Below are 120,898 nucleotides of genomic sequence, written 5' to 3' on the forward strand. Positions count from 1 at the left end.
CGTGACACTACCCCCTCTCTAACGTGCGGCTCTTGCTGGAGTTGCTGTGTGTGATTGGTCTGGAATGTTCCAGAAGTGTATTTTCCATTTTTTTTTAACAAATATTTTATAACATCACCCCTCTTTTTGAACAAAGTACACTTGTGCTACCCTGTGAATACGCCAAGTGCACGTTCAGCAATATGTCTCAAACAATGACCAACAATGCCTTGGACAAGACCAAACCATACAACCATGTTATCACATAGAACTCATGTCAAAGTCAAAAATTCTACCAATCATTAACTAGGACTCATGCCTATTCCTTAACCTTGTCACAAAACGATCTCTGGTCACTTATTAAACTATATCATAAATATGCAGCCATCTTTAATCAAAGAATGCTAAAATAACAAATTAACACAAGAAATAGCTTATCAATGTGAAGTACAAGATTCCGTATGATTTTTATGATTACCCACAATGCTCTTATTTAGAGTAACAGTTCTACATAACCAGTCAAAACATTGTCATTACTTCTATTATAATGAATAGTTCCTCCTCCGAACCAAGTTATCAAACTTACCTTGGTATCCACAATGCCAGGAGAAGATGAAGTATTGTATCACACTGTTTACGTATACCATCCAGGTGTAGAGATCAGTGAGTGTCTGAGTGACGCCTCAAAATGCCTTGTGCCGAGCTACTCTCAGAGACGGCAGGTTAGGTAAAAAGGTGTGGCTGCTATTAATGTTTCCTCTTTACCTGGTTGTCTGATGCAGGCAGGAAGTTTATCAAAGTATGAGTGTAATTTTAGCATAGTTATTTAGACCTAACTCCACATCCAAAAAGGGAACTTGGAGCATAGTTTATTCTCTACAATAATAGTTTTAATCATTGTTGAAAGCTGTCAGAGACTATGTATATAATACAAGAGGGAGCACTTAAATGGTTGGTCCACACCCCCTCGACAATGAGTAGCTTATAGTAGGTAGGATTTGCATCAACACCATCAACAGGTTATTTTACCTGATAAATAGAGCCCTCAACAGTTTTGTGCCAGCATCAATACAACTTTAACTTCTTTGGTCTTGTACAGTATCTTTTATGTAGTGTGTGTTATTCTGCTATTATTTGTTGTACTGTAAGTTATTACTCCTGTTGTATTCCAAGTTCATCATTTTGAGTTGTATATCATCTCTATGCCAATTGTATGGACATATCGAAGTAACTTTCTAGTTCACTTTCCATTTGAAAAACAACCTATGCAAATTTTACATTGGATTGTGAACCTGCCAACAGCTAGACACACCATCAACTCCATGGTCATAACCCTATGGTTAAAACTGGTTTGATGAGATCTTAACCTTAACCTGATGTAACAAGAAGTAAGTATTTTTTAGTAAGTGACCTTACCTGTTTAAATTTGTCTGACTCATCCATGGTTATGCCCACTAAGAGAACCTGATTTTAGAAGATCAAAATTCACAAAACAATAAATTATTAGAATTAAGTATTTGAAATATTTTTGGATTTAAAAAAAATATATTTTGAGATTATGTGTAACAAAACAGCATTCCCACTGAGCACACTGGTTGAATCAACATTTTTTCCACGTCATTTCAATGAATAGATGTTAAATTGAAATATTTGCCCAGTGGGTTAGTCTCTTATTCTCTAAACTAGTTCCACCAAGTATGTTAAAAAATCAACACTGAAACTGAACATAACAACATCACCTATACTGTAAGTTACTATATTTGAAAACTAATATTGAATATAATTTGTCTATCACCATAATGAAATGAATCATTTTCTCTACCTTAAAAAAAGCTTGAGTTCTTCAAATGACAACGAGTGAGTGTTGAGGGAACGCGTGTTCCATAAGCAGTAGGTCAGGAAATGTCTTTAACTTCTCCTTAAAATTCTGCTTCTGGTTTAGTCTAGTAGGAACTATGTAAATTTGTGGGCTAGACTAGTCAAAATGATTTGTGGACCTCTATTAAATTGCATTTCAAATGAATGAACAGGTACACTTTTCAAAATAAAACTTACAATATCAAAGAAGAATTATTTAATAAATATGCCAGCCTTTTATACAACAAATGCCTGTAGGAAGCCTGTGTGAAGTTTTCAATGTCGTGTGGTTGTGACCCTGCTTCCTGTCAGAATGTATCTGTCTGCGTTCAGTATCTGTCTGTGGTCTGATGTGTTGCAATTTGTTCTCACAGAATCTAAAAGCTCATGGGGGCGAGGATCATAGCCAGATTGAGATATTCTTTAGCCTATAGCTGTGGTGTAACCTTGACAATGATCTACAGTGCATTATGAAAGTATTCAGACCCCTTGACCTTTTCCAAATAAATTTACGTTACAGACTTTTTCTAAAATGTGTTTTGTTTGTCCTCATCAATCTACACAAAATACCACATAATGATAAAGCAAAAACAGGTTTTAGACATTCCTGCAAATATTTTTTTACTGAAAAATCATATTTACATAAGTATTCAGACCCTTTACTTAGGACTTTGTTGAAGCACTTTTGGCAGCGATTACAGCCTCGAGTATTCTTGGGTATGATGCTTCAAGCTTGGAACACCTGTATTTGGGGAGTTTTTTCCATTCCTCTCGGCAGATCCTCTCAAGCTTTTTCAGATTGGATGGAGAGCGTTGCTACACAGCCCCAGTCTGAGGTCCTGAGCGCTCTGGAGCAGGTTTTCATTGCCTTTGCCTTATCCTGACTAGTCTCCCAGTCCATGCTGCTGAAAATCATCCCCACAGCATGATGCTGCCACCACCATGCTTCACCGTAGGGATAGTGCCAGGTTTCCTCTTGACACGACGCTTGGCATTCAGGCCAAAGAGTTCAATGTTGGTTTCATCAGACCAGAGAATCTTGTTTCTCATGTTCTTAGATTCATTAGGAGCCTTTTGGCAAACTCCAAGCGGAATGTGTTGATAAAGTCAAGGGGTCTGAATACTTTCTGAAGGCACTGTATACATAAATATGAATGCAACATGTAAAGTGTTGATTCCATGTTTCATGAGCTGAAATAAAAGATGTAAAACAGAACTGAAAACGCTGCACACTGCTGCTCATGCTCCCAGGTGATATTTATCTACCACGTTTCGACCCTTAGGTGTTCATCAGGCAGTAAAAGATCCCAAAAAGTTTGCAGATGTCAATGTTGTGAACAGAGTGCCCCATGGTGGAGGTGAGGTTATGTTGTGGGCAGGCATAAGCTACAGACAACAAACACAGTTGAATTCTATCAATGGCAATTTGAACAGAGATACCGGGACGAGATCCTGAGGCCCATTGTCATGCCATTCATCCACCGTTATCACCTCATGTTTCAGCATGACAATGCACGGCCCCATGTCGCAAGGATCTGTACACAATTCCTGGAAACTGAAAATGTCTCTATGACCTGCATACTCACCAGACATGTCACCCATTGAGCACGTTTGGGATGCTCTGGATGGACCTGTTCCAGTTCTGGCCAATATCCAGCAACTTCGCAAAGCCATTGAAGGAGTGGAACAACATTCCATTCAGTACATGACATATCTTGAAGTTCTTACAACTCTTTTCATTGTGTCGAGAGAGTCAGTGTGGAAAATTACTCACAACTGTACTTTTCCCTTCCCCCCTTCAAAGGATACTCAACGGCACAGTTAGGACACAACTCATTTATCTTTCTGTCTGTGCAGTAAGGTTGTATGGTTTCCTTTTGTTTTGTGCTGGTAGGTAAACAATGCAAAAACTAATATATGCAAAGGGATTGCTCTGTTTGGGCCATTGTAGTTTTTCTGCGGGTCAAATCTCCGATATGGGCAGTGGAGTAAATGAGTGCATATTCTGAACTGATCAAGCAGGTGGAAATGATGTGGCTGCTGTGAGGTGTTCAACATTAATACAAATATCCACAAATCTTTAACAATATTTCTCACATCAATTTCAATTCTCTCAAAAAATAAAAACAGTATAAAGTTCACGGACAGCACTTGTACATTATATGATGTTAATGTGGGTAACATTTGACATTACATGATGTTAATGTGGGTAACATTTTAAAATGTTTGGTAACAAGTCATATTACACGTTCCCCCCTCTTTTCTCTGCCTTGTATTGTATTTATTTTTTCTTTATTTAACTAGGCAAGTCAGTTAAGAAAGAAATCTTATTTTCAATGATGGCCTAGGAACATCAGGGGCAGGATAACAGTTTTTTATCTTGTCAGCTCGGTTACTAGTCCAACGCTCTAACCCCTAGGCTACCTGCCGCTCCAGATCTGTCACGTTCCTGACCTTATTTTCCTTTTGTATAGTTGTGTTTAGTGGGTCAGGACGTGAGCTGGGTGGGCAGTCTGTGTTTGTTCTATGTTAAGTGTCAGTGTTAATTGACCTTGTATGGCTCTCAGAGGCAGGTGGTTTACGTTTTCCTCTGATTGAGAACCATATATAGGTAGGTTGTTTCACATTGTTTGTTGTGGGTGGTTGTCTTCCGTGTCTGTATGTCTACCACACGGGACTGTTTCGTTTTGTCGTTTGTGTATGTAGTCTGTTCCTGTTCGTGCGTTCTTCGTATATTGTACGTTCTCAAGTCAGGTCTGTCTGCATCGTTTATTTGTTTTGTAGTTTGTTGAAGTGTTTTCGTGTTTCGTCCTTACTTTAATAAACTTCATTATGTCATATAACAACGCTGCGCTTTGGTCCAATCCCCACTCCTCCTCTTCGGATGAAGAGCGTCCGAAGACGACCGTTACAAGATCCTCCTTTCAATAAAAATTGAGGGTCTTATTTTGTCGACATGATGATCGAAGCTTGGCTGCCATTTGACAAATAAAATCATTCTCAAACTTTGGTCCATAATAATCTCATCATGTAGTAGACTATACCCACACTGTGTCTACAAACTGTTGACTAGAGTGCACCTGCCAATATCAGAGTGGGCACTATTGTTATACCTACGCATCATTTTTTGTGACAAAACCATCAGTTGGCCTAGTGTTGAAAATAGAAATGGAAACCCATTTAACCTGTATTTTTTATTCAGTTTATGGGAATTTAACAGCAAAGGTAATTTGTATGTGCACTATGTATTTACACACATACTTTAATCTGCAACATGTCAATTTGATGGATACAACTCTGATGGGAAAATGCCTATATTGTATTTCTGCAGATTTTAGAATATTCGCATGGAAATCTGTCAATTGGATGGAAACCTAGTGTTAGGTTCTTATTTTTCAGAGTAAATAACCCACGGACACTAGAGAAGCTTTAACTAAGTTTAATTCTATCCCAAAGGTTCTGTACAGATGTAATCAGACAACCCAACATTTGTCCCATCCAGATATTTATATTCCACTTAAGACACTTCCTCTCTCCAATCCTTACAGTTTATGCCCCAACAGGAAGAAGGTAACCAGATACTACCCTGATTACTCCCTTAAGGGGAACTGACCTCACCCCTCATTTGCTGACCTCAGCCCCTCCTTCACCTAATCCACATAGGTCCATCTGTCTCCCCTGTATCAACATCACTCTCCTCTCTTCCATCAAACACATTCCAAAGCCTTCTGGGATTTCTACAGAAAACCCTCCACTTTCTCCTTTGATTCTATGCTTCTTCTCTATCATTTATTTAATATCTCAATGTTCAAAATGTCGAACCCAACAGTCCCTCCTCTCGAGCAATAGCGTCCTAATGCTCAATTCATATAAACTTGGAAATTACTAATAAATGTATAACAATGATAATAAAACATGAATAAAACACTAACAAATTATTATAAAACATGAATTAACTTCTTATGGCTGAGATCCCGTTAACGGGATCGACTTGACAACAGCCAGTGAAAGTGCAGGGCGCCAAATTCAAACAACAGAAATCTCATAATTAAAATTCCTCAAACATACAGGTATTTTACACTATTTTAAAGATAAACTTGTTGTTAATCCCAACACAGTGTCCGATTTCAAAAAGGCTTTATGACGAAAACACACCAACTGATTATGTTAGGTCAGTACCTAGTCACAGAAAAACACAGCCATTTTTCCAGCCAAAGAGAGGAGTCACAAAAAACAGAAATAGAGATAAAATTAATCACTAACCTTTGATGATCTTCATCAGATGACACTCATAGGACTTCATGTTACACAATACATGTATGTTTTGTTCGTTAAAGTTCATATTTATATCCAAAAATCTTAGTTTACATTGGCGTGTTATGTTCAGTAATGTTTTGCCTCCAAAACATCCGGTGATTTTGCAGAGAGCCACATCAATTTACAGAAATACTCATCATAAATGTTGATGAAAATACAAGTGTTATGCATAGAACTTTAGATAAACTTCTCCTTAATGCAACCGCTGTGTCAGATTTCTAAAAAACTTTATGGAAAAAGCACACCATGCTATAATTTGAGTAAGGCGCTCAGACACAAAAACAAGCCATACAGGTACCCGCCATGTTGCGGAGTCAACAGAAATCAGAAATAGCATTATAAATATTCACTTACCTTTGATGATCTTCATCAGAATGCACTCCCAGGAATCCCAGTTACACAATAAATGTTTGTTTTGTTCGATAACGTCCATAATTTATGTCCAGATACCTACTTTTTGTTTGCGCGTTTAGTTCAAAAATCCAAATTCATAACACGCAGGCACACTTAGTCCAGACAAAAAGTCAAAAAATTCCATTACAGTTCGTAGAAACATGTCAAACAATGTATTGAATCAATCTTTGGGATGCTTTTAACATAAATCTTCAATAATGTTTCAACCGGAGAATTCCTTTGTCTGTAGAAATGCAATGGAACGCAGCTAACTCTCACGGGGGCGTGCCTGAGTGAGCTCGTGGCACTCTGCCAGACCCCTGACTCAATCAGCTCGTATTCCCTCATCCTTCACAGTAGAAGCATCAAACAAGGTTCTAAAGACTGTTGACATCTAGTGGAAGCCTTAGGAAGTGCAATATGACCCCATAGACACTGTATATTGGATAGGCAAACCTACAAACCTCAGATTTACCACTTCCTGGTTGGATTTTTCCTCAGGTTTTTGCCTGCCATATGAGTTCTGTTATACTCACAGACATCATTCAAACAGTTTTAGAAACTTCAGAGTGTTTTCTATCCAAATCTAATAATAATATGCATATCTTAGCTTCTGGGCCTGAGTGGCAGGCAGTTTACTCTGGGCACCTTATTCATCCAAGCTACTCAATACTGCCCCCAGCCATATTAAACAAACAAACAAATGAACAAACAATCAACGCAAGGTGTACAAATTCAGAGACTTATGGCCTCGGAACTATGATCACACAACAAAATGCCATTCCAGCTGAATCTGCCATCTTGTTCAATGGCAGATGGAGCAGCGTTGGTTTCTCCACTTCCCCCTTCTGGTTCCTAAGAGAGTAATAGCACAAGACTTGGAAAGCAAAAAGACACACACACATAACAGCATTAATATTGTGATAAGCTATGCATATTTATTTATGCTAATTCCCTCCACCTTTTCGTCCATTCTAGAATCCCATTCCAGAATAAGACGACAAATGTAAATGTATTTAAAAATAAAACCACATAAACTGTCTAATGATTTAGACAAACCCTAAGGCCTTCTGCATTTGCAATGAGTGTTCGGTCATATAATTTAAATGTGTTACCTTTAACCATATCTACATGTACATACTGCCTCAATCAGCCTGACTAACCGGTGTCTGTATGTAGCCTCGCTACTGTATATAGCCTGTCTTTTTACTGTTGTTTTATTTCTTTACCTACCTATTGTTCACCATATACCTTTTTTGCACTATTGGTTAGAGCCTGTAAGTAAGCATTTCACTGTAAGGTCTACCTGTTGTATTCTGCGCACGTGACAAATACACTTTAATTTGATTTGATTTAGAATCCATTCCCCTGGCATTTCGCCAAGAATCTTCAACCCAAAATACATTTTCCTGTGGCAAATTTAACCAATGTCTCATCGTAAGGAATCCGCAATATGTACATGTGGTTCCATAACACTTTCTCTCACCAAGGCAGCCACTTTAGCCATTTCGTCTGCTTTACGATTACCTATAGCGATTTTATCTGTACGACTAGTATGAGCTTCACATTTTACCACTGCTAATTTACTGGTTAACTGACATTATTCTAATAATACATCTACCTCCAGACCATTTTTATTGGTGTTCCTGTCGCTGTTAACATGCCCCATGGTGACCACACTGTACCGAAATGATGAATTACTCCAAACGCATACCACACACAGCGTACCCCGTTACTCTATTACCTTCTGTGTTCACGTAACTAGAGACATCTGTATGCAATACTTTTCCTGATTCCAATGCTGTCTCTTGCAAATCAGGCCTAGGTTTTGGAGAAATATGATCTGGGTCACATGTATGCAACTCACCATCCTCATGCAACTGCATTAACGACGCAGGATTAAAAGCACAAATCTTATGAAATTGTAGATTTTCCCCATTTAACGTTAACTCCCAGTTTGTCCATCTTGCACTAGTAACATGTTTTGCTTTGTCATACATGCTTTATGACACTGTTCCGCCAAATTGTGTACCAATGTGGTGCGGTCTCGCATATGAGTTTCTTCGTCTTTTGACACTAATAACAAATCCTCCACGTATTGTGCCAACACAGAACCTACAATTAAAACCCTTTTAACGATTGTTGGTTTTAATACAGCTGGACAGTGTCTTTTTTTTCTAGGTATCGACTAAAATGTCTCCCATAGGCCTCTACTTTGACATGCCTACTGAGCTCGTTGAACACCTGTACCCTCTTGTAGTTTGGGTTCCAGTTGCTCACTACCCAGCAGACTAATTTGTCCTTCTTTGGCAGCTCAAAGATTTTATCCTCACTGGTTACCTCAACAAGTGACCCATATGGAACCTTGGTAACAGAATCCAGTCGATAACTCGCAGTCAAATTGAACAAGTGGTCAACACCAGGGATCCTGTTTGTATTAGCCGGTGATTCTCCATTCCACCACACCCATTTCTGGAACCATGGACGTTGCTCTTGGGGCATGTTCTTCAGGTCTCCATGGATGTTTCTATGGTGGAAGATGACACCGTGCGCCTTGCTGTAAAGATTTTTATCCACTGTTAGGTGACAACCTTAGATGTTAAAGTAGGCACAAGAGTCTATGTCAAAGGTGTGATCAAGTGTCCAGATCAAAATGATAGTCATCCTGAATGGTTGTCTGGACATGGTGTGTTTGGTTCACCATCTGGTTCCTTGCCCTACGTACTTGAGTGCAAGGAGGACAACAAGCCTTTCCCGCGTGGAATGCCTGGTCGATAGGGCATGAGAGGAACTTGATCTGGCGTTTGTAGTACATGAAGGATAAGCCCAGTAAGAATGTAATCATCAGAACAGGCCGTAGAACACCCTGTGAAGCCGGAGTGGACATACCTTGACCCTTTGAAAGAGAAAAGAGTACAATCAAATCCACTCTAGAATATCAACAATAGCCATCTTATAAAATGACAATACACCATGGAATCCTGTGAACAAAATACACAAGGAATCACTAGTGAAACATACCAACATGCAGTTCTGTTGATTAATTCAGCATTCATGTTGACCATGTGTCAAACACATTCCACAGAGGGTCGAGTGTCTGTAGGTTTTTGCTCCTCCCTTGTACTTGATTGATTAATTAAGGTCACTAATTAGTAAGGAATTCCCCTCACCTGGTTGTCTAGGTCTTAATTGAAACGATAAACCAAAAACCCGCAGACACTCGGCCCTCCGTGGAATGAGTTTGACACCCCTGATGTGGACTCTGGTTGTCCTATATGATGAAGTACACTACAACCCTCAAACGCAACTCTGGACCTCAAAGCCAGTTCCACTGCAATCTTTCATTGCTCCCTTCTATTCAGGGAATGATTTAGACCTTAGAGTTGAACACCCCTGCACAGCAAACTATGTGCACAATACGTAGAGCTATGTAACAGTACTTTTGTGCATTTATAGATTGGCCTGAGGGCATTGTTGTGAGTTACCGTGTGTGATGATAAGTCTGGATTGTTCCAGTTTCTGTTTTTTTTGTAAATACTTATCATAACATTGTCCTCTGTGTATATATTTTCAAATAAATGAAAGGCAATACTTTTCATTTCCCCCCATCTTTTTGAATAAAGTCCACTTGTGTTATCCTGTGAATACGGCAAGTATAGGTTCAGCATTATCTCATACAAGGAACAACAAGGTGTTAGACAATACCAAACCATGTTATCACATCAAAATCATATCAAGCATTACTCCTACGGGGACTACAGAGAGTCCACCGGGACAGCTCGCAAGAACTGCCTGAACAAACAGGACAAAAAAAATAAACTGTTACATGGAGCAAGTGTCAACCCCGAGCTGCTGCTGCTGCTGCTTCTTCAAGGTTTGTTGGCAGACTACACTCAAAAGGTGCATTGTCTCCACCTACTGTACTGGGTGGTGAGAGAATAAAATCTAACCTGAGCTGAGGAAAAGTACAGCACTTTTTTTATTTGACCTTTATTTAACCAGGTAGGCCAGTTGAGAACAAGTTCTCATTTACAACTGCGACCTGGCTAAGTTAAAGCAAAGCAGTGTGACAAAAACAACACAGAGTTACACATAAACATAAGTCAATAACACAAAATAAAATAAAAATATGTACAGTGTGTGCAAATGTAGAAGAATCGGGAGGTAGGCAATAAATAGGCCCTAGAGGTGAAAATAATTACAATCTAGCATTAATACTGGAGTGATAGATGTGCAGATGATGATGTGCAAGTAGAGATACTGGGGTGCAAAAGAGCAAGAGGATAAATAACAATATGAGGATGGGGTAGTTGATGGGCTATTTACAGATTGGCTGTGTACAGGTACAGTGATCAGTAAGCTGCTCAGACAGCTGATGCTTAAAGTTAGAGAGGGAGATATAAGACTTCAGCTTCAGAGATTTTTGCAATTCGTTCCAGTCATTAGCAGCACAGAACTGGAAGGAAAGGCGGCCAAAGGAAGAATTGGCTTTGGGGATGACCAGTGAAATATACCTGCTGGAGCGCTGCTACGGGTGGGTGTTGTTTTGGTGACCAGTAAGCTGAGATAAGGCGGGGCTTTACCTAGCAGAGACTTGTAGATGACATGGAGCCAGTGGGTTTGGCGAAGGATATGTAGTGAGGGCCATCAAATGAGAGCATACAGGTCATCTACAGATAAAACAGATGGCACTGTGATAGCAAACTGGATGTAGTCTGAGTAGAGTGTTGGGGGCTATTTTTTAAACGACATCGCCGAAGTCAAGGATCGGTAGGATAGTCAGTTTTACGAGGGTACGTTTGGCGGCATGAGTGAATGAGGCTTTGTTGCGAAATAGGAAGCCGATTCTAGATTTAATTTTGGGTTGAGATGCTTAATGTGAGTCTGGAAGGAGAGTTTACAGTCTAACCAGACACCTAGGTATTTGTAGTTGTCCACATATTCTAGGTCAGAACCGTCCAGAGTAGCGATGCTAGTCAGCGGGAGGGTGCGGGCAGCAATCGGTTGAAGAGCATGAACTTAGTTTTACTAGCATTTTAAAAGCAGTTGGAGGCCACGGAAGGAGTGTTGTATGGCCATGAAGCTCATTTGGAGGTTTGTTAACACAGTGTCCAAAGAAGGGCCAGATGTATACAGAATGGTGTCGTCTGCATAGATGTGGATCAAAGAATCACCAGCAGCAATAGCGACATCATTGATATATACAGAAAAAAGAGTCGGGCCGAGAATTTAACCCTGTGGCACCCCCATAGAGACTGCCAGAGGTCCAGACAACAGGTCCTCCAATTTGACACACTGAACTCTATCTGAGAAGTAGTTGGTGAACCAGGCGAGGCAGTCATTTGAGAAGCCAAGGCTATTGAGTCTGCCGATAAGAATGCAATGATTGACAGAGTCGAAAGCCTTGGCCCGGTCGATGAAGAACTTTTATCGATGGTCTTTTATCGATGGCGGTTATGATATCTTTTAGGACCTTGAGCATGGCTGAGGTGCACCCATGACCAGCTCGGAAACCAGATTGCATAGTGGAGACGGTACGGTGGGATTCGAAATGGTTGGTGACCTGTTTATTCATTTGGCTTTCGAAGATTTTAGAATGACAGGGCAGGATGGATATAGGTCTATAACAGTTTGGGTCTCGAGTGTCTCCCCTTTTGAAGAGGGGGATGACCATGGCAGCTTTCCAATCTTTGGGGATCTCAGATGATACGAAAGAGAGGTTGAATAGGCTGGTAATAGGGGTTGCAACAATTTCGGCAGATAATTTTAGAAAGAGAGGGTCCAAATTCTCTAGCCCGGCTGATTTGTAGGGGTCCAGTTTTGCAGTTCTTTCAGAACATCAGCTGTCTGAATTTGGATGAAGGAGAAGCGGGGGGGGGGGGGGGGGGGGGGGGGGCAAGTTGCTGCAGGGGGTGCTGAGATGTTGGCCAGGGTAGGGGTAGCCAGGTGGAAAGCATGGCCAGCTGTGGAGAAATGCTTATTGAAATGACCGATTATCATAGATTTATCGGTGGTGACAGTGTTTCCTATCCTCAGGGCAGAGAGCAGCTGGGAGGAGATGCTCTTATTCTCCATGGACTTTACAGTGTCCCAAAACTTTTTGGAATTAGTGGTACAAGAAGCAAATTTCTGTTTGAAAAAGCTAGCCTTAGCTTTCCTAACTGACTGAGTATATTTGTTTCTGACTTCCCTGAAAAGTTGCATATCACGGGGGCTATTCAATGCTAATGCAGAACGCCACAGGATGTTTTTGTGCTGGTCAATGGCAGTCAAGTCTGGGGTGAACCAAGGGCTATATCTGTTCTTAGTTCTAACATTTTTGAATGGGGCAAGCTTATTTAAGATGACGAGGAAAGCACTTTTGAAGAGCAACCAGGCATCCTCTACTGACGGGATGAGGTCAATATCCTTCAAGGATACCCTGGCCAGGTCGATTAGAAAGGCCTGCTCACTGAAGTGTTTTAGGGAGCGTTTGACAGTGATGAGGGGTGGTTGTTTGACCGCGGACCCAGTGTGCATGGAGACAGTGATCTCTGAGATCCTGTTTGAAATTAACAGAGGTGTATTTAGAGGGCAGATTGGTCAGGATGATATCTAAGAGGGTGCCCATGGTTACGGATTTATGGTTGTACCTGGTAGGTTCCTTGATGATTTGTGTGAGATTGAGGGCATCTAGCTTAGATTGTAGGATGGCCGGGGTGTTAAGCATGTCCCAGTTTAGGTCACCTAACAGTATGAACTCTGAAGATAGATGGGGGGCGATCAATTCACATATGGTGTCCAGGGCACAGCTGGGGGCCGATGGGGGTCTATAACAACTTCTACCTTTGCTTCTAAACGCCACCCATAATGATTAACCAATGAGAATGTACATTTAATTAGCTGAACTTTACTTTGTTAATTAGACCAGGTAATACTATGAAAAACATTATTTAAGTTAATTATATTTATTCGTTTAAATGACCATATTTAGTCAAGTACACGTTAGTTTAAAAGACAGAGCAGCATCAAATAGAACATGATTAGAGTTTCTACTTATAGTAATTAGGGAGACTGAATGCATGGGTGAGCAGCAGGCCAATTATCTAACTCACCACCACTGGCTGCAACCTGAGCAATCAACTTGGTAACAAACCATTAAGGTCGGGCACACCTAAAATGGTGGAGGCCCCTCTGTCTGCGCTTTAGCCTAACTACGGCAAGTAAAAAGGGTCAAGGGTCCGAGGACCTAGATGACAGAAGTGAGGGAGAGGCTGGAAGCTGTGGCTAGCAATCAATCGTTGATCAACAAACAATCAAACTGTTCTCGGTGTGGCGGTGGTTCGGCACTGGGTCAAAGATGGTAGATAGTGATGGAGACGAAAGTGAAGCAAGCACGGAGCATAGTGGTACAAATACATTTAGGAGTAAGAAAGAGAAATGAAGAGGGAGATAAAAGGAGTAATGGTTTGAAGGGGAGAGAAAGGTCTATGGAGGCAGAGAGGAGGCAGAAAAGGATGTTTGAGGAGAGCAACATAGCTTCCAACGCTAGCAGCAGTTCAGAAGTAGAGAGTGCCGAGGAAGGGCAAGATAAGTCGCTAGGGGAGCATGGAGGTGAGGAAGAGCATAAAGTGATTCTGAAGTTTAGGGAGGAAGGTGAAGTTGGGGCAATGAGTCCGATAAGGTTGACGGCTGTGATAAAAGAGTTGATTGGGGAAATTGTCCATGCTAAAGTGTTAAGAGACGGGAGCTTGTTGGTGTTCTGTAAGGACATGGCACAGAGGGAAAAATTATAAGGTGGTGTCAAGCAGCTGGACTCATCAAGCAGGAAAGAAGTGGATTAAAGGGGTAATAAAAGGAGTGGGGGGCTGGATGGAAATGGGCAAGTGATGGAAAATCTGATAGAAAGGAAAGATCTGCTGTGCCTGAATGATGCCCGAGGGACCAGGATTGATGTAGCCACAGGGAAAGAGTCTGCCTTGGACCTCACTCTGGTATCTAGTGCGATGGCGGGAATCTGTGAGTCGAAGGTATGGGAGGAGTTGACAGTAGGTAGCAGAGGTCTACCGATTATGATTTTTCAACGCAGATACCGATTATTGGAGGACCAAAAAAAGCCGATACCGATTAATTGGACGATTTTTATATATATATTTGTAATAATGACAATTACAACAATACTGAATGAACAATGAACACTTTTATTTGAACTTAATATAATACATTAATAAAATCAATTTAGTCTCAAATAAATAATGAAACATGTTCAATTTGGTTTAAATAATGCAAAAACAAAGTGTTGGAGAAGAAAGTAAAAGTGCAATATGTGCCATGTAATAAAGCTAACGTTTAAGTTCCTTGCTCAGAACATGAGAACATATGAAAGCTGGTGGTTCCTTTTAACATTAGTCTTCAATATTCCCAGGTAAGAAGTTTTAGGTTGTAGTTATTATAGGACTATTTCTCTCTATACCATTTGTATTTCATATACCTTTGACTATTGGATGTTCTAATAGGTACTTTAGTATTGCCAGCCTAATCTCGGGAGTTGATAGGCTTGAAGTCATAAACAGCGCTGTGCTTGAAGCATTGCGAAGAGCTGCTGGCAAACGCGGTAAAGTGCTGTTTGAATGAATGCTTACGAGGCTGCTGCTGCCTACCACCGCTCAGTCAGACTGCTCTATCAAATCATAGACTTAATTATAATATAATAACACACAGAAAAACTATCATTTCGGAAACTATCATTTTGAAAACAAAACGTTTATTCTTTCAGTGAAATACGGAACCGTTCCGTATTTTATCTAACGGGTGGCATCCATAAGTCTAAATATTGCTGTTACATTGCACAACCTTCAATGTTATGTCATAATTACATAAAATTCTGGCAATGTCATGGCCGTCATCTAGGTGGAAATGACCAGACCGAGGTGCAGCGTGGTGAGTGTACATTTTCTTTTATTTAGAATGTCGCCAACAAAACAAGAAACAAAGAAACGACCGTGAAGCTTACTAGGGCTATAGTGCCACTAACAAAGTCAACTACCCACAAACACCAAAGGAAAAAAGGCTGCCTAAGTATGATTCCCAATCAGAGACAACGATAGACAGCTGTCCCTGATTGAGAACCATACCCGGCCAAAACATAGAAATAAAGAAACTAGAATGCCTACCCTAGTCACACCCTGGCCTAATCAAAATAGAGAATAAAAGCCTCTCTATGGCCAGGGCGTGACAGGCAAATTAGTTCGCAACGAGCCAGGTGGCCCAAACTGTTGCATATTCCCTGACTCTGTGTGAGAAGTGAAGTGACACAATTTCCCTAGTTTAATATTGCCTGCTAACATGAATTTCTTTTAACTAAATATAGAAATATTTAAAAATATATACTTCTGTGTATTGATTTTATGAAAGGCATTGATGTTTATGGTTAGGTACATTCGTGCAACGATTGTGCTTTTTTCGCAAATGCGCTTTTGTTAAATCATCCCCCGTTTGGCGAAGTTGGCTGTCTTTGTTAGAAAGAAATGGTCTTCACACAGTTCGCAACGAGCCAGGCGGCTCAAACTGCTGCATATACCCTGACTCTGTTGCACAGAATGCAAGGGAAGTGACACAATTTCTTTAGTTAAAAGAAATTAATGTTAGCAGGCAATATTAACTAAATATGCAGGTTTAAAACTATATACTTGTGTATTGATTTTAAGAAAGGCTTTGATGTTTATGGTTAGGTACATTGGTGCAACGACAGTGCTTTTTTCTCGAAGGTGCTTGTTAAATCACACGTTTGGCGAATTTGGCTGTGATTCAATGATAAATTAACAGGCACCGCATCGATTATATGCAAAGCAGGACAAGCTAGATTAACTAGTAATATCATCAACCATGTGTAGTTAACTAGGGATTATGTTAAGATTGATTGTTTTTTATAAGATACGTTTAATGCTAGCTAGCACGTTACATTGGCTTCTTTCTGCACTCACATAACAGGTAGTCAGCCTGCCACGCAGTCTCCTCGTGGAGTGCAATCTAATCGGCCGTGATCGGTGTCCAAAAATGATGATTACCGATTGTTATGAAAACTTGTAATCGGCCCTAATTAATCGGACATTCCGATTAATCGGTCGACCTCTAGTAGGGAGTGATCATTACCCCATAGTATGCACAGTAGGCCAGAGGGAGGAGGAGGTGTCAGTGGATGGAGTAGGCAGGTGGGTGTTTGGAAGGGCAAAGTGGGCTCAGTTTCAGGAGCTGAGTGAACAGGTGATGGCTCAGGTAGATATGAGAGGAAGTGGATAGTATGAATAACTGGGCGAGAAGTGTTAGTGGGGGCAGCAACTGAGGCTATACCTAAGAGTTCAGGGAGGAGGAGGAAAGCAGTCCAATGGTGGCGGAGGAGTGTGGGGCAATGGTGAGGAGTTGGAACAGGGCATTTAAAGTACTGAAAAGGAATCATAACTTCCAACATCTGATTCAGTATAAGCAGGCCCTGGTGAGGAGAACTATCCGTCAGGTAAAGAGGTCATATTGGCGTCGGTTCTGTGACCATTGGAAGGGCGACACCTGTGGAAGAAGTGTGGGAGATGATTAAGAGGATGAGTGAGTGGGATTTTTCCAGTGTTGACGAGTGGGAAGGATGTGGCAGTAACAGATGAGAAGGCAGAGATGATGGCCAAAGTATTTGTCCAAGTTCATAGCTCTGCAAATTTGTCAGAGGAGTGGGAGAGAGAGGGAGAGAGAATGAGAGAGGAGCATCCTGGAGTGCTGGATAGGAGGGAGGGTGTAAATGACGCGTTGAATGCCCCATTTACCATGGCAGAGGTGAAAAGGGCAGTAGATAAGGCTGGGTTAACTTCACCTGGGAAAGATGAGGTGTGCCATGCTATGTTGGCCCATCTTTGTGATGAGGCACACGATAAGGTGTTGGTGTTGTACAACTGAGTGTGGGAGGAGGGGAAACTACCAGGCAGCTGGAAGGAGCCAGTAGTGTAAACAAGCCAGGGAAGGACACAATGAGGTCAACAAGCTATCGGCCAATAGCTTTAACATCACATGTATGTAAGATTATGGATCATATTATTACGAAGAGGCTAACTTTCTTCCTGGAGAGCAGGGGGCTAGTATCGCCACATCAGAGTGGGTTTAGGAAGGGTAGCGGAACTAAGAACCCAGTGCTTTTCTTAGAAGCAGAGGTCAGGAAGGCTCAGGTGAACAAGGAGACAGTTGTAGCTGTCTTTGTTTGATGTGGAGAAGGCGTATGATATGATTTGGAATGAGGGGTTGTTAATCAAGCTTGATATTATGGGGGTAGGAGGAAGAACGTACAACTGGATAAAAGATTTCCTGTTTGGATGGTTTGTCCAGGTGAGGGTGGGGAAGTCTATCAGGCAGCTACCTGGTGGATAACGGTACACCACAGGGGAGCGTGATTAGTCCTCTGTTGTTCTCAATCATGATCAATTATGTTCACTCTCAGGTAAGGACAGATATTGGGAGGTCGTTATTTGCAGATGATGGGGCCTTATGGAAGAAATGTGTCATTCATAGTCAGGAAGGTACAGGAAGCAATTGATGAGGTAGAGCGATGGCATTAATGTGGGGATTCAGGTTCTCTGTAGAGAACTCACTGTTCTTTACCAGGAGGAAGGTGGGAGATGAGGTATGCTTGAGGTTATATGGGAGAAGCTTGGAGAGAGTGGGGGCCTTCAGGTTCATTCGGGTATACTTTGACTGACCTGGGCAGAACACGTTGAGAGAATGGTGGAAATGTGTAAGAAGGTGCTAAATGTGATGCGCTGTCTGACGGGGAAGTAGTGGGGGGCGTTCCTCATTGAGGACCATGCATGTTGCATTGCTCCGATCTGTAATAGACTATGGCAGTGTAGCGTATGGTTCAGCAGGCCGGACCTCATTGGAAAGGCTATATCGTACAGGGGCAAGGACTCTGAATATGTAGTGGGGTGTTTCGGACCTCCCCAGTGTCTGAACTACAGGTGGAGCTGGGGGGGATATGCCATTGCAGATTAGGAGACAGTAGCTGGCAATGAATTATTGGATCAACCTACAGGGTCATGGGGTGTCTCATCCTGCGAAAGGGATTTTACATGCATGCTGGGAACATGAGTGAAGACTGAACACAAGCTTTGGGTGGGTGGGTGGGTAATACCCAGGTGAAGGAGATGGGACTGTATGGAAGGGAGTTTAGTCCAACGGTAGCTATTCCTGTAAATTCACCATGGCTACTCCCACCTCCAGTAGTTGATCTAAAAGTGTTGGAGAGACTACAGAAAGACATGATGTTTAAGAGACGTCTGGATACTGTGTATCAGGATTTTGTAGCCATTTACACAGATGGTTCAAAAGATCCAAGGACAGGACGTACTGGGTCAGCATTTGTAGTGCAGGAATGTGGGGTGGCAGTCAGGAAATGTAGTACAGATCATCTGGCTGTATATACGGCGGAGCTGATGGCCATACTGTTGGTCTTGCAGTGGGTGGAAGAAGTCAAGCCAGACAGAGTAGTTATTTGCTTTGATTCGTGTGCAGTGTTGATGAGTCTCGAGTCCTTTAGGTCATGTTGAAGACAAGACCTGCTGTATGAGGTGCTACAAACCCATTGCAGGATTAGACAAATTAGTATACAGATATGATTTACTTGGGTCCCAGCCCATGTGGGCGTGGAGAACAACGAGGCAGTTGGCTAAACAAGCACTTAGTTGTGGGGATGTTGTTGTAGTTTCAATGAGCAAGGCAGAGGCAAGAAGCCTGATATGGACAGTGATGGTGCAGAGATGGCAGGAGCAGTGGAATAGAGATACTAAGGGCAGGCAATTATTTAAAGTACAGAGGAAAGTCGGGGAGGCCGGCAGGAAGGGATCAAAGAGAGGAGGCTATTTTTACAAGACAGCCAGTTGAAAAATACCTTAAATGTGATGGTGGTGTGATTATTGCCAGTGATTATTGCCAATGATTATTGCCAGCATGTATTGCTACACAGTGGGCAATATCAAAGGGAAAGAGAGGCTGAGCTCTAGTATGAGGGAGAAGGGGATACAGGAAATTCGTTTTTAAAGAGTATTTTGAGTAGAAAGTTATTATATATAAACTCAAATATTTGAGGCTGCCAGGTAGGATTTAGTTTCTCCCGGTCTCTGGCCCACACTCCAGTACAGTAGGTGTCGGTAATGCACCATAACGTTGGATGCCAACTGCCAATAAACCCCAATGAAGAAGTAAAATGGTAGATAACTATGCATGGCAATTAACTAGTGCACTTTTTCCTAATCACACTGTATAGCATTTTAGATCATAATATTAAAATATAATAGACCAGGCTAAGGCTGCACCATTACATGCCCAAGTTATCAAACTTACCTTGGTATCCACAATGCCAGGAGAAGATGACGTATTGTATCACACTGTCTACGTATACCATCCAGGTGTAGAGATCAGTGAGTGACTGAGTGAAATGCCTTATCAAAATCCCTAATACGTACCTTTCAGAGAGGGGGCCGGGCCAGGTGAAAAGACATGGCTGCATTTTATGTTGTCTAATGACCTGGGGTGTGTTCAGTTTGCCTCAACAGTTGCTACGTTGCGTGATGGTTTGTAATGTATGACACGCTTTCCCAAAATGGTGCGCACCGTTCTTTAACAACCTTTGAAGTACGCTTGGTGGTTGTGGCGAGGTGTGGCCTGATCAATATGGGTCTGAAATGGAAGTGAATAAGGAATAATTATCGGAGGTGGCATGTGCAGTGAAGTTCTCAAAGCTTGCACCGATGGTCAGGATAAAGAGTAGCCTGACGGTAGGAGTGACATTTTTTGACAAAGTGGACCCTGCCTTTTTGCTGATCCATATGTGGTTTCAGGGTGGGTGAAAACAAAGTTGGGTGCAGTGGAATCGGTGAAGGTAACCCGAAGTGGTCTTGTGATAATTGTTTGTGTTTCTGCTGGTCAGAGGGAGCGGGCGCTTCACTCCACACTAATTGGGACTAGAGCGGTGACTTGTTTCGCTCTCAAGAAAAGGGCACAATTGAAAAGAGTGACTACTGGGGTAGCGGTAAATGTGAAAGTGGACCAGCTGAAGGGAAAGATTCCCAGTGTTTGTGATGCTTGTCGTTTGGTGCGACGCAAACATTGTGCTGTGAATGTAAAAATAGAAGAGTCATGGTCTGTTCTTTTGAGTTTTGATGTTAAGTATTTGCCCGACAAAGTGACGTATATGCTTCACTAAGACTGGCTTTTTAGCGCTCATCAATGGACCGCAGAGATAGAACTTAAGTCACAGAAAATAGAAGTTGTGGTGGCAGCTGCAGAGAAGTATTTATGTAACAGTATAACTTTATGTCGTCCCCTCGCCCCGACACGGGCGCGAACCAGGGACCTTCTGCACACATCAACAACTGACACCCACGAAGCGTCGTTACCCATCGCTCCACAAAAGCCTACTTAAGTCTCAGAGCAAGTGACGTAACTGATTGAAATGCTACTAGCGCGTACCCGCTAACTAGCTAGCCATTTCACATCCGTTACATTTAGGTGTACGAGATTTGACATCAGAGTTAGTGTGTTTTGAGGGGTTGGTGTCCAAACCTCCCAGGCCATTGGCCTGAGGTAGGACCAGATAGGTTTGAATAGGGTGGTGGGTTTTTAATGTGTAGGGTGTGAGCGCTGCGTTAATCGAATCCGGTATCAGGATAAATAAAAAGCAAGGTCTGCTAACTTTCTTTAATTATGTTTAATTAACGCAAACAATAAATTTTATTTTTTTATTTTATTTAACCTTTATTTAACCAGGTAGGCAAATTGAGAACACGTTCTCATTTACAATTGCGACCTGGCCAAGATAAAGCAAAGCAGTTCGACACATACAACAACACATAGTTACACATGGAGTAAAAACAAACATATAGTCAATAATACAGTGAAAAAAAATAAGTCTATATACAATGTGAGCAAGTGAGGTGAGATAAGGGAGGTGAAGGCAAACAGATATATGTATAAATAAATAAAATATAAAAAGGCCATGGAGGCGAAGTGAGTACAACACAGCAAGTAAAATAAAAACTAAAAAACACTGGAATGGTTGGTTTGCATTGGAAGAAAGTGCAAAGTAGAGACAGAAATAATGGGGTGCAAAGGAGCAAAATAAATTAATAAATAAATACAGTAGGTAAAGAGGTAGTTGTTTGGGCTAAATTGTAGATGGGTTATGTACAGGTGCAGTAATCTATGAGCTGCTCTGACAGCTGGTGCTTAAAGCTAGTGAGGGAGATAGGTGTTTCCAGTTTCAGAGATTTTTGTAGTTCGTTCCAGTCATTGGCAGCAGAGAACTGGAAGGAGAGGCGTCCAAAGGAAGAATTGGTTTTGGGGGTGACTAGAGAGATATACCTGCTGGAGCGCGTGCTACAGGTAGGTGCTGCTATGGTGACCAGCGAGCTGAGATAAGGGGGGACTTTACCTAGCAGGGTCTTGTAGATGACCTGGAACCAGTGGGTTTGGCGACGAGTATGAAGCGAGGGCCAGCCAACGAGAGTGTACAGGTCGCAGTGGTGGGTAGTATATGGGGCTTTGGTGACAAAACGGATGGCACTGTGATAGACTGCATCCAATTTATTGAGTAGGGTTTTGGAGGCTATTTTGTAAATGACATCACCGAAGTCGAGGATTGGTAGGATGGTCAGTTTTACAAGGGTATGTTTGGCAGCATGAGTAAAGGATGCTTTGTTGCGGAATAGGAAGCCAATTCTAGATTTGACTTTGGATTGGAGATGTTTGATGTGGGTCTGGAAGGAGAGTTTACAGTCTAACCAGACACCTAGGTATTTGTAGTTGTCCACATATTCTAAGTCAGAGCCGTCCAAAGTAGTGATGTTGGACAGGCGGGCAGGAGCAGGCAGCGATCGGTTGAAGAGCATGCATTTGGTTTTACTTGTATTTAAGAGCAGTTGGAGGCCACGGAAGAAGAGTTGTATGGCATTGAAGCTCGCCTGGAGGGTTGTTAACACAGTGTCAAAAGAAGGGCCAGAAGTATACAGAATAGTGTCGTCTGCGTAGAGGTGGATCAGAGAATCACCAGCAGCAAGAGCGACATCATTGATGTAAACAGAGAAGAGGGTCGGTCCAAGAATTGAACCCTGTGGCACCCCCATAGAGACTGCCAGAGGCCCGGACAACAGACCCTCCGATTTGACACACTGAACTCTATCAGAGAAGTAGTTGGTGAACCAGGCGAGGCAATCATTAGAGAAACCAAGGCTGTCGAGTCTGCCAATGAGGATGTGGTGATTGACAGAGTCAAAAGCCTTGGCCAGGTCAATGAATACGGCTGCACAGTATTGTTTCCTATCGATGGCGGTTACGATATCGTTTATGACCTTGAGCGTGGCTGAGGTGCACCCATGACCAGCTCTGAAACCAGATTGCATAGCGGAGAAGGTGTGGTGTGATTCGAAATGGTCGGTAATCTGTTTGTTGACTTGGCTTTCGAAGACCTTAGAAAGGCAGGGTAGGATAGATATAGGTCTGTAGCAGTTAGGGTCAAGGGTGTCCCCCCCTTTGAAGAGGGGGATAACCGCAGCTGCTTTCCAATCTTTGGGGATCTGGCAAATGCAATTTTCGTATATACGGGTTCGCTGTATCACCGCGCCTGGTAAAACAGAGAACAGGCAGGAAGTATGTATACAGCTGTTCTTATACCGTGATGATGTAGTTCCAACCCGTCTGTTGGCCTATCACAGTAGAGGCTGAGCGTGGTTTAAACTTTGCTCAGCCTATCGCCGGCACTCAGACTGGTCCCAGTCTCTGGTCCCAGTCTCTCAGATGTCCGCATCTGGTCGTTGGGTAGATTAGATCCGTCTTGTGCCGCTACACTCAAACAGTTCCTTATATGGTATTGTCCAGTGTCCTACCCTCCCTGGTTGGCCTGGAGATAGGCACCCCTCCCCTCTCCAGATTGACCACAGCTTTTGCATCAAGGCACTCCATGTTGCTCAATCTTAATATTCATCTTCAAACAACATGGTAGCGGGCCATAATGCATAAATATAAATCCTAACAAGGGTTAGATGGCAGGGTATTTTTTGAAATGTATTTTTCACTCAAAGTATAAGGGATTTAAACCCTAGTCTAGTTGGTGGCGGTAATGCAACATTTATTGGATGCCAACCGCCGTTAAACCTCAACAAAGAAGAAGCAACGTCACATCCTTTTTCACCATGGCGGCTGATTTAACTCCGAGGTTTAGACGATTGAACAGTCAAACACGGAGCCTTCGTGAAAATGTTCAACCAGGTGAGAAATTGACATGAACATCCTTAGGTTATAAACCGTAACATGCTTTCAACTTTTTGTTTTCATATCCAAAAATACAGCCAGCGTATACAAAGCTGTGTTAGCTCATCTTGCTAGCCTAGCTAGTTAACGTCGTTAGTTAAACTGCAAACCAAGCCATTATAAACACATTACATTCTAACTTAGCTAGCTACATGTCATGTTTTTATGGCTTATGGCCACAACCCTTATCTTTTACACAAATGTGAGTAAACTTAAGTTAAACGACCATACTAGAGGCGTGTTATTAATATTGAAGTGAAGGGTAGTTAACTAACTAGATTCAGCAATGTGACGACATCCCACAAAAATCAACAACCCCCAACAAAAAAACCTGAACTGACAAGAGCCACTGTGCTAACAGTGGCTGTCTTGGCAGATTTGAACTCTGTCGTGGTGTTTTTATTTTGCATGCAGCCGTAATACTGTTGATGAAATATGACTGAGTCTACTACCTGAATGTGTCATCACATAGGATTCTCTGGGCCCTTCCACGCTACACAGCTGTGGCACAACATCATCCAGGCGCTGCATACACAGGTGGAGGTGCGACGACGGCGGCGCCACCTGTGTGTGCACCCTGACTGCTTCACAGGCTCGGATGCAGTAGACGCTGTGCTCAGCTACTTGATGCAGAACGTCTTCTTCTGTGCCAGCGAGGTGTCACGCCTCAAGGCCGCCAGGCTCTGCCAGGCACTCATGGAGGCCAAGGTGTTTGAGGCGGTGGGCACCAAGCTGTTCCGCCGGGACAAGGAGGCCACTTTCGAGGACACGAGCTGCAGCCTCTACCGTTTCCAGGACTGCGGCTCGCTGCCCGGCTCAGCCAGGAAGGCTGGGAAGGATGGGGACACAGAGAACATGGCCCCCGAGGACTTAGTGAGGAAGAGGAAGAAAGGCTCTAGGTTTGTCTGAGTCACAAACATGCACACACATACATTCTTATTCTTTTGGTTTCTCTCTCACACACACACATTTACTATACCGCACTACATCATCACTGCTCTCTCTCTGCAGACTGAGTGAGCTGAGGACCATCTCCAACCCCCTGGCGCTGGGCCCCTCAGACCGGAGGGTGGAGAGGCTGCTGAAGATCATCAACCTGCAGCCCTCCCTCCCTAAAGCCATTACCAAAGCCCCCACCACCATCTTCCTTTCAAAGACAGGTGAGATGACAAAGCCTGGCTGTCTCCACCTGGCCATGTTGGAAATTACTATATTGGAAAAGTTAATGTTCTTTTCTTTTTTCCTGTTTCTTTTCCATTCTGTATCCCTCCCTTTCTGTCTCGTACTCACTTTTTTTCTTTCCCACTCTTGCTTGTCATTCTACCCCCCTCTCTCCCTTCTCCTCTGTCCTCAGTGGTGGAGGAGGTGTGGAAGCAGCAGACGTTGCTTCAGCTGCTGCAGACGGTGGAACTACCCGTGCTGGACTGCATCCTGGCGAGTCCGACCCGGGGGACCCAGCCCTGCCCCCAGGCTGCCGCCCTGCAGCTGCTGCAGAGCCACCACCAGGACCTGGTCATCTCCAACACCTGCCTGGACCGTGAGCTGCCCCAGACCCTCAACCTTCCTGAGTTAGTACCTAACCAGCCGCCATATGATTTAATGGAAAAGATACTAGGAATTGTAAGCAGTATTTTGTTGGTCAGAACCAGGGATTGGAACCGGTTTATGGAACAGAACACTGAAAAAGTCATTTGAGGAATGGAAACTGAACTTGGAATGAAAGTGATCTCGTGTTCCGGAACAGAAACATTATTTTCAAATCTTTAGAATGGGTTAATGATGTTATTTTTGTTCCAAAAATATTCTTAATATCTAGTATATAATTTGGTATAAAGTTATAATGCTAGTAATAGCCTAAACACATTCCAGTTCATGTCATGATGTTCAGCGCTTCAAGCCAAGCTTGTCTCTCTCTCTCCCCCCACCGGTAATAGTGCAGGCGCGAGATGCGACTGAAATATCTGACCAATCAACATGTAAAGAACTAGCTTACGCTGCCATAGCATGCTTCTCTATCAATGCTAATGTGTTGAGTAAATAATGAGCTATTTTGTAAAAAAAACCTGTTGATTTCACTGAATGAAAAACAACAATCTGAACCGGTTCCGAACTTTTTCTGGTCGGAAAACTGGAACGGATTGAAAAAAGATGGGAATATTTATTTTGGTTCCAACCGCTGGCCAAAACATTAACAACCTACCGTTAAATTATATTTAAGCTCTTTTGACATTAAAAGAAGGCCCTGATGTTTGCTTCCTCTCCCTGTGACACTGTAGGCTGGACGCATGGCTGGTGGCAGCCGCTGACTGCCTGGAGCTCTTCCCTGACCAGCTGATCGTGTTGGCGGGGGAGCACCTGCTCCAGCAGGGCAGCACCACAGAGGGGGCAGAGAGGCTGAGCGGCCAGAAGAAACTGCTGTTTGACACCATGGCCAAGCACTACGGAGGCCAGGAGAGGTCCCCGCTGCTCACCGGACGCTACCTGGACATCCACACGGCCATACTGAACCTGTTGGGTGAGATTGGCTGGTTGAGGAATTATGGTGGGCTGTTGTGTGATATAGTGTTTTCATCATGTTAGAGTCCTGTGTCTGTACATGTCTCTTTGAAGTATACTCCCACCCACTCTCTCCCTATTTTTCCTCTTACTGTGTGTGTGTTCTCAGACTGTGGGAAGGTGGATGATGCTGTCAGGGCCTATCAGCTGTGTCTGCATCTGCTGGAGCCTGCTGGGAGAGATGAGCTGAGGAGGCTCCTGGCTTTCATGGCCGCAGCAGCCCATCCGGATGCATACCGTCTGCACAAACAGGTAATCCCACACACACACCATTTGAAAACCATTGTTTCTCAAATAATGGGTCAGGGCCCAATGATAAATACTATATACATCAGTGGTGGGCCAATCATACCCTGCGATGGCGGCTGTGGGTGTAGGTGTTTGCTTCAGCCAAAGTGGTAACACTGGTGGTCCACTGTGTGACGGACCACTCAATATGTCCAGACAGACAACAGGGCCCTGATCAGCAGGACATTTCTGAAGGCCATCGTGCAGAATAAAGAGCTATCTCGTACCCAGAGCGAGAGGCTGCTGCTGTTTCTGATGGACAACCACACTCAGCTCTTTAAGGTAGGCACCTGAAATCCCTGATCCTCTTCCCTGGCCCTCTTCTGACAGACCCTCGCCCGCAGTACTCCAATCCCAAAATAAACAAGTTTAGGGCGGCATTGTTGAACGGAAATAGTAGCTACAGAGGGAGGCTTTAAAATCAGGATTTGGTCACCGTGCCTTTTTAAAGTCGGCCATCTGAAGACTTAATACTGCACCCTATTCTCAAGAGTGTAATCTGTACTACAACATTGCCTGATGCATGTATATGATTTGTTTATGTGAATAAAGTAACCTTTAATCAACCCTTCTCTATCCATAATGGAAATAGACCCCCACATCGCTGATTGATGCTGTGAGGAGAACGCTGCAAATCCTGCAGCAAGGAAGAGATCCGAACAACATTGCGAGTGAGTTCAATCCAACTTGAGTACATTCAGCCCCACTTGATACATCATTTTAGGACTTAGTGATCTACAGTATATGCCCTTTTGTGCTTATGCTATTATCATAACAGTACTACATAAAATAGTGAGTCGTCCCTAATCTTCAGTAATGACAAACCACCATCAGTGTCGTGTTCACTAGGCACGAAATGAAAGAGAACTGACAAACTACCAATGAGAAGCTAATTTCTGTTTTCCGTGATGCGTTCCCTAATAAATACACCCCTGTTTTGACTCCCTTCTCCTCATCCTGTGTTGCAGTGTTTACGTTCTGTCAGCAGGTGTCGCTGCAGCAGTATAAGGATCAGTGCGAGGTGGCCACCCTGGAGAGCCTGAAGCAGCTGATCAGGGACATCAGCCTGAGCAAGGCCCTGTCTGTCAAGGAGAGGAGAAGGCTGGTCAAGGAGTTCCAGAAGCACCATCCCATAGTCTTCCTCCAGCACTTCTCCTCCACTTTCTAGGGGGGAAAGGGAATGTAATGAGTGGTGGTAGACCCAATCCAAAATCAAACCTTACCCCCGCCATGCATTTGTGGATTGGATTAGTTACAAGCAATTCCAGGTATAAGTGTTCCACTTACCAATCAGAGGGTAAGGTCATTCCAGGGCTATGTTCAGTTGCTAAATGTTCTTGAACATTACAGATTGAAGTGAGCCTATGTGATTACTTATTCTACATGTCAGAGGCATGTTTGATCTACATAGCGTATTTATATCTGAATGTTCAATCCTGCTGAACGTGCCCCTGGTCTACACAAGGGCATACTACATATGGGGTGGGCTTAGGGGTTGATTTTGGAATTAGGCAGTAGGGATCCTTGTCGCCTTAACAAGCGCGTTTGTTCTTCGTTATGCCAACATTTTCCACAGTGCTGGCAATAGTTTTGTCCCAAGACAGGATATACAGTAAGTTTTTGCCAGGTGATTATCAGGACTGTTTGCGCTTTACATGGGATCAAATTACTATTTTGATTTGATGTAGGCCTAGTTAGTGTTATCGTTTAGTGATGTTACTCTTACGAGGCTTTGCTTTTCAAGTGTTCTTATGACTCCGGCTTCAAGAATGCATTTGCACTAGTTTGTAGGCCATAGTATGTTAGTGGTATGACAGTAGCAATTGTTTTGTTCTAACAAGGAGATATGCACTTACCCAGGTGCCTCAAGGGTTTAGTTCTGGTGAATGAGAGCATTCTCTGCTCTCCGTAGCTGATGCCTGTCAGGAAAACCTTTGATTTTGTTGAAATCGACACAGAGGGGAATGTGTAATGTTGGTGAAACATTTATCTAAAACTAACAGGCATAGGATCTAACTGAATTTATTCAGGGCTGGTTTTGGTATCAAGTATCTAGTTTTCTCAGGTAGATTTTATTTAGGTACTGTAAATAGAAGTTTAGGCTGGATATTAAGCTTGGACAGGAATCTCTTTAGACGAATAAGCATTACACTTTATTTCTATACCTTAAATGAAATTTAACACACCTATTGTGTTGACAGTCTTAACAAATGATGTATTGTTTTGGATTTCGTTGACTGCATCTTATAACTGGTAAGGGAATAACGCTGGTAAATGTAACACTACTTTTATATCTGTACATTTTCTGTTGGGGACAAACGTAATTATTTGAAATGGTATTCATTTAGTTATTTGTGGAACTGTTTCCCACTGCTGTCAAGAACCTATTTCATATCTGTTAATCACATAGTTGACACTAACTATTCTATTGGATTGTAATAGGCTTTGATTGCATGGGTTTGCAAGTTTAATCATAAGGTGGAATGTTTAAAATGCAGCCAAAAGTTTTTACTTTTGTAGTTTGTTGGTGGTCTTACAAATGAATGCTTTGTCTCATAAGTGCCATGTTTTTAGCCTAACTTGAAGTCTGAGTGAATTAACTTATTGAAATGAGTGTAAATCATACAATCCAGGGGTGTGAAAATTAGTTTCTATTGGACAAATTCAAATGGGTCCCTGTTTGTTTCTGTTTTCCTCTGTGTGGTTCCTAGTGAATACACCCCAGGTTACTTTTTGTGAGTATTACATTGTTAATTAAGTTGTTGCATCATTGGTATAACGTTTTAAATTCTAGAGCATTTTCTGTACTGCTGCTGATGCCTAGTTTTTAGTTTTACATATCTTAGTCAACAGAATAGTACACGCGATCTGTAAAGTTGCCGATTCAGGTTTTATAGTTAATACGTTGAATTGTTTTGAAATGCACTTTGTCGAAAAACTATTAAATACAGTACAATAAGTCTTTCATTAAACATCATTGGAAGTTCCAGTTCTCATTTGAGCAACCATTGGACATAGATATGCATGAAATATACAATATTCAAACACTATACAGAAGGGTGTAATCACTTGTCTTGTATAATCATGAGCAGTGCTCCTAAATGAACAGAAAGGGCACTTATCTGATAGAGTAGCCGGAAGTGACGTTTACAGTAAGTGGCAAGCTAGCTTAGCAAAGAAGTCAACCAGAAATTTGTACTGGAAGAGATGGAAGTTGTGTACCACAGCCATCACTGACAGCTGTTTTCCAATTTAAACAGTACTTGGAATCATAAAACCACTGACATTCCCTTCGTGACACAGGTAAGCTTGATATAGTTTGATTCAGACCCAGAAACGCAACACGGCATTTCAACAAACGTCAAAAGTGACGTCTCCCTTTAACTAGTTTCCTACCTAGCCTACTGCTATACGATAGCTAACTAGCTATCCATGCCAGGTTATACGGCTAGCTAACTGGGTAGCCATATTAACAAAAACCGGTTAAACAGGACAGGTATTGGTTTCGCCAATACGTTAGCTAGCTGGAAGTTAATCGTAGCTAGATACATGGTGTAGTAAGCTCTAACCCTGTCACACAATCGCGTTCCTTCCGCAATTGCTGAACTGGCCGTCGGCAGACTCACTGGTATGGATAGCCTATCATAGAAGCCAGCTAACGTTAACTAGCTGCTTGTGTTTGTTCAGCTACCCTACCTGAGTCACGTGATCTGGCTACTTAGTTAGCTACACAGACGGTGAGGTGACGAGGGGAAAGTCTCTGTGATTGGCACATTCACATTTCCAGTGGGAAATAAATTCAACCAATTGTAACAAGTAGTTAAATTGATTTCACGTTTATGATCATAAGGTCCACATTGAAGTGGAGTGTTAAATGTAGCCTAACTTATACAATATCCAGAGAGAGTGAGGTACTTTGGATATATCATATTCCAACATTGCATTGCATTGCATTTAGCTTAGGATATACAGTAGTTAGGTCTCCAAGCTGGCAGACATATTTTGGTCTTATTCATACATTCATTCAGCTCTATTTCAATATCTGTCATCAATGTGAGGATCTCAATAGCAAGGCGAGATTCTGGAAATGGAAATACTCTTTATTGAAATGACACGACTGCATTCAGGAATAATATTGTGTAAATCTTTTCACAGCAGACAGACAAAAAGTATCAAAGTCTACACTTTGATACTTTTTAGGCAACATCAATCTTGATTCAGGATGTCTCTGCTGTAACCAAGAAGCTTGATCTTGACATCTAGCCACTTAGATAGCAAGTTAGAAAACAAAATGCATAGCAGGAGAGCCCTGAGCTGGATATCATTTATTTCATACGTCTTACATTTCTTGTAGTTATATTTAACTTCTAGTTAGTTATAAGCAGTGGCGTAGCCCACACATTTAGTTTGGGACAGAATTTTCTGTTCATTGTTATGGCAACCGATGTGTGAATCATTGCTTTTTTTCTAGTGTGTGTTCCACAGTTTTTTGGACATGATGGATTAGGCAGTAATGAGAGAGAGAAAGTTAGTCACACACACAGTGGGGAAGAAGTTGATTAAGTAATGGGTTTTATGGACCGGTTGGTTTCCTCCCTGCTCAAGATTAAAGCTCTTGGTTCTGTCCACGTCCAGCAGTGTCCACTGACTCAATTATGGCTGTTGGCAATGACATCAGCACCAAGCCCAGGTGTTGAGGAGAGCAATGACGTTATACCCTGCCTGCAAGAGACCGACTCAGACAGATAGAGGCGTAAGACAGTGACTCTAAGGTTTATAATTAGACATGAGGTCAATGGCTTCCTCACTAGTCTGTTTGGCGTGTGAACCCACATCTCCAGTATGTGTCCCAAATGGCACCCTATTCCCTATATAGTGCACTACTTTTGTCCAGGTTTTAGTGCACTAAATGGGGAATAGGGTGCCATTTGAGACGTACTGCTTGATATGCTAATAGGATATTATGTCTGAATGTGTTCATTCACTTTGATTCTATTGTTGTCGTGCCGGAGTTTGGACAGCGCTTGTCGGGATTTGTCAGACGCGACTGCAGACAATGCATACTAATAATACAGAGATATTGACTCCTGTTCGGATCTGTTTCTCTCACTTCTAAGTTACTGATTTAGGAGATTTGTTGGGGTTTGTGTAATCCCACTTGCCCACTGTGTGTACTCTGTAGTACTGTGTGTGTGTCTGTGGTACACATCAGAGACATCGATAGCTCTGTCTACAGCCAGCACAGGACACTTTAATGTGCAACATTTTGTGATTTTGCTCTCGGTGGCAAGCTGTCAGTATGTGTTGCTAATAGACTAGGTTTTTTCTCCATACGAAAGGGGTGTGTGTGTGTGTTTTCAGCCTTTTTTTCAGAATACCATATAGTTGTACCCTCTGTGACCTCTTTGTCTCTCTTCCCCCCCAGGGGTCAAAGTTCAGGCTGAGTCACCATGGAGTCCATGCTGAACAAGCTCAAGAGCACTGTCACCAAGGTGACGGCCGACATGACCAGCGCTGTCATGGGAAACCCGGTGACGCGTGAATTTGAAGTGGGCCGCCACATCGCCAGCGGGGGGCCCGGCATGTGCTGGAGGATCTACAACGGAACCAAGAAGTCAACCAAACAGGTGAGGCTGCCTGGGGGCTTCATGGACAGTTCTATACTTAACTAGAACAATGTCTCCCAACCCAGTCCTTGGGCAGCCTGAGAACTTACACATTTGTTTTCCACAATTTCTTCAAAGGATAGATGGGACTCATTTTACCATCTCCAACTGACACAAACTGTCAGTGTTTGTTTTGATGCAGATGGTAATTCCTGTCTTATTGTTTCTTCTTCCAGGAGGTGGCTGTGTTTGTGTTTGATAAGAAGATGGTGGATAAGTATCAGAAGTTTGACAAGGACCAGATCATTGAGTCTCTGAAGAGAGGTGTGCAGCAGCTCACCAGACTGCGTCACCCTCGTCTGCTCACTGTCCAGCACCCACTGGAAGAGTCGAGGTGGGTTAAGCTTACCGTCTGCTTCCCAGTCCAAACAGTTTGCGCGTATATTCTGACTACATTTTGTGATATTTTTGTTTGTTTTGGTGTTCTGCAGGATTTTTTGGGGCTGATCGAGCACACCATTTTTTTCTTGAGGCTTGTCCTAGTTTGAAGTTTACGCCCCTTCGTCTGTGATTGGTCAACAGTAGGGATTCTTCAATGAAGTGTTTGTAGTCATTCAACGACAGACTAATAATTTTCATGCAAATGCTTTCACTTCAGAAATATCAAATCAAGTTTATTTTATATAGCCCTTCGTACATCAGCTAATATCTCGAAGTGCTGTACAGAAACCCAGCCTAAAACCCCAAACAGCAAGCAATGCAGGTGTAGAAGCACGGTGGCTATGAAAAACTCCCTAGAAAGGCCAGAACCTAGGAAGAAACCTAGAGAGGAACCAGGCTATGAGGGGTGGCCAGTCCTCTTCTGGCTGTGCCTGGTGGAGATTATAACAGAAATATGCCAAGATGTTCAAAATGTTCATGTGACAAGCATGGTCAAATAATAATCAGGAATAAATGTCAGTTGGCTTTTCATAGTGTCACAAGCCGGCTCATAGCCTGTGACAAAAATGAGGGGACACGAACAACAGGTATAGGCCAATTCAAAAGTGTTCTTTATTATTAAACAAACTATTAACTTAAACTAAGAAATAGGAATGAGGTGTGGATGTATCATAATGTAAGGTGTATGTAAAGTGCATGGGTGCATGAATATGTGTGTGTGAACATGACTGAGTGAAAACTATGCAAAACTAAAAAGGAACAAACAAATCATGAGCATACCTGGAGGAGCAGAGAGAGAGAGCAAGAGAGGGAGAGGTGATTAGTAAGCAGTTTTATACCCTGAGCCCAGGTGGCTCCAATCACTAACGACCCTCCTCTGCCTGCAGGAGGAACCACCCCCTGCACGGCAGAGCCGTGACACCCCCCCACCTTAAAATGAGGGTCCCACCCTCAACCCAACTTCCTCCAACATATTCAAAATAATTCAAATTTCCCAAAAAACAAATAAACAACAAAAATACCAATCGCGGCTCCTAGCAGTAGCCCCGTGTCCCCCAGCTGACTGTCCGCCCCTCAAACTCAGCAGCCCTGGTACCTGGGGAGCAATTTAAGAGAAAAGAGGCGCAGACAGCCCGTAGGGGTCAGCAGAGAAAAGATACAAGCTAGGTTAAAGGAGCACGGGACAGAGCATCAGCAATGATATTATCCTTACCACTAATGTGTCTAATATCAAGGTTGAAAGGTTGCAAGAACAAAGCCCAACGCATCAGGCGCTGGTTTGGGTTTTGCAGAGACCTCAGAAAAACAAGTGGGTTGTGGTCAGTGAACACAGTTAAAGGGGTCAAACCAGAACCAACATAGACCTCGAAGTGCTGTAAAGCCCAAATGAGACCTAAAGCCTCCTTTTCAATTACAGAATAGTTTTTCTGATACTTATTAAATTTTCGGGAGAAGAAACTGACTGGACACTCAACCTTGTCGTCATTCTCCTGGAGAAGCACAGCCCCAGCACCGATTTGACTGGCGTCTACCTGCAATTTGAAAGGTTTCCCAAAATTTGGTGCTGCCAACACAGGTGCCAAACACAAAAGAGTCTTAACTGCATCAAATGCCTCTTGACACTGGGTGGACCAGATAAATTCAGCCTTGGCCTTCAACAGATTGGTCAGTGGGGACACTACTACCGAAAAGTTTACAAAAAGCACGGTAGTACCCCGCCATTCCCAGGAAGCGCATCAGTTCTTTCTTTGTAGAGGGCTGTGGGAACTGCTTCACAGCCTGAACCTTGGCTTCTACGGGACAGACAAATCCCTGACCAACAACCTTGCCTAGGTATGTGACTGTAGCTTTGGCAAACTCACATTTTGCCAAATTAATACCTGTGTCCAACATAGACTGCATCTCTGTTTCCAGTTTTAGTCTCTTCTCAGATACACGATAAAATCTGTGTTTGATAGGCTTAGCATCTCCGATGTCTATATCATGTTCAATTAAGTGGGTTTGTGATGGAGTGTCAGAAAACAAAACAGGGTAGTTTCTAATAAGAGCTACCAATTCATCACGTTTCTCAGAGTCTAAATGATCTACCAAAACCCCAAGGTTTTGCAAAGTCTGGGAGTTTTTCAACCGTCCTTGTAAGACCTCATCTGAAACTTTAACTTCCTCTTCTCCCCCCTCCACCAAATTAAAGCCACAAGATGCAGGGACTGGGGCAGCAGTCAACACTGACCTCACTGCTGGAGTGCCTTCAACTTTGCTTAGATCACGGGAGTGATAACATTTTAACAGGTTCACATGGCATAATTTAGAGGACTTCCTATGACTAGGGGTTTCAATAAGATAGTTCAAATCTGACACTTTACGCAACACAGTGAAAGGACCACAGTATTTTGCCTGAAAAGGTGAACTTACAAGAGGCAGAAGAGCAAGTATCCGATCACCGGGACTAAACTCACGCAGCTCAGCCTGTCCGTCATATTTCAGTTTCATTTTCCGTTGAGAACATTTTAGTTTTTCTTTCGCTAGTTCACCAGCCCTATACAACTTCAACCTAAAACCATTTACATAGTCAATAAGGTTCCGAGGTGGTTCCTCAGGCAAACAACCATCCTGCAACACTGCTAAAGGCCCACGCACCTTATGGCCAAACACTAAGTCATTTGGGCTAAACCCTGTGCTTTCCTGCACTACTTCACGAGCAGCTAGTAACAGCCAAGGTAACCCCTCCCAGTCGGCAGACAGTTCCGTACAATATGCACGAAGCAAGGATTTTAAAGTTTGATGAAAACGTTCCAAAGCTCCCTGGCTCTGGGCATGGAACGCAGTAGACTTGTTGTGTTTAACTTTAAGCTGTTTAAGAACCTGAGCAAATAAATGAGAGGTAAAGTTAGACCCCTGATCTGACTGGATGGTTTTTGGAATCCCAAATGTTGAAATAAATTGAGTTAACTTCAAAATCAGTAGTTAAAGCTTTATGGTACGCAAGGAAAAAGCTGCCGGATATCTGGTTGCTTGACACATAACAGTTAATAAGTAGCTATGACCTGACTTGGACCTTGGTAATGGCCCAACACAATCGATAATAAGATGCTCAAAAGGTTGCCCTACGGCTGGTATTGGATACAACGGTGCAGGCTTTACAACCTGATTTGGCTTGCTTGTGCGCTGACACGTATCACAAGTTTTAATAAACTGAGATACATCCCGCTTTAAACGTGGCCAGAAAAAAATAACGAAGTATGCGATCATAAGTTTTACGAACACCCATATGACCTGCCACATCACCATGTGAAGTTTGCAACACTTTATTTCGCAAAGTAGTAGGTACAACTATTTGAAAGACTGGTTCTCCTAGACCCTGATCATAGTGTGGAACCCATTTCCTGACCAACAGCCCATCAAGAAGAAAATAACACTGAGCACTATTCCTCACCACTGAATCAGGAACCACTTTATCAAACAGATCAGCCAAAGTAGTATCGGCTTTTTGCTCAGCCATCAATGAATCTCTAGAACTAGTCAACTGTTCTGTCTGGAGTTTGACTGGCAACTCAAGACTTTCTGGCTTACTCTCAATCTCCTTACGAGAGGCTGCGCGGGTAACCGCACAAACTGGAAATACCTCAGGAGACACACAGTTCTGATCTGGAGATTCCCTTGCAGGTGGCACTGAAGGTTGCTTCTTACAGATGTTTAGTTTGCCATCTGCCCACACCTTACTACCTGCCAAGTCATTCCCCAAAATCATGTGCACTCCCTCTACTGGCAACTGAGGTCTAACCCCAACATCTACATCACCCTCTACCAGACCACATTTTAGGGTAACTTCATGTAAAGGACAAGAGAATGGAACTAAACCCATACCACATACCATTACACAACGGCCAGTATCAGACTCTTTAGAGAACGGCAAAACAGATTCCAGAATAAAAGAATCTAAAGCTCCAGTGTCCCTTAGGATCTTGATTTTAACATTCTGGTTGCTATCTACCAGGGACACTACACCATCTGAAATAAAGGCTGAAAAATCACAGCGGGAAAACTGAGAATCAAACTCAACTAGTGGCTGAAACAGCTCACCCTGGTGGTCAGAGGCTGTAACAGGACTTGCCATCACAGCAGGTTTAACTTGAACTGACTGTTTTGATTTAAGCAGAGGACAATTTTTCTTCCAATGTCCTTCAACTAAACAGTAGCGACAGGTATTAGCATTAACCGGTGCTTTAAATCCTCCAGACCCAAACTTCTGCCGAGGCCTTTTGAAAAAATCTCCAAAAAAAGGTGACCTCCTATTCCTAGGAGTAAAGTTATTTTTATGGTACACGTCACTGTTTGACTCAAAATGGCTTTTATGTGTTAGCCTGTACTCATCTGCAAGGATGGCTGCATCACTTGGAGACTTAACTTTACTTTCATTCAGGTATGTAGCAACCTGGTAAGAAACAGAATTTTTGAACTTTTCTAACACAATCAAATTAGACAGACCCTCAAAGTACTAACTTCAGAAGCTGTACACCAACGATTAAATGCAGAAGTCAAGTCACAAACAAACTCAGAATAGGTTTGTGAATCTAACTTTTTCCTGTAACGAAAACGTTGACGATATGCCTCTGGCACAAGCTCGTAGACCTTCAGAACTGCTGATTTAACTTTAGCATAAACTTTACTGTAAGCTACACTCAGTGCTGCAAAAGCCTCACGTGCTTTACCTGTAAGTACACATTGCAACAACATAGTCATGTCCAAATCTGACCAAGCGCTAGCTTCCGCAATACGCTCAAATAAAGTAAAGTATGTGTCTGGATCTGACTCATCAAATTTAGGCAACAAACGAAGATTCTGTGAAACATCAAACTGTGGTAGTCTTTCCGGTCTATTAGCATTTCTCAATCGCTCTATCTCTAATTGTATTTGCAACAGTTCCCTCTGCTGCTCAAAAGTGAATGAAGGGCTAGACTGAAAACTTGCACTCTCACTACTAGCAGACTGACCGCCAAAAACACCCATTTCCCTAAGACCCTGCTTTAAGCTAGTTTTAACAGTCTCTTTAATTTTTTTATCAACAATCTCAATCTGATAATGTTCAGCAATTTCAATTAACTGCTCCTTAGTACACAACTCTAAGGCTACCTCTGAAGGAGCTTGAACAAAACTACACAAAATGGAAGACATTTTCCTCAACCAATACAACTATTACAAATGCTCAAAAAAACACAACTCACCTGCTGTCAGTCTGGGTTCAAGGACAGGAGCCACACCCCACTATCCTCCAAAACTACTAACTAACTGGCCCTGGTCTTCGTGCAGTCACATGTGGTGGGGTTTTATGCACACAAAACCAGTGGAATGGAAAAGACAACCAGAAACTGGCGGCCCTCCCATAACCACGGAGGTGCTCCCGAGCCGATGTAGGGGAAAAGGGAGAAGGATGCTCTACCCACGTTCACTGCCACCTAAAACAAAATCACCACAAGCCTCCTATGGACACTTGCTGATATGCCTGAACAGGAGAGGACTCCCACCTGGACAAAACCCAGAAAAACACAGAGTGAATTGCTTAGCTACCAAGCTAACTGAACCAAAAGAACACATGGCTCTCCACTCTCTCTTCAACAAAATTGGCCCAACCAAAACATCCACTCAAACAAAAAAAATTGTCAATCTGAACTAAACTAACCCAAGTTAACTACTATCCCGGACGAGTCCCCACTTGTCACATGCCGGCTCATAGCCTGTGACAAAAATGAGGGGACACGAACAACAGGTATAGGCCAATTTAAAAGTGTTCTTTATTATTAAACAAATTATTAACTTAAACTAAGAAAAAGGAATGAGGTGTGGATGTATCATAATGTAAGGTGTATGTAAAGTGCATGGGTGCATGAATATGTGTGTGTGAACATGACTGAGTCAAAACTAAAAAGGAACAAACAAATCATGAGCAGAGAGAGAGCGCAAGACAGGGAGAGGTGATTAGTAAGCAGTTTTATACCCTGAGCCCAGGTGGCTCCAATCACTAACGACCCTCCTCTGCCTGCAGGAGGAACCACCCCCTGCACGGCAGAGGAGGAGCCGTGACAATAGCCAATCATTAAGAGTTGAAAACAGCAGGTCTGGGACAGGTAGGGGTTCCATAACCGCAGGCAGAACAGTTGAAACTGGAATAGCAGCAAGGCCAGGTGGACTGGGGACAGCAAGGTGTCATCATGCCCGGTAGTCCTGACGTATGGTCCTAGGGCTCAGGTTCTCCGAGAGAGAGAAAGAAGGAGAGAATTAGAGAGAGCCAAGATTTTCAAAATGTTCATAAATGACAAGCATGGTCAAATAATAATCAGGAATAAATGTCAGTTGGCTTTTCATAGCCGATCATTAAGAGTTAAAAACAGCAGGTCTGGGAAAGGTAGGGGTTCCATAACCGCAGGCAGAACAGTTGAAACTGGAATAGCAGCAAGGCCAGGTGGACTGGGGACAGCAAGGAGTCATCATGCCCGGTAGTCCTGACGTATGGTCCTAGGGCTCAGGTCCTCTGAGAGAGAAAGAAAGAGAGAAGGAGAGAATTAGAGAGAGCATACTTAAATTCACACAGGACACTGGATAAGACAGGAGAAGTACTTCAGATATAACCAACTGACCCTAGCCCCCCGACACATAAACTACTGCAGCATAAATACTGGAGGCTGAGACAGGAGGGAGAGAGAATACTGCACCAAACATCTTGGTTAGATGTAAAATTGTGAGACTAAGACCTCCTCTGCAAAAATTTCTAAATTATAATTACAGACCTCTTGAGTTACCTTAGATTAATTCAGACTATTTTAAGGATGTGTACTAGCTGCTACGGTGTCTCAAGAGGGACAAACGGTAATATTGCCACTTTTTTCTAGTTTGTCATGCATACACACAAGGAAGTCAATCATACACACCCATGCAAAAAATGGATACATACACACAACAGATGACGCATACACACATGCAGCAAGATATGATGAAAGGTTTTGGGCCTAGCTCTACAGACTTGGCACTGAATAATACATACACCTGCCAGAGGAAGTGGAACAAGAGGTACTCACTCGGTCATTCTCTCTCTCTCTCCATTTCCTTCTCTCTCTCTCTCTCTCTCTCTCTCTCTCTCTCTCTCTCTCTCTCTCTCTCTCTCTCTCTCTCTCTCTCTCTCTCTCTCTCTCTCTCTCTCTCTCTCTCTCTCTTTATTTCCTTCTCTCTCTATTTCCTTCTCTCTCTATTTCCTTCTCTCTCTTTATTTCCTTCTCTCTCTATTTCCTTCTCTCTCTATTTCCTTCTCTCTCTCTCTCTCTCTCTCTATTTCCTTCTCTCTCTCTCTCTCTATTTCCTTCTCTCTCGCTCTCTCTCTCTCTCTCTATTTCCTTCTCTCTCGCTCTCTCTCTATTTCCTTCTCTCTCTCTCTCTACTTCAATTCAAAGGGCTTTATTGGCATGCTCACTGAGTCTGTATATAGTCAAAGCATTCCTTAAGTTTGGGTCTGTCACAGTGGTCAGTTTTTCTGCCACAAGGTACTCTCTGTTTAGGGTTAAATAGCATTCTAGTTTGCTCTGTTCTTTTGTTGATTCTTTCCAATGTGTCAAGTAATTGTCTTGTTGTTTTCTCATGAATTGGTTGGGTCTAATTGTGTTGCTGTCCTGGGGCTCTATGGGGTCTGTTTGTGTTTGTGAGCAGAGCCCCAGGACCAGCTTGTTTAGGGGACTCTTCTTCAGGTTCATCTCTCTGTAGATGATGTCTTTTTCATGGAAGGTTTAGGAATCGCTTCTTTTTAGGTGGTTGTAGAATTGAATGGCTCTTTTCTGGATTTTGATAAGTAGAGGGTATCTGCCCAATTCTGCTCTGCTTGCATTATTTGGTGTTTTACGTTGTACACAGAGGATATTTTTGCAGAATTCTGCATGCAGTCTAAATTTGGTGTTTGTCCCATTTTGTGCATTCTTGGTTTGTGAGCGGACCGCAGACCTCACAACCATAAAGGGTTCTATAACTGATTCATGTATTTTTAGCCAGATCCTAATTGGTATCTCTCACACTACCTTTCTCACTCGCTCTCTCTCTCTCTCACTCACACACACACACACACACTACCTCTCTCTCTCACACTACCTCTCTCTCTCACACTACCTCTCTCTCTCACACTACCTCTCTCACTCGCTCTCTCTCTCTCACACTACCTCTCTCTCTCACACTACCTCTCTCACTCGCTCTCTCTCTCACACTACCTCTCTCACTCGCTCTCTCTCTCTCACACTACCTCTCTCTCTCACTACCTCTCTCACTCTCTCTCTCTCTCTCACACTACCTCTCTCACTCGCTCTCTCTCTCTCACACTACCTCTCTCTCTCACACTACCTCTCTCACTCGCTCTCTCTCTCACACTACCTCTCTCTCTCACACTACCTCTCTCTCTCACACTACCTCTCTCACTCGCTCTCTCTCTCACACTTCCTCTCTCTCTCACACTACCTCTCTCACTCGCTCTCTCTCTCACACTACCTCTCTCTCTCACACTACCTCTCTCACTCGCTCTCCCTCTCTCACACTACCCCTCTCTCTCACACTACCTCTCTCTCTCACACTACCTCTCTCTCTCACACTACCTCTCTCACTCGCTCTCTCTCTCGCACTACCTCTCTTTCTCACACTACCTCTCTCTCTCACACTACCTCTCTTTCTCACACTACCTCTCTCACTCGCTCTCTCTCTCACACTACCTCTCTCTCTCTCACACACACACACACTACCTCTCTCTCTCACACTACCTCTTTCTCTACTTTTTTATTACTCCATCCTTCCTCTAGTTCACCATCATCCCCCGTTTCTTTTGTTCTTTATCTTACTCTTCTCTCTGTCATTTTTAACACACTCCTTCTTTCTTCACCGTTGTTTGTAATAATTGACACTGTTTCCTCTCTCCCTCCCTCCTTCAGGGACTGCCTGGCGTTCTGTACAGAGCCAGTGTTTGCCAGTCTGTCCAATGTGCTGGGTCAGTGGGACAACCTGCCCAGCCCCGTGCCCACAGACATCAAGGACTACAAGCTGTACGACGTGGAGACCAAGTATGGCCTGTTGCAGGTGAGACCCAATACACACACACATGTCTTGTTGCTATGTATATTGCTTGGCAGATGTATGTTTCAAACCCAATTTACCTAACCACACCTCTCTTTCTCTTTATTAAATTGTGTCCCAGGCATATTTTTGGGGATAATTGATTAGATTGCACTCCCCTGCCAAGTCACACAGCTATTTAAAGGGGAAATCTGCGATTGCTACATACATTTTTTTTCTTCTTATAAATCGATTATATCTACCCATTGATTCTTGAAGAATATAACTTATAAATGCCTCATGAGCTTAGTTCAACTGTCGTACCCCATCAGAACCCAAAGCTTGTTTTACTAATTTGTTTATTGTAAACCAACACTAGCCTTTAAACATGGTTAAAACTATGATGTTGATGTAATGGATGGTCAGTTCTTGCATCCATAGCTCTGTCTAGGAATTTGGGAGTGATAAACATTTTCCAGCCCCACACTTCGGCTTTTTACCAAAACATTGGCGGAGTTGCCTTTGTTATTGTTTGAACTGCAGATTTCCCCTTTAAGGAGGAATGCTGTGAAAAGTCTTTAGTTAATATCACAGATTGTCTTTCTGTTTCTCTGCTCACTGTCTTACCTCTCCTATCTTTATCTGCTTCATGCCTCTTTCTTTTCCTTTCTCTTTTTCACTCTCTTTCTATTTTGTTATCCTCTCCCTGTGACTACTCTCATCTCTCTCTTCTCCCTCCCTCTCTCCCCCTCCTTCACATGTCCCTCCCTCAGATCTCGGAGGGCTTGTCATTCCTACACAGCGGGGTGAAGATGGTCCATGGGAACCTGTGTCTGGAGAACGTCATCCTCAACAAGAGCGGAGCCTGGAAGATCATGGGCTTTGACTTCAGCATCTCCTCCACCAACCCCTCCGATGCAGAGGTGAGATGCTCAGCGCATCTGCCTGTGTGCACCTGTATGCATCTCTTTCTCTGTGTGTATCTGTATATATCCTTACATACCTGTCTCCACCTCCCTCCCTCCTTCCCCCAGCTCAAGTATTCCTGTAAGGAGTGGGAGCCCAACCTGCCGCCGCTCTGCCTGCCCAACCCAGAGTATCTGGCCCCCGAGTACATCCTGTCAGTGAGCTGCGATGCCGCCTCAGACATGTATTCGCTGGGCGTGGTGATGCATGCCGTCTTCAACGAGGGCAAGCCCGTGTTCCAGGTCAACAAGCACGACATCTTCAAGAGCTTCAGCCGACAGCTGGACCAGGTGAGGGGGCGGTTAGTGAGATGAAGGCTTGATGGCCAGAACGTGTCCACGTGATTGCTAGTAAAAAATATACATCAAAGTTGTGAGTGCTGGCCCTCTTCATAAAGTTAGAGTTCTCTGGAGCGACAGCACCCAAGGACCTCATTCAGGCAGCAGACCTTAGTTAGAATGCATCACGTCTTATTTAGCATTTTGGGGAGAAAAGGACAGAGGGATATTAATGCCAAAGTGCACTGCAATATTTGTAATGCTTCATTGATTCCATACTTTTTGAATTAGTAGATCTCTCTCTCCCCCGTCTGTCTGTCCATAGCTCAGCAGACTGAGCCCCACCATGTTGAATAAGATTCCTGAGGAGGTGAGGGAGCACGTCAAGATGCTGCTGAGTGTCACGCCCAACGTCCGGCCTGATGCTGACCAGATGACCAAGGTCAGATCACCCCCCGTGTCACCAACTTATGACCTTATGTCACTAATACAACAGGATACACAATACGTTTTACATATTAAAACATGCTCACCAAGTTAGCTAACTGATAAATATTTAGAAATGCCTTTTAGATTTTCTGATTCATTAATAAAGACCCGTTTCAAGATCGTATTCCTAAAAAGTTATTTCAGAGAATTTAAGCAAGATGAAGTCATTGATCCTGCTTTATGACATACCACCCAGTTCAGTTGAATAATCCCTTCTCTGCCTCTGGATACTTCAGATCCCCTTCTTTGATGACGTTGGGGCGGTGACGCTGGCCTACTTTGACTCCCTCTTCCAGAGGGACAACCTGCAGAAGTCCCAGTTCTACAAAAACCTGCCCAAGGTCTTGCCCAAGCTACCCAAGGTTAGTGTTCACTGTGTGTGTGTGTGTGTGTGTGTGTTGCTCTTACAGGTCATTTTAGTGTCCTAGCTGTACATTCCTACAGTAGAATGCTTCATCCTCAGTGGACCGGTAGTTTGGAACGCGGTCTTCATAATCCAGTCAAATTGGGATTGGCCATTTTGCAAATATGTGCTCAAAGGTGACTTAATAAAAATTATTCTGATTAAAGCCACTGTTCCTAACCTTTTTGCGTCCTGTCTCTTCCTCTCCACCCCAGAGAGTGGTGGTGTATCGTATCCTCCCAGCCCTCACCTCAGAGTTTGTGAACCCAGACATGGTGCCGTTCGTCCTGCCCAATGTGCTGCTGATCGCAGAGGAGTGTACCAAGGACGAGTACGTCAGACTCATCCTGCCGGACCTCACCCCTGTGTTCAAGCAGCAGGAGCCTGTCCAGGTATATACACACACACACACACACACACACACACACACACACACACACACACACACACACACACACACACACACACACACACACACACACACACACACACACACACACACACACACACACACACACACACACACACACACACACACACACACACACACACACACACACACACACACACACACACACACACACACACACACACACACACACACACACACACACACACACACACACACACACACACACACACACACACACACACACACACACACACACACACACACACACACACACACACACACACACACACACACACACACACACACACACACACACACACACACACACACACACACACACACACACACACACACACACACACACACACACACACACACACACACACACACACACACACACACACACACAGGATGCAAAGGACACACACATACAGTGTATCCCCATACCCAGTTTTCAGGCCTACCTTCTATGTTTTCTTGATGTGTGTTACAGGGATGGCATGGTTAGATAACAGACTAGAGGATGCTGTACGCTTTATCTGGTGACAGGGCTGTATGTATCATACTGTTTCTCTCTCTTCTCCTTTTCATGCCTCCAGGCAAGCAATATGGTGAGTGGTCTTTGCTAAGCGTAGTTGTGTGTGTGTGTGACACTGTGTGTGTGTGTATGACACTCTAATGCTTAAAAAAAGAGCTCACTTTCTTCCTAGTTTCATTTCACTGGTAGTTACCCATCTCTCTCTTTTTATCTGTCACTCTCCCATCATTCAGCCTGGATGAACTGCGTTTAACCCTCTGTGTCTCTCAGATCCTGCTGATCTTCCTGCAAAAGATGGACCTGCTGCTGACCAAGACTCCACCAGAGGACATTAAGAACAGCGTTCTGCCCATGGTCTACAGAGCCCTGGAGGCCCCCTCCATCCAGATACAGGTACCAGGGACAAGCACATCATGACTTTACAAAGGGTTTATTCCCCCGGCAGAAAGAGAAGTGCAATACTAATTAAATCCGGTTTAGGATTGAGGTTAAAGTTAGGTTTAGTTTGAGTGTGATTCAAGGTAAGTGTAAATTAGCATACTGTCGTCCGTTGCCATACATTTTCTGCCCGTAAAAAATACACTGCCTTGATTTAATGCGTAATTTGTTTGCCAGGTACGGTACATTGTAAAAGACAGACATCTCTATTTACCTATCCAAATGAGTGATGTAGTGAAGGAAGTAAAGTGTAGGAGGATAACTGCAGCGTTAACGACTAAACACTGATTGTGGTACAAGTTGCCCCTAACCACAGCTCTAGAATCCCATTGCCCGCCCCCAAATCCTAAACTAACCATTGAGAGGATAAGAAAAACCTGACCCTGGACCAGCGGTTAGCAGCACATTCAACCAACTCTGTAAAGCTCACATGGGAACCTCCATAGAGAATCTATAATACGCCTGACCGAGACAGACAATATTTTGCAGTTGCTATGATCCCAATGTCCATTCGAGAGTTCTAGGCTATATGTGATTCTTTGGAAACCTCTGCCGTTAAGTTATCGGCAATGCTGTGCCATATATTTGTGTGCCCCCCCCCAGGAGCTGTGTTTGAACATAATCCCTACCTTTGCCAACCTGATCGAGTATCCCTCCATGAAGAACGCACTCATCCCCCGCATCAAGTCTGCCTGTCTACAGACCTCCTCACTTGCAGTCAGTCTCTCGCTTTCATTTGACTCTCTCTCTGTCTGTCTCTGTTGGTCTCTCTCTCTCTCTCTCTCTCTCTCTCTCTCTCTCTCTCTCTCTCTCTCTGTCTCTCTGTCTCTCTGTCTCTTTGTCTCTCTCTCTGTCTCTCTGTCTCTCTTTCTCTGTCTCTCTCTGTCTCTCTGTGTGTGTTGATCGAATGCACATGGTTGTTTTTGACTGACCATTGATTGACAGGTGACAGAAATATTCTGATTGTGTGTGCGTATGTTTGACCTGTGTGTGTAGGTGAGGGTGAACTCCCTGGTGTGCCTGGGGAAGATTCTGGAGTACCTGGACAAATGGTACGTCATTGACGAGATCCTTCCCTTCCTGCAACAGATCCCCTCCAGAGAACCAGCCGTACTCATGGGGGTTCTAGGTAACGGAACATCTAGAACATCTTAGAATCTAGATGATAGTCCTAGGCATAGTTTGGCTTTTTTTTCAAACAAAGAAAATCTCAACAGAAAATGATCAGTACTGTTAAAGAATTCTATCTTATTTTAGAATCCCCTAGGATAAAATGAATCAACTCACCTAGGATGAAATGAATCAACTCACCTAGGATGAAATGAATCAACTCACCTAGGATGAAATGAATCAACTCACCTAGGATGAAATGAATCAACTCACCTAGGATGAAATGAATCAACTCACCTAGGATGAAATGAATCAACTCACCTAGGATGAAATGAATCAACTCACCTAGGATGAAATGAATCAACTCACCTAGGATGAAATGAATCAACTCACCTAGGATGGAATGAGTCAATTCTCCTAGGATAAAATGAATCAACTCACCTAGAATAAAATGAGTCAATTCTCCTTGGATGAAATGAGTCAATTCTCCTAGAATAAAATGAGTCGACAACTCACCTAGGATGAAATGACAAATTGAAATGGGCTAACACTTAAAAACATGATCTATCGCTTTAACAGTATTGCTGCGTTGTCTGTTGATTGTTGTGGTTCTGATTTATTGTGGAGTGGTTGTTTCCTCCCATAGGGATCTACAAGTGTACTTTCTCCCATAAGAAACTGGGCATCCCCAAAGAGCACCTAGCTGCCAAGAGTCTGCCTCACCTAGTCTCGCTCAGTATAGACAACAACCTCAACCTCAACCAGGTAGGTAGACACACGCACACACGCACGCGCGCACGCACACACACACACACACACACACACACACACACACACACACACACACACACACACACACACACACACACACACACACACACACACACACACACACACACACACACACACACACACACACACACACACACACACAGAGGTTGTATTCCCATCCTCTCTCTGTGTGTGTTTCAGTTTAACTCCTTCATGGCTGTAATCAAAGACATGCTGACTCGTATGGAGGCAGAACACAAGACCAAACTGGAGCAGCTACACAGCATGCAGGAACAACAGAGGTATCAGTCAGATCATTCTCTCCCTCCTGTCTTCCTCTGACGTTGTAATGTCAGGTGCACCAGTACAGTGAAATGTCTTTCTTGCAGCTCTAACCCCAACAATGCAATAATCAATAACAATGTTTTACTAAAAATAACAAGGTAGAACAAAAACACATAAGATATAAGAACAACACGATAAAGTAAGTACGCATACTATATACAGGGTCAGTTCCAGTACCATATTTCCAATGTGCAGGGATACTGGATTGATAGAGGTAGATATGTATAGGTTTGTGTATGTGTTTTGGAGCGTCTGTGTGCCTAGTGTGTAGAGCCCTGTGAGTGTGCATAGAGATGGTCAGACATTTGTATTTTATTCTCTATGCACACTCACAGAGCTCTACACACTTTATAATGTTTTAGACTATTCTGTTCTTTCTGTATTTACTATCTTCCTACTTCTCCTTTTATTAGTCAACAATGACTCAGGAAAGATGTGATGCAAGTTAATGTTCGGAATCTGATTAGAAAGATGAGGGTTGAGTAATGTTTTATGTTTGTGATAGCCAAATTCCCCTGAATGAAATAGTTTGAGCTATTCTGTCTGTCCTCAGGAGTATGAATATTAATACCAGTCAGACCAACCAATCGGAAGAGACGAAGCGCACCCCCAGCCCTGGCAACCAGGTGAGAGGTCATTTCCTTGACAAAGAGGGGAAAGGCGATTGCCCGGATGAGGCAAATGCATGAAGGATTGATTTAATGAAGGCTTTATGTATGTGAGTTCATACACTTATAAGGCCAAATGTATGTTATGGCTTATTGAAACCGTTGTCTTTTTCCAGATTGATGATGTCTTTGGAGGGAGTTCTGGGAGTGCAGGGGTTAATGGGAAAGTGAACGGAAACTCGGCATCAGCTCCCCAACGCAACAGAGTACGTACTCTGCATCTTATTCAGTAGGCACAGACCGGAGCAAACGTATTGCAGTGGAAGTCTGTAAACGTTCCTGTTAAATTAGCTTGGGTGGTGCATGTTCTGTTTGACTCTCTTTTTGTGATTGAATGTTACCAAACCCATCTTACCTAGCCTAACCTTGTATAGCTGCTAGTGTATATTTCAGGGATAAGGGATTATTATTAACGTTTTCTGTTCTTTCTCCCTTCCCCCTGTCTCTCGCTCTGTCCCTCTCCTCTCTCTCGCTCTGTCCCTCTCCTCTCTCTCGCTCTGTCCCTCATCTCTCTCTCTCTCCCTCTCTCTCTATAGATGTCTTTGACTCTGGAGGAGAAGCAGCGGTTAGCCAAGGAGCAGGAACAGGCAGCCAAACTAAGAAACCAGCCAGCACTAGCCCCCCAGAGTATCAAACCAGCTACTCCTTCTACCCAGGTAGTAGACACACACATACTCATGTGAAAATGTATAGTTCCTTACTTGGTAGCCGTCCATGGTTACACGTTTTGATCTCCTCATATAGAACAATCACAATATATCTGTATCATTTATTAGTTTCATGTTTTACAGTGATGTAATCTACTTTAGTTTCCACTTCAAACCTGCCACCTATTTGTCATTGAGATGATAAGCTGATTTGACCTGATGTTTTTGGCAGGCCAAGGACCTGAGCAGCTGCCTGCTGAACAATATGACATCCCTGGGCAGCCTGTCCCTCACCTCTCCCCCCAGACCAGGCCTCATCCAGGGCAGCACCATCTCAGCCTACCCCTCCACCACCCCCATGGGCTCTCTGGTCAGCAACGGCTACAACCCAACCATGGGCTTCCAGACAGGGGGTCTGGGCATGCGGCCCCCCGGCCCCGGCCTCTACGGAGGGATGGCCACCACCACCAGCACCCCTAATTTTGGTGCCCTGACCCACAACCAAGGGAGTACCAACACCCCTGACATGTCTGCCTTGGACTCCTTATTCACTTCCAACAAGCCCAAAGTCAGCCTCAACCAAATGGCTCCTCCCAAGCCCACCCCTGAGACCACCGCCACCCCCTGGCTTAATCAGTTTGGTTCAGCCCAGCCCAATCAGACTGCCCCGATGCAGGGCGCGCCATTAGCCATGGGAGGGTTGACCAGCGGGTTTGGGATGCAGGCCAACCCTTTCTTCAGCCCGCAGAACTTCTCTCAGCCCACGGCCGCTCCCGGAATGAACGCGGGTGGTGGGCTCAGGCACAGTTCGTCCGTCAACAACGACCTGAAAGACCTATTTGGCTGAAAACAACTTTCCCCTCTTTATTGACGACAGACTGATGAAAGGGGAGTTGGACTTTTGAACTGCAAACAAGAAGAATGAAAAATCCACTTTTTGGACCGACTGTGAAAATGATGATGAATCTATTTGTTGCTATTTGTATTTTAATCTTCTGTGGTTTGGGTTGCAGTGTGGTTCTTCTATGCTCCCATCGGATTGAACACTGAAGACTCAGCTTTTCAATCTGCACGCGGATTCTAAACCTTCTTGACGAGAGAGAGAGAGAGAGAGAGGGAAAAAGACTCTCACGTTGTGTTCTGCTCTCAGTAATGTTTGTGGGGGTTTCATATCGTTTCTTTCCTGAGACACTTTGGGGTGAAAGGTTTAATCTAGAATGCATATCTTCTCCATAATCTCTGTTCTATGTGCTAGGATGAGCAGTGGCATGGAGACCAGTCTTTCTCAGTCCATTCCTTTTTAGCCCAGCGCCAACACATGTTATTCATGCTGCCCACCTCAGCAGCCTGCTATATCATATCAGCGTGGTTCTTTTTAGTGGGGTCCTTTTGCTTTGAGGACGACAATCCAGAAGAGCTGTTGGATCGCCGGCTAAACCGCACGGGCGGAAAGGCCAAGTCTCCATGGAAACGGTCTCCGCAGTAACACCCCAGTTCATTTGGGGATTTTTAGTACCTATGCTTTCTGTTCTCTGCCTAGAATGAGATGATGGATAAGGATTCAACAGTGATGTCATAAGTGTCAAGATTCTTACAGTATAAATTAATCCAAATGAAATGGGATGGAAGTGAAAATCTAATCGAGGTTTATTGGTTGCGTACACAGTTTAGCAGATGTTATAGTGGGTGCGGTGAAATGTTACTAGCACTTCTGCAGTTTCTACATCTGACCTAAAGAAAAGGGTATTTTCTGAGCAGAAATCCAAGTCAACGAACAGTTTGAAAAGGGAGGGGTTGATTTGTGTTTAGGCAATTAGTCTGGTTAGGGATTGTTATCCACACAGAATCCTGTGTGTGCTGTGAGGGTGACGTTACATACGGCTACCTTCTTAATTGAAGTAACTCACCTGCATATGTACTGAATGGTTTGCTGTAAGTGAGTGATTGGTCGATATATACTGGGAATTGTGAATGAATGTGAAGTAGGATACACATGTGTGCATATTGAAATGTCAGCACAATCATAATTCATTTAGTTAGTTTGCCCGGTGTCTGGTAACTTTAGCCCTGTGTGTTCCTGTTTTGTAATTCCCCCTCTGACTTCATCAATGTGTTCCCTTCATCATGTTACTGACCTGACCAAGATGGGACACCACAAACGATTGTGATCCTGTTGAAATGTGGTGAATTTAGTAATTCATTATTTTATTCCATGCATCAAACCAGGCTGCTTTCAACAAAGCAAGCAGTCCATGCATTTTAAGTTAATCGTTGGACATATCAAATGTACTATCAAATGCAGTTTTTTTTATATATATATATATGAGTTGAGCACTTTTTCATTAAAGGGGACCTGTCCTAAATTGTTGATAAATAAATCTATTTAAAATGGGAGAGCTCTTAAAGGGGCCCTTGGATTGTTGTGCTCTTGTGATGATGAATGAGAGGCCTTAGAGGAGTGCTGTGTGCAGTAATAATCCTTGGCGGTGGAACTAAGTCTGGGGCTGCATCTCAATAGTCAAAAGTAGTCTCCTTTCCTCGTCCCCTTTGCGTATCTTCTTCCCTTCATCTGCACTGATCTGAAATCCCAGGATAGGTGAAAGCCCTATGGGCCAAATGGAACAGGAGTGTCATCTCACCTATCCACCTGTTGCAGACTAGTGCAGGTGAAAGAAGGAGATGAGAAAAGGACGCCATTGTAGACTTTTGAGACCAACCCCGTTGTGTGAATCCTCACTGAATGCTGTTTGCAGACTGGGGGATGTAGGTTTTGTTAGTTAACTGAACACATGCTAATTTATATTCACAGATCTTTGTTGGATTAAAATGCTGTCACTGAGCTGGCACAATGATAATGTCATGGGCTAGTGTATAACAAAAAGGTGGGCCTTCTGGGTTGTAAACCTCTCTATTGGACACAAGTGATTGAGGTCTGTCCTGATTGGGCCATGACCTCTCTGCAGCTACCTTTCGTGAAAGATGGACATCAATGTTCATGTGATTGTAACTATGACGACGGAAGCCTTTTTGAGGGCGAGAACTGGATTGCATTTCCTGTCGTTGTGACTCGTGCGTTTGGACACGAGGACAAAAAACAAAAGCCTATTCTTCTACAAGAGTTCTGATCCTTTGTATACTACTGCTGTCATATGTGTCGTGTGGCCTCTATGAACTATGTATTGTGTGGTGTTGTCTGAGGTGGTTCAATGAAAATCTGTACATATATATGAAAATACACAATCTAATATTCTCTATGATGTCTGTGTATTTGAGTCTGAGCCAGAGATTTGAGAAGTAACTTTGAGTTCTGGAATAAGATGGCCTCAACAGTAGATAGAAAATCATCTTTATTCAAACTAAAGACAATGCAAATGTACATGCTAGAACATGCTCAAAAGGCTTCTTCCTTTTGTACCATTGGCAGTGAGAGGGTTCTTTTTACAGATCACATTTTTAAAGTATTGTGCAGATTGTCAGAAGTTACTTTTCTAATAATAGTATTGGTTTTTAAGTCTATGCACAATGTTGAGAAAATAACAGGAAATCCATGAATACATATGTAAACAAGTTTCATTTTTAGGAGGAAGTGGAATGGAAGGGGTTCTGTCTCAGTACCGGACAGGGACTTCGTCTTCACTGTGCACATGAAGAAATGGAGTTGAGAGGAAGCCACTTTAGACAATTGAGATGCACCCAGTGTACAGTGGCGGCTGGTGTGAGAAGCTATAGGAGTACGGGCTCATTGTAATGGCTGGAATGGAATAAAAGAAACAGAGTGAAACGTTTCCATGTGTTTGTGTTTGATACCGTTCCATTCCAGCCATTACAATGAGCCCGTCCTCCTATAGCTCCTCCCACCAGCCTCCACTGCCAGGGTATTGCACTTCGCCCCTGACAGAGGACAGTGTCGTGGGCAGTGATTAGTTCAGGTGTTGAACAGATCGGGTGGTCTGAGTGGACAGGTTTCTTTGGGTCAGGGCTGCGAAAGACAAATCAAACAACTGTTAGGTCATGACAATAATGTTTTTCAACACAGGAAACGCTTGGTTTGGAGTTTGGATTCATCAAATCAATTAAACTATTCCTCAACGTTCAACCAACCGCTATCCTTTACCCGTTAGGCACTTGTCAAACTCATTCCACGGAGGGCTGAGCGCCGACGGGTCTTTGCTCCTCCATTGTACTTGACTGATGAATGAAGGTCACTGTTTAGTAAGGACCTCCCCTCACCTGGTGGTTTAGGTCTTAATTACAAGGGAAAAGCAGCAGACACCAGGCCCTCCAGGGAAGGAGTTTGACACCCCTGCTATAGGCACTTGTTCTGTGAAGATTACATATTTACCTGAGAAGTTCAGTTGATAGCTGAATCTCCTGGTAGTGAAGTTCATAGTTCCATTTGGGTTCTGCTGGTACTGGGCTTCAATGTCCTGGCTGGATACACTGCAGGTGCCGCTTCTCTACAGGATTAAGACGACACACACGCTGCTTGGTCATGTGTTTTTAATGTAGTTATATGAAGACTACTCTTATGGAGGTTCCGTCCACGTCTTGAAATTGCCAACGGGACTGTAAACCCATACCTCCACTGTGAGAGGAGGACGGGAATTAGACATTGAGTTTTTCATTATTTGTCACATTGTACAGTTGTTCCACATGGGTTCTCTCTAACAGGTCAGAAAGGCCTTGACTAATGACCAGGACTTCCACCTGTTTGTTCAGAAACATATGTCAGAACTTAGATTACTGAATTATTGTTTAACATATAACAAATACATAATCAGATCCTAGGTTTGAGTCTTAATTCTCTTAAAATGCTCCCTCTCCTGTTCACCTCCTTGAACCAATATTATCTATCAAGGAAAGGGGACAAGGAATGAACACTATTCAAGTGCTCTGCTCATAGTTCTCTTCCTCCTCCTCCTCCTCCTCCTCCTCCTCCTCATATTCCTTCAATAAGGATTAGACCGGTAATAAACAAGTATGAAACTATTTCCTATAAGTAATGTACATCTACAGAATGATATACCGGCAGGTATATGGGCTCTTATTCACTGTTAAGTACTTGATTTTCTGCGATGACCGATTTATTGCTCAAGTAGTCAGCTGTGACATCAGCATTAGGCATTTGACTATAAAGTGTTTTGTTGGTGTGTTATTGACAATAGCCTATGCAAACAATAATGCAACTGAGAAATGTTGACCTGTAATGCTCGTAAACTTACCAGATAACTATTGCCAAACCCACGCAATGACACTGTAAATAACAGATATAAAACGTAATCATTATAACAAATAAAGTGAAAAATAATCTAGTCAATGACGAGCCGACTTGCTTGCTTTAGTACAAAAAAAAACTCCCAAAAGATTAAATGGGTATTAAATCATGTCTAGAAAAGTTGAAAGTCTAGTTATTTAAATATAAATATAATAGTCAAATGGTTGTATATAAAAAAACGTCTTACTTTTAGTTGAAAATATAGAGTGGAAGTTTCATTAGTCTTTACAAATCAGTCATGACTTTATTTTGTATTGCTTTCACTTTCATTTCTTGTGCATGACGGGCGCGGCTCTGTTTCGCTGTAAACATATCCTTTCAGATTGGAGAAAGATAAATAAAGATGAACAAACGCAGACTTATTAGAACCAAGAACAATCATGCAAACTACCAGAACACAAAATAAAAGCATTCAAACATTTCAGATTTTATTCAGCTTTTAATCATAACCTTATTACATGGAAACATACACTGTTTTTGTCTTTATTCATTGTGTACAGTAACAATACGGCAGTTTAAGCTTTCAATCATATTAAGGTACCCAGGACAAGCGTCAGCTCATTTTTAGGAACATTTTAACGCAGTGTTATTCCAACATTGTTACTTCCACATTACTGTAGATTGTATTGCATTGATTTTCATAAAACATAATCAATTCATCATTGCTAAAAGTAAAACTGTTCAACTGTTCGTAATAGGATTTGTTTACTCACAGTTCTTCTTCTGAATAAAAATATAACTCATCTAGGGGTAAAGTATAAGGCACTCAGTGGGCTGTTTATTCTGCAGCCACGTTAGAAATGAACACAAGCTAGATGACCAATGATGTGTATAAACATCATTGGCTATTACCCTTGATTCAAATAAACGATTAAATAAAAAATATTAAGGCTTATTTAATGAGGGCTTTGAATATTCCCGTCTTTTCGAACAACACCTGAGATAAAAGGTATGACCTACATTTCAACATCATGCACACAAATGTTATCTAACTAAATGTCCCAGATACTTGATCATGGCAGTCTGCTACAGCATTCCTCATATATGTATACTCTACAAAGGCAAAGTGCAATATCTGCTTAAAATAATGAACAGCAAAATCTGACTTCAAAGTATTTTTCCGTCCAGATGTAACAGTATAACTTTACGTCGTCCCCTCGCCCCGACACGGGCGCGAACCAGGGACCCTCTGCACACATCGACAACAGTCACCCACGAAGCAGCGTTACCCATCGCTCCACAAAAGCCACGGCCCTTGCAGAGCAAGGGGCAACACTACTTAAGTCTCAGAGCAAGTGACGTAACTGATTGAAATGCTACTAGCGCGTACCCGCTAACTAGCTAGCCATTTCACATCCGTTACACAGACATACAGCAATTTCTGGTACTTCATGATATATTCTGATTGACTGAGTTGTTCTTGTCAGGAAACGAAATGCCTTATTATCACATATTACACCAGGCCATTACAACAGATCAAATGTTTTGCAGATACTGCACTTTGCTTTTGCAGGGCAAAAAAAACAAAACAGAAAAAGGTAAACAGTTTGTTATTGTGCATGTTGTTTCATACACAGTGTATACAGGAGTATATCCATTATCTGTAGACCTTTTCTGCAATAGGCATGTATTTCTCGTTCGTGAGCTAATGGCAGGTTCTTGCATGTAAACAATAGTAACCCAACAATTCTACATCCCGTAAAATAAACAGCGATGATGATGTTGGAGTGTTGAGTTGTTCCTCATGCTCTCTAGACACGCCTGATGTTGCGCGTCATCCTTGTAGACTGGTTGGTTTGCTTCATGGCTGCAAAAGACAGAGACATTTAGAGAATGCTTCAGACAAGGCCGAAATACATATTGTCATTACATATTGTCATTCCTTTTCTAGAAAATCTAATTGATTAAGACCTACTATGAGAATGATGACCTTCAAAAGAGATCCCACTGAAGTTCTCTCTCCTCTAACATGAGTTACACATCATCTGCAAGGCTACACACGTCTTGAGGCCTCCTACCTGAAAAGTCCAGCTTGTAGGCCTGTCCGTTGACAGTGAAGGACATGGATCCATGGAAATCCTGCTGGTACTGGTCTTCAATGTCAGCACTGTCTTTGAAGGTGTACCAGCGCCCACTTTTCCCCCCAAACTGCCACTCTGGAGATTCACTCTGGCCCGCTGGGGACATCTTCACTCTCTGGAAAGCAGACGTCACTCGACCAATTCTGTTCAATCAGAGAGACCGGTTCGTTTGTCTCAAGTAAAATATCAAGACATTCAAATCAGCACATTCAAATAATAAGGGTTTTGTCTATGGCACAGTAGATGTCTTCTCCTAAAGGGGCAATCCGTTCCATTGTGTTTGAACTTACAGACTTCCGCTTTGAGGTGGTTGGTACTTTGGACGACGGACAACTTTCCTCTTCCTCTTGCCGTTCACCTGTCTCATTTCTGACACACACACAAACACATCATGAACAGAGAAACTAATAAGCAACGCAGAATTCCCCCCCCCCCGTACGTTGAGTCTTTCTGTTTTGAGTGAGTCACAGACATGAGTGAGTCACAGACTGGCAACTGCTTGGCATCAAACACAAAGCACTACAGAGGGTAGCGCGTACGGCCCAGTACATCCAGGAGCTCTATAACAGGCGATGTATATATGTGTATTTAGAAATATATATATACTGTATAGCCACATTATTGTTATTTTATTGTGTTACTATTTCCTTTTTTTCTTTAGCAAATGTTTCTTACTTTTTAACTCTGCATTATTGGGAAAGTAGGTAAGTATTTCACGGTAAAGTCTTTACCAGTTGTATTTGGCGCATGTGACACATAAAATGTGATTTGATTGATTTGACATTCAAGTTTTAATGTCAATATAAGTGTTTGTCTAAGGTTTCTTTCCGTCTGACTCACGTCTGAATTGGATCTCGAAGGTATCGGAGCCGATGTTGAACGTAAGAGAACCGTTACGGTTGCGTTGGAATTTCTGCTCGATCTCAGAACTCTGGATGGGGCCTGGGTTTCCCTTGGAATCCTGAGAGAAAAAACAAACACTCTTCCTGTCACTCAACAATGGTTTCTGTGACACTTTTTTTTCACTCAATAGCATTACATGTCATATGATATGATGTTTCTAAGCTGAATTAAGACTAGAGTAGAGGATCCCAGAGTTCCAGAAGAGGTTTCCATGGTTCAGTTTACTTCCTGAATTGACTGAATTGAAATGGAATTGACCTCAACCCTGGTATGTTCCTAAGTTCAGCTTCTAAAGACAACGGTACAGTTGGGGTTGTTGCCTGGTGTTTTGCTGTACCTTTTCTCCATACTTGGCCCAGCATTTGCTACTAGAATAGAACCAGATCCATTCTGTCTGCTGACCATCCAAACGCCTCACCCTCAGATTCTTCTTACCGCGGACTCTCATCGCCTTGAAATCAATACTCACTTCGCTACAGAGAGAGAGAATAGAAAGAGACAAGACAGAGGGAGAGGGGGGGAGTCTCAATTACAAAAATAATTATTTCAAAGTCCTTGATAGACTTTAGATCAGTCAACCAAACCCATATATATACACAGTGTCAAGAAAAAGTATGTGAACCCTTGGATTTAATAACTGGTTGACCCTTCTTTGGCAGCAATAACCTCAACCAAACATTTTCTGTAGTTGCGGATCAGACCTGCACAACGGTCAGGAGGAATTTTGGACCATTCCTCTTTACAAAACTGTTTCAGTTCAGCAATATTCTTGTGATGTCTGTGTGAACTGCTCTATTGAGGTCACGCCACAGCATCTCAATCGGGTTGAGGTCAGGACTCTGACTGGGCCACTCCACAAGGCGTATTTTCTTTTGTTGAAGCCATTCTGTTGTTGATTTACTTTTGTGTTTTGGGTTGTTGTACTGTTGCATCACCCAACTTCTGTTGACCTTCAATTGGCAGACAGCCTTACATTCTCCTACAAAAAGTATTGATAAACTTGGGAATTCATTTTTCTCGATAATAGCAAGCTGTCCAGGCCCTGAGGCAGTAAAGCAGCCCTAAACAATGATGCTCCCTCCACCATACTTTACAGTTGGGATGAGGTTTTCATGTTGGTGTGCTGTGCCTTTTTTTCTCCACACATAGTGTTGTGTGTTCCTTCCAAACAACTCAACTTTAGTTTCCTCTGTCCACAGAATATTTTGCCAGTAGCACTGTGGAGCATCCAGGTTACGAACTTCAGACGTCCAGCAATGTTATTTTTGGACAGCAGTGGCTTTTTCCGTGGTGCTCTCCCATGAACACCATTCTTGTTTAGTGTTTTACGTATAGTAGACTCATCAACAGAGATGCTAGCATGTTCCAGAGATTTCTGTAAGTCTTTAGCTGACACTCTAGGATTCTTCTTAACCTCATTGAGCACTCTTGTAGTCATCTTTGCAGGACGGCCAGTCCTAGGGAGAGTAGCAACAGTACTGTACTTTCTCCATTTATAGACAATTTGTCTTACCATGGACTGATGAACATCAAGGCTTTTAGAGATAATTTTAGAACCCTTTCCAGCTTTATGCAAGTCAACAATTCTTAATCTTAGGTCTTATGAGATCTCTTTTGTTCGAGGCATGGCTCATATCAGGCAATGCTTCTTGTGAATTGCAAACTCAAATTTTGTGAGTGTTTTATATAGGGCAAGGCAGCTCTAACCAACATCTCCAATCTCGTCTCATTGATTGAACTCCAGGTTAGCTGACCCCTGACTCCAGTTAGCTTTTGAAGAAGTCATTAGACTAGGGGTTCATATACTTTTTACAACCTACACTGTGAATGTTTAAATTATGTATTCAATATAGACAAGAAAATTACAATAATTTGTGTGTTATTAGTTTAAGCACACTGTGTGTGTCTATTGTTGTGACTTAGATGAAGGTCAGATCAAATTGTATGAACAACTTATGCAGAAATCCAGGTAATTCCAAAGGGTTCACATACTTTTTCTTGCCACTGTATATATACAATACCAGTCAAGTCAAGTTTGGACACATCTACTCATTCAAGGGTTTTTCTTTATTTTTCCTATTTTCTACATTGTAAAATAATAGTGAAGTGACATCAAAACAAGAAATAACCCATATGGAATCATGTAGTAACAAAAAAGTGTTAAACAGATTCAAAGTAGCCACCCTTTGCCTTGATGACAGCTTTGCACACTCTTGGCATTCTCACAAACAGCTTAGTGAGGTACACAGTCACCTGGAATGCATTTCAATTAACAGGTGTGACTTGTTAAAAGTACATTTGTGGAATTACTTTCCATCTTTATGCATTTGGGCCAATCACTTGTGTTGTGACAAGGTAGGGGTGGTATACAGAAGATAGCCCTATTTGGTAAAAAAACAAGTCCATATTATGGCAAGAACAGCTCAAATAAGCAAAGAGAAACAACAATCCATCAATCCGGAGCATTTCAAGAACTTTGAACGTTTCTTCAAGTGCAGTCGCAAAAACCATCAAGCGCTATGATGAAACTGGCTCTCTTGAGGACCGACATAGGAAAGGAAGAGTTAAAGAATAAGTTCATTAGTTACCAGCATTCGAAATTGCAGCCCAAATAAATGCTTCACAAGGTACAAGTAACAGACACAACATCAACTGTTCAGAGGAGACTGCGTGAATCAGGCCTTCATGGTTGAATTGCTGCAAAGAAACCACTACTAAAGGACACCAATAAGAAGAAGAGACTTGCTTGGGCCAAGAAACACGAGCAATGGATATTATACCAGTGGAAATCTGTTGATTTTTGGTTCCAACGGCAATGTGTCTTTGTGAGACGTATAGTAGGTGAACGGACTATCTCCGCATGTGTGGTTCCCACCGTGATGCATAGAGGTGTGATGGTGTGGGGGTGCTTTGCTGGTGACACTGTCTGTGATTTATTTAGAACTCAAGGCACACAACCAGAATGGCTACCACAGCATTCTGCAGCGATACGCCATCCCATCTGGTTAGCACTTAGTGGGACAATCATTTGTTTTTCAACAGGGCAATGACCCAACACACCTAAAGGCTATGTAAGGACTATTTGACCAAGACGGAGAGAGTGATGGAGTGCTGCATCAGATGACTTGGCCTCCACAATCCCCCAACCTCAACCCAATTGAGATGGTTTGGGATGAGTTGGACTGCAGAGTGAAGGAAAACCAGCCAACAAGTGCTCAGCATATGTGGGAACTCCTTTAAGACGTTTGGAAAAGCATTCCAGGTGAAGCAGGTTGAGAGAATGCTTAGAGTTTAGCAAGGCAAAGGGTGGCTACTTTGAAGACTCTCAAAAAAAAATATATATTTTGATTCGTTTAACACTTCTTTGGTTACTACATGATTATATCTGTGTTATTTCATAGTTTGGTGTCTTCACTATTATTCTACAACATATAAAATTGTAAAAATAAAGAAAAACCCTTGAATGAATAGGTGTGTCCAAACTTTTGACTGGTACTGTAAATATATTGTATATACAATGTTTGTAGGTCTATCTGGCTCTGAACTAAACTAACACCTTCAGGTGTACTTCCTCTCCTTACCCGTAGGGGGTGTTGTAGATATTGATGCCCTTAATGTTGGGTTGGGAGTACTGTCCCTCCAAAATGTGATCGTTGGCTATGTCCTTCCAGCCATGTCCATCTTCCAACTGCCATTTGTATGGCCCGCTAAAGTCACGCTGAGCCTCTGACAGTGGGGAACAAAATGGATACAGGTAAATGACATTCACAAGACACTCATTCGTTGCATCCATACATATCTCTGTTCATGGTCACAAACACAAACATATTAACTTGATTAGGCCATTGTCCATTTTCAGTCTTGGTCAATTAACATTTCTAAACGTTTCAAGGTTTATGGATTGAATGTAAGCAAACTTGTCGACTCCCTCCCTTCCTCTCTGACCCTATTACAGCCTAGTACACGTCTTACCTCTAGATGAAGATCTTTCCCTGGCCCGGTCTCCTCTTCTTACTCCAGATGAAGACCTCCTCCTTTCTCTCCCACTTCCTCCTCTCCCTCCAGATAAAGACCTCCTCCTGTCCCTCCTTCCACCTCCTCCTCTCCCTCCAGATAAAGACCTCCTCCTGTCCCTCCTTCTACCTCCTCCTTTCCCTCCAGATAAAGACCTCCTCCTGTCCCTCCTTCCACCTCCTCCTCTACCTTCAGATAAAGACCTCCTCCTGTTCCTGCTCCCACCTCCTCCTCTCCCTCCAGATAAAGACCTCCTCCTGTCCCTCCTTCCACCTCCTCCTCCTCTCCCTCCAGATAAAGACCTCCTCCTGTCCCTCCTTCCACCTCCTCCTCTCCCTCCAGATAAAGACCTCCTCCTGTCCCTCCTCCCACCTCCTCCTCTACCTCCAGTTGAAGACCTCCTCCTGTCCCTCCTTCCTCCTCCTCCTCTACCTCCAGATAAAGACCTCCTCCTGTCACTCCTTCCACCTCCTCCTCTCCCTCCAGATAAAGACCTCCTCCTGTCCCTCCTCCCACCTCCTCCTCTACCTACAGATAAAGACCTCTTCCTGTCCTTCCTTCCACTTCCTCCTCTCCCTCCAGATGAAGACCTCCTCCTTTCTCTCCCAACTCCTCTCCCTCCAGATAAAGTCCTCCTCCTGTCCCTCCTTCCACCTCCTCCATCACTGTCAGAGGAGGAGCTGAGGTGCTTGAGGCGACACTTGGCTCCATAGCGACAGTTGCCTCTCAGTGCGTATTTGCAGACGTGTCGGTAGTGGCACCTTTTCCCATCCCGGCAGTGACCACTGTTGTAGTACCGGCAAGGCTCTTCCTGATCCTGATCAAATATAATATAATCAACCAAACTGAAATAGATATGACAGCATGACTTTTGACTTTTTCCACATTTTGTTACGTTACAGCCTTATTCTAAAATGTAATAAATAAAATGTTTCCTCAGCAATCTACACACCAAACCTCAAAACTAAAAAGCAAAAGCAGGTTTGTAAAAACAGAAATACCTTATTTACATAAGTATTCAGACCCTTTGCTATGAGACTCGAAATTGATCTCAGGTGCGTCCTGTTTCCATTGATCATCCTTGAGATGATTCTACAACTTGATTGGAGTCCACCTGTGGTAAATTCAATTGATTGGACATGATTTGGAAAGGCACATACCTGTCTATATAAGGTCCCACAGTTGACAGTGCATGTCAGAGCAAAAACCTAGCCATGAGGTCGAAGGAATTGACCGTAGAGCTCTGAGAAAGGATTGTGTCGGGGCACAGATCTGGGGAAGGGTACCAAAACAGTTCTACAGCATTGAAGGTCCCCAAGAACACAGTGACCTTCATCATTCTGAAATGTAAGAAGTTTGGAACCACCAAGACTCTTCTTAGAGCTGGTCGCCCAGCCAAACTGAGCAATCGGAGAAGGCCCTTGGTCAGGGAGGTGACCAAGAACCTGATGGTCATTCTGACAGAGCTCTAGAGTTCCTCTGCGGAGATAGGAGGACCTTACAGAAAGACAACCATTCCTGCAGCACTCCACCAAACAAGCCTTTATGGTAGAGTTGCCAGACGGAAGCCACTCCTCAGTAAAAGGCATATGACAGCCCACTTGGAGTTTGCCAAAAGGCACCTAAAGACTCTCAGACCATGAGAAACAAGATTCTCTGGTCTGATGAAACCAAGATTGAACTCTTTGGCCTGAATTCCAAGCATCATGTCTGGAGGAAACCTGGCACCATCCCTACGGTGAAGTATGGTGGTGGCAGCATCGTGTTGTTGGAATGTTTTTCAGCAGCAGGGACTGGGAGACTAGTCAGGATCGAGGCAAAGATGAACGGAGAAAAGTACAGAGAGATCCTTGATGAAAACCTGCTCCAGAGCGCTCAGGACCTCAGACTGGGGCGAAGGTTCACCTTCCAACAGGAAAACGACCCTAAGCACACAGCCAAGACAACGCAGGAGTGGCTTCGGGACAAGTCTCTGAATGTCCTTGAGTGGCCCAGCCAGAGCCCGGACTTGAACCCGATCAAACATCTCTGGAGAGACCTGAAAATAGCTGTGCAGCGACGCTCCCCATCCAACCTGACAGAGCTTGAGAGGATCTGCAGAGAAGAATGGGAGAAACTCCCCAAATACAAGTGTGCCAAGCTTGTAGCGTCATACCCAAGAAGACTCAATGCTGTAATCGCTGCCAAAGGTGCTTCAACAAAGTACTGAGTAAAGGGTCTGAATACTTATGTAAATGTGATATTTCAGTTTTTTTTATTTTTATACATTTGCAAAAATGTCTAAAAACCTGTTTTTGCTTTGTCATTATGGGGTATTGTGTGTAGATTGATGAGGGGAAAAAACTATTTTATAAATGTTAGAATAAGGCTATAACGTAACAAAATGTGGAAAAAGTCAAGGGGTCTGAAAAAGGCACTATCTCTGTTAAATATAAGTGTTTGGATAAAACCATTCGCTAAATTACCATATTACATAGATATATTGTTCACACTTTTCTTTTTAGAAGGAATTATATGGGGTTCCATTTGTAAAGTTGAACAGTTCATTTGTACAGGCTATTTGCTTGATATTTTTACAGACTTAGTTCTGACCTGCCGGGGTCCTGCTGCATCACTGTCTGATTCCTCTTCTGTAGCACTGCTCTCAGAGTTACTCTCAGAGCAGCTGTAGTTCTCCTGGTAGCTGTTCCCTTGACTAGGGTCTGGACAGGGAAAATAGAATAGAAATACAATAGAATAGAATAGAACAATAGGAAATAGAAGAGAATCTGTGATTACAGTGTGATATTGGACCAGTGTGATATCAAATTGCGTTTTGTACACTGTAAAAAAATCCTGTAATTGTCACAGTAAATAACTGTATAATCAACAGTAACAAACTATATAAGCTGAATACAGTAGATTACCGTATATTACATTGCATTGTGGGGAAAAATGTAACGACTGGGAAATATTTTATGTATTTTGTAACGTAACTAAATGCTACGTAAAAAACAGTAGCAGTTCACTTACACAATACATTTCATATTTTATTCTTCGTTAATTGGTGCCTGTTTTGTTATTTTATATGCATTACTTTGTTTATGGCAGTGTTGTTTTATATTATACAAAAAATATACAATCAGAAAGGCACAACATACAAATAAATAATTTTCCATTGTTAAAAGTAAACCACAAAAATAGGAGCTACATGTAAAATGCAGGCCCCTTGTGGAAATTAGGTGAATAATATGAGTCAGTATTTTCAATGTGATGTACACTGAGTGTACAAAACACTAGGAATACATGCCTTTTCCATTACATAAACTGACCAGGTGAATCCAGGTGAAAGCTATGATCCCTTATTGATGTCATCTGTTACAGCACAATATGTAACTTTTTCAGGGACCTGACTGAATTCACATAGAAATGTGTGTCATTGTTCTGTCCTTTGCATCGAAAGCAAGTCTAAGAAGCGGTAGATCTGTTCTATGTGCACTATTTCTATGCTTCCCGTTCCCGTTCTTAAGTTGTCACGCCCTGGCCTTAGTTATCTTTGTTTTCTTTATTATTTTAGTTAGGTCAGGGTGTGACATGGGGGATGTTTGTGTGTTTTTGTCTAGTCTAGGGTGTTTGTATTGTATAGGGGGTTTTGTAGAGTTAATGGGGTTGTGTTCAGTGTAGGTGTTTATGTAAGTCTATGGTTGCCAGAGTGGTTCTCAATCAGAGACAGCTGTCTATCGTTGTCTCTGATTGGGAGCCATATTTAAAGCAGCCATAGGCATTAGGTAGGTTGTGGGTAATTGCCTAGGTTTGACGTTAGTAGCTTGTGTCTGCACTTTCGTTTGTTAGCGTCACGGTTGTTTGTATTAGTGTTTGTGTCATCTTCAAATAAATAGAAGATGTATTTATATCATGCTGCGCCTTGCTCCTCTCTTTCACCTAAAGACGATCGTGACATAAGTTTTGTTTTTGCATCTTTTACTTTCGGTTTTGTAAACCAATTTCAAACAGCTGAAAATTCAATATTTTGGTTATGGAAAATATATTTTATGGCGGTTTAGATGGTACAATGACTTTCTAGACTATACTTGCTTGTTTAGCCACATAAACTGAAATTAGGAGAACTATTAACATTTTGGCAAACAGGAAAAGCCGGAGCTATTTCTGCATAGTGCATCTTTAAATCCACTTCAACCAGCATAGATGAAAGGAAGGAGACAGGTTAAAGAAGGATTTTTGCAGCCTTGAGACGATTGAGACATGGATTACGTATGTGTGCCATTCTGAGGTTGAATGGACAAGACAAAAGACTTAAGTTCCTTTGAATGGGGTATGGTAGTAGGTGCCAGGCGCACCGGTTTGAGTTTGTCAAGAACTGCAAAGGTGCTGAGTTTTTCACGCTCAACAGTTTCAAAAATGGTCCACCACCCAAAGGACATCCAGTCAGCTTGACCTACTGTGGGAAGCATTGGAGTCAACATGGGCCAGTATCCCTGTGGAACGCTTTCGACACCTTGTAGAGTCCATGCCCTGATGAATTGAGGCTGTTCTGAGGGCAAAGAAGTATCCAACTCAATATTAGGAAGGTGTTCCTAATGCTTTGTATATTACATGCAGTCGGGGGGGACTTTGTAATATAATTATGTACATCGTCATTACTAACTTACTAGCCAGTTAGCCAGGCTAACTAGCTACCTTTCCCCTGTGTCATACACTGTGTATTTGTGTCATGATTATGCCTTGTAAGATGGAAGTTCCATTCTATACAGAGTTCTTGTTATACTGTACAGCCTGCTCACTATTGCAGCATCTTAATGACCATGTATATCATGGGTAAGTTGGTTAATGAGCGCTCTCGCTCTTTTCGCCATTAACTTGGTCTAGTGACAGTTTTCTGTCACTAGACCAAGGCCGGGGCTACCAAGCTAGCAGAAGGGCCTTAGAGGGACGTCTCGACGGAGGAAAGTCTGTTTTAGCCTCCGCGTGTGGTGACGTCGATAGACCAGTCATGATGGATTAGTAGGGTTCCGAGTAGCAGAGGGGTCCAAGTCCAATTGGCAAAATAGGTGTAGTGGCCCAAGAAATTGGCCGATGGATCTATTCAGCTAACAGTCCAATATGTTCTAGACAGCTAGCGGGCCGCGGCTAGCAGATGGGCATTTAGGAGACGTCACGACGTAGGCGCCAGTTGAGTACTCCCTCGAGTAGATTATGTCGGTAGTCCAGTCGTGAAGAATCGGCGGGGTTCCGTGCCCCGTACTGGCAGTAGAAGAGGTCCGGGTATTGTAGCCCAGGAGTGGCTGATGGGCCTCTTCAGCTAGCTCAGGCTAATTGGTGCTTGCTTCGGGACAGACGTTAGCCAGGAGTAGTCACTCGGATTGCAGCTAGCTAGCTGCGATGATCCAGGTGAAAAGGTTCAGAGCTTGCGGTAGGAATCTGGGGATATGGACAGAAAATAGGTCCGGTATGCTCTGGTTTGAATCGCGTTGTACAAACTGGCGAGAGAGTTTGCTCTGGGAAGGTGACCCAGATTTACCTAGGGGTCGCTCCTCTTTCGGCCGTGCCCTGGACACTAGAGGTCGACCGATTTATGATTTTTCAACGCCGATACCGATTATTGTAGGACCAAAAAAAGCCGATACCGATTAATCGGCAGATTAAAAAATATATATATTTGTAATAATGACAATTACAACAATACTGAATGAACACTTTTATTTTAACTTAATATAATACATCAATCAAATCAATTTAGCCTCAAATAAATAATGAAACATGTTCAATTTGGTTTAAATAATGTAAAAACAAAGTGTTGGAGAAGAAAATAAAAGTGCATTATGTGCCACGTAAAAAAACTAACGTTTAAGTTCCTTGCTCAGAAGATGAGAACATATGAAAGCTGGTGGTTCCTTTTAACATGAGCCTTCAATATTCCCAGGTAAGAAGTTTTAGGTTGTAGTTATTAAAGGAATTATAGGACTATTTCTCTCTATAACATTTGTATTTCATATACCTTTGACTATTGGATGTTCTTATATAGTATAGTATTGCCAGTGTAACAGTATAGCTTCCGTCCCTCTCCTCGCCCCTACCTGGGCTCGAACCAGGAACACATCGACAACAGCCACCCTTGAAGCATCGTTACCCATCGCTCCACAAAAGCCCCTCTGCAAGGGGAACAACTACTTCAAGGTCTCAGAGCGAGTGACGTCACCGATTGAAACGCTATTAGCACGCACCCCGCTAACTAGCTAACCATTTCACATCGGTTACACCAGCCTAATCTCGGAAGTTGATAGGCTTGAAATCATAAACAGCTCAATGCTTGAAGCACAGCGAAGAGCTTCTAGCAAACGCACAAAAGTGCTGTTTGAATGAATGCTTACGAGCCTGCTGCTGCCTACCACCGCTCAATCAGACTGCTCTATCAAATATCAAATCATAGACTTAATTATAACATAATAACACACAGAAATACGAGCTTTAGGTCATTAATATGGTCAAATCCGGAAACTATCATTTCGAAAACAAAACGTTTATTCTTTCAGTGAAATCTAATGGGTGGCATCCCTAAGTCTAAATATTGCTGTTACATTGCACAACTTCAATGTTATGTCATAATTATGTACAATTCTGGCAAATTAATTATGTTTTTTGTTAGGAATAAATGGTCTTCACACAGTTTGCAATGAGCCAGGCGGCCCAAACTGCTGCATATACCCTGACTGCTTGCACGGAACGCAAGAGAAGTGACACAACTTACCTAGTCAAAAGAAATTCATGTTAGCAGGCAATATTAACTAAATATCCAGGTTTAAAAATATATACTTGTGTATTGTTTAATCGGTCGATCTCTACGGACACATTTGAAAATGTTGGAAACGTACGTATGTTGCCAAAATGTAATGAGAAGGACCCTGAGACGTTCTTTTTGTTGGAGCTTGTTGCTGACGTGCTATTGCTATTGCAGATGCAATTCAGGGCTTTTCTTGATGTGGTCATTCCTTGATATCAGGTAATGCTCATTGGCGTTACCTACCCCGCCCCCTCTTGTTTTTACACTGCTGCTGCTCGCTGTTTATTATCTATGCATAGTCACTTTACCCCTTCCTACATATACAAATTACCTCGACTAACCTGTACCCCAGCGCAATGACTTTGTACCGATACTCCCTGTATATAGTCTCGTTATTGTTATGTCATTTTATTGTGTTACTTATTTAAGTAAATATTTTCTTAACTCTATTTCTTGAACTGCATTGTTGGTTACACCTGTTGTATTTGGCACATGTGACAAATTTGATTGTTTCTTGACACAGATGATTTGTTTACAAAGCAGGTTAGGATAATTAATGTGGCAGGTTAGGTGAATGAGGTTAAGGTTAGCAAAAGAGTTTGGGTTAGGATTAGCTACAATGCAACAGTTGTCAACATCTGTCCCCGATGTGAAAGAAACGGCGAGCATCAATGGGTGTAACTTGACATCAGAAAACGCCCCTAATAGCGATCTGCAATTACTCCTGCTGTAGAACTCATTGATGCCAGCAATAGCAGGTCAAACAGACGACTCACTAAGAAAACATATCATGACTCTCGAGTCAGTAAAGAGTCGTTCAAAAAAAAAATATCATTCGCAAACTAAACATCACTACACTAGACTATTTATCTTTTAATGTAGTCATCTCAGTTTTCATGTGAAGCATATGTGTATCCTTCGCTTGTTTGTAACAATTGCAAAGACATTGGCAACTCTGCATTTGTATTCAACTTAGTTCTGAAGTTATCAGAAGTCATAGACAGAAGTATCTTTCTATGTTAAGCATAGATCTGTGTGAAGTGATGCGGTAGGGAGAAACACCACTAATGACGCACTAAGCTGTGTTACGAGTGGTCTGAGGAATTTGGTAAGTAACAAGCATTTTCAAGTGCAACTTCAGTAAAAATGGTTTTGGGAAACAGCTCGGAGATTTAACGATGCTCCCACGAAGGTTCTAACCGGGCCCTGGCCTGTGTGGTACAGTCTGTCATGTGTAGTAGTTTGTTGCATCGCTTTGCTCAGTTTATCATTTGTCAACTTTGAATTCCATCTAAGCCACAGAATTTTATGTCCTACAATTGGTACATGACCTTTTATAGCACTTTGAGAGCAAGCAGCCCAAGTCTCCAATGGTCCCAGAACTGGTTGATGTGCCACCCTAAGGGACCACAAACTCAAATGGACCTACAGCTGGGCTAAGATTCTTTCACCATTCCCACACAGTAGATCTAGTGTAAACTATAATGTTGTGTATGGCTTAATTTGTGGAAATGCTGTGATCACTCCGTTTTTAATGTTGTGATTCACAGACACATGATGACCACAATTTGAATGCTGCAGCTGAGACTAAATGATGTTTAGGGACAAACACTGAGACCCAAAGTATGACTGGACATGGGATTAATGAGGGAGACACATTTGTAATATTTGTTTGGTCTTAGATGTCATAGACTATAGCGTCCTTATAAATATTTTTAAAAGCATTTGATATGGATGAGCATAGTTTTGTTTGAAACTTTCTCTGGTTTTGATAATTACTTTAAACAATACATTTTGCAACCCTACTTACAGGCGTGAACCATGAGTTTCAGGCCACGGTTTAAGGCCTTATGTTAAGGTATACTGTATATCATGGCTCAATTATAATGATCTTCGCCTAGGAACTCACTTGGTGAAGGCCACAGGACTGAAAATGAACAAATTCATCAACTATGTCTCTCATTAACAAATACAGTCATGGGAGGTAACTCTACAATTCAAAGGCAAGGCACACTGGAGGCTTACATTTAAGTATACCTTACTCAAAAGACACTGCATTTGTTTTACTCATATGAAGATAGTACTGCTTCAGCTATTTAAGTTTCTTAACTTCATTTTTCCCCCCTCAATGTTTGAGAAGCCAGAACTTATCTGGTTTTACAGTGTGTAATGCTGTCCTCCTGCTTATTATGGGGTTTAGACTGAATGCAGTGTTAAATGTGTTTCCCACAATTGATAACAGCAATATGGACCTGGTTAAATTGGCAAGAAGGATTTTGATTTACACTATACATACAAAAGTATGTGGACACCCTTTCAAATTAGTGGATTCGGCTATTTCAGCCACACCCATTGCTGACGGGTGTATGACATCAAGCACACTGCCATGCAATCTCCATAGACAAGCATTGGTAGTAGAATGGCCTTACTGAAGACCTGTGACTTTCAACGTGGCACCGTCATAGAATGCCACCATTCCAACAAGTCAGTTCGTCAAATTTCTTCCCTGCTAGAGCTGCCCCGGTCAACTGTAAGTGCTGCTATTGTGAAGTGGAAACATCTAGGAGCAAACAACAGAACGGGACCGCCGAGTGCTGAAGTATGTAAAAATTGTCTGTCCTCGGTTGCAGCACTCACTACTGAGTTCCAAACTGCCTCCGGAAGCAACATCAGCACAAGAACTGTTCATCAGGAGCTTCATTAAATGGGTTTCCATGGCCGAGCAGCCGCACACAAGCCTAAGATCACCATGCGCAACGACAGTGGTGTAAAGCTCGCCGCCATTGGACTCTGGAGCAGTAAAAATGCGTTCTCTGGAGTGATGAATCACGCTTCACCATCTGGCAGTCCAACTGGGTTTGGAGAACGCTACCTACCCCAATGCATAGAACGCTACCTACCCCAATGCATAGTGCCAACTGTAAAGTTTGGTGGAGGAGGAATAATGGTCTGGGGCTGTTTTTCATGGTTTGGGTTAGACACCTTAGTTCCAGTGAAGGAAAATCTTAACACTACAGCATACAATGACATTCTTGACAATTCTGTGCATCCAATTTTGTGGCAACGGGGAAGAAGACCCTTTCCTGTTTCAGCATGATAATGCCCCCATACACAAAGTGAGGTCCACACACAAATGGTTTGTTGAGATCGGTGTGGAAGAATTTGACTGGCCTGCACAAAGCCCTGACCTCAATCCCATCAAACACCTTTGGGATGAATTGGAACGCCGACTGCGAGCCAGGCCTAATCGCCCAACATCAGTTGCCCGACCTTACTAATGCTCTTGTGGCTGAATGGAAGCAAGTCCCCGCAGCAATGTTTCAACATCTAGTGGAAAGCCTTCCCAGAAGAGTTGAGGCTGTTATAGCAGCAAAGGGGGGACCAACTCCATATTAATGCCCATGATTTGGAATGAGATGTACAACGAGCAGATGTCCACATACTTTTGGTCATGTAGTGAAGCTGCGTATAGGCATGGCTTCCTTGTTTTTAGTCTACCAGTCTGTCTATCCTGAGCATTATAGGACATTGTTATGAATTAAAGAAATGAAAGTGAAAGCATGTTATAATTTCCTAGAAACAAAATCCTACTATTATAGTAACTTTACCATAACGACTATACCTGAGAACAAAGTAAACATAGAAATGTGAATTTTATATAAAACACATAAGTTTAAGTTGGCTAGGACCTATTGAATCAAAGCCGTCTGTCCGACCCGAAACAACAACAATTCACGCATCATACCGCTTGATATGAAACATAAATATTACAAGGGAAGCGGATATAATAAAATAAAACATTGTAAGGAAATAATCTAATCAGTTCATATGTAATGCGTCTTACCATTTACGTTGCTGGACGCCATGGGGAGAATAGTAATAGCTTTCGTTTTCCATTGAATAGCCCGCTAACCAGTGAAGATTGCTCAATCATTTTACATTAGGGACAGATCGAAATTTACGGAGCAGGGGTTGTCAAACTTTTTTTATTTTGCTTTGGGGAGGGTTGTATGTTTAAAAAAAAATTGTAGTGTATTTTTTTTCCTAGGTTTACATTGACTCTCTTGCATTTTTATACGATATAATTCTTCCATCCTATTCAAATGTCCCCATCTGCTTGCATGCGCCTCCCCTATAATCAAGGTGTTTGGTACTTCCCTTATGCACTGCCTTTTCCTTGCACTAAGTTTAATTATAAACTGGGTGGTTTGACTGCTGATTGGCTGACATATCAGCCCGTATACCATGCGTATGACAAAACATTTGTTTTCCCTGTACTAATTAGGTTGGTAACCAGTTTAAATAGCAATAAGGCACCTTGGGGGGTTGTGGTATATGGCCAATATACCACGGCTAAGGGCTGTGTCCAGGTACTCCGCTTGCGTCGTGCCTTAGAACAGCCCTTAGCCGTGGTATATTGGCCATATACCACACCCCCTCGTGCATTATTGCTTAATTATGAACTGGGTGGGTGGTTCGAGCGCTGAATGCTGATTGGCTGAAAGCTATGGTATATGACAATGTACCACAGGTACAGTATGACAAAACATTACTTTTTACTCTTCTAATGATGTTAGTAACCAGTTTATAATAGCAATAAGGCGCCTTGGGGGTTTGTGGTATATAGCCAATATACCACGGCTAAGGGCTGTATCCAGGCACTCCGTGTTACATTGTGCATAAGAACAGCCCTTAGCTATTGGCCATATACTGTACCACACCCCCCCGGGCCTTATTGCTTAATTATAAACTGGGTGGTTCAAGCCCTGAATGCTGATTGGCTGAAATCAGTTATATATCAGACCATGTACCATAGGTATGACAAAACATAACTTTATACTCTTCTAATTATGTTGGTAATCAGTTTATAATAGCAATAAGGCACCTCAGGGGTTTGTGGTATATGGCCCATATACCACGACTAAGGGCTGTTTCGAGGCACTCAGCATTGCGTAGTGCACAAGAACAGTCGTGCATAAGAACAGCCCTTTGCCCTGGTATATTGGCCATATACCACAACTCTTCAGGCCTTATTTCTTAACTATACCACAGGTCAATATATTCTACCAGTCTATCTATCATGCCCTCAATCCACCATTCATAGTGACAATAGTGGTAGGTGGATCGTTTGTCCAAATCTGCAATAGGCTAACTAGCAATCATACCACACATAAAAAGCATTAAAAGCTGCATTAAATTTCAATTGGAAATCCATGAGAACAAATAGGTGTAGCTGATACGGAGCTGAGAGGCCAGGTGCATCATTGCGCATGAAAGAACAGTGAAGACCTGAGACGCACAGCTTAAAAAGCTCCCCTATTGATCTTGTTAAGTGACAATACAATTATCCTACCTAGACCAGCCTACAACACCTCAATGCAATGAATCATTGCATTATTGTTTTCAAGCGAGTACAACATTATACGCTAGTCTGCAGTGAAAATGTCATTTGAATAACGGCTCAAAATCCCTGTGATTTTGAATGTTTCATTCCATCTAGATCAGTTTTGAGTCTACTCTCGACAGTTTTATAAGGTGTAGAAAGGCACAGTAGCAGGCCAGACTGACTGTATTTTTACTTCTGATACTCATTTTCATTATTTAGCAGACTCTCTTATCCAGAGCGATTTATAGTAGTGAGTGCATTCATTTTAATTCTTTTTTTCGTACTGGTACCCCGTGTCAATCAAACACACAACTATGGTGCAAGCGTTATGCTCCACCAGATGAGATACATGGGAATATACTGAGATGGGCTGCCTGTTGCAGATCATCCTTCTCCCAAGTCATCCTATTATAATGCTGCCACATGCTCCGGCAGGCTCAGTTATTAAGGAAAGCTTAAAGAATCCGCCCCTTTTCCCCAAACTTTTTGCCTAAAATAACATACCCAAATCTAACTGCCTGTAGCTCAGGCCCTGAAGCAAGGATATGCATATTCTTGGTACCATTTGAAAGGAAACACTTTGAAGTTTGTGGAAATGTGAAAGGAATGTAGGAGAATATAACACAATAGATCTGGTAAAAGATAATACAAAGAAAAATGTTTTTTTTTTTTTTTTTTTTTGTACCATCTGAAATGCAAGAGAGAGGCCATAATGTATTATTACAGCCCAGGTGGAATATACATTTTGGCCACTAGATGGCAGCAGTGTATGGGCAAAATCTTTGACTGATCCAATGAACCATTGCATTTCTGTTCAAAATGTTGTATCAAGACTGCCCAAATATGCCTAATTTGTTTATTAATAACTTTTTATGTTCAAAATTGTGCATGGTATTTTTTCACTGTAATAGCCACTGTAAATTGGGCAGTGCAGTTAGATTAACAAGAATTTAAGCTTTCTGCCAATATCAGATATGTTTATGTCCTGGGAAATGTTATTGTTACTTACAACCTCATGCTTATCGCATTAGCCTACGTTAGCTCAACTGTCCCGTGGAAAAGTTTTAACAGCATCTACCCCCAAGCCATAAGACTGCTGAGCAATTAATCAAATGGTCACCGGACTATTACATTGACCACCCCCCCCCCCCAAATTGTTTTGTACACTGCTGCTACTAGCTGTTTATTATCTATGCATAGTCACTTCACCCCTACCTCCATGTACAAATGACCTCTAACCTGTACCCCCGCACACTAACTTGGTATCGGTACCCCCTGTATATAGCCTCGTTATTGTTATGTTATTGTGTTACTTTTTATAATTTTTTACTTTAGTTAATTTGGTAAATATTTTCTTAGCTCTTCTTGAACTGCACTGTTGGTTAAGGGCTTGTAAGTAAGCATTTCACGGTAAGGTCTACACTTGTTGTATTCGGAGCATGTGACAAATAAAGTTTGATTTGATATTTGTATAACACAAAATTCGTCATAAATATGTACCTGAGCCGCTAGCTAGACTGTGACCCGCAGGATATCTTACAGCTTTAGTAATAAAACGTACTGTTGTAGGCAGTGGCACTTGCGAATGTGAGGTGAGGAATGGTAGTATGTGGTGCGTGTGCGCAGTCTGAACTGTGGGTGGAAGCAACATGCCTATAAGCGACTAGTCTGCGGCCGGAAACCAACACGAAGAAGAAGAGACGAAGGGCGGAAGAGACGAAGTGCACTCCGTTGTGGTCCCTTCGCTGTGCTAACTAACATGGATGCTACAATGGAAAACATCGAACACACGCTACCGCTATACTCTAATAATGCAAAAAAGAAAAGTAAAAAGAAAGTGAATTCAGAATACACATACAAATGTAAGTAGTCAATTTATCCTTTATATGTTTATTTCGGACTACAAATGAAGTAAGGAACTCCGAGCTAGTTAGCAAGCAAGCTAGGTAACGCTACCTACAAAGGGGACATCATGGCGCCTTGTCTCGAATACTTGTTCGAACAGATGCGTGCGTAGGCATCAGACGGCGCGATCCACATTTGTCCTATTAGTCAAAATGTGAATGTTATTTAATTTGAATTACATTGTATATGTAGTGATTTAAAACATATTTATTTATTTCAGTGTCCGAATATGAAACAATGGACTTTGTGAAATTGCGCGTATCAAATCGCTACATGTTTACGGGGAGGAGAAATGCCTCTCGACTGGCCTGGAGGTGAGTTCAGATACCTACCCGAGATCCTCCCAGTACACGTTTTGTTAGATACGTTTTTTTCATTTTACCTGTCATTGAGACGAGTCAATGTGTATGTTTTTGAAATCGAAATTATCATTGTGTACCTTTTTGTTGCAGGGCCATCCTCAAACACATGGGCTTGCAGGGGAAGATGACTGCCAGCCAGGCAATGAAAAAATGGGAAAATCTGAAGAAGAGATACAAGGTAGCAATTGCATCCTACATACACTACATATCCAAAAGTATGTGGACACCTGCTTGTCAAACATCTCATTCCAAAATCATGGGCATTAATATGGAGTTGGTCCCCCTTTGCTGCTATAACAGCCTCCACTCTTCTGGGAAGGCTCTTCACTAGATGTTGGAACATTTCTGTGGGGACTTGCTTCCATTCAGCCACGAGCATTAGTGATGGTGGGCACAGATGTTGGCCGATTAGGCCTGGCTTGCAGTCTGCATTCAAATTCATCCCAAAGGTGTTTGATGGGGTTGAGGTCAGGGCTCTGTGCAGGCCAGTCAAGTTATTCCACACCGATCTAAACAAACTATTTCTGTATGGACCTTGCTTTGTGCATGGGGGCATTGTCATGCTGAAACAGGAAAGGGCCTTCCCTAAACTGTTGCCACAAACCTGGAAGCACAGAATCATCTAGAATGTTATTGTGTTCTGTAGTGTTAAGATTTCCTTTCACTGGAATTAAGAGGCCAAGCCCGAACCATAAAAACAGCCCAGACCATTATTCCTTCTCCACCAAACTTTACAGTTGGCACTATGCATTGGGTCAGGATGCGTTCTCTGTCCGTCTGCCTGCCAGATGGTGAAGCGGGATTAATCTCTCCAGAGAACGCATTTCCACTGCTCCAGAGTCCAATGGCTGCACGCTTTACACAACTACAGCCGACGTTTGACATTGCTCATGGTGATCTTAGGCTTGTGTGCGGCTGCTCGGCCATGGAAACCCATTTCATGAAACTCCCGACAAACAGTTCTTGTGCTGACATTGCATCCAGAGGCATTTTGGAACTCTGTAGTGAGTGTCACAACTGAGGATAGGCTATTTTTACGTGATACGTGTTTCAGCACTCGACGGTCCTGTTCTGAGCTTGTGTGGCCTACCACTTTGCGGCTGAGCCGTTGTTGCTCCTATGTTTCCACTTCACTGTAGCAGCACTTACATTTGACTAGGGCAGAAAGTTGACGAACTGACTTGTTGGGAAGGTGGCATCCTATGACGGTGCCACGTTGAAAGTCACTGAGCTCTTAAGCTCTTAAGGCCATTCTACTGCCAATGTTTGTCTATGGCGATTGTATGGCTGTGTGCTTGATTTTATACACGTCAGCAACACGTATGGCTGAAATGGCAGAATCTGCTAATTTGAAGGGGTGTGTACCTCAGGATGGAAACCTCTGAATTTGACCCTTTAATTGGCATCCTTGTAAAGTTCTAAATAACCCTGCCCTAGAGACAAATACTTCATTATCTGACTACCTACTAATACTGTTTATCCTTCTTTTGGGGACAGGAGCTGAAGTACCCTCCCCCAGGGGTGCAGGTGTTCCCCCACAGTTGGCGTTGGTATGATCTGATGAGTGACGCAATGGAGGGGCGTCTGGCAGGCTCAGCCCCCATCATCGGCCCACTCCCCCCGGGCACTAGCGACAGTGATTTTCTCCCTGACGCCCGGCCCAGGAAGAGATCCATGATAGGCGGAATAGGGGTGATGGGGATGCACTGCGACCTGGATGAGATGGACACCGAGAGGGCGACCCTGGAGACCGAACGGGCGGCATTGGAGGGCGAGCGAGAGGTGATGGGGAGAGAGCGGATGGCGCTGGAGAGAGAGCAAGCAGGGCTGGAACGAGAGATGGCCAACCTGGACCGGGAGCGTGCCCAACTGGAGAGGGAGAAGGCAGCGGTGGAGAGGGAGAGGGGGCTGATAGAGAAGGAGAAAGCGCAGGTGGCCAGAGACAGGCTGGCTGTGGACAGAGACAGAGTTCTACTGGCGGAGGGTAGAGCAGCGGAGGAGAACGGTGCGGAAGGACAAAGCTGTAAAACAGGAGGACAGAGGGTGGTTGGGTCGTTGGAAAGAACCGAGAGATTCCTCAAGATGTTTGAAAAGTTGGTTGAACGTATGTGAAGAACAATTACATTTTTGTTTACACTAGACTATTCAATTGGAAAGTAATTGGATATCATTTGTATTGGTTTTATTTTCTATTAATGTACAAAGTTTTCAATTACAAATCCTTTTTGTATTACTGTTCAGAGATGCCTATTGTTATCTGGGCTAGAAGTATTTGAACATTAACTGCCTAAACAGTTGTACTCAATCAGTTCATTTCAAAATCAGTTTGCAGTTACACACCTTACCGGTCAATTCTCAATTAAAATGTTAAGCCATTGAGGTCATCAAAACAACTTTATTCAATTGTGGTATTTCCATACAAAGCACACAATAGCAGGCTGTTTCCTCTTGTTAACCCCATCCACAACCAACAGAAACCCCTCCCCAGTCATACAATAGTCTTGATCTTTATTGATATAGGCTATTGTGGTCATAACAAGAACTTTGAAATGTAATATGCCAAATATTGCAGTTCATGTAAAAAAAAAGTGACTTCAGAATATATTTTTATATTACAGTACAGACTTTACAAATGCTTGTTTAATTGCTTTTATTGCATTGATATTCAATTTAGCGTTCCAGTAAGCTTCAATTCGTTTGTTAGTATAATTGTTTTTTTTAAATAGTGTTAGATTTCTGTAATATAATTTTTCCCCCTTTACAAAAACATATTTAAACAATATTACTGGTTGTCGTGAACAGACATTAAACAATGTTTGTTGGATCAATAAAATGTCACATTTTCATTGTCTTTTTGTTTGCTTCAAGTTGCTGAACAGTTTGGCTTTTGACAAAATTATCTGGTGTGTATTTGTGTGTGTGTGTGTGTGTGTGTAGGAATGAGAGATACACACCATTTCGCTCACTGTGTGTTATGTATGCAATCAACAACTGTGGTCCCGTGTGGCTCAGTTGGTAGAGCATGGCGCTTGCAACGCCAGGGTTGTGGGTTCATTTCCCACGGGGGGACCAGGATGAATATGTATGAACTTTCCAAATTTGTAAGTCGCTCTGGATAAGAGCGTCTGCTAAATGACTTAAATGTAATGTAAATGTAAACAACTGATCAGACTTAAATTAGGCAAGATTGGTAGATACTGTGTTCCGGTGTTTACTGTATGTGCAGATTGCAATTGAACTGAGACTGGACAACTTTTAGGATCTGTCCAGTAGGTAAGTGTGTGTATGGTATGTACATATGTCTCGTAGACAATGAGTTGAGCTGTGTAAAAATGTGTGTGTATTGATCAGTGTGTGGTTAGATGTGGGCTCCGATGGGGACGCGGGGCAGACACACATAGGCCTGTGGGGTCCTGCTGAGGTTGATGGGGTTGCCGTCCAGGCGAATGTCCTCCAGTGCGTTCCTGATGTAGTTGAAGTCTTTCAGGTTGCAGAACGTGTCCTCGTGTATCATCTGAATGTTGTTGCGCTGGAAAACAAGGCATTGAAGTCTAAGAAAACACTGCCAAACAACACATTCATTATGGTGCTCTAACCACCAACTAGTGGATAGAGTGTTGGACTTGTAACTGAAATGCAAGATCGAATCCCTGAGCTGACAAGGTAAAAATCTGTCGTTCTGCCCCTGAACAAAGCAGTTAACCCACTGTTCCTAGGCCGTCATTGAAAATAAGAATTTGTTCTTAACTGACTTGCCTAGTAAAATAAAAATTTATTTATGGGCCTTGAGATTCTGCACAGGTCTGCCAGAGTGCTGGAGAAAAGTACAGTTTAAATATACAATAATTTGCCCTAATAACTGAATGGCAGAGAATTGGTGGCAGAGAATTGTCCAGAATGTTTTGAAACAGCTTGCAGAAAGAGGGAACACGGTGGTCAGTTGAGCAAAAATCCCTCAAGTCACCACCAGTGTACAGTATGGGGTAATCCTATAGTTCCCACATCACCCACAAGAGGACAGTAAAGAGGCAGAAGTGCAGGTACCTGTAGGTGCAGAGAGCGCAGGCTGTCCGGTAGGGGCACAGGGATGTGGTCGATGTGGTTGTCTGTTAGGTACAGGTACAGCAGACCTGTCATATCCTAAACAAAACACAACATTGTTTACATTTAGAGGAGTCCTTTATGCCAGACAGTCTCTCAATACATCCCTGTTTTTGTTTCATCCCAGCACTCACAAAAGGAAATCAATTGTTTGTAATCCTTGTCAGACCTACATACCTTGAAAGCCTCTTTGTGGATGCCTGTGGCGCCAATGTTGTTGTGGCTGGCGTCGATGAGGGTCATCACGGGCGGAAGGGCAGGCAGCTGTGACACGCCGTTCTCACGGAGCACCAGCTCCTCCAACACGGGCAGGCCGGAGAACGCATCATCAGCGATGGATGCAATCTCGTTGGCGGTCAAGTCGATCCTCTTCAGCTTGTCTGCAAGAGAGAGACGGTAAAGTACTCAGACTGTTCCACGTGGTTTCATTAATTGAAACAGCCATTGAACAGCAGGAAATCTAGCGGGCTGTGCCTTTAACATGTGACACCTACTCATCTGAGCGAAGTCGCCCTTGTTGATCTTGGTGATGTGGTTGTAGCGGGCGTAGAAGTGAGTGGTCTCTTTGGGGAGAGGCGGCACGCTGGTCAGCTTCACATCATCACAGTAGACAGAACCACCCAGACAGGTGCACAGCAGGCAGGTAGGCATACCTGGGACAGACAGACAGGACAAGGAAGTAAGATGGAGGTAGGCGATACATTTGAGAGAACAGTTGATAGGTCTGAGATGTTGTGTGATGAAGTTTAGGCCACCAGCCTTCGATGCAGTAACAATAGGTTTGTAGAATGGTGGAGACGTGTACTCAGTGTTGATATGATTTGTTTGTTTTACCTCTTGCATCAAGAAATGTTGTCAAGTCTGGATTGGACGCAGCTTTTGATGTGACATAGGTGTGCACATTATGAGGGTTGTTGCTGAGGTGCTATGGTTGAGGTGTAGTTCATTACCAATGTTAGACATATTGTGTAAATGGTGTTCGGGACAGGTTATAACACAGACGTTAGGAGAAGATGACGATAACAGATGTTACAGACTCATATCGTAGAGCAACTTGATAGTAAACATATGATACAGACAGACACATGTTAGTGTTTGTGACAGGTAAGGACAAGACATAAGTCGTGTAACGGACATTACAGATACATATGGCTTCAACCCAGTTTGTGATCAGTTTTAACAGGATGCACATAAATATAATATTTAATAACCCTATTCAATCAAAACTAGGGTTTCTGGGGTGAAATGGAAGAGACAACTCATATAAAGATATGAGAAAATAGGTTTCAATATGGGAATGTGATAGACCCCATATACTGTATAGTGAAGTAGAATAGACCCTATAACCCCAAAAGCCTGGTTACAGGTTTTGATTGAATAGTTAGTGTTTGTGCTGGATACTGACCTTTAATGTCCAAGTCAACCTCTGGCAACCCAGAGCCCCCTGAGCCTACTGTACCTCCAGACTCCTGAGGGGTTTTCGGAGTAGTCAGGAGCAGTTCCTCCTCTTGTTAGAGATAGAGATGAGGTGTTAAAGAGACAGGTTGGAAACAGCATGGACAGTGACACGACAACAAGTGCTGTTTGCCACGCTGAGAAGTCACAAATAGCAAGGGAGTTATGTTGTTGTCGTTGTTTATGACACATTTAACTGATTAAATTAGGTAATAGTTAAATGGAATCTTGGGAATGGATTTTGAGAGTTATTCAAATGATGTTATGTTGATATATGTTTAATATAAATACAGTTGAATTCGGAAGTTTACATACACTACGGTTGGAATCATTAAACCTTATTTTTCAACCACTCCACAAATGTCTTGTTAACAAACTATAGTTTTGGCAAGTCGGTTAGGACATCTACTTTGTGCATGACACAATTCATTTTTCCAACAATTGTTTACAGACAGATTATTTCACTGTATCTCAATGCCAGTGGGTCAGAAGTTTACATACACTAAGTTGACTGTGCCTTTAAACAGCTTGGAAATTCCAGAAAATTATGTCATGGCTTTAGAAGCTTCTGATAGGCTAGTTGACATCATTTGAGTCAATTGGATGTGTACCTGTGGATGTATTTCAAGGCCTACCTTCAAACTCAGTGCCTCTTTGCTTGACATCATGGGGAAATCTAAAGAAATCTGCCAAGACCTCAGAAAAAAATTGTAGACCTCCACAAGTCTGGTTCATCTGGGAGCAATTTCCAAACGCCTGAAGGTACCATGTTCATCTGTACAAACAATAGTACGCAAGTATAAACACCATGGGACCACGCAGCCGTCATACCGCTCAGGAAGGAGACGCTTTCTGTCTCCTAGAGATGAACGTACTTTGGTGCGAAAAGTGCAAATCAATCCCAGAACAACAGCAAAGGACCTTGTGAAGATGCTGGAGGAAACAGGTACAAAATTATCTATATCCACAGTAAAACGAGTCCTATATCGACATAACCTGAAAGGCCGCTCAGCAAGGAAGAAGCCACTGCTCCAAAATTGCCATAAAAAAGCCAGACTTTTTCACCTTTATTTAACCAGGTAGGCAAATTGAGAACACGTTCTCATTTACAGACTACAGTTTGCAACTGCACATGGGGACAAAGATCATACTTTTTGGAGAAATGTCCTCTGGTCTGATGAAACAAATATAGAACTCTCTGGCCATAATGACCATCGTTATGTTTGGAGGAAAAAGAGGGAGGCTTGCAAGCCGAAGAACACCATCCCAACAGTAAAGCACGGGGGTGGCAGCATAATGTTGTGAGGGTGCTTTGCTGAAGGAGCGACTGGTGCACTTCACAAAATAGATGGCATCATGAGATAGGAAAATGATGTGGATATATTGAAGCAACATCTCAAGACATCAGTCAGGAAGTTAAAGCTTGGTCGCAAATGAGTCTTCCAAATGGACAATGACTCCAAGCATACTTACAAAGTTGTGGCAAAATGGCTTAAGGACAACAAAGTCAAGGTATTGGAGTGGCCATCTCAAAGCCCTGACCTCAATCCTATAGAAAATGTGTGTGCCGAACTGAATAAGCGTGTGCGAGCAAGGAGGCCTACAAACCTGACTCAGTTACACCAGGTCTGTCAGGAGGAATGGGCCAAAATTCACCCAATTTATTGTGAGAAGCTTGTGGAAGGCTACCCAAAATGTTTGACCAAAGTTAAACAATTTAAAGGCAATGTTACCAAATACTAATTGTGTGTATGTAAACTTCTGATCCAATGGGAATGTGATGAAAGAAATAAAAGCTGAAATAAATACATTTCTACTATTATTCTGAGATTTCACAATCTTAAAATAAAGTGGTGATCTTAACTGACCTAAAACAGAGAATTTGTTCTAGGATTAAATGTCAGGAGTTGTGAAAAACTGAGTTTAAATATATTTGGCTAAGGTGTATGTAAACTTCCGACTTCAACTGTAGGTCCATTGGAACAGTGTTCTTAGCTGGAATTTGAGATTATTCATACTTGTCAACCACAAATCCTTTGAAAAGCATCTCTTGACCAGATTATTTGGTCACCTTCTCCTGTCCAAATATGGACATGGCAGCAGAGCATGCTTTCTGCTCAAAGTTTTTGGGACCTTTACCCCTGTTATCCTTACACTGTCACGACTTCCGCCGAAGTTGACTCCCCTGCCTGTTTGGGAGGTGCTCGGCGGTCGTCGTCACCGTCCTACTAGCCGCCACCGATCCCTTTTTCATTTGTCTGTTTGTTTTGTCTTATTAGTGGCACCTGTTTTTTGTTTCGTAATGAGTATCCCTATAATTAGGAGTTTGACCCGCCCTTGTTTTGTGCGGGATTGTTTTTTGTTACGTGTGTGTATGTTTGGGTTTTGGCAAGTGTTCTCTCTGCGCCCTTGATGTTCGGGCTTATTCAGTTTTGAATTAAGAAAAAATATAAGGAATATTTTTTCCAAAGCGGCTCTCTCTCTCTCTGCGTCTGGTTCTTTCGCCAACCTAGTTCTGCGTGACAGAATCCCGCACCTACACAAAATGGAACCAGCAGGAGCAGCCGCGTCTCCTCTCCCATCGATGGAGGAAAGGGTCCTCCATCACACCAGTGTTCTCCACCGAATTGGGTCGGCTATGGACCAAATGATGGAGAGGATGGATCGATGGGAGAGGAGTGGCCTTCCCACCTCATCTCCAGCACCCCCTCCTCCAACACCTCCTGTTCCTGTTTCAGCATCCGGCTCCGGGGCTCTTCGGCTGGCGCTCCCACGGGAGTATGATGGAACGGCGGCCGGGTGTCAGGGGTTTCTTCTTCAGCTGGAGCTTTACCTGGCGACCGTTCGTCCTACTCCCTCCGGAGAGGAGAGCGTGTGCGCCCTCGTCTCCTGTTTGACTGGACGAGCTCTTGAATGGGCCAACGCAGTGTGGAATGGCCCAGACTCGGCGAGGGATCATTACCCTGAGTTCACCCGCCGATTCCGAGCTGTGTTTGACCACCCACCAGAGGGTCGTGCGGCGGGTGAACGGCTGTTCCACCTGCGTCAGGAGACGAGGAGCGTACAGGACTTTGCCCTGGAGTTCAGGACCTTGGCTGCAGGAGCAGGGTGGAACGACAGGGCCTTAATAGACCATTTCCGATGTAGCCTTAGGGAGGACGTCCGCGAGGAGCTAGCGTGTCGGGACACCACACTCACGCTGGACGAACTTATTGACATGGCCATCCGTCTCGACAACCTGCTGGCTGCCCGCGGACGTTCGGAACAGGTCCTGTCGTTTCCACCTCCCAGCCCTCCTACTCCTATCCCTATGGAGTTAGGGGGGGCAGCGTCAAGGGGGACCGGAGGAGGAGTGTCCTCCTGTACCAGTTGTGGTCGGCGAGGGCACACGGCCGACCGGTGCTGGAGGAACTCTTCTGGGAGTCGGGAGGGCAGGCGGAACACTACTCGATCACCCCAGGTGAGTCAGCACCAGACTTACCCAGAGCTTCCTGTTAGTCATATGTTTGTGTTAACCTATTTCCCCGGGTTTTCTCCCTCTCTACAGCATAAGGCGCTAGTCGATTCAGGCGCAGCTGGGAATTTCATTGATCGGGGGCTCACATTAAGGCTAGGGATTCCCCTTGTGTCGTTAGAGTTACCTTTCCCCGTGCACTCCTTAGATAGCCGACGATTAGGGTCAGGAATGGTCAGGGAGGCCACGGTACCACTGGACATGGTAATGCAGGGTAGTCATAAGGAGCAGATTAGTCTGTTCCTTATCGACTCACCTGCGTTTCCAGTGGTGTTGGGAATTCCCTGGCTAGCTCAGCACAACCCGGTGATTTCCTGGCAACAGAGGGCTCTGAAGGGGTGGTCAGAGGAGTGTTCAGGCAGGTGTCTAGGAGTTGCCGTTGGTGCGACTACGGTGGAGAGTCCAGACCAGGTTTCCACCGTGCGCATTCCCTCTGAATATGCCGATTTGGCTATCGCCTTCAGTAAAAGGAAGGCGACCCAATTACCACCCCATCGACGAGGGGACTGCGCGATAAACCTCCTGGAGAACGCTGCACTTCCTAGGAGTCACGTGTATCCTTTGTCTCAGGAGGAGACAGCGGCTATGGAGACATATGTTACTGAATCACTGGGACAGGGATACATTCGGCCCTCTGCATCACCTGTCTCCTCGAGCTTCTTTTTTGTGAAAAAGAAGGATGGCGGTTTACGCCCGTGCATTGATTATCGAGGTCTAAATTCCATCACAGTGGGGTTTAGTTACCCCCTACCTCTCATCGCTACGGCGGTGGAATCATTTCACGGGGCACGCTTCTTCACAAAATTGGACCTGAGGAGTGCGTTTAATCTGGTGCGTATCCGGGGAGGAGATGAGTGGAAAACTGCATTTAGTACTACATCTGGCCATTATGAGTACCGCGTCATGCCATATGGGTTAAAAAATGCTCCAGCTGTCTTTCAATCCTTCGTAGATGAGATTCTCCGAGACCTGCTCGGGCAGGGAGTGGTAGTGTACATTGATGACATCCTGATCTACTCTGCCACCCGCGCGGCGCATGTGTCTCTGGTGCGTAAGGTACTTGGGCGACTGTTGGAGCATGACCTGTATTGCAAGGCGGAGAAATGTGAGTTCTTCAAACAGGCCGTTTCCTTCCTGGGTTATCGTATTTCCACCTACGGGGTGGTGATGGAGGAGAACCGCGTTACAGCCGTGCGTAATTGGCCGACTCCGACCACGGTGAAAGAGGTGCAGCGGTTTTTAGGGTTTGCCAATTACTACCGGAGGTTTATCCGGGGTTTTGGTCAGGTGGCTGCTCCCATTACCTCACTGCTGAAGGGAGGACCGGTGCGCTTGCGTTGGTCAGCAGAGGCGGACAGAGCTTTCAGTTGTCTGAAGGAGCTGTTTACCAATGCGCCCGTGTTGGCGCATCTGGACCCCTCTTTAGCGTTCATAGTGGAGGTGGACGCGTCCGAGGCGGGGGTCGGGGCCGTGCTGTCCCAGCGCTCGGGCGAACCACCCAAGCTCCGCCCTTGTGCCTTCTTTTCGAGGAAGCTCGGTCCGGCGGAGCGAAACTATGATGTGGGGGACCGGGAGTTGTTAGCTGTAGTCAAGGCTTTGAAGGTGTGGAGACATTGGCTTGAGGGGGCGAAACACCCTTTTCTCATCTGGACTGACCATCGAAATCTCGAGTACATCCGGGAAGCGAGGAGACTAAATCCGCGTCAGGCTAGATGGGCCATGTTTTTCACCCGGTTTCAGTTCACCATCTCGTACCGACCAGGCTCCCAAAACACCAAGGCCGACGCGCTGTCCCGTCTCTATGATACCGAGGAGCGGTCCGTTGAGCCAACTCCCATCATTCCACCTTCATGTCTCGTGGCACCGGTGGTATGGGAGGTGGACGCGGAGATAGAGAGAGCCTCACGGTTAGAGCAGACCCCTCCTAACTGTCCAGCAGGGGTTCAGTACGTGCCGGGAGGGGTCCGGGATAAACTAATCCGTTGGGCTCATACTCTCCCCTCCTCGGGTCATCCTGGCATCGAGAGGACAGTGCGGAGTCTTAGAGGGAGATACTGGTGGCCCACGTTGGCTAAGGACGTGAGATTTTATGTCTCCTCCTGCTCGGTGTGTGCTCAGAGCAAGGCTCCTCGGCACTTGCCTAGAGGGAAGTTACAGCCCCTCCCCGTTCCACAACGGCCGTGGACACACTTATCGGTGGACTTTCTTACCGATCTTCCCCCGTCCCAGGGAAGTACTACGATTTTGGTCGTTGTGGATCGGTTTTCTAAGTCCTGCCGTCTCATCCCGTTGCCCGGTCTCCCTACGGCCCTGCAGACTGCGGAGGCCTTGTTTACCCATGTCTTCCGGCACTATGGGGTGCCTGAGGATATCGTTTCTGATCGGGGCCCCCAATTCACGTCCAGAGTCTGGAGGGCGTTTATGGAAAGACTGGGGGTCTCGGTCAGCTTGACCTCGGGTTTTCACCCCGAGAGTAATGGGCAGGTGGAGCGCGTAAACCAGGATGTGGGCAGGTTTCTGCGGTCATATTGCCGGGACCGGCCTGGTGAGTGGGCGAGGTATGTTCCTTGGGCTGAGCTCGCTCAGAACTCCCTCCGCCACTCCTCAACGAACATGTCCCCGTTTGAGTGTGTGTTAGGTTACCAGCCGGTCCTGGCCCCATGGCACCAGAGTCAGACCGAGGCTCCTGCGGTAGAGGAATGGGTACAGCGCTCCAAGGACACCTGGAAAGCCGTCCAGGAATCGCTAAAGTTAGCAGGACAACGGCAGAAGAGGAGCGCTGACCAGTACCGCAGTGAGGCCCCCGTGTTCACACCGGGGGACAGAGTCTGGCTCTCGACCCGAAACCTGCCTCTCCGCCTGCCCTGTCGGAAGCTGGGGCCGCAGTGTGTGGGGCCGTTTAAAGTCCTGAGGAGAATAAACGAGGTGTGTTATAGGTTACAACTCCCTAGGTATTACCGTATTAACCCCTCGTTTCATGTGTCTCTCCTCAGGCCGGTGGTGGCTGGTCCCCTGCAAGAAGGTGAGGTGCCTGAGGTCCCTCCACCCCCTCTGGAGATCGAGGGGTCCCCGGCGTACACAGTACGTGCCATTCTGGACTCGAGACGCCGGGTGAGGGGCCTACAGTACCTCGTGGACTGGGAGGGGTACGGTCCGGAGGAGAGATGCTGGGTTCCGGTGGGGGACATTTTAGATCCTACTTTACTGAGAGACTTCCACCGCCTCCACCCGGATCGCCCGGCACCTCGCCCTCCGGGTCGTCCCCGAGGCCGGTGGCGGTGCGGGAGCCGCGCGTCAGGAGGGGGGTACTGTCACGACTTCCGCCGAAGTTGACTCCCCTGCCTGTTCGGGCGGTGCTCGGCGGTCGTCGTCACCGTCCTACTAGCCGCCACCGATCCCTTTTTCGTTTGTCTGTTTGTTTTGTCTTATTAGTGGCACCTGTTTTTTGTTTCGTAATGAGTATCCCTATAATTAGGAGTTTGACCCGCCCTTGTTTTGTGCGGGATTGTTTTTTGTTACGTGTGTGTATGTTTGGGTTTTGGCAAGTGTTCTCTCTGCGCCCTTGATGTTCGGGCTTATTCAGTTTTGAATTAAGAAAAAATATAAGGAATATTTTTTCCAAAGCGGCTCTCTCTCTCTCTGCGTCTGGTTCTTTCGCCAACCTAGTTCCGCGTGACATACACATATGATACAATGGGTTGATACCATAGAGATCTGCTTTCTTATTGTCTTTATTTGGTGGTACTGACCTTCTTCAGGGTCAGGGATTAATGTGACCTCTGACCCACCAGAGTCGGAGCTCCCAGGCCCTGAGACCCCTGAGGTACCAGAGGCCCCGGACTCCCCAGAAGCACCCGATGCCTCCTGGGGGGTAGTGTCAGGAATGAGGTGCAGCTCCTCCTCTTATTAGAGCCAAGGGGAGGGGTTAGGAGACAGGTTAGTGCTTCTCATGGGATGGGATGGACTGTCAATCAACAATCATTCAATCAGACAATCAATCAATCATTCTCAAACATGGTTTGACAGTGGGTTAGGTTGACTGATTAGAAACATATGGTAAGTAATGCAATGACAATGGTAGGACAATGAGTGAAGTTTACAATGACAATGATTCTGTAAGTGATAAAACAATGATACAGGGTTTACAATGACGACAAGTAGCAAATCACAAGAAAGCGTTATCAATCCACATTTAACCAGCACAAAGCAGTTAAATGAAAAGGCAAATTTAGAAATGCAATGAAATCCCATATAGTCTTAGCGTATCAATCAGTGCTTGGAACTGTACTAGGTTCACAAGCCCACTATGGGCCCAACCAACTATCTGTATACTTCTACAGTGTAGTCTGTATAAGTATAGGTACTGACCTCCAGATATAATTATTATTCCTGAGTCCCCGGAACCTCCAGAACCTCCGGAACCCCCAGTACTGGAACCCAATATGTCCCTGGAACCCCCTGAGCCTAGGAGGGTGACAGAACCTCCAGAGCCCAGGGAACCCCCAGAGCCTCCAGAACCAAGGTCCTCAGAACCCCCAGATCCTCTAGAACCAAGGTCCCCGGACCCCACAGAGCTTCCGGATCCAAGGTCCCCGGAACCCACAGAGTGTCTGGATCCAAGGTCTCCGGAACCCACAGAGCCTCCGGATCCAAGGTCCCCGGAACCCCCAGAGTCTCCGGAACCAAGGACCCTGGAACCCCCAGAACCAAGATCCCCAGAACCTGCTGAACCAATTTCCCTGGAACCCCCTGAGCCTCCAGAAGCCAAAAGGTCCCCAGAACCAGAAGCCAAAAGGTCTCCGGAACCCCCAGAACTTCCGGAAACCCCAGAGCCACCGGAACCTCCAGAACCCGTAGAACCCCCAAAGTCCCCGGAGATATGAAGAATGTCAATGGGACTCAGGCGCAGCTCCTCCTCTTGTTAGAGACAATATTAGGTGTTAGAAGAGACAGGTTAGAGCACAGTGGACCATGATTCAGTTTAGGGCTAGTGAGTCATGTTTACAATGATGATTAGGTGACATTACAAAGTTAATGAGATTTATGGTTGAGTACCACACATTTAACTAATGTCAGACAGTTAAATGGAACTCATGCATTTGGAAATGATGAAGGATGATTGTAAAAAGGGGTCGATTTGCATGGGTAGGCGTTAAGAGGAGAGGTTGTGTGTTGTGTATCAGTGTCAGTACTGGACACATACCTGCAACTCCCTGTGTGTATGGGCTCATAGTGTGAGGTGACACGGTGTATGTGCTGTGGGTGTGTGTATACAGACCTCCATGTGTGTATGGGCTCATAGTGTGAGGTGACACGGTGTATGTGCTGTGGGTGTGTGTATACAGACCTCCCTGTGTGTATGGGCTCATAGTGTGAGGTGACACGGTGTATGTGCTGTGGGTGTGTGTATGTGTGTATACAGACCTCCCTGTGCGTCGGGGCCCATGAGTACCCCAGACCCCCCTGAGCCTTGGGGGATGAGCTGGGGTCTTAGGGGCAACTCCTCCTCCTCCTCTTCCTCCTCCAGTGAAGCAGGGCCCCCAGGGCCAGGGTAGTTATAATTTGGTGGGGCCAGTGTGCCAATCTCTATCTGTGGGAAAGACAGCGACAGAGGGAGTCAATGCTAATGTAGGAGGTGCGCCACCAGAGAGCGCCAGAGACCACCAGAGACCACAAGAGACCGCCAGAGAGCGCCAGAGATCACCAGAAAGCGCCAGAGACCACCAGAGACCGCTAGAGAGCGCCAGAAAGCGCCAGAGACCACCAGAGACCACCAGAGACCACCAGAGACTGCCAGAGAGCACCAGAGAGCGCCAGAGATTACCAGAGACCACCAGAGATTACCAGAGAGCGCCAGAGACCACCAGAGAGCGCCAGAGACCGCCAGAGAGCGCCAGAGAGCGCCAGAGACCGCCAGAGATCACCAGAGACCACCAGAGACCACCAGAGACCACCAGAGGCCACCAGAGACCGCCGGAGACTGCCAGAGACCACCAGAGAGTGCCAGAGAGCGCCAGAGACAACCAGAGAGCGCCAGAGACAACCAGAGAGCGCCAGAGACAACCACAGACCGCCAGAGACCACCAGAGAGCGCCAGAGACCACCAGAGAGCGCCAGAGACTACCAGAGAGCAGTAGCCTCACTTACTGAGTAACCGGAGGCTTCAAAAGCCAACTGTCGCTCATGGACCGGAAGCTCTACGTCTTTTGGGTCCAGCCGTGCAGACTGTGAAGCACTGATTTTGAGTTCAATACCAGTAATCATCTCATCAGTACCCAATTTATGTCACAGGACAACGTTATGTATGACCATGCTGGTAATAAAGGCAATAAAGCTTAACAGCGACCAAACAAGAATGAAATATTTGGATACAACACGAGTAGCTAAAGAGTGCCTAGGAAAAGGACCAGGGACATGAGGACTTCTGGACATCCCGACTTCTACCGTTCAGAGAGAATAGAAGATCCTGAGACAGTTATAGTATCAGTCATTCACAGGTGTAGCTTAACAGGAGCACCTGCTATGCTGTTTCACTTCTACCATTTATATACAGATGACTGGAGAAGCAACCAGGAACGGAGACACATCATTGTGTATGCAGATGACTCAGTCATGATAAACCTCCTAAATGATCATGATACTGGTAATGGCCAAGTAGTGGAAGACTTGGTGTTTTGCTTCATATCTGCAGGTGAATGTTGAAAAAAATTGAGGACATGAATATTGATTTTAGGAAGACCCTCAAGGGTTGCCCTCCCCCCCAAAATCCCAGCCAGGAATTGGAAAATGTGGATACAAATGTCTGGGTACTATTTCGGACCACAAACTGAGATGAGAGAAGAATACAAGGGCAATCTGGGTAAAGGCACAACAGAAAGGGTTTTAGTGGGGAAACTCCACCTTCCAACCAAGGAAACAAGACTATTCTCACCCTGTTTTACAGATATTTTATTACATATTTTTTTACTGTTACCACATTCTCCATGGTCTGTTGGTTTGTAAACATAACTGTAAAATGTTTGGTCAAAATTAACAGGATAGTGAGCATCAGTTCAAACATCACAGTTATGGCACAAACAAACTTTTCGTCACTATACAATAGGAACATCCTCTAAAAATGAAACATAATTTTCATTAAAGGTAAGTTCAGTATTTTACAATTTAATGTAAGAAACTTCCTCACCCTGAAACTAGTCTATGGACCAGGGGAATCCGTAGTCCATGGTTGACGAACCATTCGACAACTTGTAAAATTCCAAACTTCCCCTTTAACTGACTGTTGTGGGTCTTCAACTTGGGGACTGTATAACCTGCACAGTAGGCTTACCTATGGCATTGATGTCTTGGTAGGATGCTCTGTGACAATCACTTCCTGGTTCAAGTGACAGAATATACTCATATGGGTCACATTCAGACAGTACATACAAACCGAAAAATTAAAGAATCCGTTGCAAATGGAGAAGTTAGAATGGCTACAGTGTGAAAATGTTGGAAACATGTCAAACCTGACCCAGTTGAAATTGACTATGACAAATTGTAAAGAGGAATTATGCCATTTATGAGCAGTTTGTGTGTTTCATGTAGAATGATGACCACAGCCGGTGTTTGGTTTGTTTAGAAAGCAAATAAACAGTAGATGTAAGCCTACATCGAAAGAAAATCTCCTAAACTCAGTCACATCTTATCCTGTTGACCTTTCACCTCTCCATGTTCTCACACTCCTCAGAACCCAATGAGGAGTGTGTGTGTGTCAGATGGTCGAAGCATTTTGATTCAAATCTACCAAACAGATGGCCGAAATATGCAATGTCAAGAGGACATTTTGAAATCCTAATGGCAGACTTTCCAGAGGCGGTCTTTGGCTGTAAGAGGGCCCCCATAGTATGTTCTGATAGTGCCTCACAGCAAAGCACCACGCACTCATTGTTTTAATACCAGTTATGATATCAACTGCAACTGCATCTATCTACTGTGCTTTAAGCCATACATCTCACCTCTTAAACTGATGAACATAATGCAAAACTTACAACACAGCTACATGTTCCTTTGTTATGTAATGTGGAAGGGAGGGGTAAGAACTGTCATTCTTGTTTGTTTGTTTGATGTTATGTCTGGCCTATGCCACCCAACCACAGTGCATTTTCTTGCACGTAAAGCAAATATCTGAAAATCAGACAATAAAGAAATATCTACTCTCAACTAATGTTAAGAATGTGATAGTCACTTCAAAGGGTGCCTGCCTTCATTGTCCTTGCTATTCAGCAAACCACTAGAGTAATGCCATGCAGTTATATTATTAGCCACATAGGGGCGCTGAAACCACACAATGTGCAAAAGGTAATATTTGACTCTTACACCCATGGGCTGATTCTATCTTCCAAAAGAGGGAATGGTCCTTGTGGAACCAAGAGACACATGGTAGCTGCAAAATTGCATATTTCACTCCACTTGTTGAGAGAAGCTGTCCATCGACTTTCACTCCAAGTCAGGCAGATTCCTAACCTGAGGTAGCCTGAGACTTACCTAAAGGAAACTCACCACAAAGTGTTGTATAATGAAATTCTTAAAAGTAGATACACATTTAGATGCAAGGAAAGGCATGTACAGTAAAATGGGGACGTTTGTAAACGTAGCCACGTAGAACGGGTATGAAATTGAAAATGCACGTCTTGAGAGTTTGGCAGTGACAGAGTTTATGAGACAACAAGGTAGGCCTTTGAGTAGTCTTGCACAGAGTTAGTTTGCTTGCTGCTGATGCCCCTCCCCCCCCCAAAAAAGCAAACATAAAAACTCGGGGGAAACGAGAGGCGAAAGCTTGGCTACCCCCCAAAAAAACAACTCTGGGAAACAACGTGGGAATACAAAATGTGCAGAGAGAGAGTTTTGAAGTTCCATAATGTGAAATAGAGGAGCTGATTTGAGGCATACAGATCACTCTTGCTCACTCACAAACATTATTTTCTGGTCTATCTCACCAATGCATCTCTTTAGAAACTTCACAACCTTAGAGAGATCTATGCATAATACCATCACTCTTCCAAACCAAGCTGTGACACCCTAAAACACATCACAAAACCAACCAAGGAATCCCATTTACCACAAAGTTCTAGCCTCACAGAATGGTTTATATGTTAGGTCATTGTCAGAGTGTATACCACGTAGTTTATTTGCACAGATAAAAACAGTAAGTTAAAACAATGTGCAGGAAGCAGCTAAATGGGTTTGTCTAGGAGTCTTCTAGTTGTCAGACAATATCAGGCTTGTTTAGGACCAAGAAGATATACAATGGAACCCAAAACCGGCAAATGGAATGAATCACTTTAGAATATGTGTATTGGTACTCCATGCACATAGGGGTCAAGTGGTATGTTGGAAAGTGCTTCTTGACATATAAACAAGAAATGTAAACAAATACGGTGCATTCGGATACGGTGCATCCATTGTTTCACAAATACGGTGCATCCATTGTTTCACAAATACGGTGCATCCATTGTTTCACAAATACGGTGCATCCATTGTTTCACAAATACGGTGCATCCATTGTTTCACAAATACGGTGCATCCATTGTTTCACAAATACGGTGCATCCATTGTTTCACAAATACGGTGCATCCATTGTTTCACATTTTGTTACGTTACAGCCTTATTCTAAAATGTATTCAATATTTTGTTTCTCATCAATCTAGACACAATATCCCATAATGAAAAAGCATTTTTTGGTGTGGAATTTTTAGCAAATGTATAATAAAAATAAAACAGAAAATACCTTATTTACATAACTATTCAGACCCTTTGCTATGAGACTCGAAATTGAGCACAGGTGCATCCTGTTGCCATTGATCATCCTTTGAGATGTTTCTACAACTTGATTGGAGTCCACCTGTGGTAAATTCAATCGATTGGACATGATTTGGAAAGGCACACACCTGTCTATATAAGGTCTCACGGTTGACAGTGCATGTCACAGCAAAAACCAAACCCTGAGGTCGAAGGAATTGTCCATAGAGCTCAGAGACTGGATTGTGTTGAGGCACAGATCTTGGAAGGGTACCAAAAAATGTCTGCAGCATTGAAGGTCCCCAAGAACACAGTGGCCTCCATCATTCTGAAATGGGAGAAGTTTGGAACCACCAAGACTCTCCCTAGAGCTGGCCACACTGAGCAATCGGGGGAGAAGGGCCTTGGTCAGGTAGGTGACCAAGAATCCGATGGTCACTCTGACAGAACTCCAGAGTTCCTCTGTGGAGATGGGAGAACAAGCATCTCTGTAACACTCCACCAATCAGGCCTTTATGGTAGAGTGGCCAGACGGAAGCCACTCCTCAGTAAAAGGCACATGACCGCCCACTTGGAGTTTGTCAAAAGGCACCTAAAGACTCTCAGACCATGAGAAACATTCTCTGGTCTGATAAAACCAAGAATGAACTATTTGGCCTGAATGCCAAGCATCATTTCTGGAGGAAACCTGGCACCATCCCTACGTTGAAACATGGTGGTGGCAGCATCATGCTGTGGGGATGTTTTTCAGCATCAGGGACTGGAAGACTAGTCAGGATTGAGGGTAAGATCAATGGAGCAAAGTATAGAGAGATCCTTGATGAAAACCTGCTCCAGAGCGCTCACGACCTCAGACAGATGCATGGTTTCACCTTCCAACAGGATAATGAACCTAAGCACACAGCCAAGACAACGCAGGAGTGGCTTCGGAACAAGTCTCTGAATGTCCTTGAGTGGCCCAGCCAAAGCCCGGACTAGAACCCGATCTAACATCTCTGGAGAGACCTGAAAATAGCTGTGCAGCGTTGCTCCCCATCCAACCTGACAGAGCTGGAGAGGATCTTCGGAGAAGAATGGGAGAAACTACCCAAATACAGGTGTGCCAAGCTTGTAGCGTCATACCCAAGACCCAAGACCCTGTAATCGCTGACAAAGGTGCTTCAACAAAGTATTGAGTAAAGGGTCTGAATACTTATGTAAATGTGATTTAAAAAATTACAAAATTAATAAGTTGACAATGTAATCCATTTTAGAATAAGGCCGTAACGTAACAAAATGTGGAAAAAGACAAGGGGTCTGAATACTTTCCGAACGCACTGTATGGGTTCAACGGCAGGCATATGGGACTGTACACACATTTACATCTGGTTGCATACGTTCCATCTCTTTCTCAGGGCCCACTGCCCCTCTACAAAAGCCAACTTCGCTCAATGATGGCTTCATGATAACACAAGATACATTGCAGCCACACTGCAAAACATGTCAATCTTACGTAGATTTTTCTGTTGTATTGAGATAAGGAAGTAAACATGACTTGTTTTGAGTTTCTTTCACTCACCCAGAAAATGCATTTACTTTTTTGTTGTTGATTTTGCTTCCCAAGGAAATACAAGATAATTCAGACTTGTTTCAATCCTGCCAGTGCACTAAAATAATTTACCTTGGTAAGACATCAAGTTAATGCATTCTAATGGTAAGAAATGCGATATCTATGTAAGATCAAAACATTTTTCAGAGTGCTTGTTTACAATATGTTGTCCATTGAAAGGCTTTCTGCTATAAAGCTTGGTGACCTAGTTACACGTGACGAAGGACTTAAACACTTGGCTCACGTTTAGGGTTTAGCTAAGTGGGCTTATAGGGACTTGTGGTTACGAGAATTATGTTCTCAATGTTCATAAACTGAACTTCAATTAACTACTCAGTCTGTAACCCAGAATTTGTAAGAAACTGGTTGAAATGAAAACAGACAGAGGCCCAGCTACGATAGTCAGAAAGTTTATTTACGAGAGCGCTGGTTAGTTGTACAAAACCATTCATATACTAGCTCCTTACACACATACTCTTGCACACAAACATAATTCATACGCACATACATTTGCACACAAACAGAATTCATACGCACATACCTTTGCACACAAACAGTAGGTATCCTACGCACATACTGTCCGGCTACCCAGCCGACAAAGATTAGGGACCGTGAGAATCACTCCCTGTCCCTTCCCAAATCTCTCAGTGGCCCCTAGCCAAGGTCGGCACTGAATCTTGCACAGACAGTCTGTGTTTAAGATACTGTAGAGACATATTGTTTTACTGACTAAAATTACACACATCATTAATTATAACTTTATGATTCTAGTCAATTTCATACAATTATATGGTTTCAGGGTGGAATATTCTAGACATTCATTTAAACCTATAAATTCCATCAACAGGTACCCAGATGACCCGGGTTCAGCATGCGTGACCTATAAATTGATAAGAACACTAATCCCTGTCCACATGCAGCAACTGCCAATTACAAGGTCATAGGTCACCTGAGCGATCAGAGGTACACGTCTGTTTGTTTTCAAAGCAACACCACAGACTTTAATTTGAGAAATAGCCGAAACAATGGCAAAGTTGTCATGTATTATGATATAATAAATAAAATGCATATGCAATGATTGTATTTAAAAAAAAAACTTTTGTGGATCTTACGTAGAATTGCATTATAGATCAGACTTCGCTAAAATATTGAAAAAGTAAAATTTGAGATGAGCTTGATTTAACTTGAAATTTGAACTTTTGGGACTATTCTATTGGTTATATTGTAATGGAAAAACTAAATGAAGTGCAGCTCAAGTATTTGAAAGTATTTTCCATACCTGGCTGTATTTGACCCAGGTCTGGTATTAACATATTTAAGGACACCAGTAGAGGCTAATGACAATCAGGTATAAACAGAATAAAGCTACGGATTTTTACTACATAACTTCACTTGTTTTCCAGGAGTGGCCCCTAGCACCGTCTCTAAAGCTGCTATTCTGAAGCTGCTTAGAGGTACCATTTAAATAGACCAAAGAGAGCATTACAAGCTTCTATTTGCATGTTGCTGATGCAATGTGACCTGTGACCTTTTCACAACAGACACATACTCTACAGTGCTCTAAACCAAGTCAGCTTCTGTTCTAGGAGTGTCTGCAAAGAGCTTTAAAGGCACCAGATCAGTAACTCTGGCCTTGGATTACAGTTTACAGGAGAAAAGTGTGAAGCTTCTTAGGGTTAGGGTTAGAGGAGCTGCAGAATAAAGAAAGGCAACAGAGAGCTGGAAAGAGAAAGCAGAGATCATCATTGAGTCTCCTCTGACTTGGTGAGGGAGGACTCCTTCCAGTCTGCATAATCCCCTTTCCCACTCTACATCCTTATTCCTAAATCTGCCCTCTCACCCATCAGTAGCCTACTGTATCAAGGGTAAGTGCTGCCACACACTGACAAATATTAATCATGTGAGAGCGATCTAGAATATATTTTCCCCAGCACACACACCACTGAAGAGAAGGTCTGAAGGGAACTGCTGGAGTTTTTCCTGTCTTCTATCTACACTATTGTCAAGGGTTTGTTTTCTCCTGTATCAGTTTCTCTTTCCCCTGAATCATTCCAAGGCTTTTGAATTACATGCACTATACTCCATCTGTCCTGTTTATACTGAGAAGAAGAGTTTGAATTGGGACAATGTAAATGAGATGTAATTAGCTGTAATTGCTTGAAATACAATGTGGTAATTTAACAGATGTGATTATCCAAAACAATACACACACACACACACACACACACACACACACACACACACACACACACACACACACACACACACACACACACACACACACACACACACACACACACACACACACACACACACACACACACACACACACACACACACACACACACACACACTATGCATTAACATCACCTTCCTCCATCAAACTGAGCCATTAGAACAATCTCTGAGATTGCACATTGATAAACCAGCAGACTAATGAAAGACTACAACATTGTTTTGTACACAGATCCCTCATGTCATAATAGCCAAATGTGCATTGGATTGTGGGACTGACTTGGATGGTGGCATACCACATCAGGTTCAGTTTAAATGTTTGGCTCAAAGGGAACTAGTCGAAAATCTGATCCCGCTGCCAGCCTGACATCGTTTTGGCATCGTGTCTTTGTTACAAAAGAAAATAAACGGGAACATTTGCTGAAATGGGCTGTTTTAGTGTTCTCTGTCCAAACCTGCATTGCAGACTAGTTGCAACACATCCAACTTGGGCCGTTGAAGGCTACTTCTGGCATGGGCAGTGCTCTCTCTGCTCACTCTCCTCTTTCCTCTATTTTGGACTTATTTGGGTGCTTTATATTGTTCAGATTGTTTAATGTCCGACAGAACCCTCTGGCCCACTTGAAACCCTTTGGGTTCTGGCTAGCACAGAGCAGTTTGGCCCATTTTAGCATGCCGATGTCAGACCTGGGCCAAATATGGGTTAGAAATGAACTTAACAACAAGGGCTATAATATCCTTTGCCACATAGGCCATCAGTATCTACAGGCTACTGTAGAAGGTACTAACACCTCTCACAAACAGCAACGCCACTCATTTAACTTGACCCATACTTGCCATACTAGTTCCATGTCTAATCTAGCTACATTCCTATCCTAACTGTATCCCTTCCCCAGCCCTTTATGAATACATTGTATGCATGTGAGTTGAAAGGCTTGAACCCTGCAGCTGTATTTATTTATTTTATTTTTAGTTAACATTTATTTTACTAGGCAAGTCAGTTAAGAACAAATTCTCATTTACAATGACGACCTACCCCGGCCAAACCCAGACGAAGCTGGGCCAATTGTGCGCCGCCCTATGGGACTCCCTGTAAGGGTTGCGGAACTAGTGGCAGTGAAGTCAGACTGTCACGCCCTGACCTTAGAGATCCTTTTAATTCTCTATTTTGGTTAGGTCAGGGTGTGACTAGGGTGGGCAATCTAGTTTTCCTATTTCTTTGTTTGGCCTGGTATGGTTCCCAATCAGAGGCAGCTATCTATCGTTGTCTCTGATTATGGATCATACTTAGGCAGCCTTTTTTTCCACCTTTAGTTTGTGGGATCTTGTCTATGTCTAGTTGCCTGCGAGCACTACATAGCTTCACGTTTCGTTGCTCTTTGTTATTTTTGTTTGTGAGTTTCATCGGAATAAAACATATGGAACTCTATACACGCTGCGCCTTGGTCTACTCATTTCGACGAACGTGACACAGACAAAGGAGAGCAGAGATAGGTAATAGCCGGAGCAGTTTATTTACAAAACCCACAGCAATACAAAAATAACCTACATGGGTACAAAACCTGACACGCACCAGTAACATAGCGTACAAGCACTTACAAACAAACAATTCCACACAAGGACATGGGGGGAACAGAGGGTTAAATACACAACAACTAATGATGGAAATGGAAACCAGGTGTTAAGAAAACAAGAGAAAACAAATGGAAAATGAAAAGTGGATCGACGATGGCTGGAAGACCGGTGACGCCGACCGCCGAACACCGCCCAAACAAGGAGAGGAAACAACTTCGGTGGAAGTCGGGACACTCCCAATCACTGCCAGATATGATACAACTGTATCGCTCAATGCATACATTTCAATCTAGCAAGACAACAGTATTGTTTATAGTCTACAATCTAATCCCAAAGGGGGGGGGGGATACACCTGCTTTCAGAGGGAGATTGAGTACCTGACTCTGACTAACGATAAAGAAGATTTTCGACATAGATGAATAAAATGTCATTATATGCATTATTCTCTGTCTGAAGGCATTGTAGCTGAGGAAAAATGTTCACTGAGCCCATCAAGTCATGTCTACAGACACAGCAACTGCTGTATTTGACTCTGAATGCTACACGGCTGTAATAGCCCTAGATGTAATCTAAATATCAAAGTTGAGAAGCATGGAACCTCTAATCCCACCCAACTCAAAACTCAACTTCTCCCTTCAACCATTGCTCTTCATAGAAGAGTTAAGTAGGTGTCTCTCAAAAATGTTCAAGACTCCCTAGTTGCAGTCCATGCATACAGTACAATCCATCAGTGCCAATCAATCCTTGAGGGGGAGTGAACGAGAGAAGGGGGAGAAAAGGGATACATGGAATTGGGCCAAAGTGACAAGCGTTGAAAACTACAGTCAGACTTGAGCATTCAAACTAATAAGCAAGAAAAATTGTGAGGTTCTATCTGACATTTTGGTCAAAAAATTATATTCACATAGAGTTGCTCTTTAAGTGGTCTTTTACAAGTAAATTTACAATATAATACAAAACTCTGAAAGTTCTATCTGCTCAAACAGCTGTTCATTTGGTGCTATAAAGTTCTGTATGCAATCCAATCACACAATGCTGGGTTGTCAATCAAAAATAATTGTATGTGACTGTATACTTATTGAGTCATGAAAGAGGAAGACATCACAAAACAGTTCTGAGATCTGGGACTTGAAAATACAAATGATCTCAAAACGATACAATTTGAAAATAAAAACATATAGTCCCAAGTCCTTGGGTATTGAACTCTTCCAATGATTCAGTAATGCAGATTCCATCACCGAGGCTCAGGATACTGTAGGGTGTGCGCCATAATAAGTCCCCATCAACGAATTAACACACCATCTTCCACAAGATAGAATGTCAATGCTTTATCCACCAACTTACATGGCACTTTGACATTGACGTCTAAGTTGGGAAATGGAGCTAGCAAAGTGCAGGCAATATCAACCAAGGTAAAACAGTAATGTGATACGTACAATGTACAAAATTCAAACTAATACATTCACCTTCATAGGATGTCTATGATGTGAGGTTCCTTCCTATGTCACTGACCTGTCATAAGTGAGTCAGTGTAAGCTATAGTAAGTAATCTGCTAGTCTTTTTTCTTTTACCTATCGCACTGATTAGTGATTGCTTCAAGGACGTGTGGATAGAGGGATACATTCTTAGAATGGTCAAATGAGGTCGGAGGTCAAATCTCAGCATCTCTGTCACTCATCCCTCCAATTTCCCCCCAGTATCTTACCTGAGGTTCGTCAATAGTCAGTCCATCTTCAAAATCATAGACATCCCGATTCTCCAAATTCAAGTTTTCTAGATCCACATCATAGTTGGCGCTGTCGTACGTGTCTAATTCCACCTGCCGGGCAAATCTGGGGTTGGCCACCACTGCGTTGAGGACGAAGAGTCCCAATATGAGGCTCGCCAACATCCTCATAGTCCACCTGGAAACACAGGACGCGAGAGATATGTCAACCAAGCACTGAACACAGAGAGTGAGATCATGAACCCTGAACCCAACCTGAACACTGATAAAGAAACATTTTGATGAAGCGTTCATAGTACACAAAGAAGACACATTGATTAAACTTTCAGTATATTTTATTTTACTGAGGAAAAGGGATTTTTTTTTTTACTGAGACTTAGATTCAAACATTCGCATAATCTTATGAACCAACCATAAGAAAGTAGTGAGCATTTACACTACCAGTTCAAATTTTGAACACCTACTCATTTAAGGGTTTTTCTTAATTTTCACTATTTTCTTGCTTGGGCCAAGAAACACGAGCAATGGACATTACACCTGTGAAAATTTGTCCTTTGGTCTGGCGTCCAAATTTGAGATTTTTGGTTCCAACCGCTGTGTCTTTGTGAGACGCAGTGTGGGTGAACGGATGATCTCTGCATGTCTATTTCCCACCGTAAAGCATGGAGGAGGAGGTGTTATGTTATGCTTTGCTGGTGACACTGTCTGTGATTTATTTAGAATTCAAGGCACACTTAACCAGCATGGCTACCACAGCCTTCTGCAGCGATACGCCATCCCATCTGGTTTGGGCTTAGTGGGACTATCATTTGTTTTTCAACAAGACAATGATCCAAAACACACCTCCAGTCTGTGTAAGGGCTATTTGACTGAGAAGGAGAGTGATGGAGTGCTGCATCAAATGACCTGGCCTCCACAATCACCCAACCTCAACCCAATTGAGATGGTTTGGGATGAGTTGGACCGCAGAGTGAAGGAAAAGCAGCCAACAAGTGCTCAGCATATGTGGGATCTCCTTCAAGACTGCTGGAAAAGCATTCCAGGTAAAGCTGGTTGAGAGAATGCCAAGAGTGTGCAAAGCTGTCATCAAGGCAAAGGGTGGCTATTTGAAGATAAAATAAAATATATTTGGATTTGTTTAAGACTTTTTTGGTTAGTACATGATTCCATATGTGTTATTTCATAGTTTTGGTGTCTTCGCTATTATTCTACAATGTAGAAAATAGTTCAAATAAAGGAAAACCTTTGAATGAGTAGGTGTTCTAAAACTTTTGACCGGTAGTGTGTATGGCAAAGGCTGTATCATCCATCCTCAATCTTCAGAGACAACAAAGGAAGTCACAAATGTCGTTGCTATGTCTTCACTACATGTCATGGCATTCCTACAATGCATATACTGTATATGCAAGCCTTTGAATTTCATAGAGCGTCAACACACACATTGGAAAGTCACATCTCTGCATTAGATACAGCTCTAATAGCCATGGAAACCATTCATATCCAAAGGAAAAGGATTTGTGTGCCCATGTTACAGTACCTGCAGGGCAATTTCATGGTAACAGAGTGATTCTGAGACTAAAATGTATGCCAAACAAAAACCAGTAATTGTAAAGTTAAACAACCCATTCAACTCATTGGATGACTTATAACAATTTCCACAGAATTTTTTACGAAAACACATTTACTTGAAGAACTTTGGTAACAGAATGGCGGCACCAACAGCACAAACAGTCATTGTTACCAAATTTTGCATCTGCAATGTTCTTCGAGTAAAGGTTTTTTGTTGTTGTGTGGAAATCATTAAAAGCAGTTCTTGTGCATATGGTTTGTTTAACTTTGCAGTCATTGGTTTTGTATGACAGATTTGAAAGAGTCTCAGCATCACTCCGTTACCAACTGCATGGGTGTGATGTGGGTCCGGTTTGGACGTTTGGTTGGTAGAACACACTTTTGAGGTCAGGTAACTCAATATTCATTACCAAGGCACAGACAGCCCAAATAGATGAAACATGAGTCCCCCAAATTCCCCTGAAACCTCCTTCCTTAAAGCCCGGAGCTCACTGTTGGACGAGGTGGTGGCCATCTTGGTTTTAATCCTTGGCTGCCTGTGGTGTGTCAAAGGTGAAGGGTCAGAGTTGATCTGGTAAATGCTGCTGTACTTGCAATTGTATTCAGTGGTGTCGTGGGAACATGTTTTTTTGCTGAATCTTCCCAACACATTGGTTTACAAGGTGCTGGGAAATATGGGTTGTTTCCCCCTGTTCATTTTTGGGGTATTTTGTCTTTCTGCTTAATCACTGTATTTTCTTCTACTAGAAAATGTCACAACATTTTGACTATGTTATCATAAGAAGTTATGGTTCACTTGAATTGGTGAACATTTATCATGTGTGCTTTTCCGCTTGTTGTGCAGAAAACTCGGAGTCAGACCTCTCTCTCTCTCTCTCTCTCTCTCTCTCTCTCTCTCTCTCTCTCTCTGTCTCTCTCTCTCTCTCTCTCTCTCTCTCGCTCTCTCTCTCTCTCTGTCTGTCTCTGTCTCTCTGTCTCTCTCTCTCTCTCTCTCTCTCTTCTCTCTCTCTGTCTCTCTGTCTCTCTCTCTCTCTCTCTCTCTCTCTCTGTCTCTCTCTCTCTGTCTCTCTCTCTCTCTCTTCTCTCTCTCTCTCTCTCTCTCTCTCTCTCTGTCTCTCTCTCTCTCTCTCTCTCTCTCGCTCTCTCACCACCTCCTTGGAAGAGAGCATTGATGTTAGTCTTCATACTTAATTCCCCACACACTCCAAACAAACAGTAACAATGTCTGACACGACCATCTGTAGGTTATAGAGGACTATCTCTGGACACTAAAATAAAATAGTCAATTCCAGACTGACTGTTGGCTGTGAAGTTGATACTGAGCCCAGTAAAAGAAAAGGCCAGTCTAAATGATGTTCAGTAGATCATTGACAGCTACATTCTGTCATGTGTAGAAGGACCAGACAGCAACGTGTGAGTGCAGCCTCTACAGCAACACAGGGCCTGACTTTGGGCTGAACTGAAACAGGCCGGTCAAAAAAGGCCCTGGAAAACGAAGGAGAGAGAGAGAGTCCTTTAGGCCGGCAGGGAAACGGAGAGCGAGGGAAGAGAGAGAGTCCTTTAGTCCGGCAGGGAAACGGAGAGCGAGGGGAGGGAGAGAGGAGTGCGAGAGACGTGGATGAGACACTGGCCCTCAGGGTTAGCTGGAGAGAGTGAGGGAAAATATCACTGTGAGAGAGAGAGAGAGAGAGAGAGAGAGAGAGAGAGAGAGAGAGAGAGAGAGAGAGAGAGAAAGAGCTGACTCGCCCCCTCGGCCTTCACAGAGGTTCTTTATGAGTCCACGTCCCGGCCTGTCTCAGCATTCACACTCGAAATTCCACCGTGGTTTGTGGACAGGATGGCAGTGAGTTACGACTGCAAGGAAAACCTTCATTCAATGCGCACACACACACTTGCAGACACACACACACTCTTAAACACTGACTCACACAAACACCACCCTCACAGACACACACACACACAGACACCTAACACACCTATCTTTCAGAAAGAACATTGAACCTCTATTTTTGGGATGAGTGCTGATAAAATTGAAAAATAAACCTGCTTAATTTAGTCATAAATCCATTATTTGTTGATATGAGGTAGAGCCATCTAAATGTGGTTTTATACCTCTGCTATTTATAACAGCACACTTTCTACTCTTTATTGGTGCATAGAGAAAGGTCTGGAATCTGACAGTTTTCATAATGTCATGAAACCATGACAACGCATGGCAACGGTGAAAGAGGGACTATACTAAAGACAGAGGCTTGCTTTTATACACGCCATCACAGCACACAGTGTGTGTGTGTAGCCTACAGACTGCTTCTGTGTTTTGCTTGGCTCTGCGTTGGGCATTCCTGATATTCAGTGATTTGACAGTTTTTCTTATTCTTCCCAATAGCTGGAAGCAAAGCTGATTTATTTTTGACAGACTTACATACACAAAATTAGCAGTGAGACTAATTTGTGCAAAACTGACGAGCCAAAAGTACAATCAATCACGGTAAATTGAAATTCAGGCAAAATTGGCCCACTGTTACTAGATCAAAATATGAATAGACCAATTGCCAAATATAATATCTCCAATCTCTTCAACCTGCTGATTCCAATCCAGGGTGCCAATTTCCCTTTAACCCCAATGGTTATTAGAAGAGATCAAAACACTTGATGCAACGCGCTAACAATCCAATTAAAGGATCCAATCAAGAACGTGCTTAACTTCATCCCTAAAGAGTATGTCAGCCACTGCTCTGTTCAGTATGAAATTTGACATCGGATCAAATGTTAAGGTCCCAATTGGGGACGTGTCAAAAGTGCCGTCTCTACTCCTCGAAGTCCCCTGCTCGCCCATACCTGAACGGTCACAATTACCAAGCCAGTTGTGCACTAAGCAAGAAATAGGGAAACACTCAATAAATAAATAGAATTACTTGATATGATCAGACACTAGACATCCAAACCAAGAATAGATGTACAAATCACAAAGCAATAAAAAAATCGAATATCAAAACCTCTATCAGCATTAAGCCAACGTGTCCATGCACTGCACAAACCCCTGTGAACAGCACTTTTTAGAGGGGTTCATTTTGCTAGAGTGCCTTGCAAATCCTGCATACTAAAACCCATAACCCATAGTGAAGAGAGCACCCAGAAGGCTTACCTCTGTCTCCTGTTTTCTTGAATGGTCCCTTCAGCCGTGATGGAGATGCTGAGGGCTAGGGGACCTGGCCAATGGTGAGAGATTGCTCAGGGTGCCGGGAAGAGAGTGGGTGGGTGTGTATAGGTGTGTATGTGTGGGTGTGTGTAGGTGTGTATGGGTGTGTATGTGTAGGTGTGTGTAGGTGTGTGTGTTCTGGCAGACCAGAGCCGTGTGCCCTTCCTTGTGTGTGTGAAGGTAGGCACTGAGAACGATTAGAGGGGAGCGGACTGCTTTTGGTCACTCGGACTTGGGCTGTGCACCCACCCCGTACCATGAACACTTGTCTCACACACACACACACACACACACACACACACACACACACACACACACACACACACACACACACACACACACACACACACACACACACACACACACACACACACACACACACACACACACACACACACACACACACACACACATTTAGAGAACCTGCTATAACAACAGACACCAGATAGACACACACACACACAGAGAGAGAGATATCTTTATCCCTAACAAGAGTAGCCTTTATTTTTCTAGAGGGGTGCGTGGCTTAATCAGACCTGCAGCGTGACTCAGAAATGTTTGTCTTCCTTTTCATAAGGTGAAACTCTGGCATGTGCGGCTTTCATGTGTGGTGAGGAATCTACGGTGCCCCAGAACACAATGGTGCCTCTGTGAGGAGCCTCTGTTAGCACGCTGCTGAGAGGAAGTCCCTGCCTGGAGGAGAACGGCCTCAGCTCTCCATACACTGGTATCGCTCAGCTACATTTCCTCATAGCCACAGGTCAGTTTTATCTTCAATTCCTATTGTTCAAGACTTGGACTGGGAAATCAAATCCTGTATCTGTGGTTAGGTCTTTGTACAGCACAGTCAAGGCCCAATGTAGGCAGAGGTTGGGATTAAATGCAGATCCAGGGTCAACTCACTCAATTCTAATTCCTAATGTTAAACCGATAGGAGGGAAATACAAACTGACCTAGGACCTGCTTTCCTACTTCCACCCAGGCCGGAGCAGTAGACAGACTGGAAGTACCTTACTAGCTTTCATGTGTCAGTTTAATCGTACGTTTCTGGTTTTCTGGCCTCAATTTTCACTCGACCCCCCAAACCTATCTCTTTCTTTCTCCCCAAGTAACTGGAGCTTTTGCTGAGTGAGAGAAATTGAACTATGCTGGAATGCTGGGAATCGTTTGGAATTGTTTAGAATCGTTGGGAATCGTGCTACACCTGCTACCAGGAATGGTGACATACACTAAGTCACAGGTGTCAAACTCATTCCACGGGGGGCCGAGTGTCTGCGGGTTTTCGCTCCTCCCTTATACTTGATTGATGAATTAACATCACTAATTAGTTAGGAACTCCCCACACCTGGTTGTCTAGGGCTTTATTGAAAGGAAAAAACAAAAACCTGCAGACACTAGGCCCTCCGTGGAATGAGTTTGACACCCCTGCACTAAGTGTACAAAACATTAGGAACACCTTCCTAATATTGAGTTTCACCCCCTTTTGCCCTCAAAACAGCCTCAATTTGTCTGGGCGTGGACTCTACAAGGTGTTGAAAGTATTCCACAGGGATGCTGGTCCATGTTGACTCCAATGCTTCCCACAGTTGTGTCAAGTTGGCTGGATGTCCTTGGGGTTGTGGACCGTTCTTGATGCACATGTGGAACTGTTTAGTGTAAAAATGACCAGCAGTATTGCAGTTCTTGACATACTCAAACTGGTGTGCCTGGCACCTACTACCATACCCCGTTTAAAGGCACTTAAATCTTTTGTCTTGCCCATTCACCCTCTGAATCCATGTCTCAATTGTCTCAAGGCTTAAAAATCCTTCTTTAACCTGTCTCCTCCCCTTCATCTACACTGATTGAAGTGGATTTAACAGGTGACATCAATAAGGGATCATAGCTTTCACCTGGATTTACCTGGTCAGTATATGTCATGGGAAGTGCAGTTGTTCGTAATGTTTTGTACACTCAGTGTATAGCTATGGTCAGGTGGAGTTCGGATTTTACTAACCCCAGCATGATTCTGAGAAGGGATTGGTTTATGATGGTGGTTAATTGATTCATATTTTAATCTGAGACTGTTACCAGCTAAAATATAAAGCTACAATCAATTAAAAACATCAACCATGAAAAGGAAAGAGAGAATTAGAGAGGGAGAGAAAGTTCTGAAGAAGGCGATATGAAGCGAGAGTGATTAATCACAACTGACATGAGGAATGCTTGCTTCTGGCACACAATAACAATCCCTGTCAATTCTTGCACGTTGTTGCATTACTGACTTTGTTCGCCACTGTTGTGGTATTCCTGCAGGAATAGTATTCTGACTGTACTGTCGATTCCATCGGTCACCAAACATTGGCTATAGCAGAATGGTGGAAATGTGTCCTGAGAGAGACCATAAAGTGACAACACCTTCATGATATCATTACCAGGCCAGCGGCTTGAGACTCTGTGTTTTCTCTGGTCTTCCTCTGGCACTGCTTCCTTGGTGCATATGGGAGTGCATTCTGGTAGATCTTAGCTCTCCAACTATTAAGCAGTAAGTCATAGAGACTACCGCGAATATGCACTCAAAGAATGTGTGGTTTCTAGGTCTCTGTGTGAGTGTGATTGAGTCTCTCTCTGTCTGTGTGTGTGTTTGTTAGTGTGATTTAGTCTCTCTGTCTGTGTGTGTGTTTGTTAGTGTGATTTAGTCTCTCTGTCTGTGTGTGTGTTTGTTAGTGTGATTGAGTCTCTCTGTCTGTGTGTGTGTTTGTTAGTGTGATTTAGTCTCTCTGTCTGTGTGTGTGTTTGTTAGTGTGATTGAGTCTCTCTCTGTCTGTCTGTGTGTTTGTTAGTGTGATTTAGTCTCTCTGTCTGTGTGTGTGTTTGTTAGTGTGATTTAGTCTCTCTGTCTGTCTGTGTGTTTGTTAGTGTGATTGAGTCTCTCTCTGTCTGTCTGTGTGTTTGTTAGTGTGATTGAGTCTCTGTCTGTCTGTGTGTGTGATTGTTAGTGTGATTGAGTCTCTCTCTGTCTGTCTGTGTGTGTGTTTGTTAGTGTGATTGAGTCTCTCTCTGTCTGTGTGTGTGTTTGTTAGTGTGATTGAGTCTCTCTCTGTCTGTCTGTGTGTGTGTTTGTTAGTGTGATTGAGTCTCTCTCTGTCTGTGTGTGTCTGTCTGTCTGTGTGTGTGTTTGTGAGTGTGTCTATAGAAGGGAAGGTGATTAATGTAACATATTTCTTCCTTCGTTTAATGTTTTTCCAGAAAAATGTTTTATTTATATTATTGACTGTATAAGGAATTCACAACTTAACATATTCTTAACAAAATGTAAGCATTCCAAAATTGCTTTGGCATTTCTGAAATATGTAAGATGGCTGCAAAAAGATTGACCCATTGAGTACAAAATGGAATTTCACATTTGAGACAGTGATCAAGAATTCAGTGAATTCAGTGAAAAACAGACAATTAAATAAATTAGCTAAATGCGAAAGAGCAAACAGTTGCATGTTTTTGTGGAATAGTATGTGTCTAAAGTTAGCTCAACATATTCATATTCACAGAGAACTTGAAAATAAAATAATTTGCATTTAATTTGGTTTCAAGTCTGATATCATCAATTCAAGTTATTCTGTCAGAGAGGAGCAGTATAAAGTGTTTAAAAAGTATTATTTTGGTATTCACAAAAGATGATCTTCCATTCAAAGAAATATAATGGGGACAATGAGTCATCAGAAGATTCAACATGCCTTAAATACATACTGTTTATAAACAATATTCCTCTTATCTTGTCCCAATCACATTGTCATAGTAAATTATTGTCTTTTTTAGAGTTTTGGAAAAACACAATTTCAAGGTTTTCTACCACTTTCAGGCCAATGTGTGCTGTATTGAAGCAGCACACTCAGACATACTGCACTTTTGCATTAAGCACTTGTGACTATAGGACTAACATAAGGCACAACTAGTGGTCAAAAGACAGTAGTGCAGTCCAATCACACTATCTACAGATCGTCAGGTGACCTTCACCCAACAAGGTTGAGGTCAGTTCCATTCCCATTCTACCAATTCAGGAGACTCAATTCAACAACTGAAAATGGCCCATTATTTTCTATTGACCAATTCATTGCATTAATTCTTAAATTGACCGAGTTTGGTTTGACCCCAACCCTGGCGTCTAATATGTGGTTCTCAACATAAGTATGCAAATGAGTAGTCCACAGATCAAAAATCCATATAGATTAGAATAGTCACTTCCATTCGTTAGTAATCATCTGCCCTTGGATCCGGGAGACTATAGCTAGATGCGATTGGCTGGTGGAAGTGTATTTCTTATATGACGATGGACCTGAGGAGACGGAAGCACACCATAAGGTCTCTGGGTATCGGTGGCTTGACCTCATTGCCATCGAGACGGAGGTAGCGGAGTTTAGGAGCGGTCTCAGTGACATAGCCCTCCAGAGCATCAGCCGACACAGGGCAGATATCAGATCCATTCACACCTGCAATTGCAAATACACCATCTTAGCAAAACAGTCCTACAACTCATCAAAGACATTTTCCACGGATTATAATAATACAATTATCTGGTTTTTAAACCAATCATCAGTTAACCATCCAGTCAGTCAGTCAATGTATCAATGAAACTAGAACCGTGTCAAAAACGTACTCTTAATCTGGTTGTGGTCCAGGTGGAGGTGTTCCAGGCCTGAGGGGATCATAGGAACCTGAGTTAGCTGGTTATGGGACAACTGCAGGTCCAGGATGCTGGACATGTTGAACACGTTCTTGGGCAGCCCGCCGTTTCCCAGCTTGTTGCGGTTGAGCCTGAGGAAGGCCACCTTGGGTAGACCTTTGAAGTAGTCAGCGGGGATCTTCTCAATGGCGTTGTTGTCCAGGAAGAGCTGGGTGATGGTGATGGGGAGGCCCAGGGGCATGGTGGTAAGCTGGTTCTTGGCCAGGTTGATCTGGACCAGGTTGCTCAGGCCCTTGAGGCTCACCTCGGTCACTGCGTCATCCTGGAGCTTGTTCCCCTGCAGTTCCAGCAGTGTCAGCCGATCCAGACCTGAGAACACCCCGGCGGGGATCTTGGAGATGCGGTTGCGGGAGAGGCGCAGCTGCTCCAGGCTGGAGGGCAGGTTGGCCGGGACGGAGCTCAGCAGGTTGTCATCCATGTAGAGGTGGACCAGGTGGGGTATGGCGGCCAGGGCACCCTCCTCCATGCCCTCGCTGGTGATGCGGTTGCGGTTGAGGTTGATCCAGCGCAGCTGCGTGGCGTTGCGGAGAGCATCTGTTGACAGTACGTCGATGAGGTTGTTCTGCAGGTACAGATACCAGGTGTGTGGGGGGATGGTGGGGATGCGCTTCAGAGCCTTGTTGTCGCAGTAGACGGCGTTGGGGAAGCTGGGCGGGCAGCGGCACTCTTTGGGACAGGCCTGTAACTGGGCCATATAGTCTTCGTAGGACATGTCCGGGCTCTGGGCCAGAGTGGGACCGACCAGAAGCAGGACGGAGGAAAGGGCCAGGAGAAGCGCCATCTTAACACTCAGCCTGGGGTAGAGGAGAGAGAAAACACATGAGATGAGACTGACTCTTATGCAAAACACAGACACAGATACAGGCACAGACACAAACCCTGAAGACAAGATTAAGAACATGGTTGAACAAACACACCGACCCAAATACACAGACGATGATCTCTGTATGTTCCAAGATAACTCAACATGGACCGGCTTGAGAACTAGGTGTTAGCACTTCATTGTGACCTATCCTGTTTTTTTATAGGCGAGTCAAATCAAATCAAATCAAGTCAAATTTTATTTGTCACATACACATGGTTAGCAGATGTTAATGCGAGTGTAGCGAAATGCTTGTGCTTCTATATCCGACAATGTGGTAATAACCAACAAGTAATCTAACCTAACAATTCCACAACTACTACCTTATACACACGTGTAAAGGGATAAAGAATATGTACATAAAGATATATGAATGAGTGATGGTAAAGAACGGCATAGGCAAGATGCAGTAGATGGTATAGAGTACAGTATATACATATGAGATGAGTAATGTAGGGTATGTAAACATAAAGTGGCATAGTTTAAAGTGGCTAGTGATACATGTATTACATAGAGATGGCAAGATGCAGTAGATGATATAGAGTACAGTATATACATATACATATGAGATGAGTAATGTAGGGTATGTAAACATTATATTAAGTGGCATTGTTTAAAGTGGCTAGTGGTACATTTTTACATAATTTCCATCAATTCCCATTATTAAAGTGTCTGGAGTTGAGTCAGTATGTTGGCAGCGGCCGCTAAATGTTAGTGGTGTCTGTTTAACAGTCTGATGGCCTTGAGATAGAAGCTGTTTTTCAGTCTCTCGGTCCCTGCTTTGATGCACCTGTACTGACCTCGCCTTCTGGATGATAGCGGGGTGAACAGGCAGTGGCTTGGGTTGTTGTTGTCCTTGATGATCTTTATGGCCTTCCTGTGACATCGGGTGGTGTAGGTGACCTGGAGGGCAGGTAGTTTGCCCCCGGTGATGCGTTGTGCAGACCTCACTACCCTCTGGAGAGCCTTACGGTTGTGGGCGGAGCAGTTGCCGCACCAGGTGGTGATACAGCCCGACAGGATGCTCTCGATTGTGCATCTGCAGAAGTTTGTGAGTGCTTTTGGTGACAAGCCGAATTTCTTCAGCCTCCTGAGGTTGAAGAGGCGCTGCTGCGCCTTCTTCACAACGCTGTCTGTGTGGGTGGACCAATTCAGTTTGTCCGTGATGTGTACACCGAGGAACTTAAAACTTTCCACCTTCTCCACTACTGACCCGTCGATGTGGATAGGGGGGTGCTCCCTCTGCTGTTTCCTGAAGTCCACAATCATCTCCTTTGTTTTGTTGACGTTGAGTGTGAGGTTATTTTCCTGACACCACACTCCGAGGGCCCTCACCTCCTCCCTGTAGGCCGTCTCGTCGTTGTTGGTAATCAAGCCTACCACTGTAGTGTCATCCGCAAACTTGATGATTGAGTTTGAGGTGTGCATGGCCACGCAGTTGTGGGTGAACAGGGAGTACAGGAGAGGGCTCAGAACGCACCCTTGTGGGGCCCCAGTGTTCAGGATCAGCGGGGTGGAGATGTTGTTACCTACCCTCACCACCTGGGGGCGGCCCGTCAGGATGTCCAGGACCCAGTTGCACAGGGCGGGGTCGAGACCCAGGGTCTCGTTTCCTCTCACCTTATTTTAGATGAAGTGCTTTCAAGTATAGATAAGCTTATTTGGACATGGTGCATTAAGTGTGCAAGTGTTCATCAAGCTGCCTTAAGTTCATTCACATGTAAACAACAATGATTCCAGGTGTTTCATTAATTTAGTCCCTTATTGAAAAAACTGCCAGGCCTTCCATCAATGACTAGCCCAAACTAGCCGTAGCTTGCGTCAAATCTCCTGCATTGACGCAAGGTCATTAGCATTCGAGTTTACATGAAGTTAATGAGCGTTGGCACATCATGTGGTCAGGCCAGCTGTCCACTGGGTCCATGGGAGGTTATAAGCTTTCTTAAGGACAGGATGCACTGCCACGTCAACTAATGGCCTTACGCGAATACTTCTGATTGGATGCTAATCTGTAAAATCGGCACCTGCAGGGGGCAGTTGAGGTTGGCCTGAGGTTGGGTGCTCCTTTAGGAGTAAAACACAGAGCAAACCAAATCCACCTGACTCTGTTGTGGATGAAGCACAATCTGTTACACCTGACATTGGTAATGAATTAAAATACCCACCAACACACCTAGCCGTGGAATGCCATATCAGCATTTATACATATAGTATACAGATGTGTATTAAAGCAGTTACATTCTGCACGCAATCATGACAGAGAAAGTGGAATTAACCTACATAGAAGAGAACAAACATGGAGAAAAGAGGAACTGGGGATGATAGCGAGACAGAGACAAATAGATTGACAGAGGCAGACAATAAACCAGAGGCATCTAAACTCTGCAATAGCACATCCACCCATTCTGTCCCAGAATGCTTGATTCCTCTCAACTATCATCTGGTGCTGGTTTAAATTCTTAGTGTGTGCTCCACACGTTGGTCTGGAACTCATTTTCAACAGGCCTGGTTATGCCATGGTTGGGCCCACTTCAAAGACGTGGCCCGCTCACCTGGTTCTGGGGCCCCTGGCACCTCGTATCTCACTGTATAGGGCCAAAGATCTATGGAGCACCACGTGTCCATGCCTCTAACCTTAGAGACCCAACTGTTGGGTTAAACTTTCCACCTGACCATAATTATAGCTGCTTGTATGTAGTTTGGCCAAGGTCAGGAAAAGTTACTTTCCTGTTAAACAAACTGCCTTAAAGACCATAACTGGAATCTCTCCAGAGCCTCACTCGTTCAAAGCCTCAAAGCCATTCACAAGCTCTGGCTTTTCAGTGCAAGATTGCCTACAGTATAGTACAAATGAATGCAGAAAATCACCAAATAAAGGTCCAGCCACTCAATGTGCCTCAACTGTCACCTCCCAAAACTGAACTCACATTGTCTTTGTGACCATTAGTTTGCAAGCAAAGTCCTATCTATACCTACTTTTCCTCAAACTGGAAACCCAATTTAATCGTCCCCTAGAACCACACATACCTTTGAGTTCAAGAGATTTTCCAAAGTCTGTCTTTGCACCCTGTTTCTGCCTTGCTCAAGAAATGTGGTAGCAACTGCAGTCCCAAACTCAGAGAAACACCGCTCACCTCCCCTGTATTTGTACCATCGGTGTCTTCATTCAGTTGGTGGGAACCCTTCATTGACAGTCACACTGTAGTTCCTCTCGGCCAATCAGAGGCCTGTAATCAGAGGTCATAATCCATGCGGTGACTTTTTCCCTGTTAAGCCTGCGGCGGTGTGGTAGCTGAGGCCTTGAGACTTGGCCCACTTCAAAATCAGGCTAATACGGGCCTATACTCACTATGACACCACCCTAACCCTTCTGTCCACTCCCCGTTCTCCCACAGTTGGCACCATCTCTCTGTTTATGTCCTTCAGGTAAATGTCCCGCTGAGATCTCTAATGTTCTTAGCGCTAATCAGGCAGCGATGTCAGAATGGAACAACTCAACTCTGTTTGAAACAAACAAATCTACGTCTTCTCCTAATTTTTCTGTGCAGAATGGTGCAATAGCAATCCATGTGTTCCTCATAATAGTGACTTGGCCATAAAAACCCAGGAGAAATATGGTCACAGTGTCTCCTTGTGTTGGCATGATAAGGGATATGCTGATGGCCCTCTTTTGGGCCAACTCACGGCAATAGAATTATCCTACTCACAACGTATGGCTTTGACAATGTCTTTCAGTCCTTGGTGTTCTTTCTGACAGGTTTTTTGAATTGGAATTCAGAGAACTGCAAACAAATTATACACTGTGGGAACAAATTGGCTTTTGCTAATGATTCGGATTTGTTTAAATCCTTTCTGATGCGGACCCACCCAACAATCTTCTAGCACAATCGGACACAATCAGACTCTGACCTTAAAAGACATCAAACCCAGTACAATTAAGTACACATCGGTCTGTCCAGACATGAGACTTAATGGGGTGGGGTTAGAGTGAAAATAAGGGGATTTAAAAGGTGTAGACTGGGTTGGCAAAGTCTCAGCATTGGGGTTGGGCTAGCTAGTTAAGTTGGGGTGGGTAGGTCATTTTGTTTTGCTCATTCTCATTTCCTTTGAAGCTGCCATAGGCCCACCTAATACCTTGGGATAATCCCATCTGATTGGCTTGTCCAGGTTGGAGCTAGCCTTGACCCAAGATGTGCCACGAGAGACCAATAGGGATTGTCTCGTGTCTGGCAAGCTGCTAGCGCACAATACAGTCACTCCTCAACACAATGCGAGAGGTAGAAACACTCTAACCCATAAGAGAATTTAGCTACCTTAAATCCCGAACACATTTAAACTGACAACACTTCAAAGGTCAAAGCGTTAAATGCAAGGTAAACCAATGAACAGTGACTGTGCGTCAATCACGGTGCCTATCTCCTCACAGGTTATTTGACCTTAATGGGAACAGACACCATGTTGCTCTCACTCAAAAATAGAAAACTCCTAAAAAGACTTAGCTGTTTTCAAAACCTGGAAGTTGCAAATCAGTGATGCATATTGTTTACGTCGTGTCCACTTATAACGAAAATATGTGAGTTTCTGGTTTGGCATATACAGCCTCTCATCTGACATGCTCTCAGACAACGGTCTACAGTTTGTTTGACCTCCATCACAAAACACCTTGCTGTTGAAAAGACACCCTTGGCATGCGCCCACCACTCTATAGTGTTAGCAGTCTAGCAGAGCTGGAATATCATTTAAGATGGAGAAAGGTGTGGTCATTGCCAGAGTCAAGTGCTCCACACCTACACATCATCCCCAGCTTCGAATTGGCTCATTCATCCCACCTCCTCTCCCCTGTAACAATTCCCCAGGTCGTTGCTGTACATGAGAATGTGTTCTCAGTCAACTTACATTATAAAATAAGGGTTACAAATCTGTTTCTCTTTAGAAGCACTTACACATCAGCAGTAACTATATTATACAACTGGTCATGAGAAATGTGCATGAAATCGACACACAATAACAATTAATGAAGTGTTCTGCACTGCAAACCAACTACAGTAACTTGGCAATGCTTCAGTCATGTTTTTACCTTGTCTTGATGGAAATCAGATGTCTCTAATCAAATGAAAGATTAGACTGCAGATATGCACAACAAGGGAATCAACCAATTAGGATTTTCATTGGTATAACTACATTACTATTGATTTAATGGCAAAGCGACAACCAAGTTTTCATAATCTCACTGCATTAACTTGTGACTCAGGGCTTCTCACTGTGTTGCAGAATGGAACAAAACAGGATTGAAAACAAATGTTGGCCACTTTCCTGTTTGACAATCTGAAAGGAAGCATATGGGAAGGAGTATGTTTAATGCCTGAGGGTTTCCAGTCAAAGCCTGCTATGTTAATTAGTTAAAGGACTGTTAAAGGATTGTTTTTAATGGGCTTCAGTTGGGTTCAGTTCTACTTGATGACTGCGCTGAAATGAAATGGACTTCTCTCCAGCATTGATCAGAGGACATTCAGCTCAGTTACAGCTGTGTTGAACAAGCCCTGTGTCTACATAAGACTACACGGCTCTGGAAAGCAGAACTATGTCTGGCATTGGAATATCAAACATGATGCCGTTTTGATCTCTGCAGATTTTCCAATAGTATCTATGGATATTTACAAGAGACTGATTATGGAATAAACTCTTTCACTTGAAAAGAGCAGAGGCCCGCACACTGAATATGCTCTCAATTTACCACCTGCTTTTGACCTGACAAAGTTCAGCGCTGGATTGAACCGTTGCCAGTAAAAGGTGGTAAATTGGGAGCATGTTCATTATGCAGGCCTCTGTTCTTTTCAAGTTGAATTCTTTAGTCCAGCACCTACGTTTTTAAGGATGTGTGTATGACCACAAACATTTCTATAAACTCTTCCACTGCTATCATAATCAATCTGTTACTGCATTATTTGTTTCCAATAACAAACTTCAAAACATACTTTTCAAGGGAGACATTTAACTAAGAAACAATCTGTGAGTACACTTGTGCCAAAAACCTATTCTAATTCTAATTGAATGGCACACCCCCTGCAAGACGGCAACAAACTGCACAAACTACAGCTAGATCTCTTGAACGCATTGTTCGTTTTTGGAATAGAAACTGGCACGCAGCACAAGATCAAAGATAAAGACCAAAATACTTCTCATATCAGTCTCTCCAGATGTAAATAATGCCCCCCAAAAGAAAAGAACCGAAAAGGATGACCCATCCACACCCATTTTAGCCTTTCACCTCTCTTCAGGAAAAACAATACCTGCTTCTCCAAACGGTGTTTGTTGGTAGTGTATGGCCAGGTGATGCTTGGCTCAGGGGTAGTAGTGGTCGTCTGGTCCTCCAGTACTCTTCTCTGGTGCTGGTCCACAGTGCTCTAACAGTCTCAGTTGCTCCCTGCGACCAAGGAGGAGAGAGAGAGAAAGCCCTATTAGATTCTGTATTGTTTTTAATATTATTTCCTCAAGGCTGTACCTTTGACATCTACTGGTGGAGCAGAGAGAGGGTGTGTGTGTGAGGGTGGTGGGGTAAGAGTGGGGGTATGGTTGAGGGTTGAGGGTGGGGGTGTGTGTGGGTGAGGGTGGGGGTAGGGGTAGGGGTGAGGGTGTGTGTGAGGGTGGGGTTTATGGGTGAGGATGTGGGTGAGGGTGGGTGTGTGTGTGTGTGCGGGTAATGGTGGGGGTATGGGTTTGTGGGGATTGTCTTTTCGGGAGTGTTCATTGGCTACTTTTCACCAGCCCAGCATACAGCAGGTTTTTAAAGGACCAAAGAGTTTGGTCTGCTTTGTGTTTTAATTTTTGTCATGGAAACAATATGGTGATATTGGTATTGTCCTGGCCCTAGCTGGAACGTCGGCCTGTACCCCATCATCATCGCCATAGCAATGCACATGACCTCTTCATAGAATATGTTTATCATAGTGTCAGTCCAGTACTGAGTGGAGCTTAGGAATCGTTCAGGCATCTTGATAACCAAGAATGTAATGCTACTGAGTGCTGACACTCACAGGCACTTAGTGACACAAACAGAGCAACATGCATGCACACACACAAAGAACATTGACAGGGTTAACACTGCAGCACTCTACCTCTCTCTCTACTCTCCCTCTTCATCCCTTCAGGCCCTCTGTTTATGTATTCTGTTCTCTCTCTCTCTCTCTCTCTCTCTCTCTCTCTCTCTCTCTCTCTCTCTCTCTCTCTCTCTCTCTCTCTCTCTGTGATAAACAGGGCAGGCGCGGGGACATCTGGACCCAACATCTGGATCCTGCTCTCTGTGGAGAGAGAGAGAGGGAGAACAAAAATGGGAGATGGAGAATTGAGGGGGCGAGAGAATAGAGGGATATGGGAAACAGAGTAGGGAGAAAACTTGCCCCCAAAGTTTTCTGAGCAAAAATGATTGTCATTGTTGGATATAAGAATATAAAAACACCAGGAAATCAGGTATTTTAATTTAGGAAATCTCTTCCCAAGTATTCTCATGCATAGTACAGAGACACACAGATTGTATACAAATGTAAGCAATATTTCAAATTATTTTGCTTTAGTCAAATATTATATCTGTTTGGGCTTCTTGCAATCAATTTGCAGTCTACAAATGATTTGTAATTATATTCCAACCCCCCGACCATCCGCTCAAGAAAAAAATCGTCCCATAGCTGAATCTAGTTGATGATCCCAGGAATTGACTTTTCAGACAAAGAAAATAGAGAAAGCAGGGAGGGAGAGAGGGGAGACAAAAACATTTACCAGAGGAGGAAAGAAAGAGCAGAGTGAGAACAGCTGGAGAAGGTGCCTAGGATGGGCCTTTGAGCCGAACGTCCTGGCCAGGCAGCTGATTAAACTTTCATGAAACATTTCCAAAGGCAGGGAAGAGGAAGTGCGGGCCATCACTTTATGAAGGGCTTTATTGTCTAGACACGGCAGCAAGAGCTCCAAGCTATTCTCCAACGGAGGAATGGCGAGGAGGAAGAGGAGGATATTATATTGGATTTGGGATCAGTAAGAATGGTTGTGCAAGAACACAGTAAGACGTGAGCAATATTGTAAAGACTAATATGATACATGTCATCTAGGTAATTTAGGGGTTTTATAAATTCTGCCGCCCATGCTTCAATTGGTTCAAATTTCTGTAGGACGTCATTTGAGGTAGGTCTCTTGTTTAGGTCAAAGAATATCCAGGAATATTCTAGAGTGACTAGACATATAGAAGCACCGGCAGAGTAGCACTCAGCCTAGAGTGAAAGAAAACCAATGTGTCAAATATAATATAGCCCTCTCAACGATATTATTTGTGCAAGAGGAGCAATTGCAAGGTGTGATTGACTATAACAGCGGGATCTTATTACGAGTAACAGGCTGGAAAAATGGAGCGTCTGGCAACCCGTTCAGTGATACTCGCTAAAGACGTTAAGCTAATTAGCTGACCTGGAGCCTGTAGAAAGTGCCTGCTCTAATTAGGCATGCACGAGTTAGCCGACACCACTGATCCCAGCACAGATCCCATCCCAAATACGACTTTACATAGGCAGCATGCTAACAGTTAACTTCTACTACACATTAAAACAGAAATGTCTTCCATATAAAACCACACAAGAAAACCAACAGATGCATATTTCCACGTGAGGGAGTAAATGTTTAAAAGTATCCCTCCACACCGGCACTTTCACCGGCACGGTGATTTCTCAGCCTCAGCGTTTGAACTGGAAGAATTGCTTCACCAAATGAGTCCAACGTTCCTCACTCTGGACAGTATATTTTTTCTGTGGACTGTCTGTGCCAGGAATTTGCCATGTCTGGTCTTTGAAAAAGATGAGGAGGAGTGTATGGGATTACAGCTTGGTACAATGTGAGAAACGCATTAGTCCACTGGTTCTGCTCATTCATCAGCTCTTCCCTGAAATCCCCTCTCCCTATCTCAAATGGACTCCCCCAGTGCCGCCCACCCTGGACACTTCAGAG

The 120,898-nt window shown here is 43.5% G+C and overlaps 7 protein-coding genes, 1 long non-coding RNA gene and 1 pseudogene across 9 annotated transcripts in view; 3 read left to right on the plus strand and 6 right to left on the minus strand.

Annotated features, from left to right (window-relative positions):
• Positions 1-848, minus strand: part of LOC129838826 (4-galactosyl-N-acetylglucosaminide 3-alpha-L-fucosyltransferase 9-like) — an 11,478-nt gene extending 10,630 nt beyond the window's left edge. The window contains exon 1 of the mRNA XM_055906039.1: positions 566-848. The gene's annotated coding sequence lies outside the window, so the exon portion shown is untranslated. The remainder of the gene's footprint in view (positions 1-565) is intronic.
• Positions 849-8,694: 7,846 nt separating this feature from the next.
• LOC129838357 (4-galactosyl-N-acetylglucosaminide 3-alpha-L-fucosyltransferase 9-like) lies at positions 8,695-9,433 on the minus strand (annotated as a pseudogene).
• Positions 9,434-23,672: 14,239 nt separating this feature from the next.
• On the plus strand, positions 23,673-29,683 carry LOC129838930 (DEP domain-containing protein 7-like). Its single transcript, XM_055906199.1, has 9 exons — positions 23,673-23,820; positions 24,335-24,761; positions 24,874-25,022; positions 25,217-25,430; positions 26,139-26,377; positions 26,528-26,670; positions 26,863-26,988; positions 27,299-27,377; positions 27,675-29,683. The coding sequence occupies exons 1-9, from the start codon at positions 23,688-23,690 to the stop codon at positions 27,872-27,874; spliced, it is 1,710 nt and encodes a 569-aa protein (XP_055762174.1). The 5' UTR covers positions 23,673-23,687; the 3' UTR covers positions 27,875-29,683.
• A 156-nt stretch (positions 29,684-29,839) lies between these two features.
• LOC129838929 (SCY1-like protein 2) lies at positions 29,840-52,139 on the plus strand. Of its 2 annotated transcripts, XM_055906197.1 has the most exons (19): positions 29,840-30,009; positions 32,132-32,333; positions 32,549-32,706; positions 41,702-41,846; positions 42,596-42,745; positions 42,857-43,078; positions 43,392-43,508; positions 43,792-43,917; positions 44,174-44,350; positions 44,970-44,981; positions 45,179-45,301; positions 45,950-46,063; positions 46,343-46,475; positions 47,103-47,221; positions 47,429-47,529; positions 48,126-48,198; positions 48,357-48,446; positions 48,777-48,896; positions 49,120-52,139. In XM_055906197.1, exons 2-19 carry the CDS (start codon positions 32,157-32,159, stop codon positions 49,732-49,734), a joined length of 2,772 nt encoding a protein of 923 aa, XP_055762172.1. In that variant the 5' UTR covers positions 29,840-30,009; positions 32,132-32,156; the 3' UTR covers positions 49,735-52,139. The 2 variants fall into 2 exon arrangements, with proteins under 2 accessions (XP_055762172.1, XP_055762173.1); XM_055906198.1 differs by lacking the exon at positions 44,970-44,981.
• A 78-nt stretch (positions 52,140-52,217) lies between these two features.
• Positions 52,218-54,454, minus strand: LOC129838931 (uncharacterized). The gene is made up of 4 exons (XR_008756934.1): positions 54,350-54,454; positions 54,110-54,141; positions 53,230-53,344; positions 52,218-52,866 (listed from the first exon to the last, which is right to left on the minus strand). It is a non-coding gene; the product is annotated as an uncharacterized LOC129838931 (long non-coding RNA).
• Positions 54,455-54,577: 123 nt separating this feature from the next.
• Positions 54,578-71,869, minus strand: LOC129838670 (cylicin-2-like). Its single transcript, XM_055905796.1, has 9 exons — positions 71,783-71,869; positions 63,753-63,862; positions 61,119-61,977; positions 60,728-60,872; positions 57,484-57,619; positions 57,084-57,204; positions 56,534-56,612; positions 56,181-56,386; positions 54,578-55,969 (listed from the first exon to the last, which is right to left on the minus strand). Exons 1-9 carry the CDS (start codon positions 71,802-71,804, stop codon positions 55,914-55,916), a joined length of 1,734 nt encoding a protein of 577 aa, XP_055761771.1. The 5' UTR covers positions 71,805-71,869; the 3' UTR covers positions 54,578-55,913.
• Positions 71,870-74,995: 3,126 nt separating this feature from the next.
• Positions 74,996-78,435, plus strand: si:dkeyp-38g8.5 (uncharacterized protein LOC568385 homolog). The gene is made up of 4 exons (XM_055905460.1): positions 74,996-75,186; positions 75,450-75,543; positions 75,682-75,769; positions 77,089-78,435. The coding sequence occupies exons 1-4, from the start codon at positions 75,084-75,086 to the stop codon at positions 77,701-77,703; spliced, it is 900 nt and encodes a 299-aa protein (XP_055761435.1). The 5' UTR covers positions 74,996-75,083; the 3' UTR covers positions 77,704-78,435.
• LOC129838478 (collagen alpha-2(I) chain-like) lies at positions 77,863-106,509 on the minus strand. Its single transcript, XM_055905462.1, has 10 exons — positions 106,278-106,509; positions 101,543-101,741; positions 90,086-90,251; positions 89,030-89,578; positions 88,411-88,563; positions 81,098-81,199; positions 80,187-80,345; positions 79,870-80,072; positions 79,636-79,731; positions 77,863-79,120 (listed from the first exon to the last, which is right to left on the minus strand). Exons 2-10 carry the CDS (start codon positions 101,732-101,734, stop codon positions 78,950-78,952), a joined length of 1,791 nt encoding a protein of 596 aa, XP_055761437.1. The 5' UTR covers positions 101,735-101,741; positions 106,278-106,509; the 3' UTR covers positions 77,863-78,949.
• A 3,086-nt stretch (positions 106,510-109,595) lies between these two features.
• LOC129838656 (keratocan-like) lies at positions 109,596-111,845 on the minus strand. Its single transcript, XM_055905777.1, has 2 exons — positions 110,965-111,845; positions 109,596-110,797 (listed from the first exon to the last, which is right to left on the minus strand). Exons 1-2 carry the CDS (start codon positions 111,830-111,832, stop codon positions 110,628-110,630), a joined length of 1,038 nt encoding a protein of 345 aa, XP_055761752.1. The 5' UTR covers positions 111,833-111,845; the 3' UTR covers positions 109,596-110,627.
• Between the last annotated feature and the right edge of the window lie 9,053 nt (positions 111,846-120,898).

This window comes from Salvelinus fontinalis, chromosome 39 (genome assembly GCF_029448725.1).
Source record: "Salvelinus fontinalis isolate EN_2023a chromosome 39, ASM2944872v1, whole genome shotgun sequence".
Lineage (NCBI taxonomy): Eukaryota > Metazoa > Chordata > Actinopteri > Salmoniformes > Salmonidae > Salvelinus > Salvelinus fontinalis.

What these genes read in the sequence shown, in the direction of transcription:
- LOC129838478 (XM_055905462.1), bottom strand. Translation starts at nt 101,734, where the DNA reads ATGAGGATGTTGGCGAGCCTCATATTGGGACTCTTCGTCCTCAACGCA. An exon ending in GGGCCCCGACGCACAGGGAG is followed by an intron (nt 89,579 to 90,085) that starts GTCTGTATACAC and finishes GTCTCTAACAAG; the next exon opens with AGGAGGAGCTGCGCCTGAGT. An exon ending in TGCGCTCTCTGCACCTACAG is followed by an intron (nt 79,121 to 79,635) that starts GTACCTGCACTT and finishes CTTGTTTTCCAG; the next exon opens with CGCAACAACATTCAGATGAT.
- LOC129838929 (XM_055906197.1), top strand. Translation starts at nt 32,157, where the DNA reads ATGGAGTCCATGCTGAACAAGCTCAAGAGCACTGTCACCAAGGTGACG. An exon ending in TCAGCCGACAGCTGGACCAG is followed by an intron (nt 43,079 to 43,391) that starts GTGAGGGGGCGG and finishes GTCTGTCCATAG; the next exon opens with CTCAGCAGACTGAGCCCCAC. An exon ending in ACAACCTCAACCTCAACCAG is followed by an intron (nt 47,222 to 47,428) that starts GTAGGTAGACAC and finishes TGTGTGTTTCAG; the next exon opens with TTTAACTCCTTCATGGCTGT.
- si:dkeyp-38g8.5 (XM_055905460.1), top strand. Translation starts at nt 75,084, where the DNA reads ATGGATGCTACAATGGAAAACATCGAACACACGCTACCGCTATACTCT. An exon ending in GCCTCTCGACTGGCCTGGAG is followed by an intron (nt 75,544 to 75,681) that starts GTGAGTTCAGAT and finishes TTTTTGTTGCAG; the next exon opens with GGCCATCCTCAAACACATGG. An exon ending in ATCTGAAGAAGAGATACAAG is followed by an intron (nt 75,770 to 77,088) that starts GTAGCAATTGCA and finishes TTTTGGGGACAG; the next exon opens with GAGCTGAAGTACCCTCCCCC.
- LOC129838656 (XM_055905777.1), bottom strand. Translation starts at nt 111,832, where the DNA reads ATGGCGCTTCTCCTGGCCCTTTCCTCCGTCCTGCTTCTGGTCGGTCCC. An exon ending in GGACCACAACCAGATTAAGA is followed by an intron (nt 110,798 to 110,964) that starts GTACGTTTTTGA and finishes TTGCAATTGCAG; the next exon opens with GTGTGAATGGATCTGATATC.
- LOC129838670 (XM_055905796.1), bottom strand. Translation starts at nt 71,804, where the DNA reads ATGGCGTCCAGCAACGTAAATG. An exon ending in GGCGTCCAGCAACGTAAATG is followed by an intron (nt 63,863 to 71,782) that starts GTAAGACGCATT and finishes TTCCCTGTCCAG; the next exon opens with ACCCTAGTCAAGGGAACAGC. An exon ending in CCACCTCAAAGCGGAAGTCT is followed by an intron (nt 56,387 to 56,533) that starts GTAAGTTCAAAC and finishes CTGATTGAACAG; the next exon opens with AATTGGTCGAGTGACGTCTG.
- LOC129838930 (XM_055906199.1), top strand. Translation starts at nt 23,688, where the DNA reads ATGCCAACCGCCGTTAAACCTCAACAAAGAAGAAGCAACGTCACATCC. An exon ending in CAGACCCTCAACCTTCCTGA is followed by an intron (nt 25,431 to 26,138) that starts GTTAGTACCTAA and finishes GTGACACTGTAG; the next exon opens with GCTGGACGCATGGCTGGTGG. An exon ending in CATACCGTCTGCACAAACAG is followed by an intron (nt 26,671 to 26,862) that starts GTAATCCCACAC and finishes CAATATGTCCAG; the next exon opens with ACAGACAACAGGGCCCTGAT.